This window comes from Schistocerca americana, chromosome 2 (genome assembly GCF_021461395.2).
Source record: "Schistocerca americana isolate TAMUIC-IGC-003095 chromosome 2, iqSchAmer2.1, whole genome shotgun sequence".
Classification (NCBI taxonomy): Eukaryota; Metazoa; Arthropoda; class Insecta; order Orthoptera; family Acrididae; genus Schistocerca; species Schistocerca americana.
Window position 1 is genome coordinate 655,231,304 of NC_060120.1, and position 144,179 is coordinate 655,375,482.

At 38.4% G+C, this 144,179-nt stretch overlaps 1 protein-coding gene across 4 annotated transcripts; it reads right to left on the reverse strand.

Annotated features, from left to right (window-relative positions):
• Window positions 1-20,760: 20,760 nt before the first annotated feature.
• On the reverse strand, window positions 20,761-118,051 carry LOC124595566 (mitochondrial dicarboxylate carrier-like). 4 transcript variants are annotated; one of them, XM_047134352.1, is made up of 9 exons: window positions 117,995-118,051; window positions 116,450-116,557; window positions 88,136-88,291; window positions 63,874-64,040; window positions 56,279-56,486; window positions 46,924-47,004; window positions 40,947-41,003; window positions 28,110-28,237; window positions 20,761-21,211 (listed from the first exon to the last, which is right to left on the reverse strand). In XM_047134352.1, exons 2-8 carry the CDS (start codon window positions 116,552-116,554, stop codon window positions 28,130-28,132), a joined length of 882 nt encoding a protein of 293 aa, XP_046990308.1. In that variant the 5' UTR covers window positions 116,555-116,557; window positions 117,995-118,051; the 3' UTR covers window positions 20,761-21,211; window positions 28,110-28,129. The 4 variants fall into 4 exon arrangements, 3 of the variants coding, with proteins under 3 accessions (XP_046990308.1, XP_046990307.1, XP_046990309.1); XM_047134351.1 differs by lacking the exon at window positions 117,995-118,051 and adding an exon at window positions 117,774-117,988; XM_047134353.1 differs by lacking the exon at window positions 117,995-118,051 and adding an exon at window positions 115,750-116,160.
• Window positions 118,052-144,179: the final 26,128 nt, after the last annotated feature.

The following is a 144,179-nucleotide window of genomic DNA, read 5'->3' on the forward strand; positions in this document are numbered from 1 at the left end:
GGCTCTAATCTCTCTGATTTTATCCTCATGGTCTCTTCACGAGATATACGTGGGAGGGAGCAATATACTGCTTGACTCTTCGGTGAAGGTATGTTCTCGAAACTTTAACAAAAGCCCGTACCGAGCTACTGAGCATTGCCAGGAGTCGGTTCTCTGTTTAACTGCTCAAGGTAGTTTTCAGATAAAGCACTTAAAAAAATTCACTGGATTCTTTGTCCCTGCCACCTGTTATGAACGTTTGAGTCTCCCAGTCTATATCCGGCAAATTAAAATCTCCACCCAGAACTATAACATGGTGGGGAAATCTACTCGAAATATTTTCCAAATTATCCTTCAGGTGCTCAGCCACAACAGCTGCTGAGCCAGGGGGCCTATAGAGACATCCAATTACCATGTCTGAGCCTGCTTTAACCATGACTTTCACCCAAATCATTTCACATTTCGGATCTCTGTTTTGTCTGGACTGGCTCTCCCAAGGCCGTCAGTAGTTCTAATGAAATGTTGTCTACTCCTGGGGCCTTGTTTCGACTCAGGTCTTTCAGTGCTCTGTCAAACTCTTCACGCAGTATCATATCTCCCATTTCATCTTCATCTACATCCTCTTCCATTTCCATAATATTGTCCTCAAGTACATCACCCTTGTATAGACCCTCTATATACTCCTTCCACCTTTCTGCTTTCCTTTCTTTGCTTAGAACTGGGTTTCCATCTGAGCTCTTGATATTCGTACAAGTGGTTCTCCTTTCTCCAAAGGTCTCTTTAATTTTCCTGTAGGCAGTATCTATCTTACCCCTAGTGAGATAAGCCTCTACATCCTTACATTTGTCCTCTAGCCATCCCTGCTTAGCCATTTTGCACTTCCTGTCGATCTTATTTTTGAGACGTTTGTATTCTTTTTTCCCCTGCTTCATCTACTGCATTTTTATATTTTCTCCTTTCACCAATTAAATTCAATATATCTTCTGTTATCCAAGGATTTCTACTAGCCCTCGTCTTTTTACCTACTTGATCCTCTGCTGCCTTCACTACTTCATCCCTCAGAGCTACCCATTCTTCTTCTACTGTATTTCTTTTCCCCATTCCTGTCAATTGTTCCCTTATGCTCTCCCTGAAACTCTGTACAACCTCTGGTTCTTTCAGTTTATCCAGTTCCCATCTCCTTAAATTCCCACCTTTTTGCAGTTTCTTCAGTTTTAATCTACAGTTCATAACCAATAGATTGTGGTCAGAGTCCAAATCTGCCCCTGGAAATCTCTTACAATTTAAAACCTGGTTCCTAAATCTCTGTCTTACCATTATATAATCTATCTGATACCTTCTAGTATCTCCAGGATTCTTCCATGTATACAACCTTCTTTTGTGATTCTTGAACCAAGTGTTAACTATGATTAAGTTATGCTCTGTGCAAAATTCTATCAGACGGCTTCCTCTTTCATTTCTCTCCCCCAATCCATATTCACCCACTATGTTTCCTTCTCTCCCTTTTCCTACTGTCGAATTCCAGTCACCCATGACTATTAAATTTTCGTCTCCCTTCACTACCTGAATAATTTCTATTATCTCATCATACATTTCATCAATTTCTTCATCATCTGCAGAGCTAGTTGGCATATAAACTTGTACTACTGTAGTAGGCATCGGCTTCGTGTCTATCTTGGCCACAATAATGCGTTCACTATGCTGTTTGTAGTAGCTTACCCGCGCTCCTATTTTTTTATTCGTTATTAAACCTACTCCTGCATTACCCCTATTTGATTTTGTATTTATAACTCTGTATTCACCTGACCAAAAGCCTTGTTCCTCCTGCCACCGAACTTCACTAATTCCCACTACATCTAACTTCAACCTATCCATTTCCTTTTTTTAAATTTTCTAACCTACCTGCCCAATTAAGGGATCTGACATTCCACGCTCCGATCCGTAGAACGCCAGTTTTCTTTCTCCTGATAATGACGTCCTCTTGAGTAGTCGCCGCCCGGAGATCCGAATGGGGGACTATTTTACCTCCGGAATATTTTACCCAAGAGGATGCCATCATCATTTAACCATACAGTAAAGCTGCATGCCCTCGGGAAAAATTACGACTGTAGTTTCCCCTTGCTTTCAGCCGTACGCAGTACCAGCACAGCAAGGGCGTTTTGGTTAATGTTGCAAGGCCAGATCAGTCAATCATCCAGACTGTTGCCCCTGCAACTACTGAAAAGGCTGCTGCCCCTCTGCAGGAACCACACGTTTGTCTGGCCTCTCAACAGATACCCCTCCATTGTGGTTGCACCTATGGTACGGCCATCTGTATCGCTGAGGCACGCAAGCCTCCCCACCAACGACAAGGTCCATGGTTCATGGGAGTAGCTCACTGAAACAGGGCATTTTTCCACACAGACTGAAATACGCTATTGTTAAATCATTGTATAAAAAGGGAATAGGTCTGATGCTAACAACTACTGCCCAATCTCAATTCTGACAGCCTTATCCAAGATTCTTGAAAAAGTAATGTATTCAAGAGTAGCATCAGATATTTGTAAAACTGAAGTACTAACGAAGTGTCAATTTGGTTTTCAGAAAGGTTTTTCAACACAAACTGTTGTATGTACTTTCACTGATCAAATATTAAATGCATTGAATAATAGACCATCACCCATTGGGATATTTTGTGACCTCTCAAAGGCCTTTGATTGCGTGAATCATGAAATTCTTTTAGATAAGCTTAAATATTGTGGTGTGAGTGGGACACTGCACAAACGGTTTAACTCATATTTAACTGGAAGAATGTAAAAGGTTGAAATTAACAGTAGAGATAATCTGCAAAAATCAACAGAGCCCTCTAACTGGGGAGGTATCAACAATTGTGTACCACAGGGTTCAGTCTTGGGTCCCTTATTGTTCTTAATATATATTAATAACTTGCCACTCTATATCCATAAAGATGCAAAGCTAGTTCTTTTTGCTGATGATACAAGTATAGTAAGCACACCAAACAAACAAGAATCAGCTGAGGAAATTGTAAATAATATCTTTCAGAAAATTATTAGGTGGTTCTTTGCAAATGGACTCCCACTAAATTTTGAGAAAACACGGTTTATACAATTCTGTACAGTAAATAGCATAACACCATGGATAAATATACACTATGAACAGAAGTCTGTTACTAAGGCCAAATATTCAAAATTTCTGTGTGTGCATTGATGAGAAATTGAATTGGAAGAAACACGTCGATGATATGCTGAAATTGTTGGGTACACCTACTTACGCTAACAGGGTTACTGCAAATTTTGGTGATAAACATATCAGCAAATTAGTCTACTATGAATATTTTCATTCACTGTTTTCATATGGCATCATATTTTAGGGCAATTCATCATTAAGAGAGAAAGTATTCATTGCACAAAAGCGTGTAATCAGAATAATAGCTGGAGCCCACCCAAGATCAGCCGGCAGACATTTATTTAACGAACTCAGGATATTCACAGTATATTCGCAACACATATATTCACTTATGAAATTTGTCATTAATAACCCATCCCAATTCAAAAATAATAGTTAAGTTTATAGCTACAACACTAGAAGAAAAGATGATTTTCACTATTCTGGATTAAATCTCACTTTGGCACAGAAAGGGGTGAATTATGCTGCCACAAAAATCTTTGGTCATTTGCCAAATAGCATTAAAAGTCTGACAGATAGCCAACCAACATTTAAAAGCAGATTAAAAGAATTTCTGAATGACAACTCCTCCTACTCAATAGATGAATTTTTAGATATGAAGTAGTAACTGTAAAAAAATTTTAATTAATTATTATGTGTGAAGCAAATTTATGTTAAAGTGACACATTCCACATCATTATAAAATGTTGTATTCATGATCTATGGAACTAGAATTAATGTATGTATGCGTGTAAGATATTTGCAGCCAGCACCCTGCATGAAGCAGCAGCTGTGAAAGGCAGTGGTGGAGTTACTATTGCCAAGGCTAAAGGAAGTCCAAATTACAGAATTGTCTCTCTCCCTGGCCACATCGTCCACAGGGATATTTCTGCCCATTAGCTTTCTCAACACTGCACATAATTAATATGAGTGCTTCACATGTCGCTCATTAATGACAGAAACTTCTTGGGATGGCTCTCATTAAAAATGTTAAAATTAAAAACATTACTTTTGTAACTACAAAAATATTCTCTGTTGCTGGTTTCCTTTAATTACATATGAAACACAGGCTATGTTTCTGATAGTTCCTCTATTTCTTTTAAAAGGAACTGTGTTCCTAAGAAGAATGCCATTGATGACTAGTGGCAGCCCTGGGCCAGGCTATTGTATGAATCCAACACGTGATACATTAAAAAAATTAGCCAAAGTTATGTTTCAGTGGTTAATACTAAACTTTTTTATGATTTTAGAATCTTAGCATGGTGTTCATAAACATGATTGGTTTTCCATTAATGCATTAGTTGCATGACTTAATATTTAACCAGTTATCACTGTATAAATTGTTATGCACAGACCTTTGTAACTAACAGAGGAATGCTTGTTTACTGAGACACCTTTTACACAACGAAACATCCACAGTAACAATTCTCGATGTACAACTGAATTTCTCTGATGCTAACATTTATTTCCATATTATTTTATCATTCATAAATGCTGTGCAGGAAATTACTAGTTATACAATGCTATATGTGCCCTACCTCTGTTATTTTGTCACTGTGCTCCTTGTATAGTATGAATAGGATAGAGTAGTATGTAGAGATTCTGCACAATACATAACACTTCCGACTAATGAACTTTTGGATCTTGCCATGGAGATTTCCTCAAGTTGCAGAGTTCCAACTTTCTTGACATGCTTGCATCTTCCACGTACATAATAATTATGGATGATGAACTTGTTTAAATTATTATAGGCCTCAAATAGAATCTTAAGTGTATTTCAGCTAGGCTGAAATATATTTTGCATTTAGAAGTATCACATCAATAATACAGGCTCCGTTATAATTCATGGGGCACACCAGATATTATCACATAAAATCCAGACTCAAGTACCAGTTACAACAGCACTCTTGTCAAGAAAAACTAACATTTTGCTCTGAAAGCATTTTTGTTGAGTGCACACATGAAAGAACAGATGGTGCTGAACCGTCTGCTTCAGTAGAGTGCTCCTATTTATACCGGCATATATATAATATTCTAGTAAATTACACTATTATGTAAACAAGTCCCAGAACCTTCCAAGAATTACAGAATCTAAATGATAAAAAACTGCATGAGGTGGGGAATGAAATAGTCATCCACACATCACCAGCCAGTGACTGCAGTCACTCAGAAGGACTATATACAGCATATGACGCTGCTCCCTCCTCCATGCAAAACAGCTATCCACTGTTGCGAAGCAGACTATAACTTTCTGTATTTTGATGAAGTCAGTGGTCCTTTGTATGACAGCACTGATGAATCATTGCATGACGACTGTGTTGCTCAATCATTTTGGTCACTCTGACTTTCATGAATTTACTTTCACCAAGAGACTGTGATTGACATGCAGATATTCATATTTCTTGTGTTGGAAGCCCCTATCATCAATCTGCATATCAGGGCTATGACAGGGCTAACAAAGCATGAAATCTGACAGTTCAACAGTTTTCAGCCACTTTACTAAGACATGGCCTGCAGGGGAATCTGTAACTGTTGAAGTTAAGTTTTTTAAGGACAGCCATAAGTATGTTTTATTGACTGGTTTCAGTCTTTATTTTTACAAGAGTATTATCAGAAACTCTGGAATTCACCGTTTAAAGTACAGCAGTTGGCTGATTACATTGTTGCCCATTCAACTTGATCTATGCAGCAACACAAGAATGGAACACCTGATACATCATAAAATGATAAAAGAAATTCTTTTGAGGAAGCAGGGATGTCTCTCAGTAAGCACAATTTTTCAAATAAATACATAACAATTAAATAAAATGAAGTTTTAATGATACGTGGAAAAGTAACCTATTTACAGTTTTTGAAATTGGTGACTTAATCACTGGCAATTGGCAATATAAGCAGCCAACTACTGTACTTTAAACTGTAAATTCCAGACTTTCTGATGCTGCTCTTGTAAAATTAAAAAGCGAAATCAGTTAGTGAAACATGCTGAGTGCAACCTGTAGTCAGTCCTGTAAAACGTACTTTACTAAGTTTTATGAATAATGTTGTCTACATCCTTAAGCAATCTGGACAATATTACTCATGAAAGTTATCACAACTAAGGTTTCATATCACAAACGTCTTTCTTTTTTAAAAATAAGTTCACTAAGTAATTGCTCTACACCAGTATCTTGTATTTACATCACCTGTCTACTGCTGAGCACCTTCTTTCTCAGGTCCTCTCTTACTGCAAGCCCACAAAACCATTTCTTTCCATTAATTGCTGTCATCGTGACAAGTAATTAGGGTCTTTCTTACAAGCAGAACAAAACTACATCTGCCAAAACCAAAGCTGCTTACTCTTATCCAGACAGCTCGTTAATGAGGGGTGGAAACGCAATCCACTTAAATGTTTTGAAATTGTTTGCTTATCCTAAACCATTGTTCATTAACACATTTATCACAACTTTAAGGAAATTTTACTCCTTTAAGAAATCATCCTGATAGTACTTAAATATGTGGTTTATAGTAATCTTTACTTCCCGTTGCTTATAACTAATCTCTTATCGTTTAGCTTCTTCATTTAAATACTAGTTTCCAAGTATACACCACACTGTGAAGATGTTCCACATACTGATGTACGGCAAAATATGCTTACGTCCATGTGTAACAAGTAAATAATGCATAGATCAGCTCATTTGCTTTTTTAAAACACCTGCAAACATAGTCATTCACTGACAACCATTATTTGAAGACCTTTTCGAAACTACTCTGGATGATGGAAAGTGGCATATGGCTACAAAATAATGGAAATAAGTTACCCTACATATGTTTTTGGATAGGGTCCACATTTAGCAAAACACAATTTTGTTTTTTAACCTCAGCATGTTTCACTGCAGTTGCAGCATCTTCAGTGGGCTTTTATTTTTCATCTGTTAAAGATAAAGAATGCTCTTTACTGTTTGTATACATGTAACTATTAGTTTTTAAATCGTAATTCCAGATATTTCAAAAAAACACATAAATTATGAATTCATACATTTTTACCACATGGTGTGCTTTTTCTGATGTGTTGTGTTTCTACAGTGACTGTTTTGTTCCACAGTTTGTTATCTACAACCACTTACACCTTAAAGTAGATAAATTGTTTAAGCCAAAATTACGATTTGAAAAATTGTTATTTCTATGCCTGAAATTAATTAATTTGTGTGTGTTTGTGTGTGTGTGTGTGTGTGTGTGTGTGTGTGTGTGTGTGTCCACTGTCAGCCATCTTGTTTTTACACCTTCAACTGTCCCACTGCCCGCCATGTTTTGTTTTTACAGCTGGTATACAGCGAAACAGTGACAGTAGCAACTCAATATATAGTGTTTGACAGTGATGAAGATGAAGAAAAAGAAAATGTAAGTGAAACATTATGTAAACACACACACACACACACACACACACACACACACACACACACACACACACAGAAGTAATTAATTTCAGGCATTGAAATAACAATTTTCAAATCGTAATTTTGGCTTAAACAGTTTATCTACTTTAAGGTGTAAGTGGTTGCAGATGACAGACTGTGGAACAAAACAGTCACTGTAGAAACAGAACACATCAGAAAAACCACACCATGTGGTAACAAGGTATGAATTCATAATTTACGTGTTTTTTTCCAATATCTGTAATCACGATTTAAAAACTAATGATTACATGTATACAAACAGTAAAGAACATTCTTTATCTTTAAAAGATGACAAATAAAAGCCCACTGACGATGCTGCAACTGCAGTGAAACATGTTTGGGTTAAAAAACAAAATTGTGTTTTGCTAAAGGCAGACCCTGTCCAAAAACATACGTATTGTTAAAGCAAACATGGAAGAAAAGAGCTTCAACCCCAACTAAATAACAGTGGCTGACACTGAATAAATATTTTTATTCAGTGTTTAGTGTCCCCACCAGTGGACATTGTGATGGAGGTAGATGAGCTGGCCTGGGTAGCATCACAGAATAGTAAAGAAATCTGCTGTTCAGGGTGCACGCAGCATGTAATATGTGCAGACTGCTAGTGGAGGTGTTTACATGTAGTAGTCAGTAAGCCAAGCAGGCCAGTGCTTACACCGATTTCAACTACAGTAGATCTCACTTTGCATATCATATCGAGTGTTGTTGCTGAGCTGACAGCCACCTGTACCAGCCGGCTGCTGATTTATCACTGCGCGCATCTCCATGAGGGTTTGGACTTTCAGCTTCCCGCAGGCTGACTCAAACACAGCAAGATTTTGTTTTCTCTCACAGGGTTCTGTTCCCTGGTTATTATCAAGCCCCATTGGCCCAAGAAGTAGCCATGACAACATCATAAAACAGCAGCATTGTCATGCCAGTGCAAATACTAAAGTTGAGATGAAGCTTGTTCTTATATGTGCAACAATCCAATTTTTTATTTCCCTTTTCCTACTGTTAATTTTGGGCCACCATGGACCCAGCATTTCTGTAATGCTGGCAGGAACAGTTGTGCCTACAAAAGGAACAGCAGCAACAGGAGCAGATGTAGGTGCTGATGAACCAGAATGCACAGTTCCTTCGTGCCCTTCCCCCGCCAGCTGTGGGCCATGTGCCCATTGTGCAGTTTAGTTCTCCACCCCTGAAATTGTTTGCCAGATTCGAATAATCTATGGAAAGATAGTAGAATTACCTGTGTCAGTTCTTGCTGCAACACTAGGTAAAGCGTATTGTCAATTCAGCTGATAAGGCCGCCTTATTGTTGTCCAGCAGCATAACAGATTTATAAAAAGTTGTCAAAAATGTGAAGTCCTCCATTGAGTCCATGAAATTCCCCTTTGATGAGCTTTGTCAGTTGCTGACACAGTATTTCAGACACCAAGGCTATGTGATGGCAGCAGAGTTACAGTTTAACCAGCACCACAAGCACCGTTGGCAGTCGTCTGCTGTATGGATCGCCAATTTGCACGGTCTCTTGCAAATTGTCATTTTGAGTGTCCCAAATGTACTGCCTCTTATGCAGACTCTCTAATTTGGAATCCAACTGTCCAGTTACTGCCTGATCCTGAGGCTCAGACTAGAGCATTGACCCTGGCCAACCTTTCTTTCGATGATGTTGCCTAGACAGCTGACTCATATGAGCAGATGGCAGCAGCTGATAATTAGCAGGTGGTTCAATTAGGTATGCATGGTAGACAGCTCCCAGTGCTGGACAGGGGAAACCCAGGTCACCTTGCATCCCACCGAGTCACTGTGTAATTAACCCATTTATAATTCCAGCACAGTGATGTTGCGATGCTGTCCGTCACCTGCGCTGGGCTCGGCATCTTCACGTCAGTTGCAACATTGTAATTCCCACCTGCAGTGATTGTCATGTCCTCAACATCATTCTACCTTCTTCTGCTTGTTCTGTGAGCCAGGACTCCTGTCCTGATTGTCATCTGTTGCATATTCGTCAAGACTGCCCACAACATGTGGGGTATGCTGTTGGATCTGCCATTTGGCAACTGTTTGTGACAGTCAAGAGAGCTTGATGGAGTGTGGATCTGTCCCAGTTGCCCCAGTGGATTTTGCTGACATTGTTTGTGGAGGGGCAGCTGGTCGAATTTCAAGTCAACACAGGGGCAATGATTAGGCTCATTAATTTAGAAATGTACAGGCTCTTGTGATGCTCAGGGTTGCACCAGCCACTGAGTCAGGTTGTGCATTCCTATGCATGGCAATTCTCTGTCTCTAAACGTTATAAGAATGTAGAACAGGAACTTACAATGTTAACAGCCAATTAACTGTTGGCTCAAAATATTTTTGAACTAGACGTCTTGTCCGGTTTCAGCTCCCAGATTGTTGATGAAGTGCATTAAGTGTTTCAGTCCATTCATTTTCATGCTTTGGACTCCTTACTGTGGTCATACAGCCCACAGTTTAAGAATAGTTTTGGCCAGGCTGAAAATTTTGAGGCACGTTTCTTTTAAGCCATTGGCAGTACATAAATTTTGTCATCCCCACCTCATTCCCTTTGTGGCAATTTTAAACAGATGGTCAGCACATAGTATGTCACAGATCTGTATCTAATTCCATGCCAGAAGAGCTGTTGGAAAATTGTAAGGGGCAAGTATTTTTCTTGCATCAACTTCCACACCTACCTGCAGTTGCTGCTGGACACAGTCTGTCAAACTTTTTTGGCCATCTACACTCCACTTTTGTCTTTACCAGCTTAATCACTTGCCTTATGCATCCCGTCTGTTCCAGGAATTTATCAATGGTATTTGGAGTAGTTTATTCAGGACACTCCTGTTGCATGAATTATCTTGATGATATCTAGATAATGCGCCTTGCCAGAGAGGAGCATTTACGAAACCTTCAGTCAGTTTTCCAACACATCCTGGAGAATGGCCTTTGTTGCAGTTTTTTTTTTTTTTTTTTACCCATATGTGTGTTTTTTTTTTTTCCTTTGACACGCTTAGCAAAGATGGCTTCATCCCAGAGGACGACCACATCAAAGCTATAATCAAACTGCCAGTGCCCAAGAACATGAATGGGGTCCAGTGTTTTTTGGGTAACAGTTTGTATTATTGTATTATCCCCCCCCCCCACTCCCACCCCCCAGCCATGCATATGTTCAGAGCATTTAGTTTGTCTGATACATGGTGCCAATGGGATTCTCAGTCCTTCACGGAATGTTTGTGCTCTGCTCTGGCTTCTTTTATACCTCGTAAACCTTTAACCCTGGCCTCTGGCATGTCCCAGTATGGCATTGGTGCAGTCCCATCCTGTCGGACCCCGGATGGCAACAAACAGCTCATCACCTACACATTGAAGGTACTTTTTGCCACACAGTGTAATTATTCAAAAGAGGAAAGGGAGGTGCTAGCTATTATTTTAGGAGTTAAAAAGTTTCATGTTTCCTTGTATGAAGTGAGGTTCCTCCTCATCAGCGACGACAAGCCACTGGTTTCCTTTTGCCTAATAGGACTGTCCGCCAACTGCAGACATGTGCTGTCTTTCTCGGTAACTGTTGCTAAGACACTCATTATTACTCCACTGCCCAGCAAGCCAATACTGATGAACTATAGTGGCTACCAGTGGGGCTCGATCTAGAGTTTGATTGAAAGGAGGCTCTCATGTTTGCGTTGAGTGCTGTCTTGCAGGAAACTGAAAAATCGTTTTGGTGGTCCAGATGGTTTACGAGATCATGTCTCTTCACGTATGGACTTAGCTTGGTGTAGGGTTTGTCTCCTACCTGGTCGACTCTACACTGTCTGAGGGGTTCTCCTGCTTGCCACAGAGGAGCTATGCTGTTGAGTAGTCATTCCCGATGTTGCCCCCTCACATACTCCAGTTGCTGTATGCCTCTCAATGGTGTAGGACTCATACGAAGGCATTGGCATGATGTCATGTCTGCTGGCCTGCAACCAATCATGACATCGAACATCTGGCACAGAACCAGGCCGCACCATTGCACCAGTTTTCTCCTTGGCCAATCCTGGAGCACCCTTGGGGCAGGATGCATGTTGATTTCAGAAGTATGTTTTTGGGCAGCATGTGGTTGTTGGCGATCAACATGTAGTCTAATTTCCAATACGTAGCCAAGCTGTCCTCTACGTTGCTGCCTGCCCCTGTCAGTTATTTTTACGATTGAGGAACCTCCAAGACCGTTGTGTTTAATAACAGTAGGAAATCTGTGTTGCGAGACTTTTGCATTTGTAATGTTATCTGTCATCTGACTACTGTCCCATTTCAACCAGCTTCTACCACAGAGGTGGAGTGCTTTGTGTGTACATTGAAGATCACAATGAATACATCAGTGCGTGCCTCTTCTCGCAAAGATGCAATGTCAAGTTTTCTGCCTGTGTACCAGGTACCAGGTGACATTTGTCTGGGAGTCATTGGGGGATTGGGGGGGGGGGGGGGGGGCTGGATTTGTTATTTGTTGGATCCTGAGTTACATGCCATGGACCAACCCTGCCCCACCGTGTTTTCCTCCTGGGCTGCTGTTTGGGTCCAGTCCTTCAGACAGTGGCATGGGTGGCTGCCAGCTTTTCACAAAGGTTGACAGTTGTTTGAGGTGGACTTCAGCAGGGAGCACCCTCATGCAAATCAGTTGCACCCACATCTTTTTGAGACATCATCACCACAGTCTTCTGGTCCATCAGGTGGCAGGGCTGGTCAACGCTGTTGTTTTGGGTGTGGGCTCCCACTTATAGCATGCTTCCCCATTGCCACACCCTCCTCCGTCCTCCCAATGCATGCAGCCTCAGGCCCCAATGAGGCTTCCATGTGTGCTTCCTGATGTTTAGCTCATGCATTCTGATCCACCCTCCTCCCCCTTCTTTGCCTCCTTGCCACCACGTTGCTGCAGGTGGCCACACCTCCACTGCTGCTGGTGGACCCCTGGAGCTTCAGCCTCTGCGCCCTTGATATGGAACCAGCGGTGCTGGCTTTGCCTCTTTTTATGGTCGATCCACTGCCGGGTTCTCTGGCAGCCTCTATGGTTGCAGCACAAGCCTGCCCATTTTCAGCTCTATGTGGCTTCTCAGAAGGGGAAAGGATTTAGTATCCCCACCAGTAGACATCGCATTGGAGGCAGATGAGATGGCCTGGGTGGCACCATGGAATTGTGCAGAAACCTGCCATGGAGCGCACATGTGACATGTAGTATGGGCAGCCCCCTGACAGAGATGTTTCCCTGCAGGTGGTAATAAGATGAATAGGCTAGTGCTTATGGTGAGTTCAACTACAGTGGACCTCGCCCTGCACATTGTTCTAAGTGTTATTGCTGAGTGCTCAGTCCACAGCTGATCACATGAGCTGTATGCTGTGTTATAACCATGCATGCCTCTATGAGGGATTGGACTTTCTGCTTCTCATAGACTGACTCACATGATGAGTTTTTGTTTCCTCTCATGGGGTTCTGTTGCCCGGTTGTTATCGAGCCATCTGTGAAGTATCCATGCTGATATTGTTGTGTAACGGCATTGTCACACCAGTGCAAATGCTAAACAGTGTAATATTGTTTTTATACTATATGATATGTCTTAATCATGCCTCCTTACCCCCATGGCTCTTACCCACATTTTGGCTCTTGTTCAATGATTAACCAGCATCATGTATTACGCAGCTCTATTACCGGAAACAAATGTGTACATGCGTACTCGTGCAGTTTCTCATAGCAGAAATACATGTGTACCCTGAGGTGTGCCATATTTTTTACTGCCATGGCCATTTATAAGGTGCAAGTTAGAATGAAGAGCTGTCTATATTGCCAATGACCAATATCCTGTATCAGAACTCTATGGAAAATAACATGTAATATAATTAAGTGTACCAGTTAGTATACATTATAGTGGATTGGAGGAAAGGTCGGGTGGACAAAAATTTTGACATCAAGCACTGTGATTTGATTAATATTTCTATATTACTGAGGCTCATATTGAAGGAGCGTTTTACTGTGTTTGGTACCAAAGCAACACTTGTGAAAAAAGTATCAGACAGTTGCAAGAATTTTAATCCTTTTAAAATGTAAGATGTAAGTGTTTTCAATGAAACACTGAAGAATAGTGAAGTTCCTACTATCGTAGATTTCTTTGCAGCATTGTGTAACCCTTGTGAATGTTACTACCCTGTATTGAATCAGTCATTGCTGAGACAAAGGTAAAAGCAGTTCTAGTGAAGCTTGATATTGATGAACAAACAGATCTGGCATTGCCTTATTATGTTTATTGAGTCCCTGTGCTTGTAGCAATGAATGATGACTAGGAAGAAGATTGAGTAATTGGCCTGCAAGATGCTCACAAGTTAAAAAAGTTGGTTGATAATATATGTGGAAGTAGTGAGGCAACTTCAGCAAAATCATCACGTAATTTACAACATTATAAACATCTTACTGTGATAACTGATCTCAGAATATAATTTCAATTAGTTCAATAATATTCTGTATATGATATTCTGCATCAAACATAATACAGATATGAACATAATCAAACCACTTCTTCCCAGAGAACAGAGTTCTATAGGCTTATACAGAATAGCAAATGGTGTTCACTCTTTTGCAATTAATAGCCACTTTAATAAAGAGTACAATAAAGGTTGTAGGTTGGGATTTAGAGTATTGTGTAAGTCATTAAAGGGTATCAATGTTTTGATGACATTTATGTGATTTTTGAAATGATGGCAGTCTAAATTACATACACACATCAAAAAAAGTGTTGTATCACCTCAGTTCCAACAGTTCCAAGTTCCAAGAGTTCCAGAGTCTGTACAGAAAATTGGAATAGAGATCAACATAATCATTTCCACCCTTTTTATTGCTCATGAAAACAACATATTGCATGTTGTACCACCATACAGAGGTGGTGGTCCACATTTCTGTACACACCAGTACCTCTAATACCCAGTAGCACATCCTCTTGCATTGATGCATGCCTGTATTTGTCGTGGCATACTACAGACGAGTTCATTAAGGCACTGTTGGTCCAGAATGGCCCCACTCCTCAATGGCAATTCGGCATAGATCCCTGAGTGGTTGGTGGATCACATCATCCATACACAGCCCATTTCAATCTGCCTTTGATCGTGTACACCTTCCGGGTTACAGGACTGGAGTAGGTGGTGGTGGGAGGGTGAGCCACGTGTGAAAGCACCCACGTGATTTACCAACTGACCTGCCTACACTGTGAAGCTTTCTATGTGGGAATGACCAGCAACAAACTGTCCATTCACATGAATGGACACAGGCAGACAGTGTTTGTTGGTAATGAGGATCACCCTGTGGCTAAACATGCCTTGGTGCATGGCCAGCACATCTTGGCACAGTGTTACACCGTCCAGGTTATCTGGATACTTCCCACTAACACCAACCTGTCAGAACTCTGGAGATGGGAACTTGCCCTTAAGTATATCCTCTCTTCTCGTTATCCGCCAGGCCTCAACCTCCGCTAATTTCAAGTTGCCGCCGCTCATACCTCACCTGTCTCTCAACAACATTTTGCCTCTGTACTTCCGCCTCGACTGACACCTCTGCCCAAACTCTTTGCCTTTACAAATGTCTGCTTGTGTCTGTGCGGATGGATATGTGTGTGTATGCGAGTGTATACCTGTCCTTTTTTCCCCCTAAGGTAAGTCTTTCCGCTCCCAGGATTGGAATGACTCCTTACCCTCTCCCTTAAAACCCACATCCTTTCGTCTTTCCCTCTCCTTCCATCTTTCCTGATGAAGCAACCATTGGTTGCGAAAGCTTGAATTTTGTGTGTATGTTTGTGTGTCTATCGACCTGCCAGCGCTTTCGTATGGTAAGTCACATCATCTTTGTTTTTAGATATATTTTTCCATTATTATATAGAAATAGAGAAAAATTAGGACATTATGACGTTAGTCAAATTATAGGACAAAAAGACTCAACCAAAAATATTTGTTTTAAAATATAAAATAAATTAAAATTAATTGCTACAATAATTAATGGTACGTTACATCACTTATTTATTTTCTTTGTTCTGGCAGCAACACTGCCAGACACATGCATGTAAAGCTGCAGTTCTTAAGTAGAGCTCAGTGTGAGCAGTTCCAAGATTGAGCTCTTTTCGTACAGAGCTTATAGAGACAATTGTAGAAATTGTTTGAACTGAAAATATGAAAACATTCAAGCACAAGATAATTCAATGAATTTTGCATAAACAGTGGGAATCAAAGTGGAAAATGTAATACATGGAAGATATGTACAGTTCTGGCTTTGAATTTCAACACTATAATGGGAACCCAATTCCATGTATTTCACTTCTTCCTTGCATGTTCCTGGCACTGACAAGAAGAGCTTTGAAAGTAAACTAAAAGACTGTAGTTACACCAATTAGGTAAACCATTTGAAAACAATTGCAAGTGACACCTTTCTAGTTTAAAAAAGTGAAAAGTATTGGCAAGTTACATACATGTATAAGAGCGACATGTCTGCTTGCTATGTTCCTCAAATCATTTGGAAGACTGTTCTCAATAACAGGCCTTGTAAAATCAGGGGATCAGAAGGCGCAATGTATCTGGTTCTCATTATTCAGCTTGTTGCAATTTACACCAGTCTCTTTCCTATTGGCCTTTTAAAATCAGAGGAGCAGAAGGGGCAATGTATCTGGTTCTCATTATTCAGCTTGTTGCAGTTTACACCAGTCTCTTTACTACTGGTATTTCCTACGTCTCATCCACCCCTTTCATACATAAATTCTTAATTACTTTTATTTCTTCACTGCGCTAATTGCGACTGTCTCTTCTAATGTTTTACTATTAGTTTCTTTATTTTTATACACATTTTATTGTATTTTGCTTCTCACTTCAGATCACATTCACGTTTGTCCCCTCTTTATTTAGCACTGTTTTAATTTGCACTCACTGATGTCTTTTGATTTTAGTTTTGGTCTATTTCTCATCTGCTACCACATTCTTGGTGGTATTAGAACTCTGATACTATAGTTTCATCTACTGATCCCTTCTTCAGTGTGTATACACGGACAAGGAAAAAAAATTCTCGGATTTTTCCCGGATTTCCCGGTTGAAAATACACTTTTTCCGTGTTAAGTGACAGTATACTTTTCCTCAGCACTGTAAAACTTGTCAGTCCTTAGAATGTTTATGGTTTTCTACACAGACGTAGAATTTGCCGGCACTTTCCAAAATGAAACCCGGGGGGGGGGGGGGGGGGGGGGAGGGATGGAAACACATTTTTGAAAGATCTTTGATGTGCAGAGTTACAGAGGTATAAATTCGAATTCCACAAAACACAGCATGTTACTTTCCGAAGCAATGAAATCGAGATTACGACGCGCTTTTGTAAGCCAGTCATAGCACATGTCACGTGATCTCGCCAGCTGATGGCAGCAAAGGACACGTGACGTAGTCAAACAATAGCAAAGATCAATCTTCAGTAGCGCGAACACACAAAAAGAAAAGTTAATGGTTTAAATTAATATGCGTGGAGTTGCTACAAGAAAAACAAAGCTTTCACAAATAATATTAATAAGCTGCAAGAGAAGCTAAGCTTCCACATATAATGCTGATCTTTTTGAGCGTGTTACACTTTAAGATGCATCACAAACGTGCCAGTAAAATTTTTAATAACGACGTAAATGTCTGATCTTCTGGGCTCGAAATTCTTCTAAATGGTCGTCCTCAAAGAGTTGATTTTTAAATGAGTGTCAAACGCTCTGTGATTTAAGAAATTTATCATACATTCTCGCACATAGTTCATCTTGCGTAAAAGGAAATTTACATTGAAAGTAACACTTTTTAAATCACCATTCGCAATATTTTCCCGTGATCAGTTAGAAACTGGTTCGTTTCAGCAGTTGCCAGAGAGCGCCAGATAACGGGCGCCACTGCGCACGCGCAGCTACGATGACGCAGGAAGCCCGCATGTTCATACGTATAAAACAATAAAAGAAACAAGACATCAAAGGATACTTCAAAAGCTTCGGAATTTCGTGAACCATACTAAAATGCATGATTCGGCTTAAAGTGCACAATCGTATGTCCAGATTCGGATGTAAATTTTCTGGAGTACCAGTACTGTATTATCTCATGTTTGGTTTTTTATTATGGCATAATGCCATACGAGTTAGAAGATGGAAAACGTGCACTTGAAATGCAGCGAACAGTTGAAACTAGCCAACAGTGTGAAATAAAACACTTCGTTTCAAATAAACTGACTGCCTCAGCGCAAAAGATTAAAGCCAAATCTCTTTAGCAAACCGACAAAAATAACTTCATTGTTCAGCAAGGCAATTGATGCTTGACTGTCAGAAATTAGGAAATAAAACCTGAAACTTCTGTAATTATGCGAACGTATTTTAATTCATTTGGTAGCTCTCGGCCACAGAAATTCGTTTTGTTTTCATTTAATGTGAGAGCAATAAACGTAAACACAGGTCACGTGGAGACTACTCATCTCCCCACTACAACTCTGTGCATCAGCCGCGTATCTACGATATTTAGATAGTGGCGCCCAGTCATACATCTGTAGCCAGAAGGGGAAGAAGGTACTACTCATACGCGACTCAACTGCACATGCGCAAGAGCCCGCCCGAAACTGCTCAAATGAATCTAATGCGAACAGCTGTCACGTCCCGCTCATCGGAGACAATTTGTTGTTAGGAAGCACTGCATATTCTTCTTAAAGCCTCTGAAACACTTTGGTTCGCAGACGCTAGTATGAGAACTGTGTTTTGTTATTGTATATGGCGCATTTCCTTTGCGACTTAAGTTTTATTATCGTTTTTTTTTTCTCTCGTTCATGTTTTGTTGCTGCAGTATTATTCTGCAGAAGCGGTATACAGTAATATCCTTCGTTAGAATATTGGTTCTTAACAGTAAAAAAAAAAAAAAAAAATATAAATAAATAAAAAAAAATTTAACTGGTAACTAAAGCAATGAAAAGTTCCCGGAATTCTAAAAAATTCCCGGGTTTTCCCCGGTTTTCTCCCGGACGAAAAAATTCCCTGATTTTTCCCGAATCTCCCGGATCGTATGCACCCTGTTCTTGCTTCTGAATTATTTTGAATATCTTATTTATGGTATTTGTGACTTGTACTTCCGATCTGCATCTGTATGTCCAGCATTTTCTTTCTTGTAAGATTATTAATGTTCCTTTCTTTATGATGTTCTTTATGATGCAAGAGTTTTTAAAATTTAAAAATTGTGTTTGTGTGCTTATCCAGCAACCACTGATAACATTTCAGCAGCTGATAAATAGATACTGCTCTTACAATGCAAAAAAGTAAATACTGATAAATAGATACTGCTCTTACAATGCAAAAAAGTAAATACTTCTTTTGTTTTAATTTTGGTAACATGTCACTACTATTAATATTGCCATTACTTTGGCTGCATCAGTAGTATGAAAATTGCTAAAGGGAATATTCTAATTTTTTTTTCTACATCAGGTAATATCTTCTGTAATACATGCATTATATACTGATAATCTCCACTTATAAAATGAAAAAAGTTATACTGACTGTAGCATCTGCTTACAATATTCTTTATTTACGTATTAACAAATATACCACTAAGCAAGTACACATTAAGTGATCAGCAATAGACTTCATAGAAACTCGCATTATCAGTGTAGTAACATTAATAGAGGAATAGAGGCCATTTGTCATTTTTACCATTGTATTAGACAAAGATATTGCCCACAAATAAAACATGTTAAAACAATGATTGTTTTGGATTCTTATAGTCCTAAATCAATTATGAAACGTTTAAGGGTCAACAATACAATATCATGTATTTACTCAAGTGTCAAGACACCAATAATCAGAATAATATGAGTAGTAATTTATACAAAGTAACAATTTTAAGTGTGGTGATTCTTGCTCAGAAGGAAAACACTATACTCATAATTTCATTATTCTATGGCAAAACATAACAAAAAAAAAGCAAAAGACACTCAAATCTAATGAATAGGCAAAACTGTTCAAACTAAAAGTAATTATGCACCAACTAAATAGAAAGCAAGAACTTCACAATTTGAGTAAAATACTTTTTATGTGTAACAGACAGATACAAATGCGTTCATAGCCTAATATCAGCATATTGGCTTCACTTTTTATGTTTCCTTTACATTACTTCAAATTAGTGAGTGGTTGCTTCCTTTGATAAGATCCTAAACTTCCTCTTCCTTCATTATATAAGAAAGGAACTAACAACCTGTTTTTTATTGCCTTACCATCAACAGAACACAAAATAAAATGAATCTCATCATATGTCAGGCACAACTACATTATACAAATGCAAAACTTTTAGCAGGTGCTTGGGATGTCAACCAGTAGATGCTTCAAATTTTTATTTTACTTAAGTCATATTGAAATCAGTATGAAACTGTATTGCAAACAGTTAATCCCATGTGAGTGATACAAAAGTGCAAGTGTGGATATCAAAATATGGCCCTCGTTAGGAACTGCTACAATGTTTCTCACACATGATAATGACTGGCAAAGAAACTATGCTAAATATATTTGAATAAAATCTTTTTGGATGTTAGGACGCATCACTAAGAAACACTAAAACAACTATAAAACATGTGTAGGCCATCTTTGCAATGGACCTCTAAGCACTTATATGCTACATATACGTGTCATAGACAGTTTAATGGAAAAATAATTTGATATTGTGTATTCACCATTAGGTCGTATTGATCATTAGGTCTCATATTCCATGAAACTATTTAGCCTGCATTAGAAATTGCATCGGTCTCTCTTAATCCTCGAGTCGACATTCCTATATATAAAGTGTGCCAATCACAAATAACATTGCCTTCTACTGTTCCATTGCTGTTTTACAATTGCAAGCCTGTTCCTATTCCTTCATCATTGCTTCAGCCAACACATTGATACGTTGCATTGTCATAAATTCAAATAAGCAGCAGTAGTATAAAATAATCAGCAAACTATATGAGAAAAAAAATGATCCATGGAAGAAAATGGTCCAGATTCTAAGCTAGCAGCACAATCCCACAATGATGCACTTGTCCACAAGATAATTAGTAATCAAATCAGCATGTGGCAAGGCTCTGATGCAGCTTTGCTGTTTAATGCTCCAAGGGCACTTGTACATGGCAACATAGTGATACGACGAAAGTTTATTTTATTATTGTTTAATTAAGCAGTGATTTAGTGCACAAAAGTTTATTATAACATTGTCTTGATTTTGCTCATATATGTTTCCTCTCATAACATAAAGACAGCTATCCTTTATACATGTACAAAATATGCCACATATCTGCTCATGTTACAAAAATTGGCACGCCCACTTGAGGGTTAATGGGCATAATGACGAGAGCACACCCATATCCTTCATGGATTGCAAGGTCAGCAGTAATGCAGAATTTAATCAAATAAAACACATTATATTTCAAACTAATAGTATTTTTACTGCTACATTTATCATCAATTTCATACACTAGATAAATTCACAAGCCTTGTTTAGTAATTTATCCAAACTATAAATCATGTCATCACAGTCACACAAGCAAATGAAATACTATACAAATACTGCTTCATACCATTAGAGTGCTAGAGCTTCTCCCAGATGAAGAAATGTCTACAATCCTTTTGCAGAACCTGAAGAAATGGGTGAAAAAGAGAACAAAGAGCTCAATAACTGAATCATTGAGAATCAGAATACAGGAAACTAAAATAAAACTTTAAGCAAATAGAATTTACAAACAAGTCACAAAAAAATTCAACTTAGTTACAGGTTGCATAAACCTCAAAAAATGATGTAAAAAGTGTGTAACTTCAAAAAGTAGGGCTGTATCACCCTTTCACATAAAGAAGACAGAGAATATAAAACATTCATTTTAATCTTGCAAGATAATTCAAGTAATCATTCCAAGATGATATAAATTATTACCACAGGAATAACTCGAATAGATGATAATGAGATCATTTCATAACTAAAATATAAAGGCATTCACAACCAAGTGGACTTACAACAAATATGAGTATTATGAAGACATTATAGTTAATTTAAGCACAAAAGAACACAAGACAGAGAATACATACAATGTCTTCTGAAAAGAGTGACTGACAGGAATGAAGATTCAAAGTCTACCTTCTTTTCAGTAATGAGGTCATTAGATGGCTCTAGTGCACTCGACATGGAAAAGGAAACTGACCACGGCCATGCTGCACATCTGGGAGATCAGCCAGCGGTAGCTGTGTCCAGTGATAGTAAGCATGAAGTTGCGGAGTTGAGGGCTGGATAGTATTGTTTTACTGTACACTCTTAACGGATTATCAGTGAACACAATTCAAACTGGGTGGACTTGAATAACATATTTTGTTCCAAGCACAGAGTGCTGCAGCCTAAACTTCTCATTACTAACTCACAATTTTGAGCAAAATGTTTATCATTCAATTTTTACACTTACATCATTAGTTGATTATCTACTTATTTTTTTCCCCTCCCACAATACCTTATCAACATAGTCTATCAATGATTAGTCTCCAATTCACACTTAAGAGTTCGCCATAGTGCATAGAACCACTTTCAAAATATTTCTCTACTCTAATAGCTTGACACATTCCACATCATAACACTATCACGAATTTGATCTATGGAACAAGTAACTACGTAACGAACTATTTCACTCTACAACAGCAAGTGCAAAAGATGAGCACTTGAATTTTTCATGTGAGCTTTTATTTCTGTTATTTTATCATAACGGTAGTTTCTCTCTAAGTAGGTAAAAGTCAAAAGTAAGTTTGTGACTGAAATTTTGAGAAAAGATCTCACAGCAACAAAAAACAGCTTTGTATTAATAATTGCACCCAAACTAGCTTATCATATTTGTGAAGTCCTTTCCCTTATTTTGAGAAAATACAAAACAAGCTGCCCACTTTGAACTTCTTTATATGTTCTGTCAATCTTATCTTGAATGGGTCCCTTACAACACAGCAATACACAAGAGAAGTATAGATAACCATAGGGTAGGAAGTCGAAAATTTGTTGTACTTTTCTAATTGTTCTGTCAATTAAACCTTTGGTTCACCTCCCCCCCCCCCCCCCCCCCCAACATTTTTACATGATGGTTCCAATTTAAGTTGTTTGTAAATGTAATGCATCAAAATTCAATTGTGACACAACTTTTTAATTTGTGTTACTTTTCATGTAAACCAAAATTTAAGAGAATTACTGTAGTACTCACCTGGAAAGCCTCACAATTTTTATTGCTGGAGGACGATTGCCACTTTCTACACCAAGCAGATATCTTTTCTAAATCATTCTGTAACTTATTCTGATTTTCTGATGATTTTACTAGACGTTGAATGACAGCATCATTTGCAAACCGTCTAAGAGAGCTGCTCAGATTGTCTCCTAAACTGTTTATGAAGATTAAGAACAGCAGGTGGCCTATAATGCCAGATATAATTTCAATTTCACTAGATGATTTCCCCTCTGTTAATGCAAACTGTAACCTTTCTGACACGGTATCACAGATCCCCTTACACTGCTGAGAAAGTACTCCATAGCCCTGCAATTTGATTAGAAGTTGCTTGAGAGGAACAGTGTCGAAAGCCTTCTGGAAATCTACAAATATGGCATCAACTTGAAATCTCTGTTGATAACATTCTTAACTACCTGCAATGACATACAAAATCATGGACAGGCTCCATGAATGATTTTAACTGTGGTACGAAAATTGGTTGCCATTTGGGGGAGACACAAATCCATGGCCGGCTTCCATGAATGACTTCCGCAATGTGTCATCAAAATTGGCTCTCATTTTACTAGTGTTACATTTGAAAGTCTTTAAATAACTGCATCACACATGCCTTAGTTTTTCATATCACTTGTTTCACCTGAAATCTGTTGTGTTTCTGATTGTGGGAGTGATATCTCCAAATGTGAAGATTATTTCTGCAACACCCTGTGCTAGTATATTTACTTCAAAGAAAGAAATAAGTTTAGTAAAATTATCAGAAATACAGGCTCTATACACAATCTTAACTCAGATACCTAAAAAAAATTCTGTAATGAGAAGCAAGCAATCTAATCAAAGGGAAGGAAAATAACAAGGTGAAAATAAAAACTAAAACACCATCAAAAATAAATATAGGCCTATGAAGTTGTGCTGAAAAATAATGCCCTCAAATTTTTTATTTTATGTTATCAATATGGTTGAAGTATTACGTGTCATACATGTTACTCAGTCAATTTCCCCACTTCCCTGGCAAGTTGAAACCCTCTGCCATTAGAGAGCTCTGAATTGTAGTGTGTAACATGCCACTGTGCAACATAACTATGTCAGTGCACAAGAAACAGTGTGCTGTAACCAAGTTTATAATCACAGAAAGGGTATCTGCAATTGAAATGCACAGAAAAATGAAAGCTGTGTATGGTGTTGAATGAATCATCATCAGTAATGTGTGATACTTGGTTCATGCTCATAATGGAGGAAATGGTGGTATAGTGGTGCTAACCTCAACATGTTTGAAGGAGCTCAGAGTGGCAGGCTGTGACATGTTGACAAGTTTCATCGGCGAACACATTAGAGATAATCATCAGATAGCACAGACACAGCTCTCAGGTAAGTGCGGAATATCTCAGGATTGTGTACAGGTCATCACTGCACACCTGTGGCAAAGAAAACTGTGTGTGGGGTGGGTGTCTCAAATATTCACCCCTGACATCAAACAGTGGAGACTGGACTTCTGTCAACAATTTCTTTTGCCTTCTCAGTGTGTGGGTAATGGGTTCCCTGACAACACTGCGATAGATGATGAAACCTAGGTGCACCATTTTAAACCTAAAAGAAAAGAGCATTAGTGGAGTTCTGCCACAAAGGATCACTGATGCCAAAAAAGTTCAAGATCATGCCACCATCAGGCAAAGCCACACTACCAGTGTTCTGGCATGTTCACAGTGTGGTGCATCTGGAATTCAGGCCTAAAGGCAACACCATAAACCTGCACTGTGAGACCCTCAGAAAACTGAAAGCATGAATTCGAAGAGTTGGCTCACACATGAAGCACCTTCTCCTTCAGCCTCACAATACAACACCGCACAAGAGCACTGTGACAATCCGACGCCTTAGGATCACTGTCATTGATTATCCTTCATACTGTCTGTACGTGGGCCCATCTGATCTTCATCTGTCTCAAAAACTTAAAGAACATCTTTGAGGACTTTACTTTGATAGTGATTAAGTGGTGCAACCAGAGGTGAGCAAATCAATCTACAGTTACAGTATCAACAAACTGGTCTCTTGGGAGAAATGTGTTCGTCACCAGGGTGACTATGTTGAGAAATAAATATGCAGACATGAAGAATAAAGATGTATAATGTTATTGAAAAGTTAGTTTTATTATTTTTTCATTTTATTTGTGGCTGTAATTTTCAGCAACTGTAGTATTATTTTTCAGGATAAATTTCAGTCATCAGCTACAAATAAATGTTATTATCTTTACTGGTCTCAACAAATTAATTTATCATCTTCAGAAGCTTAGTTTAGCAGCCAGTCAATATCTTCTTCATAGAAAGATAAAATCTGTGGTTCAGTTATTGTAGATTGACAAACAGTGTTTAAAATAATCACACACATTATGCAAATTTCTGAACATACCATGGCATTATCCTTCTATGATGAAGATATTGACTGTCTGCTAAAGTAAGCTTCTGAAGATGAAAAATTAATTTGTCAAAACTGGTAAAGATAATAAAATTTATTTGCAGCTGATGAAAAATTTATCATGAGAAAAAAGTTTGTTTGATTTAAGAAAGCTGGAAGAGTTTTCACATAAAAAATTTGGAGGCATTACATTTTCTGCATGCCCTCATAGTATGAAAGACAGGATGTGAAGTATAAATGTCATCAAATAGCAAAAGCAAGGATGCACATACTAGCAGTAGAAATCCGAGCACAAGAAAGTAGCTGAAGATGGACTACTTATAGGTTTCACAAATTATGTTAAGTTTCCCACAAACTAAATGAGAAGTTAAATACATAATACTTTCCTCTTTGCTGTCTTTGACACTTTCTCCTCTCTTATGTCTACTTAAGGCCCATAAGAAAGAGCAGACTTTTTCAAAACATTTTAGATTCATTTTCACCTGTCAATTTGTGTAGCTTTTGACCACACCACAATTTGTTTAATTTTTGCAGACCTTTTTTTTTATGGGCCACTGTCATGCTGAACACTCAGTCACCTGTGGGGCACTGTTGATGAACAAGCAGACCCATCTGAATGGACAGTAGGTCTGTATATCGTTCTTCAGGGAGAAACTATATATCACATATCAGGTGCCCCATTGCACTTGATGTGATGATTCCTTACAAAATTGCCTGAGCAGTGAAGTATTGGAAAGCAATACATACAGTTCATGTCATTTTCATCATACTTGCACCATTTATCAGGATGTACCTTTATGTACCACTACTCATCTGTCCAGATGATCTTCTACCACGTTTTAGGTCCCAATGGAGGAGCTCCTCTTTCCCCTTTGATGTACATCACACAATGAGGTGGCTTGACTGTGCACTGGTTAATGTTGTTGACTTGGTAAGTGATTTGCTGCACTGTTGCTAGCTATCCATCGTTACAATCCATAACATACAATGGGAGTCCCTACCATCAACACTTAACACAGTGCAGTTGACTCTGGCATCAACTCTTTCTTCCAGATTGCTGTGCTCACAGCACATCCTCGGTATGATGGTGTACAAAAATCCCAATGCCTGCATGACACCAAAAACTGAGTTCTCACATTTCAGGCACCAATAATCTCACGGCAAGCAAAAGCTCTGATATCACACATTGTGCTCATCCTGTGCTCAACTGTAACGTTGACAGCCACTACGAAACTCGACATCATCCCAATCTGGTAACACCTCAAGCTATCCCATCAGAGAGCAGTGGGAAGAAAACATTGCCAATAAAGTCTCCGATGAAAAATAACAACAATATTGTGTGGAAGCAACTAGAGCAATGATTATGTAAGAATCCTCAATGGTATGAAGTAGCACACCAATGAGCCAAAATAATTACGAACCTTGTTTAATAGCTTGTTGCTCCACCTTTAGAATGCAATATAGAAGCAATATTGCATGGTATGGAGTCAACAATTCCTTTTCAGTTTTCCAGATCAGGTAGATCTGATAGCCAAGACATTAATCTGAATTCATATCATGTCCCTCGTACCACAATTCTGGCCTTGTGACAGGGACAGCTTTCCTGTTAGAAGATGCCATTGCTGTCAGGGATGCAGGCAGCCCACAATAATGTTCACAGAGTACACAACAGTCAAGGTGCATTCAGTTCCTACAACAGGCTCCTTAGAAGCCCAGGTGACTGTCCCCAATAGCACAGTACTGCCCCCCCCCCCCCCCATCAACTTATGCCCGTGGTATGGTGCATGTTTCAAGCACCAGTTTGGCTGGATTTCACACATTTCCATTGATCCACTGTCCAGTTCAATAACCCTGTGCCACTGCAATCATAATTGCCGATATTGTTGCTTCAACATGGGAACATGTAGGGGTTGTCTACTGTGGAGCTCCTTTTTCAACAACATGCACTGAACAGTGTGCTCCGAAATATTTGTGCCTGCACCATAACCATAGTCTATTTTCATATCTGCCACAGATCGGCATCTACCTTGCTTCACAGATTGGGCAAGCCTTGGACCACCACATTCCCTGATGAACAATGGACATCCAACACCTTGTCACCTATTCATAGTTTCATCGTCCTTCAACACAAAAGTTCACAAAAGTAACACGCAAACAGCCAACCAGCTTTGCGATTTATGACATGTTCAATCCCAGGTGCTGGGTCTTATCACATTACATAACTGTAACACCACCAGGTGGCATTCAGTCTCACAATGGACAGGATTCATAAGGTTTTCACTCATCAGTGTATGTTAAAATGTAAGAAAAAACACAAAATGCAAGAAAAACTTTTTATTATAGATTTTGAAAATACATACACAGGTGCTAGGATGAACATAAATGATGATGATTCAAACAGTACCAGGCTCTAACTACATGTAACATATTGCAGATAGGTGGTCATCATCACAAACCATATGTCCACAACTGTGTACATCATTTATATACCAAGATCAGGTCACATGAGTTTGACATTTCTAAAGTGGTGGTTTTTTTCAGCATTCATAACTAAATTTCAAGATTAAAAGATATAGACTGAGTGACAATTGTTGTACAACCATAGATGTTTTTGGAAGAACCACATATTCTAAAAGCTGATGACAATAAAATGGAGGAATAATTGGACAAACTGAAGTTGGTATAATTACAACTGCAGTTATAAAAAGTTACTTCTGGTGATAATTAATCTCTGACTGTGCAAGTATCTTGCTTAAAGCTAAATTTGCTGCTTCATGATTGTATCTCTTATTTCTAAACTTTCCAATTACAATTCACCTCCATCAAAGAACAGATAAAATTCAATGAAAAATTTAATTAACTGAGACTCATGAGTCACTACTTACCTCATTAAATGTAGTTGTTATCATCTATCAGGAGGCACAATTCTGCCGAAATTGAGACGAAGTTGCTCAAAAAAGATAAAAGTCAGTATTGTGTGTGGGGCAAGACGAACAAATCTGAGAATGTAGCCCTGTTGAAGGAAAAGAGTACAGCACTGAATTAGTTTTCACATTATTAAATGATGCAAACTATCAAAGTTTCACAGAAAGCAATGGCAAATTTTTATCTTTAAATTATTCAGCTATAGTACTGTTTTAGAGAAATGCGGATGTTATGGTATTGGGGGTGTGACAGATTTTTATTTTTCCTAACGAACAGAACATAGCACTGATTATAATAAAACAGGACCTACAGAATGGGGAGAAACATTTCGCTGGCCACAGGGATTTATACTTAGTTTACTTTTATTCTTTATATACATAAATAATTTTCAGCAACACATTCATGAAACAAAAGTAGTTTCTACAGCTGATAATGTGAACACTATAATTAAGAATTTTGTAAACAAACATCAGAACATGTAAATTACATATTCTTCAAAATTATTAATTAATTCTCTGCATATAGGATGTCACCAAAATTTGATAAAAAACTACACACGTGATTTTTTTTACTGCTCGGAATCTGACATTCCACTTGACAGCATTAGGGAAAAATCAACAGGTATGGCAGTACACCAAAATTTTCTAATTTTTTCATGTTCACACAGATATTAACTTCAACTGCAAGTCACATTACAGATATTTTCATACATTGTGTTCAGTTACTTCTATGTTATGGGTAACAGCAATTGTTCATAATTTATGTCAGACATAAAACTTATTTTATCTAAACTACTGTTCAGAAAAAAACAAACACCTTGAATGACTGGAGATAGGACACTCATATTCACAGGATATGTGCATTAGTATGTTCTGCAGAAATTATTAGCATTTCAGTCAGTTCAGCTTGTGTCCTGTCACATTAATAGGCAGAGGGCCCACCATGGCCCTGATAAATCGTTCCAGGCATGGTGACATCAACGCGTATAAGGTGCGAATGGCATCCTGTGGTGTAGCCATCCATGTGCATTCACTGGTTCGAAAATTCATCTGTGGTGGTTATGCAAATGCAGTCACTGTGATGCCACTCACCCTGTCTGCAGCGAACCAAATTGCACCATTATTTTCAAACAAACAAAACTTGGATTCATCTGAAAACATTATCTGATGTCATTCCTGTCCCCCTGTGCCATCATTTCATACACCACTGCCATCTAGCATGTTTCTGCACATTTGTCAAAGCCAGTGGACGACACGAACTTATGCTGTAATAAATGGTGACAGACTGTCACCCCTGATAGTGTACGATGTTTTCCACTGTTCCACTGTTGTGTTGGGGATGAGGAGGATACAGATCAGTCCTGAAATGCCATTCTGATGAGGTGTCGATCTTCTTGAGGGGCCGTTTGGGTGGTGTGACTTGTCGTGTTCTTCCATGAACAATTCTGCACACACCCTTTGCACTGCCAAAACACTTAGTTCCACATAAGCAGCAGTTTCCTAGATGGATGCATCACATTCTCTCATGCCAATAACACACCCTCTTTCAAAACCGCTGATTTTACGGTACAGTTCGCGCATATGTCTGCGATGCATCCTGCACGTCTGTTCAAGTGACAATGATCCATTACACTTCATTTTATTGTGACATCAAGAGCTGCAGACACATTTTACTTGTAAGTTGTGTTGCCCTGCAATACTGATATTCATCTTGAACCCTGTAGTGATTCAAGAATTTCTGTGTAAATTCTAGAACCACTCACCTTCTATCGCCTCGAACATGCGATATTCTGGATATGAGTGTGGGATGGTAGAATCCTAACTACTGCGCATCACATGTTTGTGTGAGCAGGTTTAAAATCAGTCGGAGGAAGAAAGTAGACACAGTGGTCGGACGGCACCGACAAGTACCTGTCAGGCAATCCACAGATGTTTTAGTGAGTATATAAGGAAGAACCATGGAGTTTATATGCAGCTCTGTGCTTATTATGTCATTGACTATTGTAATTAAAACAAGAACTGTTGAAAAAGTACTCTTGTAGACTCTTGACGCAACCTTGTTAGAGGCAAGACTCATTTTATAATTCATGTTAAGAAAGGTCATGGTATCCAAAACAACTTTCTTTTAATTGTAACTCAATTTGTTTCTAATGTCTGACTGTATGAGACACTTGCAGGAAGTTACATATTCATGTGGAAAGTGAAATTTTTATTGTGTATGGAGGTCAAATACATCGTTAGTTGACGAAGAGTAAAGTTTGTATGTCTACTTATTTCATAAGTAGAAAGAGTCTAAAAATTCCTGTACACTGCATTATTTGATGGAGAAGAAGTCAAGAGGGTTTCCAGCAGCCGGCTATTCAGTAAAGAAGAGTGGCTGCAAATTCCAAGTAAGTCACCTCGTAAAAAAGTGGAAGGTGGTTTGGGGGAATAAGCTGATATAACCCAGACCCACACTCACACTTTAAGTTGTCAGAACGTTAGAATGTGGCAACCTGTGGGAAAGGACTGAGAAAACAGGAATTTTAAGTCAAAAACGAGAGAAGAAGTTGTTATGCGTTGCCATAGCAACCAAACATAATAAGACAAGGGAATTACCCCGAGACATTGGAATATGTTCAAGTATCCAATGGATCAAAATTTAAATGGAAAAACATTGAAGAAATGAAAAATTCACAACGATAAAAATAGTAAAGAAGATTTCGATGTATTTGTCTAAGAAGAAATATGCATAGCTAAGAAGATTCAGTGCGGGGAGTATACAGCTCTCACATACATCGCGGGGATGCAGAAGCGGAAACCCAACATACATCCGACATCACCAGCACTAAAGTGCGCGTCATTTATGTTGGCGGCCGAGTTTAGGTTCATTCTGCGCATCTGACGTCAGAAAACACAGTCAGCCAATGAACAGAGAATGACGTTGCCACATCTCGACTGCAGTGCAGAGCATGGATGAGTGTCTTCAGTTTTAGAAACGTTCAGTCATAAATAAAGTAATAGATCAAAAGCAATGTCTGGATAGCAGACATTCTTTTACAGAAAGTTTGGAAAAAGCATTCTTTATACCAATTGCGTCACATTCTATTAATTAATTAAACCAAACAAGCAATAAGACTCCTAATTCAGGCGATAGCAAGGAAAGGTGTTTGTATCACTCTCACGAACCGCTTTTTCGCAATAAAGAACACCGGTAATTGTTTATTTCCTATTGTACTTCGACGAAGCGTGAGTAATTCATAGTCATACCAACAGTGTTTGTGTCAGTATTTTTCGTGACGTGTCATAGTCCTCATGGCGTCATGTAGTCAGATGCACCATGGCGTCAGGTAGTCAGATGAGGTGCGTTAGCGTAACGGTTAAGGTGTTGGGCTCCTACGCAAAAGATTATGAGTTCAAACCTTGTGCGGTGCTTAATATTTTCATTATTTAAAAACAATATCAAAGTGCCTTACTTCACGAATTATATCCGTTTGAAGGCAATTTTTTGAAATTTCTACTGCTTTGTCTCTTCATTAACCCTTTCGCTGCTGCAGACACGTGCTCGCCGCATTCCGCGCTGTGCGCGATTTTGTCATCACTGCACTGCTCGCCTGTGCAGACACATGGTGTTTCCACTGCTTTGACGCACTTATCATTCAATTTCACAAAAACTATTTGGCCCAAAATTTGATTTTTACACGTCTTCTTGACTGATACCTTCCCCCCCATAAATGACTTAATTTTGTTTCGATGTTCAACACAGTTATTATGCAGCATTAAATGTAGTAAACCATTGCACGAAATTTTGAAGAGTTTGCAGAGGTAGAAGTCCATAGCGTATACTTTCCGTATGGTCGATTTTAGTTGTCACAATGTTGAGAATGAAATGTGGACAAGATACCTAAATTTCATATAAAATTTACTGTATAACAATATCTCATTTAATTTAAGTACGACATAGGCGACTGTAATAAAAGTATTATTTACACCGGACGCGTTTGGCGTTATTTTAAAGCACTTCAATCAAGAAAAGGTATGGCACATACACAATGGTACTCATGTTCTCTTTCTTGTTTTTGTTCCACAGTCGCAGTTTTACCAATGGTACTGAAATATATTCCTCTTCTGCAACTGTAATAAGGGGCTTATTTAGATCAGACGCGTTTCTCTCTTTTGAAGCTTCTTCAGTGGACAGTATTTTGTCTCCTCCATTGCCAAGTCACCTTTCGTAGTTTTGTGCTGCGGTAACACAATATTCAACGTTTATGTTGGCAGATCAGTGTTTTAGCAAATAAATGATGTTTGTGTGTGCCACACACAAAAGTTATATTTGACATAGCTCAGAGCACTTCACTGATAGACGGTATATACAAGTCCTAATGTTTTTGTAACTCCACAGTTTTGTTTAATGTATTTTGTCTACTTCCTTTTGATTGATTGAAGTGCTTTAAAATAAAGCCAAATGTGCTCAGTGTAAATAAAACTTTTGTTACAGTCGCGAAAGACAGAATATTTCTCAATATTACATACGACGCCTGTGTGGTACTTAAATGAGCTATTGTTATACAGTAAATAAGAACAGATAAATCATGATTAACACAAAACACACATCACACCTTTCAAACAACCCTCACAAACAGGTAAACAGGTGTGCCTGATTTTTCATCATTTTCCATTTCTTCAGGGTTACTAGGATTTCCTTTGGGGACCTCAAAGGGTGAAGGTGAGACAAGGCCGTTCTGTAGGAGATAATTTAACACCAAACCTCCTCCGGGGTCTCACTCAAGTACCTGAGGGGTAGAGTTCCTTGGGAAGGGGGGGGAGGGGGGTCCTGTCTTTGGGGCTATCTTCTTTGTCTTCTTTGATCCTAGCACCCATATACATTTTTTCCTTTCTTACTTCTCATTTGAGGACCTGTTTATTTTTTCCCTCTTTCCATATTTACAAACTTCTATCGTTGAAGTCTTTCCTTATTTCCATGGTTACTAAAAACCTAAGTCTTATCTTTAGATAAGAAGGCCGAAGAATCAGACTACACGAACACACACACACACACACACACACACACACACACACACACACACACTTCTACACAAACATTAAGTCACATAAGAGGAAGCCTAACACGATGTGAGAACCGCAAGGTGTCGTAGGGAAAATGTGTGTACATATGGAAATATGCACACATATACAGAAATCTATGATGGTTCTACATCAAATATTCACAAGAAGAGGTGCACATACATAACGAACAACTATAAAGTAGTAATGAGTAATGGATACATAAGAGAGAGGCGTGAGCAAAGAAAGAAAACGAAAATAGGAGTAGAATTAGTCATGTTGATCATTAGGTTACATCAGCATAATAAGTACTCTGATGAATTGTAGGATAGTGGGACGTAAATAGTATATATATACGTAGTAACTATTGAAAATATAGAAGTTGATAAGTAGAGGAGGACTCTAGGGAGCAAATGATATATTAAAGAATGAATGCGAAGTTTAAAATAGATTTACATCTTCACCAGAAGATATTTAATTATGGTATACATAGAAATATATATTACGGTAATGAACCGTGAGGCCTACTCAGAAAGGATAAAGGGGGTGTACCCGGCATGCACTAAGTATACAGGGCAGGTGTACCTATGTGGAGATAGGACAATCTGTGGCCTAAAAAATAGGGATATTTTGTAAGGGGCAAACCTACCAGAATGGAAAGAGGAAGTGCTCTCATAATGACAACCCACAAGCAAGGAATAGGTGCTGATCCTAGGAGAAGAGAACAGTATCATGACAAAAGTCACAAATTTTATAGGGATTGTTCTGGGAAGTGTGAATTCTATGAATAACTAGCATTATTATGTTTCGTGGAACTAAATGAGAGTCAAAAGAACACTTTCATTTTGTCCAGAGTTCCTCCAAGCTACAAATAATGAAAATAGTACATACTAAGAAAAAGGTAGTACAAAAGATAAAAATAGAAAATAGTTTACTCATGTGTCAAACACCAAAAGTTTACAACTGTAAAAAAGGAAATAAAGAAAAGAAAGAGATTCCTCACAATCCGTAAATATTAGTAAAGCTGACTAAAACCACGAGTAAATGCTCATGTCTTCATAACAAAGTAAAATAAGAAAAGAGTAGAGAAACAGTAAGCAAAAGATTGTTCAAGAGAGGACAGAGAATTGTTATGGAAAGGAAAGGTATGTATATAAACATGTGTAAGAAATGTATACTGTTAAGATATGAAATGTCATTATGAGTGATATTATTTGCATAATAATTACGCGTAAAATATCAAATGTTCCATCTGAGGGGGAGTGAGGTGGGGGAGGGGGATACATAGTGCTTCAAGAATTTCTGTGTAAGTTCTAGAACCACTCAGCCTTCTACCATCTTGAACACTTGATATTCTGGATATGTGTGTGGAATGGTAGAATTCTACCTACTGCGTGTCACATGTTTGTTTGTGCAGGTTTAAAATCAGTCATGGGAAGAAAGTAAACGCGGTGGTCATACGGCACCGACAAGTACCTATCAGGCAATCCGCAGGTCTTTTAGTGAGTGTGCATAATAATTACGCGTAAAATATCAAATGTTCCATCTGAGGGGGAGTGAGGTGGGGGAGGGGGATACATAGTGCTTCAAGAATTTCTGTGTAAGTTCTAGAACCACTCAGCCTTCTACCATCTTGAACACTTGATATTCTGGATATGTGTGTGGAATGGTAGAATTCTACCTACTGCGTGTCACATGTTTGTTTGTGCAGGTTTAAAATCAGTCATGGGAAGAAAGTAAACGCGGTGGTCGTACGGCACCGACAAGTACCTATCAGGCAATCCGCAGGTCTTTTAGTGAGTGTGCATAATAATTACGCGTAAAATATCAAATGTTCCATCTGAGGGGGAGTGAGGTGGGGGAGGGGGATACATAGTGCTTCAAGAATTTCTGTGTAAGTTCTAGAACCACTCAGCCTTCTACCATCTTGAACACTTGATATTCTGGATATGTGTGTGGAATGGTAGAATTCTACCTACTGCGTGTCACATGTTTGTTTGTGCAGGTTTAAAATCAGTCACGGGAAGAAAGTAAACGCGGTGGTCGTACGGCACCGACAAGTACCTATCAGGCAATCCGCAGGTCTTTTAGTGAGTGTGTAAGGAAGAACCATGGAGTTTATACGCAGCTCTATGCTTATTTTGTCATTGAATATTGTTATTAAAACAAGAACAGTTGAAAAAGTACTCTGGTAGACTCCTGATGCAACCTTGTTAGAGGCAAGACTCATTTTATGAGTCATGCTAACAAGGTCATGGTATCCAAGACAACTTTCTTTTAAGTGCAAATCAATCTGTTTCTTACATCCGACTATATAAGAGACTTGCACGAAGTTACATATTCATGTGGAAGTGGAGTTCAAATATATCATTAGATGACGAAGAGTAAAGTTTGTGTGTCTACTTATTTAATAAGTAGAAAGAGTCTAAAAATTCCTGTACTGAGCATTATCAGACGGAGAAGAAGTCAAGAGGGTTTCCAGCAGGCGGCTGTTCAGTAAAGAAGAGTGGCTGCAAATTCCAAGTAAGTCACCTCATAAAGAAGGGGAAGGTGGTTTGGGGGAATAAGCTGATATAACCCAGATCCACACTCGCACTTAAAGTCGTCGGAACATTAGAACCCATGAGCCAATATGGTTCAGATGCTAATCATTTCTGCAGAACACACTAAAGTGCACCCCATGAATATGAACATCCTATTTCTAGTAGTTCAAGCTGATCTGTTTTTTCTGAACATGAGTGATTATTATTATTATTATTATTATTATTATTATTATTGTGGTTGTTGTTGGTACTACTATATATTTGCATTCTAGTGATACGAGGCCGTTGGGATCCAGCACGGCATTCTGAATTACCCTCCTGAACCCACCGATTCCATATTCCGCTAACGGTCATTGGATCTCAACCAACGTGAACAGCAATGTCGCGATACGATGAACTGCAATCGCGATAGGCTACAATCTGACCTTTATCAAAGTTGGAAACGTGATGGTACGCATTTCTCCTCCTTACACAAGGCATCACAACAACGTTTCGCCAGGCAACGCCGGTCAACTGCTGTTTGTGTATGAGAAATCGGTTAGAAACTTTCCTCATGTCAGCACGTTGTAGGTGTCACCACCAGTGCCAACCTTGTGTGAATGCTCTGAAAAGCTAATCATTTGCATATCACAGCATCTTCTTCCTGTCAGTTAAATTTCGCGTCTGTAGCACATCAGCTTCATGGTGTAGCAATTTTAATGGCCAATAGTGAAAATATAAAAAAATACTGAAAACAGTTATGAATGCCAGAGGCCAAAATAACAACTGGAGTAGTAACTACTGGTATGAAAAAATAAACAGAGTAAAGATTAATGGTCTTCAACAAAATCATGTAGATGCAAAACCACCAGACAGACAGTTTCCATTTGTTTGTTAGAATTAAACACATTGTTAAAGTGCTCATTACAGATATATAATGTCACAAATTAAAGCTAATTAATGTAGCACGGAGGAAAATGAAGCAAGAGTGTGGAAAATGAGAAGGAAGTGTGTTGCTGCCAAATGAACAGATGAAAATGCGATATTAAATGGGTGATGGTAACAGAAGTTGGTAAAGGCATTAAAGAGTAACATGAGGACAAACCTTTCTTGATGACATAATTGACAAAAAGTTATTAATGTAGGGTGGGTAAACAATCATCTGCTTAAAACAGTACCTTATAAAATGATTTCAATGTGCAGTATTACCACTCTCCTATCCCCGCAATCATGCCCAAACCTCAGGGATCTCATTCCAGAAGTCCAGAATGAGCTCTATCATCTCGTCACAATCCTAAATCCATCACAGAACTTTCCCGCTGAATCAACTCCTTTCCGTACCTGTGCTCGCCCATCTTTTCTATACTTTCTAAAATCCACAAAGCTAAACACTGTGGATGCCTTATAGTAGATGGTTACTGTTTTCACTCTGAAAGGATTTACCTCCAAGTAAACCAACACCTACAACAAACTGCCCTCAGTCTATGGCCTGTTTGAAGTTACTTTAGGGCTGACAACTAGGAAGGTAGTAGTGGTGTGAGGCTTAGGAGGAAGGCAAGGCACGAATTCAACCAATCCCACAAGACCTGTAGCTGGAGCTATCACTCTTGCTTGCCAGGCCTTCCCTCCCCGTAATATAACACTTCCGGCTTGGACTACACTTCAGGCTCAGGCAGTCTGCTGACCTAGGAATTGTGCATTGTATCCTGAGATTTTGTTTATTTCCATCTCATAACATTGTAGGTTTAATCTTTTGTGTGTTATTACTACTGTTTATTGAGTGATTGGCTTCAGTGTCAAAAGTTAGAAGTAAAGGATAAATTTAAAAAGGTGGAACTTACGGATCTAACATCTGTCCATAAACTACGGTTTCTCATACATGAAACTGACGAGCTAGCAAAAATGTATCAGCATGCAGTCATTAGGCTGCCATCTTCTCACTGCTATTTCAAATCAACAGACTTGATGTGGGCCCAATTTAATTGTCACATTGTCAGCGATAATAATAATAATGATAATGATAATGATAATAATAATAATAATCATACTCACCAATAAAAAGAAGAAATTAACACAACTAATCGAAATATCCATACCCAATACAACAAATATACAGAAGAAAACAGGAAGTCAAAGACATGTGGCATCAGGATAAAGTTGACATCATACCAATTATACTATCAACTACAGGAGTCATACCACACAATATCCACCAGTACATCAATGCAATACAGCTACATCCAAACATATATATACAGCTACAGAAATCCGTAATTATTGATACATGTTCAATTACCCGAAAGTTCCTAAATGCAATATAACACATACCGTACAGTTAAAAGTAAGTGACGCTTGATCAAGGTCCGCGTCACTCCATTTTTAACCGGACTTAATGTCTGAGAAAGTGAAGATAATAATAATAATGTGGCTACAACTGCCTGAGAAACTGCCCGAGACTGAAGGTAGGTGTGTGTGTGTGTGTGTGTGTGTGTGTGTGTGTGTGTGTGTGTGTGTGTCTGTGTGTAATAATATGCTGTCTGCAGTCATGGCACTCAGCAATAAATCTGTTATAGAAAATGATCAAGTCATTAAATATCAGCAGTGTCTGTTGCTTCAAGCATCTTTGACAACAAAGAGATTAATGTCAGTAGAGTTTTTCCATTGTCATCACAAAAAAAAGATGCACAGGATTATTTAGATGCATGTCTGGCATGTGCAATTTTTTAAGTATCTGCATAGTAAAACATATTTTCAGAAGTTTGGAAATAAATCTCCACCCCTCATTTAATAGGTATAATTGCTTTTGTGATGTTACAAATAAATATAAAATTTGATCTGTAAATGTGATAACAGATTAATTATAAAACTAGTACTCTGTTTCTCACAATGATACCAAGCAGTGGGCAACTGCGAGCGCAGCATCACATATCGCATTTAACTCAAATTATCTCTTGGCAAAGGTCTCCAACAGGGCTCTGGTTTGGAGCAAAAAAAGATGTATTCTTAATATTTTGTTTGTGTAATGTGTTCAACCAAATTCAATGACAAAAATTTCCTGCATGTCAAAAATTCTGTGATGTTGTCTGGAAATGTATTTTTGTAAACTTACTGTATATCACCTTAAAAATTTATTACTGTAACCAAAACAAAAATGAAAAAAATAGTTCAATTCTTCCAGAAGTCACCGATAATATCTTTCTGCATAGAACAGTTTGTGAATCCAATAGAGTTATATGAAACATAGTATTACCTGAGGGTACAGTGTGGGATGTGGCAACTCTGCTCTGCACGTTGACTTGTTCCTGCCAAAGTGTCAATCCTAAAGTAATTTTGAACAGACTATAATTGCCTACATCAATGACACAAACCATTCTACCAACACTGATCCTTAATTACTATGCAATCACAATGAGGATTCTTGCTTGTAACAGTTAAAAGTATCTGTTTCCACATCAATATCATTCCCCCCTCCCAGACACACACACAATATTTTTACTACCAAATAGTACCATTTCCAAAATCCTGCTGATCATATGCCAACTGCTGCAGTCCTTATACAAATGACAAATTATGTTCTCATGATAACTACTATTACTCTGAGAGAAAAACATAAAAACGTAGTAAGAAAATCTACTATAGTTATGGGCCGAACCATTTAAAGATATGTTTCAGATTCAGACTTAATTATCCGAACCCAGTGCCAAAGTATATGATCCTTACATTTCCAAATTCTGAATGCCTTTCTTCTTACCAATTTCACTGGTCCTCTCAATGAGCCACCTTCCCAAAACTCAATTTCTTTGATGTCACAATAAAAAGTCTCCAACTTCATAAAATGCATTAGCTACCAGCAATATTTCCACTTCAGTATCTGTTATCCCTTTTCTGAGAAGAGACTCCAATAGAGCCTTGTTACACATGGATGACTCATCTACTCTAGAAGCAACCGCCCATCCCTGCCTCTCTGGCTTCTCAAAATCGATCTTAAAAGTGATTTCCATGTGATATCTTCCTATTCTTGTGCTTCAACTATTTCCACGAACCTAACATTATCACTGGAATAGTTCCACCATTCCACCATACTGTTTACCAAGATTATGGCCAGACTTTTCATGCCATGAAATGAAGAATATTCTCACGAAAATACTTCCTACCTCTTCAGTAGTGGTATTCTTTCATCCATCCAACATGCAAAAGCATTATAGTCCATCATTATGGCACTCCTATTTGCAACTAGTAGCCAAATGGCCTACTTTCACATTAAAGATCCAGATAGAAGACTTCTCTGAAGCATCCACCAAGCACATACTAGTCCAGTCCTGCCACTGAAACATCCATCCCGTGAGAGGCAATTTCACCTACAAAAGCATCCACATTATTCATGACCTTTACTGCAGTTGATGCATAGTTTTTTTATATGAACAAGACCCATCATCAGTTGATATGAATGGTTACTGTCTGACCACTCACTGGCAGACCACAACATAGTACACTTCAAGGGCTGTTTCATAAACCATATTACATGGAGGCTACTTCCCTCTCCTACAGCAGCTTCTTTGAATGTGATGCCAGGAACAACACTGCCAAGACACCAAATAATCTTGCCCTCGACCACATACCACATGCCTTCATCCACACTGATTCCTCACTTAACCTTCCCCCCCCCCCCCCCCCCCATCAGCTCTCTTACTCCTTTGACTTCCACGCTAGTGCCCGCTACCATCCCATCTCCTGTAGTTACATGTGTAACATGTTAGTCCCTCTGCCTGCAAGAAGATGACTTTTCTCTGATAGGATGTTTCTATTATCTTCCTCTACTATCTGTCCATCTCCTAGCCACTGGCTCTCCATTATCTTCCTCACTCCCATGTCGCTCTAAATGCACCACAGAAGATGGCAAAATGTTCAGGTCAAGCCACAGTGCCAGGACAATGGAACTGTGTACATCTGTGTGTCTGTATACCATGACATAAAATGAAAATTCAAAATCTGAGCTGCAATCTACCTTGTTTATATGCCTATCCACTACTCAATGGCTCCACTACATAATGAGTGCTTGTCTTTACTCATTCTACTGTTCATAATTAGTGTAACATACCTCCACATCAAAGGACTCTACTCATAATAGGAAAATGTTTATGCAGATAATAATGATATTGGCAGAGTATGTATAGATCAGACATAATATTGAAGATAGTTTTCCTTCTTGCACAGGAACTTGTCTGATACTTACCTTGAAGAAGCCTTGTGGCCCCAACTTAGCTGTGTGCAGAATAATATGCCACATACTCTGAAAAAGTAAGCAAATTCATATGTAAATATCAAATACATTTTTAAATATTATCTGGTACTGATTAGAACATCACATTTCGTAAGGCAAATTACATTAGGAACTTGCATAAACCTAACAACAAGCTGCAGTAGTAGCAGTACTTCATATACTGCACTAAGAAACAGATGTGTTATTATTTCGTTCCCTGATTAAGTATTTTTTTCGTCTATGTCTGCTTGCTAGTACTTTCCTTTCCTATTTGTATAGGCTGAGATATAAAATACATTATCGTTTGCTTATTCCTCTGTGTTATGTCCCAAATTATTTTTTCTGCACTCCTTAATTCTCTAACATAACATAAGTCAGTGTAAAATATATATTCAATACGCTATAAATTAACAATGAGTGAACAATGTTTTTTCACCTCCTCGCAGTCTTTCTTTCCTCAGTTCTATACCACCCTCCATCTCCTATACTCCATTTCATTGTGCAGTATGCACAATTCCCTCTGGTTGTAACCAGAATGAGCTGACCAGTGCCACATTCCTAACCCATGCATCTGGTGCCTTTCCCTCCCAGCCATTGGTCACCCTTTCCCTGCCCTCCCTTCCATTTCTCACCACCTTTCTCCCCTCCCCACTCCACTTCACACAACCCACCAAGTGCCAGCACAATGTATTCAGCTGGGGCGTATGTGCATGCATGCATACGTGCATGCCTGCATGTACATGAAACAGAAGCTAATAGGGAATCATTCAAGCAATGATATGGACCACAAGAGGGGAAAGCCACTGCCATAAGCTTCTCTGTCAAAGTGTGGATTGTTATGGTCCAGTGCCTAGAAATGAACATCTTGAAAATTGTGACAGTGGTCAACCGTTTACTTTTGTGAATGTCTATGGAAGGTGGTTGAAGGGTGGTGAAACCACAATTAGACAGCAAGGTGTTGACTGTACACATCTCTTCAGAGAATGTGATCAGAGGTTTGCAGCCTGGCCACTGCGTAAAGCAGGATAGGCAGCAATCTGTGTCGGATAAGATTATTATTTATTAATTTCTTTAACTCTTTATGTGGAGCATAGGGATGCAACAAAGGATCACGTCTTCCCATCCTATTCCTTGTTGTTGACCTTCTGCTTCAACTGATCATCTGCATGTCATTTTGGGCCTGCCTCGTCTCCATCATCCCTATGGGACCCAATAAAGTGCTTCCTTCACAATATGGCTGTTTCTTTCCCAGAGTATTTAGTTAGAGATGATATCTGGCCACCATATCCTCAGGATGTTTCTCAGACATCAGATGTTGAATGTCTGCAGCTTATGGATTAGCTGATTTGTCATTTTCCATGTTACACATCCATACAGAAGCACAAATTTTATATAACTTTCAAATATCCACAATTTTGTCCTCAATGTTGTTTTCTTCAACCTCCAGATAGAGCAGAGAAGTGTAAAAGCACCTTTGGCTTTGTTGATGCAGCTGTTAATGTCCTCTGTTGCACCACCATATGGTGTAATCATGGTCCCAAGATAGCAAAACTTATCCACTCTTTCAATTATCTGGTTCCCAAGCTTAAGCTCTGCAGTGCTGTTATTGTTTGTCCACATGTCTATTGTTTTTTGAGCATTAATTTTCAAACTGACATTCTTCACTGCAGATTACAGATCTTCTTGCTTCTCTTTCATGTCATCAACACCGTGTGAAGGTCATCTGCAAAATGTAGGTCTTCTAGATGTGTTCTATTTTATTCCTCTCATGTTATCCATTACTTGCATCATTACAGTATTCAGTGCTATGTTAAACCCTATCGGTGAGAGCATGCAGCCTTGCTTACCTCCTGTTTTCACTGCTATTGGGTCTGAAAGCAGCCCTTGATCTTGAACCTGGCACATGTAATTTCTTGACATTATTTTCTTGGGAATTCTAAAAGTTTGCAGTGATGACACAGTACAATTCTTGTGCAGGCACAAGTATTTCTTAGCATACTGTCGAGCACAAATTATTGAATACAGAGTTCTACAGCAGACAACCGCTAGGTGTTCCTATGCTGACCCATCAACACTGTCAATTATGGGCTCAGAGTAATCAAAAATGGATCATGAATCGATGAAAACATGTTACTTGGTTGGATGAATCACATTTCTTGTTATGCCTCATACAGGTGAATGGCTGCTCGAAGCATGCATTGAGCCATGAACACAGGCTTGTGGGTGCAGTGTTATGCTATGAAGAAATTAAAAAAGGAAGGAAGATTAGGGTTTAACATCCTGTTGTATGCTATGGGAGGGGGGGGGGGGGCAGTTACCTGAGCTTCCATGGGTTCTGTGTTAGTAACTGAAGGCACCATGACAGCTGTGGACTACGTGAACATTATTGTAGACCACCTGCATCCCTTCATGCTTGATATCTTCCCTAAAGCAATGAATCTTCCACCAGGATAACCATCTGTGTCACAAGGCTAGAATCATGCTACACTGCCTTGAGGAGCATGATAGTGAACTCATGTTGACGTCTTGGCCATTAAATTCACCTGATCTGAACATGATGGAATACATCTAGGCACGATCAGGTACCAGCTCCATACATTATTTGTGAACTTAAAGCACATGACTGACTTTTCTGACTGTATTTTGACTGACATTCAACAAAATAATTCCATGAATTTTGGACGCTACTTCAGAAAATCTATCAATACACAATGCATCACTGACCTGTTTGTGGACTCCTTTATAATAGCTGACAAATAGTTAGATATCCAATCTTCTACTTGCGCATATCTGGACCCATAACCTCATGATAAATTCTTGTTTTAAAGATAAGTAACTATGTCGTCACATTTAAAGGACTAGATTTTAACGTAACTTATACACTCACAATATGCTTGAACAAGAAACAACAGACAACTGACAGAGCAAAGAGTAATTACTACATACAGTTTATTTATTTTTAAAGTGGAACATATATAAAAGCACCTTCCACAGTGTATAACAACAAAAGAAAGAAAAATAATTAACTCTCAACATAACTCCTGCCAGGGCATTATTTCAGAGAAATGTCTACAATTATATATACCATAAAAAATAAACTGGAAGCAAGAAAGATTAGGGTTCAATGTCCAATCAATAATGAGGTCATTAGAAATAGATTTCAAGCTTGGGATGGACAAATACAGGGTGAATGGCATAAAACTTGCACTGCAAATGCTGTGGAAATTAAAGGTGCTAGTGACGTGCGGTTTTCACACAATGGATTGGGAGTCAGGGGCTCGTACTGTTACCCAATAAATTGACTGTAGCAATACTTAGAAAGTCTATTTTTTGTGTAAACGTAATTTTTTTCAATGGGACAATGCCTTTTGACATCAACAAACTAACAGTAGGGTAAATTAGAATGTCAGCGGTGTTCATAGCAGGATTCTAGTGAAAGATATTTGCAAAAGTTCCTACATCGACATTTGCACAACACCTCTGGTAACAATCACGGTTTTCATAATCATATCCATGCAGTTCTTGAGGGAGAGAGATCTGATAGGGATGGGACCTATGTCGATGGGAAACGTGTATGACACTTTCCTGACTCATGCCACTTCCTCATGCAACTGTGCGGGAGCTAATGTGCAGATCAACTGTAATGGTAGCAAGAACATTAATTTCCCCCTCTTCTGTTGCCACTTGTTTCCTTCTGTTACATTGTCTAGGTTTTACACTAGCAATTTCACATAACTGGTTGAAGGGGTTGATAAATAATTGCCAAGATGGTTGATGTCTATTGGGATATCTTGCCACATTCACCATACAAGAATGAACTGCATTCTTCCTATATTCTCCATACACCATGAGCTTGTCGGCTATTTCTGCATTGGTGAATCCCATGATCAACTTCCAACCTACTGCTTGGATTGTCACACATTAACTGACTAGCATCTCGCAATGCACTCAAGGAGCACACAAGCACACTGTAAGCAGATATAAAAACATCATACCGAGAAACTACAACTACGCAGTTCAAATGGCACAAACCAGTGTCAGTGCAGAAACTTCTCAAAATACAGTATCTTGTAAATGACTCACACTAGAATCTTGCAACAAACATCACTGACATTCTAATTTACCCTGCTATTGATCAGTTAATGTCAATAGCCATTGCTCCATTTTACAAAGTGTATGTTTGCATAAAAAATACCTCTTTTTAAGAATTATTACAATCTGTTTATTGGGTAACAATATGGACCCTGACTACCAAACCATTCTATGAAAACTTCATATCAATAGCACTTTCCATTGTCGCAATATTTGTGGTGCGAGTTTTAGGTGATTCACCGGTATTACAAAGGAAATGGATTGTATCTTTTTCAAAGGCACCATCCCAGCATTTGACTTAAATGATTTAGAGACACCATAAAAAACCTAAATCTAGATAATCTTTGCCGGTCCATTATGGACTGTGGATATAAGAAGTTCATAAAATAAATGTCTGCAATACATACAGCTGTTGGTAAATTATTGGATCAAGAAATAAATCTAGATAGTCATGTGGGTTGTTAAAAACTGTTCAAAAGCCAAGATCACACAAAATAGTTCTTAATTCAAGACAACTGGTTTCAATAGTCTTAGTTGTCATCTTCGGGTCTTAAACATTTTTTTGTAGTAAAACATGATCATTTTACACTGACCTCATTCACACGATGTCAAGTGGATAAAACTCAGCACATTATAAACGTTTGTCATTGCCAAAATATTTAAAAACACACAGCATATTGTCCATATACATACTGCACAAAAAAAACCTTGCACCTTGTACACCTTTGAAAGTGGATTTCAACTGTTTAGTATGCATTCAGCATATGTAAACAGGTGTGCTATTATGTACCACATTTGTAGAATGTAACAGTCATCTGTGAGCAGTATGTATATAGACATGGACTTTTGAACAAGCTGCTGTGTGTTTTTATATATGTTAGTAATGACAAACATTTATTATTTGCTGAGTTTTATCCATATCTTGTGCACAAGGTCAGCTTAAAATGAACATGTTTTACTAAAAAAAAAAAAAAAAAATTAGGGCTTGAAGATGACAGCTAACACTGTTGAAACCAGTTCTCTTGAATAAAAAAATATTTTGTGTGATCTTGGCTTTTGAATGGTATTTAACAATTAAAACAGTTCACCCTTCAATACTCTCATAATGAGAAAATTCAGTCAGTTGGATATTTAAAAGCAACCTCTCCAGTGTCTTAATTAAAGTAACACCTTCTTCAGTCACTTTAATTACGTCAAGTAATATGTACTTAGTGTTGCATCATGTGCAATAAATAACCTTTATGTGAAACTAATCATCACAGGAATAATTTTCATGAATTTTTAGGAAATTAAGTTTCAAAAACACAGTACTGACAAATTTCCCTAGGTACTGACACTGCATGCTACGACAGACTGTCACAATTCACGTGTTTTTCGATTTACAACAAGACAACAGTGATGCTTTTGGATCAATAGTAATTACGCTCTATGTGAAAGATCTGTTGCGCTGAAAATGGACAAAGCCCAAATTGTGTTCACATAAAAATAAATAAATATTTAGCTGCAGCTGTTGATGTTTGCAATATGGAATTCCAAAAGTTTATTTTCTCATATGTACACATCAATGGTGCTGTGCACAATGTCAGTGGTAGTCACTGAATACAGAACACAACTAGAAATGAGGATGAGATTTTCACTCTGCAGCAGAGTGTGCACTGATATGAAACTTCCTGACAGATTAAAACTGTGTGCTGGACCGAGACTTGAACTCGGGACCTTTGCCTTTCACGGGCAAGTGCTCTATCATCTGAGCTACCCATGCACGACTCACAACCCGTTCTGGTAATAAATAGAGAGACAAGCTGAATATTCAAACAAACAGGAACATTCACTGCACTTTATATATTTGGCATTGTACCTTAAATTCTCCTGGTCGGGCATTCATAGTACGTGTTTTGAGCACATCAATAGGTTGAGTTAGTGTAGTAGCCACTGCTCCCTGTAAAAATGTAAACAAGAAATATTGACCGAATGATAACACAAGTACAATGTTGCTTGTTTAATACATTTTACAACTTTATGCATATCTAGAAAATATATATCATGCAGCAACAAAATGTTATACCACATTTAAAGGAAACCACAAAAACAAACTGCACAACACACTCAAGCCAAAAGTGTAAAAAATTGTTTGTGGATTACAGGGGGAAAGGAGGAAGATTCGAGTTTAATGCCTCATTGACGTGAAGGTGTGGGAGCACTTACTCAGATGGAGGAGGAAAGCCAGTGCTGACCTATTTGAGGACCTCAGCAGCATTTGCCGACAACAATTTATGGAAAAACAGAAAATCTCGATCCACTGGCTGGAAGGAGCTTTGAAACCAACTCCTCATAAATACACACAAAGTGTCTTGAATATTGTGACACTGTGCTTGATAAAGAAAACTACAGTCAACCAGTTGCAGCTGAGAATTTGTTGATGATGATGATTATTAATTATTTCAGAAGTCCCTTCCCTGAAACCCCTGTATTTCACACATGAAATAACTCTGCTTCAAGGAAATGAACTGACATTCGGTTGAAACAACTAAAGTCATGACTTCCAGAACAGCACAAGTCCAGCAACCTTACTTCTGAAAAAAATCAATTATTTTTGTATATCTCTGAGAAGCATAGATTGCTAATCACCACATAGAGAAGACACTGAGTCGCAGATGGGCACAACAAAAAGACTGTTATACATCTAAGCTTCCAGCCTTCTTCTAAAGAGGAGAACACACGCACATTAGTAAAAGCACAACTCTCACACACACATGACCACTGCCTCAGCAGCCAAAGACAGTGGTCATGTGTGTGTGAGTTGTGGAGTTGTGCCTGCATCAATGTGTGTGTGTGTGTGTGTGTGTGTGTGTGTGTGTGTGTGTGTTACTTTAGAATATGGCCTTTTGGCCAAAAGCTCACATGTGTAGCTCTGTCCTTTTCTTGATATGTCTGATACAATTTAGTTTATTATACTGACATTAACTGACATTCTCTCTCTCTCTCTCTCTCTCTCTCTCTCTCTCTCTCTCTCTCCCCCTGTGTGTGTGTGTGTGTGTGTGTGTGTGTGTGTGTGTGTGTGTGTGTGTGTTTCATATCAGTGAAATAGAATGAATGGTTTAAGTGTGAAAAAATATTAAAGGAAGTCATTGTGTTCCAGATAGTACAACTTCAAAATAAGAGAGCCAAAAGAAAGCTAGAAGCTAGAAACATAGTTTATTTTTCTTAATGTTTTGACAACAGTGTGAACAATGCATTCACACTTTTAATCTGGGTGCCAGACTTCACTTTATGAGTTAGCATGTTTCTCCTTTTACATTCTGTGTTTCTCCATCAGTTCTCCTAAATATCAGTGATATTAAGGATCATTGGCTGTTATGTACTTCCCAGTGTCCTTTACCTTGGGAGCTTTTATTAGTATTTCTTCTTCATAAAGACATTTAAGCAACTGATAATTAAGAATCCCTACCTGAAATGAAATGTACAGGTGATCAGACTACATGCAGTATTGCTCACAGTCACTCTTTTCTTACAGTACTTAATGAGAGTGGAGAATAAGATTTTGTAATCTATTGTCATGCATTGTTCAATATCAACAATACTTATATTACTAGCAGTTTCCGGATTATCTTAACCTACTGATATGGTATGTAAACAGTATCTTGCTGCCTTTTCTTCAACTGTACATGGACAAAATCACAATTACATGGCAAGTATGGATGGCTCTAGTTCAAGGACCTGTGCTGTTATCTACATCACTGCCTTTACAACATATCTCTAAGTCAAGAATTTTGTGCTGTTCTGAAGGTCAATGATACACCCAGCTTAGGATGACTACACTGACACCAATAACTTGTATAGTGCTACAAGTGGCCTTCTGCCAATTTGGAATTAATGGCTTATATTGTTTAGATATGGTACCTGGAGTAGCACCCCACCTATGCAAGAATCTGCTTTTGCAGATATTGCAAACTAATTACGGTCCAAATGGTAGGAATACATATCATGGAACAAAAACCTTCTCAGGAAAAATAATCTTAAGTGTACTCAACAAAAAGTAGCAGTTCAAACAGCAGCAGCAGAAGACAACAACACGACACTGTATTTTAAAAATTCTCTAAAAATGAAGAGAGATGTGAAAGCTCTTAAAAAAGCAATCACCACTTTATACACAAAATGCTTGCACGGTGTCGCAAAATCAGTAAGGTCGTTGATAAATATGGCACACACAATAGAAACACCTATCTATTGTCAAAATACAAAAGCTAAAACATGATCTTCACAAATTTAATTTCATAAAGGGAAGTTATTCCTGCAGGAATTTTTACAATATAGATAGTCCAGACCAAAAGACAAATAGAAAGAAGGAAGTGCCATGTGGAGAGTAAACGATGATCTGGAAAAACCACTGCATTCATACTGAAATTTAATTCATTGGCACTGTCAAAAGATACAAGGGCTACATTCATTTGTGTTGAAGTGAGAGGCAGCATCTTCAACTTAATAAATATTTTAAACATCAGAATGTCCTAATAGAACAAACATATTGTACTCTATCAACTGTCGTAAGAAACCTTCAACAAAGAGGTTCCAAAAATCTAATCCCACAGCTCCCAGACATTTCCTCTTTCACAAATTTTTGGGCACATAATGTAGTATTTTATTTTCTTACCAACATTACAAGAAGTTCAGCTGTTGAGGTCCTCCTCCTATTGAAATAACTGTGTCTTCTGAATATCTGGCAAAACACATACATCTAACATTGGTTTGGGACAATTCTCCATCAATGTTCTATTATTATGCATTGGTTCTCTGTCAGAAAGTGTGGAGAGATAGGAAGACAAGCAGTTATGTAAGGGGAAAAAAGGGTATAAGAAGATTCTAAACTGACCTCTTGACTAGTTAAATTGGATGCTGTGCAGGCAGCTGGGCTCTGTTCAATATACAAACAGTATCTGGAAACAGATGGATCACTTTAGAAACATGATCCACCAGTCTGTCAAGTCCACAGTAGTCTTGTGACCAATCAGAAAGCAACATGTTCTCTGGTGAAGTGGAGCTGCCATGTATGTGACACTGCAGATACTTGATGCAGAGAACCTGATTGCCATTTGGATGCTGAGAAGAAATGCCAAAATATTATTAATGAGAGGTAGATAATTTTCCAAATTTTACCATCCATTCACTGACTGTGGAAAACAAATCAAGTTATACAGTAACAGGCAGAAGCAGCTACTGGAAGATACTTCTGTAAAGTATACTAACAACCAGTTTCCACTAGCACTAGTCCCTTCACACTGCAAACTAAAGGCAATTACTTGAAGATTGTATAACATTAAGTTGCATTTGCTACAAAAATATGGCACAAACAGAAACATCAAAGTAATGTAAAGCACTGTAATTAATATTTTGTGTTGTTGAAACTGATGAAAATAATTTATAATTCCTCTTTATAAAATATTATGTAGTATTAATCCTGTTATATAATGGATTAACAAACAAAACCACCACATATTTCTTCTTGCAGCTTTATTATTACTTCTACTCTCAAAGACATAAAATGAACAGTGTGTTTAGCTACGATCCTGAACATCATCCCAATCCTTGTCAATCTCAAGTGGGACGTCCTATTGCACAGTACAGGTGTCTTCAGAACTAAGGTTCGCACTATTCCATCTCTCTCCAATCATCTTTCACTAATGTGTACACTCTTCACATGTGCCTCAGCTGTGTATCTTCCTGTAAGAGAACAATATTTCCCACTCAGAATATGAAAGGTTTCTTGTGAGGATTCTGGGCTTCACGATGGTGTCTTGAGTTCCTGAAGACATTCTTTCTTCCATCTCCTTATGACGTAATTTTGCAGCATTTTTCTTTCCCTCACCTCTTAACAAAGATCCTCCAATATAATGGGTACAGGACGAGCAGGAAATGTGGACAGGCATTCGTCAGTTAAGAAATGGCTTGGCGTTAGTAATACTGAATCAACCTGTGATTGGTAGCAAGTTGATGGTGGCTTCTATCTCCACAAACAAAGTTCTAACTATGAGAAAAATGTTCACATTTGTAAATATTGCTGAGTTTTGGCTGCATTATGCATTGGTGACAACGAAAATTTGTTCACAGGCTGGGACTCAAACCTGGATCTTCCGCTTGACACAAGTTGTTGCCTTGACCGCCTCAGCCACTCGAGCACACTCCCCGGACCAACCCAAACTTCCACACGTCACAGTTTTCATCTACATCCTATATTTGCATATACCATATCGCCTGAATTACAAGGTTTTGTCTCCATAACAAGAAACCATGTTTCATTTAATTTCCTCATATCAATCAGCACTAAATAGAATGCCTTCAACAGCTCCTTAGTTGTCATCCAAGTATCCTCAGAGGAAGATGTGTCTGCCAGTACTAGAAATTGAAGGTTTTTAGTCTATAGAAGACTGAAACTTCTCCAAAAACCTAGATCACTTCTCTCTTTCTGCAGAAAATAGCTCTAATCTGATGGCTGAAAGTTTGATGGTAAATGTCACAGGTAATTGAGCTGCCATAGCACCTGAGAAGCTAATGCAAATGTCAGGTGTGCAACCAATGAAGGTAAACTATCTACAGTCTTTCTAGTTGTCTTCAGAAGTGCCTTCCTGAGGTGTCGATATATTCTTCACACTTCATGACATTGGCGCCATAGTCCGTGTCAGAAAGCAGACTCTGGATTGCACTGTCAAACATACTTGAACAATCTATGGTCTCTCCCAGATTCATCCAAAAGCACTCATGGTCTGTATCTTTGCTTATCTCTCTTTCATCAGCTGCTGTAATGAAGCATGTTACTAGTGTTCTTTCAGTCTTTCATTTCCTTTTCAAATTTCACAGGCATATATCTGTACCTGTTTCTGTCACAGTGCCTTTAAGTGCCACTGCATGCAGAGTATCAAAGAATATAGTACTAAGAGCTGTCATAGATGGAATTGTCTCAGATTACCATTATGTGGGAACAGCCAAATAATGTAGTAATATGAACAAATAATAGATGGCATTGCTTGCAGTTCAATATTTTATAACCTTAAACTGTCACTACTTTTACTATTAATATTCCAAAATAGCAACAGTAGAGTGCATTCAGCCCATGAATGAATTGCACAACACTTGCAGAGCTTATTCAATATACATTTGCCAGAACACTAAAAAGTACTATTTTAATGATGTGCCAATGTTATGTAACTGCACACTGCACTTATATATTATGTTTCTGCTCTTATTTCAATTCAAGGACATGGGAAGTGCAGAAAACACTTTTTGTCTTGCTCCTGCACTTCCCCTCCAACACATCACTAGTTCCAGGGTTTTGACACCTTGTTATATGTCATGAATTGATAAGACACTGTGTGTCTTTTCTTACGGCATTATTAGCACTTCTACCATCAAAGATATTATATTCTGGAGATAAATGAAGAACAGAGTATTTATTTACAATCCTCACCATCCAACCCTTCCCCAACATATAAGCTACAAGCTGGAGTGATCCACTATTCTATTTGTCACATCATTTCCATTTCATTTCATGTATTAGCCTAAGTTTTCTTGTAGTAATTGTGTGTGTGTGTGTGTGTGTGTGTGTGTGTGTGTGTGTGTGTGTGTGTCAGTCAGTGACACAACAAAACTCATCACACCCAAGCTGTGATCTTTGTTTCTGTAGTAATGAAGCATAGCTGCACTTATCAGGGAACATGAGCAAACAGAACAACTGATTTTGAAGTTCTGGAAATCATAAGTTACATCCAGAGCCTCTGCATGACATTAAAACAGGAATATTCAGTATACTTTATGCAACACAAATTATTTGACCAATCTTTTTCCACCAAATTTATGACAGATTTATGAATAATTTGCACAATATTTTTCTAGAGGCATAACAACTAATGAAAAGACCTACAGTCATTTCATATATGACAAGGCAAGAGTACACAACTCCAATTTGTCTATGATAATATTACTAGGCCTTTCAGTTGATAGGACATTTCCTAATATACATATGTATGAATAAAGTAATCTAGAAGTAATTCCCATAATTAGCAGTGTGAATAGATTAGTATTATTCACAATTTGGTTTTGGTACACTTTACAGAACCTGTCTGCAGAGGCTGCTTCTGTCTATTAATGAATAACTTAATTCGATCTCCATCCCTAAAGGTTCTTCCTCATTATGGGTTTTTTGGGAAATGATATGTTAATGAATGAATGAATCTGAATGGTCGAATGAACCACAAAGACACCTGTGTCATCTGTTAATGAAAAAGTATGTGTTGTAATTGTCTCACCCTCCTACACCAACAAGGAATATGATTTCTTACAGGTCTCTAAGGATATCAACCATGAGTCAAATCATACACTATGGGCAGCACTTCCATCACTCTGCTCTCACTGTGAGTGGTGCCACAACATAGAAACACACCCATAGTATACTTCATTCCAAGTAGCATACAATGGTTATCTCTGGATGGGCTTAAAAGGAGCAGTTCAGTCCCAAATATCTGCATTCAGCAACCGCTTTGAGGGAGGGATACAACATAATCTCAGTTCATTGCTGAGTACAATGTGTCATCATTAATTAGCAGTCCATGCTCCCCAGTCATGGCACCATTCCAAATGCAGCCGTTAGTGTTGTGGTTTTAATGGCAGCCGAGACATGGGACAGTAATTCTCTAGTCTGGCTGTTGCTTGTCTCTGACCAATTGCGTAGGATGACACTGTTTGTAGCATGAAGTCCATTACTTGTTCTTGGATGGCAGGTGCAGAAGAAAAGAGGTCATGATGTGCTTGATGCACAATACAGCTATCTTCCCTTGTGGTTGTCAGGCATAATCGACGGGAACCTTGACAATGAATATGCCTGCCGTCACATTCCCATGCAGTCCAACATTGGGCAACTGTTGCATCTGAATTCCCCAAAAAGCTGTTACTGCATGATTCAACATGCAGGCCAAATGGAGACTGACAATTATGACCTTTCAAACTATGCCAGATTCTGATAATGCCATCTCACATGAGTACATGGAATTTCCAAGTTCTTCACAGTGGTCACTAAACATCTGATGCAGTTCATGCGCCTTATATACCCTACCAAGCCTGGTAACTACATTAAACACACATCACTAATGCACTCTGGTCACCACCGTATTTGTCACAGAGGATCACAACTCTGAGTAATGTACCTGATGAACTCTGTGTACGTGTACACAGTTACGTCGTCATGTGCCCAGGTATATGTATGTGCACTCCATAACTCTGAAAAAGTGTTTACCCAAGGCATACAAAAGTTCTGTCTTGTTTATGTGCCTTTCAACTATAAACTGTCTGGTCAATGGTTACTTTTATTCCCAAAATTACTTAAATAACTTCCTATTACTATATAAATATACCAAAGAGAGAGAAAATTAGTAGCCCTTAAGAGCAAACTAAAGATTAAGGTAAAAATGATAATATCAATAGCGTACATTTTTGCTCTGATTTGTTTTTAGTTGTCAGGACAACTATTTGAAAAGATGACCCATTTTATGCTTTAAAAGCATCCCTGTCTAGGGTTCAGACTGGAATTTTATGTACTGGTGCAATAGGTGTTGGGCAGGAAAATGCAAAGCTCCATTTATTCCAAATGAAATTCAAAGAGGTTATCTCAAGCATTCCTGCTATAATTTATCAGAATATTCGCACTCTGGAATGTAAATTCTACTTAACATTTATGTTCATACTAAATATGTTTTGAATTTACCAGTATGTAGACAGCTAATAGAATTCTATGTAAAGTAACATAAACATTTAGTCTCAAGTATCTGACTAAAACAGCAGTCAACTAGTGTAAGAGGAAGAATGGCTTTTTACTTATTATTATTTTGGAAGTAATTTACATATGTGAGTGGATCAGAAAAGTTTTCTAGTCAAGCTGACATAAGTCATGAGGCATGATTTGATAAGCATGCTTATTAGCAAGAGGCCTCTCACAAGGAATCATCTCCAACATTCATGTGTTGTGACTTCTGGAATCTGCAGGAAACTCAAACCACGATAAGCAGATACAGATCTCTGCAACAGGCCTTTCTAATGCAATTTTAGCGTGGTGATGAAAGAGTTACCTCATTCCACATGAAACTCAAAGTTCTCTCAACTGTTATTATTTTTATTTATTAATGATTATGTATAAGAATAAAAGCCATTTCTAATACTTCAAAATATGTCCAGCAAGTTACTTAAAAAGCAAAAGAATGGAACACTTCCTAAAGCAGCACACCAATCATAATAGTATTGCCCAAACATGCAGGCTATTATCTATAACTATCAATGTACAACTATACAGCAGTAATACATAAATTTACAAGTATTTACTTTTCATAAGATGCTGGAAACCAATACCACACACTGTCAAATAAAACAACATTTTACAATGTTGTTATAAGTTTTAAATCTTGCTATTACACTTAACAGATTTATCATTTTATGGTATGGTTTCATACGGACACCACAACAAAATGTTTATATAAAACATTACATTAACAAAAATAAACAATAGAAAGTCCAGGATAGAATAACTACAATATGGAAAGGATGAACTGCTAAGTCGCAGACAGGCACAGTGAAAAGAATACTAGAAATATATAAGCTTTTAGACAAAGTCCCTTATCAGAAGCAGAACTCTCACACATTAACACTGCAACTACTCCGCATTCAGGCTCTGGTGACTGTAGGCAGTAGCATGTCCAGGTGATTTGTTGTTCTGTGAATGTGTGATACTTCTAAATTGCAATTTTTTCAAAGAAAATGCCTTTTTTGGATGCTGCACATCGACATTTTTATTTTTATTTATGCATCCAGATGCATTTCGCCTTTTTTAGAAGGCATCTTCAGTGGGTGAAAAGGCGAAACGCGTCTGGGTGCATAAATAAAAATAAAAATTTCGATGTGCAGCATGCAAAAAAGGCATTTTCTTTGAAATATCTGCAATTTATATACAACAGCTGCAAAACTGGCCACTACAAGAAATGTGTGAGACTTCTACTTCTGACGGAGGATTTTGTCTGAAGGACATATTTCTGGTATTCTTTTCATTGTGTCTGGCTTTGGCTCAACATGTCATCTGGGTGGTGAGTAGCAATCTATGCTTTCCATGTTGTACAGAAACAAAAAGATGGTTTAACTAATATACAGAGACAAAAATGTCATCTCAGGTATTACGCACTCACCGCCACAATGCTTGCTAGGAAGTGGGTGCTAATGTTGTCTTTGAGATCTAAATAATACATTAGCATGCCTTTGCACTGGTCATAGAAAGTTAGTTGACCCACAGTCATCAATATCGATCGACCAGTAGCCATAGTCGCTCCTGAGAAAAGTCCATGCATGCCTTCTTCTTTGTATATGCGTGCCAGCCCGTCAAATACATGTCGATAACTATATTTGCAAACAGAGCACAATGAAATTGCATTCTGAAAATAAGGTACAATATTAAGAATTTTAGATTAGATTACAACCACATAAAAAGATGATGAATGAATGTATAATTCATCAGCAGGAAAAGAAACAACTTCACATACAAAACCACACATTCTTCAGAATTTAGTAACCACTAAATAAAAGAAAGTAACAATCATCAATAGGCCTACTGTCATAACTGCAGTTTTATGATACAATCATTACTAATTTATTATGACAGAAACAAAATTAGTGTTCATAAATTCAATGATTGTTCACAATTTAATATGACTAGCACAAAAAGAGAACATTGTGCACCCAAACAAATATTTTCCACCTGCATTAATCTTGCTGACAAATAATATAAATCCTTCTGAAGCACTTAACAGAGAACTATTGTGAACATGATCCACAAGACACGAAAATAACTAACTAGCTAACAACAGATCTGAATTATTCAGCAAATGACTTATCATAGTTGATTGTGTGAGATTGATTGCACTCTAAGTTGTGTGGTACCCCACATAAAAAAAAGAAAGAAGATAAACTTATGTTGATGCTTATGAAAAGTGAAGAACTAAGAGAACTCTTGTGGTCTTACTGCAATAAAAAAATATGAATCTTCTAATTTTCAGATGCTAAGTCAGAAAATAGTGTTTCTTGTTTATATGTTTAGGTATTGTGCCTCCTTCATTACGCAGAAATTCACACACTGTTCACTTTATGTAAAACTATAACACAGTCCAAAGTTATTGCAATAATATTGCTACCTGCTTCCCAGAGAGTTTGGATACAGTTATAAATGTTCTATTTTAGTGGATTACATTACTGTTGTGCCCAGCCTTTCTTTTTTGTGATAACACTACTGAATTTTCTTCAAATGCATTATTGACACTTTTCCCTTAGTTAAAATTTCCAGGTTGACATACTGTGGTCAATATATGAAACTATTTTCTGATGTTTCATCTCTGACTGCAGGAGACATCTTCAGAGGTAAAATGGCCACTGCCTGCAGTAATGCAACTGCTTTACCACAACTTCCGAATGTTATCACAATGTACCAATAGCAGCTACAATGCTACATAGTGCCGCAGTTGCATGCCCGGTATGGGACTGACACACACGAGTGCAGCATCTACCATCTGATGGCAGGATCTCATCAGGCACACCACTGGCATTGCCTCCGCCATTGCCACAGTGACCAGCCAATGTATCATCTATTGGTTCTCCTATCGTCCAATCGCCACTCGCCAGATTTGATACGGCCCACATACCTGTATTCAGAGAATGTGTGTTACTCTCTTGTTACAGTGCTTCTCTCACTGTACAGCTCTATGGACTTGTGATTTACACACTTACTGTAACATCACGTTCAGTGTCAATAAAAACCACCTGTTGTGTGTTTCTGTTTCCTTACGTGAGTTATTACGGAGGTGGTGACATGTTTGGTTGCTCACAACACGTGGACTGTGTTTTGATATGTACGAACTGTGCTTCAACACTCAAATAATACCGTCAATACACTCATCACTTTTGCGTGGGTAGAGTTTTACCACTATCACAAGTAGCCTAATCAGTCATACCTTGCCTGGGTAGCATAACTGCCATGGCTAAGTTGCAAGTTCAGTTTGTGTAGACCTTGCATAAGGAGTACTACATCAGTTCAATAGTTAGGGATGCCATTATTCTGTCAGCCCATGACAGAAAAGTTCATCAGTAAGCCTTCCAGTTTGTTGATCCATCTTTGGAGGAGATCTTACAGATTGCACATTCCTTTGAAATTGCCTAGGCAGCAGGCAGGCAACTGGAAAGTTGGGCCAACAGTGCAGTAGTGCAAATGGAGTATGGACATCAACAAGCTTCCTCATTCAGTTACATTCAAGCCTAACAACCAGGAAACAGTGTTTATTTGCAGTAAACTGTGAACTTTTTCCTCTGGACCTCACTCACAGCAGGCGCTAGAACAAGCTAACAACCTCTTTCTTCTTGGCAACTATGTTTTTCACAGAATATCAGGATAAATTGCCCTCACAGATGGGCTGCCTGCAATAACTGTCAACGAGAAAGTCACATTACAAATGGTTGTTGTACTAGCACACAATTTACAAACCAGTGAAATGAAATAGCGACGAATATTAATGTCATCTAGAGAGCTCCAAATTAGCAGGGACAAACAATTCATTTATTTCTTTACATATTGGGAATCAACTCATAAAATTTCAATTGGACATGGGGGAGCCGACACTCTGATCAGTTACAAACATATGAACAGTTAAGTGCCCAGCATTGTCCGAGAAAAAGACACTTAATTACAACAAAATATCTCAATCAAAGCTAACAGTCACTTCCTTCTTGCCCAGCATGCTTTTCTCAGCATACCAGGATAAACCATTCTCACAGATAGGATGACTGCAATAAATTTCAATGAGAAGGTTATGTTAAAAGTTGTTGTACTAGCACACAACATACACACAGTAAAATGTCATTAACAATGAATATTAACGCCATCCAGACAGTTGCTAATTCCAAATTAGCAGGGTCAAACAATTTGTTTATTACTACATGTACTGGGAATCAGTCGATAAAATTTCAAGAGGACACAGGGCCGTCGCCCCTCTGATCAATGTTCCCACTTACCAACAATTAAGTGACTCAAGATTGACCAGCACTAAACGACGCATCACAAGTGAATTTACAACATAAAGCCTCATATAAAATTGTCAATCATCATGTAACTCTTATAGTGGCAAATAGCACAGTAGCACAAAATCTTTTCAGTCTGGACGTCTTCTCTTCATTTGATTCTGTCATTAGTGATTCATTAAATTGTGTTTTAGAATAGGCTCCTTCCCAAAATTAGAACAGATTTGTAGTGAATTCCTGAGAGTAACTTTGAAATAGATATTACCATAAAGCCATTGGAATGTCCTCAATGTTTTCTTGCTAGACCCATACCGATCACTGTGTGAGAGCAAGTAAAACTGGAACTAACATATTAATGACTTCAGAAGTAATTGAGTCAGAGGGCAATACCTTTCATGACAACCACGAATAACATTAACAAAAATTGCACCTCTGTGGGAGTATTTTTAGGCTACTGTAAATGCTCAAACCATCATAGATACACATCCTATTCCATGGCTTGAGAAATTACTGGCTATACTCCCGGTCGGCCAGTACTTCCGGCACATACCTCCAGCAGAAGCTGGACTAAACATCCCAGCAACTTGTGGATATTTAACACACCTTTCAGACTATTCAGATATAAGCAATTAGCTTTTGGTATAGCCAGCACACTTGGGGCAACTAATGCAGCCAGTTCCTTGTTGCTTAACTTAGACGACAGACTTGTCCAGCGGTGCTATGAAACGGTAACACTTACAAACTCTACAAATTCTTTACCAAGTCCTGCAAGAAGCTGGTCTCAAATGTAACTTACAAAAGCCAATTATTTTCACCCATCTATTGAATGTCTCAGCCATACAATCTCAAAACAAAACTGCTAACCAACAAACATATTGCTGCGATCAAAGCACTTCTGTGACCAACCAACATAAAAGAATTACAGACCTTTAGGGAAAAGTAACTTACAACAGTAAACTCATTGCACAAGTGGACAAATTTCATATCCTCTAAGTGCACTAAGTCACAAAGGGACCCCCTTCCTTTGGTCAGATAAGTGAAAAAAGGCATTATACATGCTTCAAACAAAAACAAAAAAAAAACTTCTGCCCCATACTTGGTTACTTTCCAACTCAGCAAGCAACTTCTACTTACCACCGATGCCTTCCAATATGTCACACTGTGACACTGACAGGTGAGAATGCCCAATAGCTTTCATATCTAAAACACTGAATCCATCCTAGCCAAATTATTCACAGATCAAGAAAGAGGCCCCAGCTGTAATTCCATGTAATCCTGTATGGAGTTAGGTTCCGTCTTGTAGCAGACCATAAACCACTTATTTCATTGTTTGGACCACCTCCTCAGCTACTGGATAAGACGGCACAGGTTGAGTCAATATAACTATGAAATTCATTTTCACTCTGTCACAACATGCAAACACTGATGCATTACCATGTTTACCTATGGGCTCACATCTATCACTTGACACTGAAGAAATATTATGTACTCTTTTGGATGATGAAGCCCAATTGATGATAGACTCCTTCCCTGTAACCAGCACCCACATCTGCAATGCTGTAGGCACTGAAGCAATTAGGCCGTATATCCCCAGCTACATATTACATTGGTGGTCAGAATGTCCCTGTGTATAAATATTTTTCCTTAGGGCACTGCCTGATTTTCAAAGATGGCATTATTTTGCTCACAACTGAGCTCAGTGTGCCAAGATTGGTTATATGAATGTTGCTCTGTGCAGATATCCTCAAGTTGCTTCATTAAGGCCCAGCGCCATTACACTGGTGGCCATCATTAGTTCCTGAGCCCTCCAACCTGCCATTTGATGCCTATAATACTCCAATTCAATCCTCACCAGTTCTGGAAGCAGTACACCTATAGTGATTAGCCAACATACCATCTGCCAGCATTTAAGCCAGCTCTCTCCTATCATTCAGCTGCCCCTCACTAGCTTTGATACTGCCTACATAACTGTGCTTTGCGAATGTGAGTTACTCTGCTTGTGACTGTACTTTTCTCTTGGGGTAGCTCTTTGGGTTTTTGATTTGCAAATTTACTATAGTATCATGTTCCGTATCAATAAAAACTGTCAATTGTGTGTTTGTGTTGCCTTATATGTGTTACTACACTGCCGCTGCTATTTTATTTCCAAAGATGTTTTCCATACTCTCAGACAAAATACCAGTGAATAATTTTATGTACTGACCACAGCCTGTCAGCCCAGAATTTGTAACTGAAGTAAAGATCATTGCCACACATTACTTGGTATCACTAACTTCATCCTACCATTTCTCTCCTTAAATATAATATTTGTTATCAATTTCTCAACTTTTCTATTTTAAAGTAATTTTAATGAGAGTAGTATTTTTCTCAGCACTGCTCCCTCAGTGATAAAACTATCTCACTTCTTCAGTTTTCTACAAAACTTGGCATTAACCAAAAAACTAAATGACCATATCCATGTACAGTACTCTATAGGCTCCTAAAAAACCTATTAGTTTTTGCAAAGTTATTGTTGCTTCAATTTATTTTCTTTCTCCAAGAAAATTTTTCCTCTCCAAAAGAAAATTGTGCTTTCAGCGTCAGTTTTCTAACCTTTCCCCTCTACTTTTTTTTGCAAATATCAGCTGTTTGGAGAGGAAGTTTTCTATAAATGCTAAGATTCATATTTTATTATGCTATGTGCCATTGTAATTCTGTCAGAGACAGCAAAGGACTTGGAAGAGCAGTTGAACGGAATGGACAATGTCTTGAAAGGAGGATATAAGATGAACATCAACAAAAGCACAACAAGGATAATGGAATGTAGTCGAATTAAGTCGGGTGATGCTGACGGAATTAGATTAGAAAATGAGACACATAAAGTAATAAAGGAGTTTTGCTATTTGGGGAGCAAAATAACTGATGATGGTCGAAGTAGAGAGGATATAAAATGTAGACTGGCAATGGCAAGGAAAGTGTTTCTGAAGAAGAGAAATTTGTTAACATCGAGTATAGATTTAAGTGTCAGGAAGTCGTTTCTGAAAGTATTTGTATGGAGTGTAGCCATATATGGAAGTGAAACATGGACGATAAATAGTTTGGACAAGAAGAGAATAGAAGCTTTAGAAATGTGGTGCTACAGAAGAATGTTGAAGATTAGGTGGGTAGATCACGTAACTAATGAGGAGGTATTGAACAGGATTGGGGAGAAGAGAAGTTTGTGGCACAACTTGACTAGAAGAAGGGATCGGTTGGTAGGACATGTTCTGAGGCATCAAGGGATCACAAATTTAGCATTGGAGGGCAGTGTGGAGGGTAAAAATCGTAGAGGGAGACCAAGAGAGGAATAAACTAAGCAGATTCAGAAGGATGTAGGTTGCAGTAGGTACTGGGAGATGAAGGAGCTAGCACAGGATAGAGTAGCATGGAGAGCTGCATCAAACCAGTCTCAGGACTGAAGACCACAACAACAACAAACAACAACATGTGCCATGGAATTGGTTAGGAGATAAATCAATGTACTAAATAAATCTGGTGCTGAAGATGGACTTGGTAAGCAAAGTGAATATTTAGGCTTACAAATGATGATTTAATTAATTGTGTTTATTGTTTTGACCACAACCAGAACTTAAATCAAATGAAAATGCTAATGAAATCCAATTTGATTAACCAGTATTTGAGACTGGAGCGACGTAATACTTTCAGGATTCTTTCTTTAATGACTACTGCCAATCAGGTTATCTTTGAGTGTCTCATTTTGCACCATTGTCAGGTGAATTAAAAATATAGCAGCACTCAAATGTTACCAAAATGCACCTGACAAGATTCGAATACTTTTCCAGTTTTGTGTTAAAGCTTTTTTCCTGTTTACTCCCTTTATATTTATTTACTGTCCAAATTTTTACTTTTTGCACTGCATTACCACCACACTCTCTGTTGTGGATTGGCAAGAGAGCCAACCCACTATGAGAGGAAGCCGAAAGACACGCAGACTGGCATGAGGTCTGGAACAGGTCAAGGAAATGAGACTAACAAAAAACATACATAGCTGCTGGAATACTTAACTTTAATCCATAATTGGTGAACATCGCTCTTGGCGGTACATGTTTTACAGCATCAATAGTAACTGGTAATGGCGCCTTGCTAGGTCGTAGCAAATGACGTAGCTGAAGGCTATGCTAACTATCGTCTCGGCAAATGAGAGCGTATTTTGTCAGTGAACCATCGCTAGCAAAGTCGGCTGTACAACTGGGCGAGTGCTAGGAAGTCTCTCTAGACCTGCCGTGTGGCGGCGCTCAGTCTGCAATCACTGATAGTGGTGACACGCGGGTCCGACATATACTAACGGACTGCGGCTGATTTAAAAGCTACCACCTAGCAAGTGTGGTGTCTGGCGGTGACACCACACTCTCAAAGATGTTATTTACTGTATGTTTCTTCTTCAATCTAAATGTGTAACTTCTTTTCCAATGTCACTTACAAACATTGTAACCTCTTTGGTGACAATACACAGTAAATGTCTGAAGATAGCCCTGTAAGCCAAAAACTGGTAAACACAATAAAAGTAATGCTGTAGAACAAAAGTGAATTAGTGCTTTTCATTTATTACTTTAGTTAGGGATAACAGCTAAAAAAGTCATGGAAACACAGTAACATATTGATGGTGCTATACAAAACATTGTCTTATAGTTACATATTGTCAAGGAAATAATCAAATTTGTGTGCATTATATAAACATACTAACTTTCTCCTTTGGTTTTGAGGAAGTTTCATATCATTCTGCATACGAACATTTATTACATCTGCTGGTGTTCCAATGAAACCACCAATTGTACCACCAACTGCTGCTATTCCTATTTTAAGGTGGAAAGGAACATTATTTCCTTTAGGGTCCATGCGTTGCTTCACAGCCTGAAATCAGTTAGGTTTCGCATAAGCTGTCAATGCATCTATAGTACTAATAGATAATTACTCCACAGGTGCCTCCAACTAATGGTAAAAGATAAGTTCCAAATTGCAACAAGAAAAGATTAAAAACATAAAAAATGAAAAATCTATCATCAGGCATGAAACAGATCACAAGCAGTATGGAAAGGGAACAACCACACTCTGGTATTTAGGAAAAAGTTTTCCTTTTGCCATCAAGTGAATCTCCAATTTCGAAACCAGGGCATTCAGTATTCACTTTTTTTACTGAAAATAATCTTATAACATTTAAGAGTATCCATTATTAAAACTTCAAACAACATAATGATATTTAAATGACATCATACTCATTAGTAACTTATTGCCATGTTCCACTGACCATATTCACAAAAACTATTACAATGTTGAACATGTCAACCGAATATTTTGTTTGAAAACATTTCTAAAAAAAAAAGTGAACAAAAAAGTTTTGCACCACATAAATATCCGCAAACACATACAAGCTTGTAGTCAAGGTGAACATTAAATGAAAGAATAAACCTTACGAAATAAAAATCTAAATACTGTAACTTGTGTTGCTGTGTTGCTCTATCCCATGCACATTTCAACTTCCCTCAAGCATGCTCAGTTAGGTCCATGTCATATCTACAAATAATTGAGACCAATCCATTTGGTTGATTACTGCCTCCTGGAGGAAATTGTCCACTAAGTGAGTGTAATATGCTTGTCCATTATTATCTTCAAGGATAAACCTATTGATAGAATACTGGTGGTAGAGTTGGACAATAAGTTGGAGAAACCTGTCGCAATAATGCACAGCCGCCAAATTACCTCTGATGGTGATGAGAGGTGTCCAACATCCCTACATTATCTCAGAACAAGATACAACTCCCTGCTCTCCATGGGAGTGCACTTCTGAGACATGCATTGATTCCTGGCCACCTCCGCACTTTTCTACATCTACATCCATACTCCGCAAGCCACCTGACGGTGTGTGGCAGAGGGTACCCTGAATACCTCTATCGGTTCTCCCTTCTATTTCAGTCTCGTATTGTTCGTGGAAAGAAGGATTGTCGGTATGCTTCTGTGTGGGGTCTAATCTCTTTGATTTTATCCTCATAGTCTCTTCGCGAGATATACGTAGGAGGCAGCAATATACTGCTTGACTCTTCGGTGAAGGTATGTTCTCGAAACTTTAACAAAAGCCCGTACCGACCTACTGAGCGTCTCTCCTGCAGAGTCCTCCACTGAAGTTTATCTATCATCTCCGTAACACTCTCGTGATTACTAAATGATCCTGTAACGAAGTGCACTGCTCTCCATTGGATCTTCTCTATCTCTTCTATCAACCCTATCTGGTACGGATCCCACACTGCTGAGCAGTATTCAAGCAGTGGGTGAACAAGTGTACTGTAACCTACTTCCTTTGTTTTCGGATTGCATTTCCTTAGGATTCTTCCAATGAATCTCAGTCTGGCATCTGCTTTACCAACGATCAACTTTATACGATCATTCCATTTTAAATCACTCCTAATGCGCACTCCCAGATAATTTATGGAATTAACTGCTTCCAGTTGTTGACCTGCTATTTTGTAGGTAAATGATAAGGGATCTATCTTTCTATGTATTCGCAGCACATTACACTTGTCTACATTGAGATTCAATTGCCATTCCCTGCACCATGCGTCAATTCGCTGCAGATCCTTGTGCATTTCAGTACAATTTCCCATTGTTACAACCTCTCGATACACCACAGCATCATCTGCAAAAAGCCTCAATGAACTTCCGATGTCATCCACAAGGTCATTTATGTATATTGTGAATAGCAATGGTCCTATGACACTCCCCTGCGGCACACTTGAAATCACTCTTACTTCGAAAGACTTCTCTCCACTGAGAATGACATGCTGCGTTCTGTTATCTAGGAACTCTTCAATCCAGTCACACAATTGGTCTGATAGTCCATATGCTCTTACTTTGTTCATTAAACGACTGTGGGGAACTGTATCGAACGCCTTGCGGAAGTCAAGAAACACGGCATCTACCTGGGAACCCATGTCTATGGCCCTCTGAGTCTTGTGGACGAATAGCGTGAGCTGGGTTTCACACGACCGTCTTTTTCGAACCCGTGCTGGTTCCTATGGAGTAGATTTCTAGTCTCCAGAAAAGTCATTATACTCGAACATAATACGTGTTCCAAAATTCTACAACTGATTGACGTTAGAAATATATGTCTATAGTTTTGCACATCTGTTCGGCGTCCCTTCTTGAAAACGGGGATGACCTGTGCCCTTTTCCAATACTACAATCTTCTAGAGACCTTCGGTACACTGCTGCAAGAAGGGGGGCAAGTTCCTTCACGTACTCTGTGTAAAATTGAACTGGTATCCCATCAGGCCCAGCGGCCTTTCCTCTTTTGAGCGATTTTAATTGTTTCTCTATTCCTCTGTCGTCTATTTCAATATCTACCATTTTGTCTTCTGTGTGACAATCTAGAGAGGGAACTACAGTGCAGTCTTCCTCTGTGAAACAGCTTTGGAAAAAGACATTTAGTATTTCGGCCTTTAGTCTGTCATCCTCTGTTTCAGTACCATTTTGGTCACAGAGTGTCTGGACATTTTGTTTTGATCCACCTACTGCTTTCACATAAGACTAAAATTTCTTAGGATTTTCTGCTAAGTCAGTACATAGAACTTTACTTTCGAATTCATTGAACGCCTCTCGCATAGCCCTCCTCACACTACATTTCGCTTCGCGTAATTTTTGTTTGTCTGCAAGGCTTTGGCTATGTTTATGTTTGCTGTGATGTTCCCTTTGCTTCCGCAGCATTTTTCTAACTCGGTTGTTGTACCACGGTGGCTCTTTTCCATCTCTTACGATCTTGCTTGGCACATACTCATCTAACACATATTGTACGATGGTTTTGAACTTTGTCCACTGATCCTCAACACTATCTGTACTTGAGACAAAACTTTAGTGTTGAGCTGTCAGGTACTCTGAAATCTGCTTTTTGTCACTTTTGCTAAATAGAAAAATCTTCCTACCTTTTTTAATATTTCTATTTACGGCTGAAATCATCGATGCAGTAACCGCTTTACGACTGCTGATTCTCTGTTTTGCATTAACTGTTTCAAATAGTTCGGGTCTGTTTGTCACCAGAAGGTCTAATATGTTATTGCCACGAGTCGGTTCTCTGTTTAACTGCTCAAGGTAGTTTTCAGATAAAGCACTTTAAAAAATTTCACTGGATTTTTTGTCCCTGCCACCCATTATGAACGTTTGAGTCTCCCAGTCTATATCCGGCAGATTAAAATCTCCACCCAGAACCATAACATGGTGGGGAAATCTACTCGAAATATTTTCCAAATTATCCTTCAGGTGCTCAGCCACAAACTACCAGTATAAACTACCAAAGCGCATACCAGCTATGAATTACACTCCGTCACTGCAACAGTTAGTTTCACTAGAGAACAGCACAGTTAATTTATTTTAGTATTGTATTACCACTGCTATAAAAATCAAACTGATTGTTCATTTGTGAATAAATGTATGATGAAGCTGAAATTAATATTCCCCTGTTTACAGAGATTAACATAAGATGTCTGAGTGTGAATCCCACACATATTTCTAATTATTTCCTTTTATGTGCTGAATCAATTATTTGTTAATGGTTTATTCCATATCATTCTCCTCTAGCACATCAAGAAGCATAACACAGTGATTGAATCCGAACTTTTTTTTTTTTTAGGAAATGCGAAACACTTCTTACTTACTTCCTTCGTATGGCAGATTATGAAATTCCTTTTCATCACAGATTTGTGTTTACCTAAGGAGTGTATTTCTGACAAACCTTGAAATATTCGGATTTTCTTTTACTAGTTATAACTTTTAAAATAATTTGGTTTCATCAAGTTTTGCATCTGTTCCCAAGGATCTACAAAGTTTTGTTTCTGTAAAGATGGATGTGTATATATTATCATAAGTTAAAAGTAGAAAGACACCTTAATACTGGCACAAAGGAGAAAAGAAACTGAGTTAATGACTATAGTTGACTGTGATTACAAATATGTGACGCACAGAAGACTAAAAGTAGTTAAAACATCACAAACTGTAAGTCCTATTCTGAACCTTCTAAATTACAGAGCAACTCACTGGAGGGGAATTCTGCCTTATGCAAGACATCTCTGTTGTTTCATTTTCAAGCAGAGATGTTTCAGCATTTTTTGTGCTATCATCAGTGGGTTTATTTGTCTGTTTTCCTTCTCACATGAAACTAATGGATATTTATACTAGTAGCTTTGAGTTTAATGTGCAACTTACAGCTTGTCATAGTTTTCAATGTTGTGGTGTTTTCACTTTATTTGTGTTGTTTTTCATGATTTGTTCACCAAGCAAGCTTAGTGAATAAATCATAAAAAGCAATGTGTGATGACAGAAGCACAAGAAATAAGTGTGTTACCTCAACACAAAGAAAGCAAGAACACAACAACATCAAAAACTGTGATAAGCTGTAGATTGCATAGCAGATCCAAAGCAACTGGCATAAATATCAAATAGCTTCATGTAAGAAGGAAGATAAACAAATAAACCCACTGAAGTTGGCAAAAAAGTGCTGAAACACTTTGAGTGAAAGCTGCTGTGTCATCCGAACAAGACACAGCCCAGGCAACAGCACAACAGGTGCAAAGAAGCTTACTGATGCCAGTGCAGTAGAAACGCACCACTAGTGCAAGTTGCACAAGCGCCACAGGAGGTGCTGAGGATGAAAGTATTAACTTCGCCTTGGCCAATTGCTGGCCGAGTACAATCCACCAATGACTGGACAACGATGGGCAGAAGCCCACTCAGCAGATAGAAAAGCAGCTCTCACCGCACTTGGTTACAGATCATCGACCAGGTCTGACTTAGACGGAGAATGTCATCTAGTGAACTCTTAGACGTGTACAGATAGTAGTTATTATTGCATTTTCTATGTACTGTGAAGTTTACTTATGATTATCTGCACTTAGCCATTCAGGACCTTTTTTGTGTTATATTACAAGCAGTGTTGCAGACTTCATTATTCAACAAGACAAAAGATAAGTAAACCTTTTAACTCATTTGTGTGACTTTGTTACTACTTTGTTGGAGTGTTGTAGAACCTTCATTCTCCAATCCTGTTACCTGACCATGGGGTACAGGTGTGTAATAGTGGCAGGGAGAAATTGTCTTAGTGGTGTATTTCACCAGAAGCCATTCTACGATCTCACAAACTCGGCCTACCATAAGAACAGTGGCAACTTGGCCTCCATAGCAGTAGCAATGAGGCTTTTACAAAACTGGTGACAAGGGTTTAAAAAAGAAACAACAAAGGTGTCTTGTATAAGGCATAATTTCTCTCCAGTTTTCTTAACAAGCACAGAAAGAGGAACTGCAACATTCGCAAGATGATTCCTGGCATCACCTTATCCTCTGGATGAATTTCAAAGTCTGAGTCCTCCTCTGTATTGTTGACAGCACAGATTATATTCTTGTAGAAAGCAAGATTTTTGTCCCCCACTTTTGCTTTTTTTAAGGCTCTTCCAAATTGGATAACATTTGATTCCATTGCTTTGCCACGTTTGCATATCCCTTTTCCTTCAGCAGCGTCCATTCTATATGCCACTTTATCTCTTACTATTGCATTTCCATGTTTACTTCTGGTTATCACAACCCGTTTTACAGGGCAAATCTGAAGTGCCACTGACTAGGTGGCTTAACGACATCAGCAACTGCATCCTTCCAACACCGACTGTCAACATCTAATCTTAATTGGAAAACTATTCTATGATCACTGAGCGCTTAATTTTACTCACTAGGTGAGGTAATTGTTACTTAACCCTGAGAAATTCTTATACTTGACCAAAAATTCTGGCCACAGAAGCGGCCACCATCATCCCAGTCGCCAACAGTTATCAATCAATGGTGGCTGGATAGAGGACGGCCATGAGAATGGCCGAAAACCAACCCATAGAAGACATGGCCAGCTCTCATTTGGCACTCCCTGTCAGGCAATCTGAGCATCAGCTTTCATGCACCACTGTGGAGGTTGAGGAGAACTACAAAGGATTCCTGCAGCAGATCAAAGAGTGGACAACAGCATTCTTCACTATGAGGAGCGCAGGAAATGAAAACGTGTACTTCCCCCTTCCAAATGCTGAAGATTTCAGAAAAGTCAAAGTGAGGCTACAAAGCTCTCACTTCCTTCCTAGGCTTATAATGCTGTCCCAGTCAATCGCGTCAGGCCAGTGTTCTAGGGTTTCTCAAAACACACAGGCCCTGAACTCTGAAAAAAAAGCCCTGGAGGACATCGGATCTGGTGTGTGCCCAGTGATGTGCATCAAATCCACTCACACACAGAGAGAGATGCCTTCACTAACTGCTGATCACCAACAGCAACTGTGAGAACAAGAAGCTCTTTTTTATGCAGAGGGTAGCTGACACTCTGGTCACTGTTGAACATTTACGGAACAAGAAAGGCCCTCCCTAGTGCTTCTGTTGCCAAGGGGGTGGGACACATAGCACACCACTGTACCTTCCCCAAGGAAAGTGTGAAGTGCGCAGGTGAACACGTCAGTGTAAGATGCCCACTACACAAGATCAACCCTCACAAGTGCAAGAACTTTGATGGCTAGCAGGTTGCAGCTACCACGGACATGACTGTTTAAGGCCTCGGTAGCCCACTAACATTGAGTCCCACTTGTAAAATGATGCCCTCCTCTAAATAGCATTATCTTTCCTCAACAGAAGTAATAGATACCAAAAATATTTTTTTTTTTTTCAAATTTTGAATAGGTTAATAATATCTCAGCTGGTTTTCTACAAGAATTTCATATGATTTTGTACACGATGTATTACATTTCAGACTAAAATCCATAAAAAGAAATTACTTTATTTTCATTGTTACAATTCATATGTACTAGCTCTGAATTCACAGTTGAAATTATTTTCCTTTAGAAAATATTTTAAATTACAAAATATTTGGCACATTTAAAATTTCTATTATTAATTATGCAATTTAGTGCAATTTTTTAAATTTATTTCTGGATTCATTTATAAAATAGTAATAGAAATTAATTTGCCAAGAGAATTTGTAAACCCTTTGTAATACTGTTAGTAACGCAGAGTGAGGTAGTAGTAGGCATGCCTCTGATGTGATTGGATGTGTTTTTATTTTTCAGAAGAACAATATAATTTTTTGCTTTGTTGAAGTGGAAATTGTGACAGTGTGATATACAAAAATGTGAGTGAGTAAAATTTTGAGTAAAACAAAAAATTCAGAACTTATTATGTCAACTGGAACAATGAGAACCTATAATGTCAAAAATATCAGCTTCAAGAATCAGCCCCAAGACGTGAAGAACTGTAGCCAACTATGAGAAAAGGAGATAAGTAAAAAGTTTATTGTAAATCTTACTCCTCGTGACACTTATTAAAAGAGTTAACCATAAAGACGGAGACAATCAACAAATGGTGTGAGTGAGAGGTAGATTATAAGTGGTGGCATCGCCCAGGATCAATTGACTAATAATGAAATTTTGTCTGCTGCAGAAGAAGGGAGAGTGATTTGTGTCATCTGCAGTTTGTGTGTAAATGAATTTCTGATCACGTGAAGAAATAAGACTGAGAGCTGCCTAACAAAGTCGTATCAACACTGACGATGCACTACCAACAATGATGGACCGGATCGAATGAAAGAGGAATTTACAGCTATATTCAGGGACATCAAAAAGGAAATATAAGAACAAACTATTTGTGAAATTAATTTGTTTGTGCACTCATGTGCTTGTTAGCAAACTGAATAGAGATGAGGGTAGGTGTAATGTAGAAGTGAAAGTTGTGGGACCCAGTTAGGCCATGTCTGAGGCTAGTGAAATCGTAGACAGCTAAGAAACAATAGAAACGGATATTTTGCAGTTAATTTTGGCAACACTAGAGGAAATGAAGACAGATAACAACAGCAAATTTAGTGCAGTTATTCGTTATCTGAAATAAGAACTGAAAACAATAGTAAAATGGACAGGGTCAAAGAGCAAATGGACCAACTCAGTAATCAGGTTTCAGAGCTAAAAACTGAGTTGTCAGAAGTGTTAAAAAGTGTGAATGAAAAAATTGATATCTTAGAAAATAAATTTATTATTTTGGAAAATGGGTTGATACTGAATCGGAAAGACAGTTAAAGAATGTTAATGACGTCAGAGTTGAACAAAAGGCCGTAGTGGAAAAAATGGAACAAAACATCATCAGATAAGACCAAAAAATTTTCAATGTTGGAAACAATATGCAAACTAATTTAAATTTTTTAGATCAAAAGATTTCAGCAGTTCAGGAAAATTGCATTCACAAAACTCTGTGTTCAAACAATGGTATTGCATGGTCTAACACTCCTATCAAAAGTTTTCCATCAGACAATTTACATCCAGTGGATTTTCTCCACCACTGTAGAGAGAGTTTTGTGTCAGGCATGAATGACAATTAAAGAATTAAATCTGTTAGAAGATATGTTGAGGCAAAGTGCTGTCATGGGTAAATTTAAATTTAAGTCAGTGGGAAACATATCAAAGTTTTGAAAAAAGTTTTTTAAATAAATTTTGGTTGGAAGCTGAACAGGGGAGAATTAAAAGTGAATTTTTGAATGGTCCCAATTATAGGAATAGAGACAGTACTCTCAAAGAGTTTTGTAAGAATCGGCTTAAAAAATTAACATGCCTTGACAAACCATTTGACGAAATGTCATTGATTGATACACTTAAAGGAGATTTCCAGAAAGGTTGCAGTGGGATTTAGTACACGGGCCTGATGATTGTCTTGAACAATTTTTACGATATGTTGAGAGGCTGGATAGGGCAGTGGAAAGAAGTATGTACCATAACAATAATAATGATAGAAATCACAATGGGAATAACAACAGAAACGGAGATAATGGTAACTTCTATAAGGATCAAGATGCTAATACAGAGACAGAAATCTTGAACATCAGCAGGATAGAAATAATGAGGGAAACCATGGGCAATTTAATAGAAGAAACAATATAGAAGTAACTACTCGGGAAACAGCAGTCCGCCTCAATGGAGGTCCACTGTTTTGGGGCTAGGAAACACAACAAGTACAGGACCCCCAATTTACACTTGCAATTAGACAATAATATGGCAATATGGCATGAGTATCTGAAGTTGAACAGAAGGAATATCAGATTTCTCATTTATGTTTTGATCAAAAGTTTTGGGGTACTATGTTTAATTATAGTTATGTAGGTGCTAATCACAAACCAGAATGTGAGAGTAGTGAAAATTTTTTATGTAGTATGTACTAATGATTTCTTCTTTTTGTTGTAAAACAGTGTTACTGATGTATGTAAATCAGGTGATGACTATATTGGATCTGAACTAGGTGGTATTTTTTATGTAGATTGAATGAGAGTTGTTAAATAACTGAGGTTGGTAAGTCTGAGACTGGTAGCCTATTGCAGATGAATGTAGGTGAGGTAAGTAACTTTGATGGCAAACAGACTTCTGTTGTTAATGATGTTGTTGAGAAGTAATTTTGGAAGAAGAATATGATGATGATGATGATGAGTATCACATATTTGTGGAGTTTAAGAATAATGAAGTTTCAGAGGTATTTGTGAGTGCTGTTGACAAAACAGGTGAGTTAAGTGATGTATGTAATGATGTTAGTGAGATTCATGGAAGTCCAGTCCAGTCAAAGCAGTTTTTCATTAATGTCATGCAGAGTAATGATCCAAAAGTTAAGGTTTGTTATCCGTAAGCCTAGAGAATTAAGGTGAAAACTTTTTTTAAGTTTGTTTGGGACAGATTGATGATAACATAGATAAATGTTTAGATTAGATTAGTTTTTCGTTCCATAGATCCGTGCTGAGGAGATCCTAATGGATGTGGAACATGTCAATTTTTTTTTTTTTTTTTAAGTTGAAATAACAATACTAATAGTATGAATATATACAATACATCATTTGTTTCTATTAAAAAATTCGTCAATGGAGTAGAAGGAGTTGGCCACTAGTAAGTCTTTCAGGCTCCTTTTAAACTAATCTTTATTTGTAACTAAATTTTTTATGTTTGCTGGCAAATTATTGAAGATGTGTGTTCCTGAGTAGTGGACCCCTTTTTGAACTAAAGTAAGTGCTTTTAAGTCCTTGTGCAGATCATTTTTGTTCCTGGCATTGTATGTATGAACTGAGATGTTTGTTGGAAAAAGAGATATATTATTTAGAACAAATTTCATTAAGCAGTAAATATACTGAGAGGCAGTAGTTATATACCCAGTTCTTTGAAGAGGTTTCTACAGGATGTCCGTGGATTTACTCCACAAATAATACGTATTACACGCTTTTGGACTCTGAAAACTTTTGTTTGACTTGAAGAGTTACCCTAAAATATTATACCATATTACATTATGGAATGAAAGAAGGCAAAGTATGCAAGCTTTTTCATTTTTATGTCACCTATGTCTGCTAACACTGGAATTGCTAATACAGATTTGTTAAGGTGTTTCTGCAGTTCTGTGGTGTGCTCCTCCCAACTGAATTTATTATCAATTTGTAATCACAGGAATTTAAGACTGTCACCTTCGTCTATCTGTTCTTCTTCATACTTTATGCATATGCTGGGTGGAAACCTCTTACAGGTTCTGAATTGCATATAGTGAGTCTCTTCGAAGTTTAATGTCAGTGAGTTGGCTTTAAACCATTTATTAACATCCATGAAAATATCATTAGCAGATCTTCCTAGAACTACACTTGACATACTATTTATTGCAATACTTGTGTCATCTGCAAACAAAACGAACTCTGCTTCTCGCAGTGTAACTGATGAGAGACCATTAATGTACACAAGAAAAAGCAATGGCCCTAAGATGGATCCTTGTGGGACACCACTTGTAATTTTTTTTTCCCATTCTGATGATGACTGATGACTTAATTCACTAGTCCCTTGCACTGACACCCTTTGTTTCCTGTTAGCGAGGTATGACTTGAACCATTTTGCAGCACTGCCCGTGACACCGTAGAATTCTAATTTATTTAAAAGGGTGTTGTGGCTCACACAATCGAATGCCTTTGACAAATCACAGAAAATACCTGCTGCTTGTAAATTGTTATTTAATGAATTAAGCACATTTTTCACTGTAGGTGTAAATAGCCTTCTCGATATCAGAACCCTTCAGAAATCCAAACTGTGTTCTTGATAATATGTTATTTGTGGTCAGATGGTTGAGGAGCTGCCTGTACATTACTTTTTCGAAAATTTTTGAGAATACTGGCAAAAGTGAAATCGGTCTGTAGTTTGATGGTATCTCTTTATCCCCTTTCTTGAATAGATGCTTAACATCTGCATATTTTAGCCAGTTAGGAAATGTCGCAGTTATAATTGACTGGTTAGACAAGTAACTTAGAATTGTACTAAACTCACAAGAACATGCCTTAATTAACTCTGTTGATATTTCATCATAACCACTAGAATGCTTTGTTTTTAAAGATTTTATTATGGAAGTTATTTCTTTGGGTGAAGTGAGTGACTTATTCATGTACCTGAAGCTATTTGTAAAGGCTAGTTTCAGATATTCAAGGGCATTATTTACTGATCCTGACAATGCCATTCTATCAGTAACGGATATAAAGTACTTGTTAAATAGATTTGCCACACTATGCCCATCGGTTACTAATGTGTCATCTACCCTTAGTGCTATTTGCTCCTGTTCCTTTCTGGTTCTACCAGTCTCCTCTTTCACTATATCCCATATTGTCTAATTCGTTCCCTGACATTGCTATCTTCTTCTCATAGTGCAGTTGTTTAGATGTCTGAATTACTTTTTTTTTAATATTTTACAGTATTCCTTGTATTTAGCTAAATCATCAGCATTGGAGCTATTCTTGGTCGACAGATACATTTTTCTTTTTGTCTTACAGGAAATCTTTATTCCTTGTGTAATCCATGGTTTTATTATAGACTTCTGTTTAATTTGAGTAACTTTTAGAGGAAAACAGTTTTCAAACATGGTACTGACATTGTTCATGAATGTGTTATATTTTTCATTCATGTCATGAGCACTATAAACATCTTTCCAGTTCATATCTTTGAGCAGTTTTCTAAAACACTCAATTTTTGGTTGATTGACTACTCTCCTGTACTCAGATTTAGCAGTCTTGATAATCTGCTTAGAATTTACATCTAAAACAAGGAGCTGCATGTCATGATCGATAGTCCATTTATAACAGGTTTTGTGATATGATTTTGTTCCTTTGATTTGTCTATAAAAATGTTATCAATGGCTGTCCTTGAGGATTTAGTGATCCTAGTTGGAAAGTTTACAGTGTGAGTTAGATTGAAAGACAACATTACTAACTGTAGTGAATGTTTACTGGAAGACTGCATTAGAAAATCTGTATTAAAGTCACCAGCAATCAAAATTTCTTTGTTTCTTCCTGTTAAATAACCCAAAAGAGCTTCTAGATGATTTATGAATAGATTATAATTTCCTGCAGGTACTCGGTAAATAGTTACTATTATATAGGATCTGTTATGGAACTCTACTTCTGTTCCCCATGCTTCTAGATGCTGCTCTAAACAGAATTTATTAATGTCAATGTTCTTGAATTTATGGCAGTTTTTAATAAATGTGGCAACTCCTCCTCCATCCATATCTACTCTGCAGAAGTAGGAAGCTAGCTTAAATCCTGAAATGTGTAACATATCTATACCAGTGGTCACTTGATGTTCAGAGAGGTGTATTATGTCAATTTAGTTAGAGGAATTCATTTCATCGATGCAAATGAATAGTTCATCAACTTTCTTTCTGAGTCCCGGAATGTTCTGGTGTAATAAAGATAGCTGATACTGCATACTAATGGGATTATAACTGCTTTGGCGAAGATGAACTGGCAGTTTCTGATTACTTTCTGTTAAACATTGTTTAAATGGAGGCTGTATGCTAAAATCTGACTCCTGTTCATCTGTTTTCTCAAACTGAGTGTGTCCGCCAATCTCTCTTAAAATTCGTTTTCTTTCCCCCTTCCCTATCCTAAAAAAGGCATCCCTCTGACACTTGTGACCACTGGTATTTTACCACTTGTGACAGTGTCCCACCTTAAGTTTTCTGCAACCAACACAGACAGTTTTCCCTTCCCTTTCCTAATGAGGTGAAGGCCATGCCTAGTGTAGTCCGACCTATCGATAGCATCCACAGGAATCAAACCAATATGGGACCTTATATCCGTCCTAAGCAGCCACTCCAACTCCAAGTTCACCCTCCCTACGGAAGAGTTGAAATGAGGCCGATCATGGCGTCTCAACACAGACACAAATCCCACACTCGTATGCTTCGTTGCTGATGCTATCTTCACCAGGTCACTCTCTATGGAATATTCAGAGTCTCTGTCAATGCTATTTCCCGGACCACCCACTATAATCACGGCATCCTCCTTTGTGAAATCCTTGCACAAAGAACCTACATCCTCTGTTACCTGACCCAGATCTGCACTAGGCTTGAAAAAGTTTGTGACCTGGTACTCTGGACCTAGATTTTCCTGCAGTAGTTGGCCAACACCTCTACCATGGGAACTACCTAACAACAGAACTTTCTTTCTCTTTACAAGTTTCCCTACCTTTTTCAAGTCCTTAAAAGCTTGTTGTGCCCTTTCTACAGCTTCAGCTACATTAGGCTCATCTGATTCTGACTGAGGCAACAGGTCAACTCTATTTTCAAGATTTATGACAAAGCTGTCTGATGCTCTCCTTTACCTGTTCCCCCTATCACCTGTTGCCACTTCCCACCTCTGTTCAGTGGCAACAGGTAATAGGGGGAACAGGCAAAGGAGAGCATCAGACAGCTTTGTCATAATCTTGAAAATAGATTTGACCTGTTGCCTCAGTCAGAATCAGATGAGCCTCATGTAGCTGAAGCTGTAGAAAGGGCACAACAAGCTCTTAAGGACTTGAAAAAGATAGGGAAACTTGTGGATTCTGGAATAAGTTAGCTGTGGTTAGTCGAAATTTGTATCCTAATTGATGGTATAAGTGAAAGAAGATCTAAGCAGGAAGTGTAATTTTGACAGTAATGTATTTTGTGTTCCTTCTGTAATAAGTGATATTAGCTGTGCTATGGAATCCATTCATTATGTTCAATCTTTACCTGACAACATGAGTAACCACAGTAATGCTATGATAACATTTAAGTTGATAAAACCCTGTAACGACAGTGTGGGTGTAGTATTTGATTAAATTGAAAGTGATCTTTTGCATGCAGTGTCTAATAACAGAGAAGATGATTCAGATTTTAGGTGGCCTTACATTAAGATTAAGATTGATCAGTGGGAAGGTAACTGTTGATTAACACAGGTAACCTAACTTGTGGCACATCTGAACAATTTAGAGACAAGATCCAGTATGTTGCTTGAGGCTTTCCCCGACGGATATGTTGTATATATGGTTCTCGGGCGAGACGCTGGATGTCATAGTGAAAACTCCACAATATTTCGTCAGCGCAACTGGCCGACATCTTCAGGTGCGACGAACACACTGCTAAGGCAGGGCGGTCTTAATAAAAACGTAAGGGCACATAGCAGTCTGCTCTTCTTATTCCGTAGTTTATCAAAACTATTAACTTCTTTTACCATCTCCTCCCCGTACAGGTATCGGATGTGTTGCTTGAGGCTTTCCCGACGGATATGTTGTATATATGGTTCTCGGGCGAGACGTCGGATGTCATAGTGAAAACTCCACTGCTAAGGCAGTGTGTTCGTCGCACCTGAAGATGTCGGCCAGTAGCGCTGACGAAATATTGTGGAGTTTTCACTATGACATCCGACGTCTCGCCCGAGAACCATATATACAAGATCCAGTATAGTTACAATTTTGTGGAAATGCCCATTGTAGATGTAAAATAAGAAGAACTAAAGGTAAGCAAAGCAATTTGGTAAATCTATGAACAGGGATGCTTAATGATCCCTAGTCTGGAAGAAAATATACGCTATGTTTTTGAAACTATTTGATACGTGTATGCCATGAGACTAAATGAGTAGATCCTTTTACAATTTTGAAATTGGGACAATGCCATTAAATATTGTAAAAATTAGGAATAGTATCTTAGTATATCTGTGTGAATCACCTTATTAGTTCATTTTTTCATTGCATTTAGCTCTGTTTATTAAAGTTTCTTATGTGATCATCTTTTTAATCCTATCTGACATAATTCCTACATACTTGTTTTTGGAATATAAATAGGGAGAGCATATGCCGTGTGATGTGAGGAAGGTATTAAACAGCATATTTAGTACACAAAACAATGTTTCAGAATTTGATGTGAATGCTAGACAGGAAGTTACCAATCCATTGGACCGTGTGGTGAGAAATCTAAGGAGGAAACCGAAAGATGTGGGTGGACCCACTCCCACAGTGCTGTATGGCTGTACCCTGCTGGTCCAGTCGACTTACAAGAGATCACAGGTGCTGGGTAATGTACTCAGCATCTGTCAACTACATCAGTGTTGTGACTGAGATTTGTAAATTGTTAGCCAATACTGCCAAAGACAGCGTTAATACACAAAAATGTATGTTTTTTCAAGTAGGGGGACCGACTTCCCAATACATTATGTAACTTTAAATCAGTATGTATTTTTTTATCAATTGTAAATGTATCTTCTAGGCCTCTACGTATGTAGGTTAGTTTGTATGAACAATTAGCAAATAGTGTGGATGATATTTACTAGTATAGAAAATATAACAAGGTGCATACATGTCTGATTTCATATACCGATTTTGGTCCACACTCGATTATGTCATCTTTCAAAGCTGTTTATGACTCTTATTAACTGTATTTATCCTGAGCACTGCAATATTGTATCTGATTGGAACTTAAGTTGTGAGCAAACTAATGCTTAACTCCATTTTGGATACCCTTGGTCATCGCAACTAAGTGTGTGTACTCAAGGAGTGTGTGCAACTATTGACTGAGGCTAGGTGCTTCTTATTATAATTACTCCTTACATATGATTGAACTTATTGATATTATTATGAGCTTTATTCATTTTCTTGGGTCAAAACATTTTTTGCTGCTTTGTAGCTGGTGAGTTTCGGATTCAAGGGTCAGTCCCCACATCGTAAGCATAGTCCCTAATTTTTTTTTTTTTTTCATTATTTTGTCCTTTCATGGGTCAACATATCCTCAAATACGCTGGTTTATGTGGTTGATTGATTTTATGTTCTATTTCTACTCATGATTGAGTATATTCTTCTGGTCTGTATCCATAGTCGTGAGTTTTTTGAGTTGGCTCACTCTTCGTACACTTAGACTATAAATTTTTTCTCTCTTCTCTTTTGAAGATTCTGAAGGTGTGATTTTATGGACGTAAACTTGCAATTTGTAGTTGTCATAATTTACCTTGTCTCTGCATTTATTTCTGTAGTTTAGTGTAATAATGTTGTAGTTTTGACTTTGTGTCAACTGTCTTGTGAGAGAATGTTCCACAGATCTGAAAATCTGAATGCCATATCCTGATATATGTATAAATTATGACTTGTACAGTAGATATTTTTTTATGTTTTCTGTAATACGTTATGTATCAGATATTTCTATACATCTGTATTCCATATTTTGGCATCGTTTTGTACACTGTTTGGCAAACCTGATAGTAAGTCACAAAATATTGTACACACATTGTTTCGAAATTTTTTGAGGGGGGATACTGTAAAGGGACTCTCTCCTATAAAAGTACCTTCCCCCAACAGAAGTAATCGATACCAAAAACATCCTTTTGGATTTCGAATAGGTTAATAATATCTCAGCTGGTTTTCTACAAGAATTTCATATGATTTTGAACACGATGTATTATTTTTCAGACTAAAATCCATAAAAAGAAATTACTTTATTTTCATTGTTACAATTGATATGTACTAGCTCTGAATGCACAGTTGAAATTATTTTCCTTTAGAAACATTTGAAATTACAAAATATTTGACACATTTAAAATTTCTATTATTAATTATGCAATTCAGTGCAATTTATTAAATTTATTTCTGGATTCATTTATAAAATATTAATAGAAATTAACAGAAATTAATGTGTCAAGAGAATTTGTAAACCCTTTGTAATATTGTTAGTACCGCAGAGTGAGGTAGCAGTGGACATGCCTCTCATGTGTTTGGATGTGCTTTTATTTTTTGGAAGAACAATGTAATTTTCGGCTTTGCTGAAGTGGAAATTGTAAGGACACTGTGATATAGAAAAATGTGAGAGAATAAAATTTTGAGTAAAACAAAAAAAAATCCAACTCAGGCAATTCTTCAGAACTTATTACATCAATTGGAACCATGAGAACTTATAATGTCAAAAATTTCAGCTTCAAGAATCAGCCCCTAGATGTGAAGAACTGGGGCCAACTATGGAAAAAGAAGATAAATAAAAAGTTTATTGTAAATCTTACTCCTCTTGAAGCTTGTTGAAAGAGTTAATTGTAAAAACAGAGACAATCAACAAATGATGCGAGTGAGGATTAGATTACACACTCAAGAAGGAGGCCGACCATCTCGTCCAACGTCTACACCCAGGTTCTTAGATGCCAGCCAGGCCGATCAAGTCCTGAAGAATCTAACACATCACAGTGTAAATTACTGTTTACAGATATGCTGATAACAAAGTTCTTAATATTTTCATGCAGAGTAATGGCACAAAATATGGGAGTTGACAACTGAATCTTACCTCATGTGCTATGCATTGCAGAACTTTTGGAATTGATTGTACATGTATTCCATCATTAACATCCATATTTATGGAGAATATGATAAAAGACTCTTTATTCAACAAAAACACCATAAATGTTCTCCATGCACTCACAAACAAGCCAAGCCATGAAAAACTCACCAATATGGCTTTGTAACAGCTGGCATGCAACTGTTTCTTGTTTTACAGTAGCGTGCAGTAGGGAAAATTTGACAAAACTGTCACACATTGGTTTAAAACCAACATTCATGAAGTAATAAGCTGGGAAAGCAGCATTATTCAGACAACGACATAACATGTACAAAGCAAGTTTTGCATAATCAAATCTTCTTAGGTAATGGCACTTGCTAAGGATACACCAAGTTCTGCTACTTCATCGTGTGATGGATCCACTCAGTTTTGCTTCTGCAATCATAAGTGGGCACATTGACATTTGGTACGGTAGGCTGGATTCCTGGTATGTTTGTGTTTCATGGGCACAAGGGATAGACAGTAGTATGGAGAACAAAATGGTGGCAACAACTCATTTTCGAGAAAAAGTGATTTTACTGCAGTTTGCTTCCAGATGCCTCAAGTATCCCCAGAACACTAACTTAAGAATATCCCTCTACCTGAAATTGACAGTAATCTTATGCCATACGTAGAGGAATCTACACCTTACAATAGTTCCACCATACTGCTTTTCCAGAACATTTTCATCAACCTCTGCACACAAGAGTTCAGAACATTCTACCCTCTTTGCTATATCTTGCTGTTACTTTATGTTAATCAAAGGTGTTGTACTTGTGGCAGTGCAAAAAAGGATAACCTGTGGGTTTTTTTTTTTTTTTCTTCTAAAATTCGGGACAGCACAGTATACTTCCATACTGGAAATGTGCATGCAAACGAGTTGTGGTCTGTCACTTAGTTTGCAGAAGACTGTTTTGTTGAGACTAGCTCCAGTATAGTCAGTGCAAACATCAATAAGGTCACTCAGCAGCTCCAATGGAGATGCTGCAGCTACTGCTAGCAATTTTGTTCTCTGCTGTCACTACAAACTTTGGGTCAAGCAGAGGCACCAACCACACTGCAGCGCCCTGTAAAAATAGCCACACTTGGCCATAGATGCTGCTTATATAAGACAAATACTATTCAAATGCCATTGGGATGCCACGTTTACTACTGATTCAGAACCATTTATGAATTGGATACTGATTTTTTATAACACTTCCGCAGATGGAAAGGCTGTCCTACAACTATCAGTGTGAGTACCCTTTTATCAGTCCTTCCTGTACTTTTTTCTTGTGTTCAATAAATATTGTTCTGCAGATGCCACTACATCATGTTTTACTACATTATCGTTACTACATTCCAATTTAGTACTGTAACTCACTGAGGAATGCCGACTGAAATTATTGCTCATGTCAGTGATGCGACATCTTTCTATGAAATACTTGAACAGATGAGCAGAAGTTTCTCCAGTCTGCTTCTTAAATTAGATGCAAACCAACCATGTGGTGAACCTTGTCTGCAATGAAAACACCATGATTCAACCATATAGTGGAGGCACTGAGTAGTAGGTAGGTGCATAAACACATTCCACTTCCTGATTATGTGCTGATCAATGCCTTCACTAAATGGTTAGCGGTTTATCTTTACCCATTCCATTATCAGCTTCTCCAGCAGTGAGTGATGCAGTCAAATACCTTGGATAAGTTGCATAACATCTCAACTAGTGTCATTTCATACTTTAAAAAAATATTAAATGCTAAGAGAAGACTAAATATTCAGTGCATGATTATTTTTATGTTATTAAACTAAATTAACAATGCATAATTGTTTTACTTTATTAAGCTAACTTTTGTTTAAAGTACGCACAAACATAAGAGAACTTTACCTTCGATCTAACAAACTAAGACAGCGCATTTGTTTCTCAAATTCAAGAGGATGGTGGTTAATGCTCTGTCCATCTCTCCTGATTGATTTTTTCTGTTGTTCTCCTAACTCACTTCAGACAAATGCCTGGATGGTTTCTTCAATGTGGCCTGTCCTGTACTCTCTTCATTAAATTCAAGTATACCTTTATATGTTTGTATATACAGGGTGAGTCAGGAGGAAAGGTACATGCTTTGAAGGGTGATAGTATTAGTGATTCTGAACAAAAAACTTCATATGGATGTATGCCCTGTTTCGAATGGTTTCCGAGATAGAACACATTTAATATCACTTTTGTACGTTTTTCTTGAATAACTCTAAAACCGCACCCTCCAGTGAAAATATGTCACAGCACAAAATTAAACTATATTAAATTTCCTACAAAAAGGTCCTATTCAGTTTTTCTCTAGAACTAATGGTATGTGTGAAGAGAGTGTGAGAATGTTTAAAAACTCGCTTAACACACTTGCACTGTAGCTTACATAGTTTTTGTAGGCCAATTTGAGGTAGCATACTGAGGTAGCAAGCTGAGATGAACAGTTTGATATGGGACACTTGTGACCTATCAAGTTGGGAAACTACCTCAAATTGTCCTACAAAAACTACGTAAGCTACAGCGCACGCGCGTCAAGCGAGCTTCTCCAACATTCTCATGCTTTCTTCGCACAAACCCTTAGTTCAAGAGAAAAAAATGAATAGGACCTTTTTTGCAGCAAATTTAATATAGTTTAATTTTATACTTTGACATGTTTTTGCTGGAGGGTGTGGTTTTTGAGTCATTCAAGAAAAACATACAAAAGTGATATTAAGTGTGTTCTATCTTGGAAACCATTCAGAATAGGGCATATGTCCATATGAAGTTTATTATTCAGAATAACTAATACTATCAACCTCAAAGTGTGTACCTTTCCTCCCAACTCACCCTGCATCACATGTTTCTTCTTGCATTAAGCTGACAGATCTAACATAACTGTAAAATGATCCCTGGACAAATAAATTACAGGCATTATTAAGAATTGCTTTGTCAATACATCACTGTTCCTGAAATCCGAATTGTGATTTGCTAAGTGTCATATTATCATATAGGTGGGTGACAATTCTCAAGTACCTTATCTTCTCACAAATTATTTAAAAACAACAACTGGCTGGAAGTTATTGACATTTGTGGAATCACCCTTCTCACACAGTGGATTAACAATTGCATATTTCAATTAGTCTGGGAAATTATCCAGAATTACTGTTAATTACACACGTAACAACATTACATATCATATGATCAAAACATGTTTCATTTCAAATAACGTGTCTCTGTATGAAAGTACAATCAGTAATGACGTGGGTAATATGAACTCTGAGTTCTGTCTATAGACACGCTATTGTACTGTCGTCAGATGAAATAATGTTTTCAAATATTTGCTTGTATAATAACTGTGTCATATGACAACTTCCAGCTCAACTATAAAACAAAATAATAAAAACCATACTAGCAAGATTCTTAAAGCCACAAAATAATTTCTGGCTTTAACATTACGACAGTTCTATCTAGGGAGAGTGGCGAAGAACCCTTTTAAATATACTCTTTATTATGCTTTGTTTATTATTTTACTGTTACGAATTATCTAAAGAAGAATGGAAAAAATTGTGAAAGTTATCCTCAGGAAGATCAGCTTGGGCTCCATAGAAAGGTATGAGCCCAAAAGGCAACACGGATCCTATGACTTATCTTAGAAGAAAGGTCGAAGAAAGGCAAATCTATGTTTACAGCATTTGTAGATTTAGAGAAAGCTTATGACAATACTAACTGGAATTCACAATTTTTAAATACTGAAGGCAGCAGCGATAATACACGAGGAGCAAAAGTTATCTACAACTGGTACAGAAACCAGACTGGAGTCATAGGGCATGCAAGAGAAGCAGTAGTTGAGAAAGTAGTGAGAGTATTATGGCCTATCTCTGATGTTATCAATCTGTACCTTGGAAACATGCAGTAACAAAACCAAGAAAATTTCAAAAAGGAATTAAAATTCAGGGAAAGAAACAAACACTGAGATTTGCCAATGACTTTGTAATTCTTTTATAGACTGCAAAGGACTTGATTGATCAGTTGAATGAAATGGATAACATCTTGAAAAGGAGTTATCAGATGAGAAACAAAAAAGTAAGACAAGGTAATGGAATGTAGTGTCAAATTAAATCAGGAGATGATAAGGGAATGAGATTAGAAAATTAGACACTAAAAGCTGTCTATGAGTTTTGCTATTTGGGCAGCAACAAAATATATGACAATAGCTGAAGAAGAGAGGATACAAAATGCAGAGAGTGTCAGAAAGTCTTTTCTGATGGTATGTCTCTGGAGTAAACCATGTAAAAAAGTTAAACTTTGATGATAAACAGTTCAGACAGGAATAGAATGAGGTGCTACAAAAGCCTGTTTGAGACTTTATGGGTAGATTGGATGAGATGGTATTGTATTGAACTGCAGAGAAAACAAATTCATGATCCAACAACTGGTTGATAGGGTATATCCTGGGGCATCAAGAAATTTAAATTTGGTAATGAAAGGCAGTGTGGGGAGGTAAAAAATGTAGAGGTAGGTTCAAATAGACGCAGGTTGCAGTAGTCATTCAGAGATGAAGAGACTTGCAAGGGATAGACTAGCGTGGAGAGCTGCACAAAACCAGCCATCAGACTGAATGCACCACCAACAACAAACATGGCTATTTTGGATGCTGGTTGCTATTGTTTCAGACACTGAGCCTTGGTGAGTTTAGCAGACAGTACACATGCAGTTCACTTAAGGGCTCTGAATGAAACGATAGGACAATATTAAATTTATCACATGAAGCCAGTTCATATATTCTATAAAATGACAGCCTTACAATTGTAATGAAACTGTCACATGTATATCATTAGAAAATTAACCACCAGCTAAGAAGTAAACAAGTAGATACATTACACTGCAGCAAATGACAAAGTCTATCTTCCTCATACCAAAACATTTCATTTCATACGAACTCCTTTGGAGGACATGGACAGGGGCTGCAGATAGGTGATGCTAGGTGGCACTAGATGGGAATATGGGTAAACTGGGAGGCATGCTGAGATAGTTCACACAATTGTACAAAAACTGAGTCTGGATGGCACAGTTGTTAATGCAACTGCCTAGAAAGCAGAAGATCCCAGGTTCTAATCCCGGTTCAAAACCCATTTCTACTCATCGCCACTAATTCCGCATAAAGTCCCTATACAGCTGACATCAACAGTTCTTTTACATCCCTTTCCCTTTTCCCCCCCCTTCACTTTCAATTTACATAAAAATGTGAAAAGTTCCAGATTTTGCATGGTGCCTGTTGCTTTGGACATGCCCAAAAAGAACAGACACTATGCATTCATATAAATGATTCAACTCACTGAGCAATTAAATCATCCTTCAGTGCAGATGCACAATGTTTGACCTCCTGCTGGAATCTCAAAGTAGCAAGTATCGAGGACATGGACAGGGACTGCAGGTAGGTGGTACTAGGTAGAAATGTGGGTCAGCCAGGAGGCGTGCCAAGATAATCCAAGCAAATGTGACAAACACTGTGTCTGGATGGTACAGTGGTTAATGCAACTGCTTTGTAAGCAGGAGATCCCAGATTCAAATCCCGGTCTGGCACACATTTTCATGCATCACAGCTGATTCTGCATAAAGTCCCGAATCAGCTGACATCAATAGCTTCTTCCTTTTCTGTTCCTTTCTCACCCCTCCATCTTCAGTTTACATAAAAATATCTCACAGCTGCCGATTCTGCTTGGTGTCTGTTCTTTCGGTCATGGGCAATGAATCCACCACCTTTTGTTTGACCTCCGGGAGGAATCTCAAAGCAGCGACATGGAGGACATGCTAGGTGGGACTGTGGGTCAACTGAGAGGTGTGCCAAAACAGTCCGCGCAATTGCAATACACTCTGTGTCCAGATGGCGAAATGGTTAGTACAACTGTACAGTAAGCAGCTGATTGTGGGTTTGAATCTTGGTCTGGCACACAATTTCACTCATCACTGCTGATTATGCGTGAAGTCCCAATGCAGCTGACATCAATAGTTCCTTTTCTTTTTCCTCCCTCCTTCAGTTTACAATAATAAGTATTTGCCACACCAACTGCAGTGACATGTATTAGAAAAAGCAACTTTTATGTATGATTTCAAAAATGTGCCATCATAATGAATACCCTTGGAATGCATCTCCTTGGAACACAACTAAACAAAGTAAATCTTATGTACATCTGCAAAAGACTGTATATTCTGTGTAAGATAAAATTCTGATCAAATTCTTGGTACTAAGCAAAAATACCTGTGGGACCAACAGTACACATGTTAGCAGCTGAAAAATGAACAAATCAATGAGAAAATTTCAAAATTATAGTATTCTTACCTCATAAAAGGCAAAGCGGAAGGTGGAATAAGTAAGTTGCCTCATTATAGCAGCTGACAGTCCATTATTTAGAGCAAGAATGCCATCTGAATGAATTATGTCCATTGTTGTTTGTAACATTGTGCGGCGAACTTCTTGTTGGGTTTGCATTTGAACCTAAGAAAACAAAAATACAATACTGGAGAATAAATCATCACATAGATTGGTCATAAAATTAATGTACAACTACATCAACATACAAACTCCATTAGCCACCATATGGTGTATGGCGAATGGTACCTTGTGCCACCACTAGTCATTTCCTTTCCTCCTCCATTCACAAACAGAGCAAAGAAAAAATGACTGTCTATATACCTCCATAAAAATCCTAATTTCTCTTATCTTTGTGGTCCTTAGGTGAAATGTACATTAATGGCAACAGAGTTGTTCTGCAGTCAGCTTCAAATGCCAGTTCTCTATATTTTCTCAATAGTGTTTTGCAAAAAGAATGTCCTGTTCCCTCCAAGGATTCCCATTTGAGTTTGCGAAGTATCTCCACAATACCCATGTATAGATCAAACCTCCTATTAAAATAACCAAAAGCATGCCTCTGAATTGCTTTGACACCGTCATAACACAGTGGGTATTCCAAGCACTCGAGCAGTACTTGAACGGGTCACACAGGTGTTCTATATGCAGTCTCCTTTATAAATTAGCTCTCACCAGCTGACCTATCTGGAATGCTGACAATTTGCTTGGTCAGTATACGTGTGTCCGGTCGGAGTGTGACACAGAGTGTATGCCACTGGCCGCCGTCTGCAGTGCGCAGTATTAACTAGCGCGGCCTCAGGTGTGAATATCTCTCTTTTCTTAGCTCACCATGGAGCCTTTCGATACAACCATAATTAGCCGGTGTTAGGATGTCAGACACAGTGATGATGGGTGCGCGTAGCGTGCATGTTTTATAACCAGCCTTTGTTACTAAAACTGTTTAAACATACTTCTCGTGTTCGCGTATTGCCGTACCTGAAGGACGCACCGCTTACAAATCCTGACAAAATATTCGTGTAATCATCATCCGCGGCAACAACACAAATTACCCCCTTATAGAAGTGGTGTCAGCATGGGGATAATTATTGGAAATCTACAGTCCTGAAGATGTGCAGCACAGTGTGAACTTTGAGCAGCAGCAGCAGCAGCAGCAGCACGAACATCTTCCGACTACGCAGGGACATCCAATGCTGGAATTCAGGTTGGTCTACTCCAGTTTGACTAGAATATGAAAGGCAGTGATGGATTTTTATTTTACATTTGAGTGACTCATTGGCGTTAAATTACACAAAATGTCGCAATCCAGTCAGAATAACAATGTTGACCTACAAACTGTTATTAATGAACTGCAAGAAGAGATTCAGCAGTTAAGAGCAGAAAGAAGCGAGTGTAACATTCCAAGACTTGGCAAATGATAGTTCATGCAGTACAGGTAGAACTACAATAAAGAATTTTCCATTATTGCCAGCAGTACCAGTGTTTAGCGGGAAACCCGAAGATGACGTGAAAGTGTTTTTTCATAAACTTGAAGGTGCCGCCCTGTTAGGATCATGGACAGATTCCAATAAGCTAGTGGTAGACAAATTAAGAATCCAGGGAGCAGCACAATATTTCATTAGTGATTGTGTGAAAACAAAAGATTACAATGAGTTTAGAACGATTGTTATTCGGAGATTTAAACGTAAAAACGCGATCAGATTTTACAGACAGCAGCTTTACAGTTTGCGAATGCGACGAGATGAATCTATCAAGCAGTTTGCCGACAGATTTCGAAACATCAACGCTCAAACGTATGACTTAGTAGAAGATAAAAATGAAAATCGCATTCAGTTGTTCAAAGCCAACCAGAGCCTTGGACACATTCATTCATAGGTTGCTCGGAGAGGAAGTAAACAAAGCTGTTTGACTCGCATGATGTAAAACATTTCAGGAAGCAGTAGAATCAGCTGTTGGTTTCATTGAAGCACTAAGACAATTGAATGAGATGCAGAAAGAAGAACACAGAGTTTTCAACACAACAGTACAATGCTACATATGCAATAAGCTGGATCACAAGAGTAAGGACTGTAAAGCGAATTGAATCAGCTATCATTGCGGGATGCAGGGTCATGTTTCGAGGGATTGTCGCAACAAGGAGAAAGGTAATGCAAACAACAGACAATCTGCCAGATCTTCAAACGAGTATGGGGACGTACGGGCCACCACTCCATCCGCCCCTTGCCAGAGACAGTGATTCCTGTTAGTTCCAGCGAAAATCAGACCGAAAATGGCTTCGTGATAGGTGCTGTATATCGCGGGAAAAACATCAAACTACTTATTGACACAGGAGCACAGACCTCATTAATGTGGTGTGGCATAGATAAACAGGATGAATTGAAACCGCCGCTATTAAAAGTGCGAGGGTTAAATGGAGGAAAGCTACATAACTATGGAGAAGTTAGCTTAGAATTAATTCTTGGCCAAGGCCAAGATAAAGGTGGAAATAAAGATAAAGATAAATACACAGCAAGGGTGCAAGTAGTTTCAAATAACAAAATGTGTTATGATGGTGCACTTGGATTTGATTTCTTGTTCGCTAATGAGGCAGAGATATTTGTCGCAGAAAGAAAGATCAGACTAGGCCATAGCAACTACAACCTAGAAAATCGTTCTTCAGATCGTACTCAAAGGAGCAGCAATACTGACGTCGTGGGAATGGACCGCCTAAACGATGCATCACTTCAAACTGTCCAAGTTGATGTTCAAATTGATCAGCCTCAGAAAATTCCCAAGGGAGCAGGAAAGATAATCTACATTGAAGTTAAGTCACCCCAATGCAAGGAAGGAACTTTGTTAGTAATTGAGCGATCCGAGAAAATTGAGTTACTGGATACAATGGCTTGTTATGTTGCAAGAAGTGTAGGTGTTGCTACAATGGTGAGACAGAATGTCGCAAAAGTCCCGGTTACAATAACGAATACGAGCAATGAGGATGATGTTTTGCCAAACAAAAGTTGCTGAAGTGTCGCGTGTAAGTAAAAGTGACGTAATACAGATTCCAGATGAGGTAACAAATGCTGCAGTTATAAAGACAGATTTTTGTAACAGTACCACAAAACTGCAATGAGGAGACGAAGTTAATAATGAACTGAAGCACAAGATTTGGAAGAAGATAGAACATTTGACAGCTAATGAACAGAAGATTTTAGCGCTTGTTTTGTTGGAGTATGCAGATTTATTTCGAGAACGTGCAAATTTACCTGTCACTCATTTAGTTCAGCATCATATTCATACAGGGAATGCAGCCCCAATCACACAGAAACCTTACCGAATACCATTCAGTCAAAGAGAGTTGGTAGAAGACATGATTAAAGAACAATTAGAAGCTGGAATTATAAAACCAAGAGATCCTTCAGACCCACCGTGGTGTTCGCCTGTTGTAATTGTAAAGAAGAAATCAATTTCTGGAGAACCACAGTTCCGTTTTTGTGTTGATTACCAATCTTTGAATGCTGTGACCACACCCGACATCTACCCCTTACCAGATTTAGTGGAAACCTTGGATTACTTGGGCAGATGTCGAATTTTTGCAGTATGTGATTTAACAAGTGGTTATCACCAGTTAACAGTGCATCCAGATGATGAAGCAAAAACTTCATTTGTAACAGCAAAAGGAGTATACAAGTATCTTCATATGCTGTTTGGACTTCGTAATGCTCCAGCTACATTTCAATGCCTGATGGATTCAGTTTTACGAGGGCTCACCCCAACACAAGCACTTGTTTACCTTGGTGATGTAATAATTTTTGCTGAAAACATGAAGCAGCATACTGAGAGACTACAAGCTGTTTTTGAACATATAAGAAGCGCAAACCTGTCTTTATCAATACATAAATGTCATTTTGCACAAAGTAAAGTTAACTATCTTTGTCATGTTATAACCAAAGAAGGTTTTCGACCTGATCCAAAATTAACTGAAGATGTAAAGAATTTTCCTGAACCACAGAATTTGAAAGAACTACAATGATTCTTGGGATTGTCAAATTTCTACTGATGATTTATAGCCAGTTATGCGAATATAGCAAGTCCAATGACACAGCTACTGAAGAAAGGATTGCGCGCAGCCGTATGGTATGTAACACGCGCTCGCCGGCTGACCTATCTGGAATGCTGACAATTTGCTTGGTGAGTACACACGTGTTCGGCCAGATTGCATCGCAGAGAGCATGCCAGTGGCTGCTGTCTGCAGCACGCAGTATTAACTAGCGTGGCCTCGGGAGCGAATATCTCTCTTTTCTTAGCTCACGATGGAGCCTTTCGATACGACCGTAATTAGCCGATGTTAGGACGTCAGACACAGTGATGTGGGTGTGCGTAGCGTGCGTGTTTTATAATCAGCCTTTGTTAATAAAACTGTTTAAACTTACTTCTCGTGTTCACATATTGCTGTAGCTCAAGGACATACCGCTTACAAATCCTGACAAAATATTCGTGCAATCATCATCCGGGGCAACAAGACAAACTACCCCCTTATATACACTTTCCTAAAATTTTCCCAATAAACCGAAGCCTACTATTCACCTTCTCTATTTCCATCATTATGTGCTTGTTCGATTTCATAACACTTTGCAGAATATGACTAGATATTTAATCTACATGACTGTGTCAGTCAGCACACTACTAACACTGGAATGTTTTTCCTACTCATCTCTGTTAACATATTTTCCTACATATAGAGCAATCCGCTATTCATCACAGCAACTGGAAATTCTGTCCAAATTATTTTGTATCCTTCTATAGTCACTCAACGACAATACCTTACCATACACCACAGCTTCATCAGCAAACAGCCGTAAATTGCTGTACACCGTGTCCATCAGATCATTTATGGATACAGAGAACAAGAACAGTCCTATCAGACTTCCCTGAGACACTCCTGACAATATCCTTGTCACTGATGAACAATCAGCATCAAGGACAACATACTGGGTTCTATTACTTAAAAAGTCTTGGAGCCACTCACGTATTAGGGAACATAATCTGTATGCTCAGACCTTCGTCAGCAGTCTGCAGTGGGGCACCATGTGAAAAACTTTCTGGAAATCTAGGAATGTGGAATCTGCTGCGTCTGCTGCTTCAATCCATGATTTGTGGGATATCAAGTGAGAAAGGAACAAGCTGAGCTGTGCATGAACAATGCTTTCTAAATCCATGCTAATTTGTGGACAGATGCTTTTCTGTCTCAAAACAATTTGTTTTATTCAAATTCAGAATTGTTCAACAGTCTGTAATTTTGAGAGTCCATCCTTTTACCTTTCCTATGCGCAGTCTAACGATGTGTGACGATAAGAAGCGGTGTGACATTGGATTGCAAGCAAAATTCACACCTCTGTCACATCGGTTGACTTACTTTATCTGTACAGCCAATCTTCTTCTCTGGATTGCCGGCTCTGTCAATCTCCAAAACCTTCTTCTCCGAAGAATAATGCTGGTTACAGGAATTTATAAGACACTCTCTCTCTATTTATGAAATAATTTAGTACTCAAAGAATACTTTTACCTCAGTCATAGTATATTTCAAGCAAATCAGCCGACTCGTCTCATGTCGGATCCAATTAAATACATTTGCAATAGTGTACTTTTTAGAACCACATAATTTATGAACATGTCTTGCTTCTAGCAAGTCCAACACATAAAGTATAATTAACAATGTTTCAACTGTTCTTCTTTTTTCTCATTCCAATAGTTAACGATATAAAACACCATAAGTTTTGGTAGGTACGCCCCATTTTTAAAACATCCCTATTCATCAGGCCACAGGTTGTCCTACCTCCATGTAGGTATGCCTGCCCTATATCCTTAGCAAATGCCAGGTGTGCCCCCCCCCCCCCCTTATCCTTTATGAATAGGCCTCGTGGTTCATTGCCCTAGTATACATCTTTATGTACACTATAATTAAATATTTCCTGGTAAAAATAAAATCTATTTCACACCCTCTTCTTAATACTTCATACTCTTCTATACTCTTAATAGACACTATGTTTACTTATACTCTTAGTACATACTGTGTCTACATATATGGTTCAACATATAGTATGTTTCTGACCACAATCTATTGGTTATGAACTGTAGATTAAAATTGAAGAAACTGCAAAAAGGTGAGAATTTAAGGAGATGGGATTTGTATAAAGTGACAGATCCAGAGGTTGTGGAGAGTTTCAGGGAGAACATTAGGGAATGATTGACAGGAATGGGGGAAAGAAATACAGTAGAAGAAGAATGGATAGCTTTGAGGGATGAAATAGTGAAGGCAGCAGAAGATCAAGTAGGTAAAAAGATGAGGGATAGTAGAAATTCTTGGGTGACAGAAGATATATTGAATTTAGTTGATGAAAGGAGAAAATATAAAAATGCAGTAAATGAAGCAGGCAAAAAGGAATACAAACGTCTCAAAAATGAGATCGACAGGAAGTGCAAAATGGCTCAGCAGGGATGGCTAGAGGACAAATGTAAGGATGTAGAGGCATATCTCACTAGGGGTAAGATAGATACTGCCTACAGGAAAATTAAAGAGACCTTTGGAGAAAAGAGAGCCACTTGTATGAATATCAAGAGCTCAGATGGAAACCCAGTTCTAAGCAAAGAAGGGAAAGCAGAAAGGTGGAAGGAGTATATAGAGGGTCTATACAAGGGTGATGTACTTGAGGACAATATTATGGAAATGGAAGAGGATGTAGATGAAGATGAAATGGGAGATATGATACTGCGTGAAGAGTTTGACAGAGCACTGAAAGACCTAAGCCAAAACAAGGCCCCAGAGTTGACAACAATCCATCAGAACTACTGATAGCCTAGGGAGAGCCAGTCCTGACAAACCTCTGCCATCTGGTGAGCGAGATGTATGAGACAGGCGAAAAACCCTCAGACTTCAAGAAGAATATAATAATTCCAATCCCAAAGAACGCAGGTGTTGACAGATGTGAAAATTACTGAACTATCAGTTTAATAAGCCACGGCTGCAAAATACTTACACAAATTCTTTACAGACAAATGGAAAAACTGGTAGAAGCCAACTTCAGGGAAGATCAATTTGGATTCCGTAGAAATGTTGGAACACATGAGGCAATACTGACCCTACGACTTATCTTAGAAGATAGATTAAGGAAAGACAAATATACATTTCTAGCATTTGTAGACTTAGAGAAAGCTTTTGACAATGTTGACTGGAATACTCTCTTTCAACTTCTGAAGGTGGCAGGGGTCAAATACAGGGAGTGAAAGGCTATTTGCAATTTGTACAGAAACCAGATGGCAGTTATAAGAGTTGAGGGGCATGAAAGGGAAGCAGTGGTTGGGAAGGGAGTGAGACAGGGTTGTAGCCTCTCCCCGATGTTATTCAATCAGTATATCGAGCAAGCAGTAAAGGAAGCGAAAGAAAAATTCGGAGTAGGAATTAAAATCCATGGAGAAGAAATAAAAACTTTGGGGTTTGCCGATGACATTGTAATTCAGTCAGTGACAACAAAGGACCTGGAAGAGCAGCTGAACGGAATGGACAGTGTCTTGAAAGGAAGATATAAGATGAGTATCAACAAAAGCAAAATGAGGATAATGGAATGTAGTCGAATTAAATTGGGTGATGCTGAGGGGTATTAGATTAGGAAATGAGACGCTTAAAATAGTAAATGAATTTTGCTATTTGGGGAGCAAAGTAACTGATGATGGTCGAAGTAGAGAGGATATAAAATGTAGACTGGCAATAGCAAGGAAAGCGTTTCTGAAGAAGAGAAATTCGTTAACATCGCGTATATATTTAAGTGTCAGGAAGACGTTTCTGAATGTATTTGTATGGAGTGTGCCCATGTATGGAAGTGAAACGTGGACGATAAATAATTTGCACAAGAAGAGAATAGAAGCTATCGAAGTGTAGTGCTACAGAAAAATGCTGAAGATTAGATGGGTAGATCACATAACTAATGAGGAGGTATTGAATAGAATTAGGGAGAAGAGAAATTTGTGGCACACCTTGACTAGAAGAAGGGATCGGTTGGTAGGACATGTTTTGAGGCATCAAAGGATCACCAGTTTAGTATTGGAGGGCAACGTGGAGGGTAAAAATCGTAGAGAGAGAACAAGCGATGAATACACTAAGCAGATTCAGAAGAATGTAGGTTGCAGTAGGTACTGGGAGATGAAGAAGCTTGCACAGGATAGAGTAGCGTGGAGACCTGCATCAAACCAGTCTCTGGACTGAAGACCACAACAATGACAACAACAACATGAGTACACAAACAACGAAACTACTAACTACAAACCTGTCGAGAGGTATGAACCATCAAGTGTCGCATAGTCATATACCTTTGTGTGAATGATGATGTGTGTTTGTGCAGCCTGATTCTTCGGTCTTCTTATGTGGAGATAAGTTGTAGGTTATTGGAAACCACAGAGAATATGAAGGACTTCTGTGATAGAAGTAGATGAATATGGAAAGAGGGGAAAAATAGGCAGGTACTCCAATGATAAGTAAGTAAGTAAGTAAGGAAAGTAGAGAAATGGTTGCTAAGATCGAAGAAGAGAAAGAAGATACTCCCAAAGACAGGAAACCCTTCCCATCCCCCATCCCCAGGATCCCTACCTCACCGGTACTTGAGTGAGAAGCCAGAGGAGGTATGTTGTTAAATCGTCTAAGACAGAACAGACATTCTCACTTTCACCCTTGATGTCCCTGAAGAAAATCTTAGCAACCCCTATGGAACGGCAAATGGTGAAGAATCATTCACACTTGTTTGTGAGGGTTGTTTGAAAGATGTGGTGTGTGTGTTCTGTGTTGGCCATGATTTATGTGTTGGTGTATCATGTTTTAATGTACAATACCCACCCCTTCCAAAAATTATACAAGCCCTTGCATTTACATCACATTTCATAAAAGGTATAAAATATTCTATACTAAATAGAAAATTATACACTGCTGTATAATAGTTGTTTAAATTAGTCATATAATATTGTGTTTTCCATAAATATAATGTCCTTTTCAGTTTATTCCATTTATGTTGTCTAGGTATCACTGTGTTTAAATAGTACCATCATATTACACTTTTCACTATCATAATATTCTTATTCTGCTTATTTCGTCTAGAGATCACTGTTCATTCGTGATTCTCTTAAGATTTCTACCTGACTGTTATATACAGTTTCCTATGAAATAAAATTTAGGTTAGTTTAAGATTTCAGGAATAGATTACAGAATAGTTCAAGATTTGAGGAGAATTCTGTGCAGGGAAACTATCTTGGAAGAAACACCGAAAACAACTCAGGATCTGATGGTCGTCACTCCGCCAGTTAAATCAGAATGTTAATGTCCCTGGGGGATAAAGGTGAATCCACCTGAATCCCATGGATCTGATATTAACTTCACTAGAGCAAGTGCAAACCAGTACTTCTCATTAAATTTTGTGTGAAAGTCTCCCCATGACAAAACAATCACCACTTTACTAGGTAACACAACATCAGGTAAGGTTATTCCAAATTGTCTATACCTCTCTTGGCATCGTTAAGTTCAGAAGACAAATTTGGACACATATAGTCGGAGGTTACTCTCGTGGCCACTTTCCCATCTATCATTTCCTTAACCTGTTGCTCCAGGCTACTTATATTCATCATACCTGAAGTTGCTAGTTTCTCTTTAAAATATCTACTCGAGTATCGATGCCTGCAATTTGTGATTGAAGTAGTGGTAATAACTTGTCCTGTTTCTCAACACTCTCTTTTAAAGTGTGTAATCTATGTTTTACAGCATCAAACGTAACATTACATACACTTTGAAATGATCCTTATTTTTCACCAAGTTCAGCTTCTACATTATTATATGTATCTTCAATATCCAATTCCAACTTTTTAGCTAAGTCACGAAATTGGTTACTCTGTGTCTGACTAAAGTCAGTGAACAGTTGGTTTACATGACTGCTTAACGAATTAGTTAATTCCTCTTTCAAATCTATTTTAAAATTTTCTACTTTGGTAGTTAAGGCATCAAATGCAGTATTGAAATTTCCCATACCTTCACATAAATTACTAAAGTCTTTACTTTGCGAATCCACTTTAGCACTTAACAATCTTAAAGTTTCATTCTGAACATCCAATTTATTTTTTAATTGAGTATCCCCTGAATCTAAAGACTTTGAGCATTTAAAGTTGTATTTTGATCATCCAATTGAGAATTTAAAGTTTCATTTAACTGTAAACTCTGAGCTTCTAGTTTGGCATTTAAAGTCGCACTTATTTCATTTCTCAAAGAAGCACCCTGGTTATCTATTTTATCATTTAGTTGAGTATTTACTGAGTCTAATTTAAGACTTTGAGGATTTACAGCTGTCTTTCTTAAAGCCTCTGAATCTGCCCTTTGGGCTTTGATTAAATTTACTACTTCAGACCAGACAGGCACCTCCTTACTCACTTTCATTGCCATGGTTGTTCTGAAGTTTCCCCAATTCTCTGTGTATTATTCATATTCCTCTTAGTTTTTGATCTAGTAATCATCAAAAAATTCTACACTGTGTATAATAACTATACTAACAGTCTATTACTCAACAGTTTCTTTTGAACTTTACACTCAAACAATTATTGTTTTGCGCTCACCCGGCAAAGATTTCTAACTGCGTTGGTGAACAGATGCGTAATTAGTGCCAGCAAACAGCACTGGCGCCAGCAGTGTTGAATGCTGGTTTCAGCGTCGGCGAGCGTATGTGGAATCAGTGCCAGTCATCAGCGACTGGTGCCGGCGTTGTCAAACTTAGGTTGGTTTCCACATCTGCATCCCCGTAATGTGTGTGAGAGCTGCTTACTCCCCACAACAGATCATCTTCAATGAATTATTCATCATATTTCTTCTTAGTCTAATACATCAGAATCTTCTCTCTCTTCTTTTAATGTTACACCTTCCTTACTTCTTCTCTTTTATTGTGTTTATTAACCTTCACTATTTGAACTTTTTAGGCAGAAATCCGATTCCGTGAAACAGTTCTCTTGTCTTGTTATACTTGGTTGCTATCATATCTTCTGCTTTGATTTCCTCTCAAAATTCCCGTTTTATCAAGTCCTTTCCTCTGGTCACCATGTTCTAACGATTTTTGATGATAGAACGTGTGGAGTAAATACACAAACTTTATGTTTTCAAAAATTAACGATGTTTCAGACTATGCAGAATAACATTCTCACAATCCACATATAAATATCTTCGTCTTCTCATATTTCACTCATATTTCGAGCTTTAGAAACACGTTTAATTAACATTTATAAATGAGTCGGTTTAAGAACCACTCGTAATATATGGACCCAAAATACATCTTGCCTCGTTCAGGGCTAAGACATGAAGTATTTCCCACTGTTTTTCTTTTTTCTTGTTACAATAGTCAACGATATAAAACACTATAAGATACATAAACACTCCTTGTTCCAATACGGCTTCCATGGCACGAGTGGCAAACACACTTGTCGATGCCGTTCGACCGTCGCATCTATCTTGTGCTCATGACTCCTTTCCAGCCTGCACACACAAACGTGTGTCACGCAGTATGTACATTCTCTCACACTTATTTTTAAAATATCATGTGTCCGAGATGGTAGAAGGACAAGTGGTTCTAGAATTTACACGGAAGTTCTCAAAGCACTACAACGGGGGTCACCTGAACTTTTTTTCCAGTTGCTTGGGACTTCACTCTGAGCAAGAGATTCGCCATAAATGCAAACTAAGTAAGGGGCCAGTGCCTGAATTTGGATTTCATCCTGACCTGGCTGTATTATTTTTTACTCTTTCAGTTGTTTCTCTATGCTAGGGATGCCTGTTATTATGTCCTCCATATAGGAGTCTGTGTGATGGTCCAATGACGGAATGTTCGTGTGGTCCTCCTGTGTAAATGATTTCTCAAATGCAAAATTTTAAACTTTAGCTGTCTTCTAGTTGTCTTCTGTTGCACCACCAAACTGGTCAACAAGTGACTGGACAGAAGCCAGCAACTTCTTCTTCTTCTTCTTCTTCTATTTCTACTGCTACTACTACTACTACTACTACTACTAGGACCAGGATTTTCTTGGGTTCTCTGCAAGATCTTTTGCTAAGGTAGGATAATTAAAGTTGTATGCTTTGGACATTAATCCTTTGATATACACAAGAATTTCTACTAACTTTCGCCTCTCATCATTTGCACATTCTTTATTGAACTGAACATTAAAGTCTCTGGTTCTTCAGCATTTTCCAAATTTTATTATTAAACTATCATGTGTCTTTTCCATCCTTAATCCACTTACTCAGCACATCCTTCTCCACAATGTGATTCCCCTCCAATAAATTTAAATGTTCCCCATAATTCCTCTACGTTCATCATAATGGAATTAAGTGGTATCCATTCACTGTCTAAGTGGGATGCTAATAACTGCTTATCTACTCTTTCTAGTAAAAATACTCTCCTAGGCGGCTTTGAGATATCATCTATGATGATAACATGATTACTAATCCCTGTGTCTAGACTGACATTGTTCTTAAGGTGAGGCCTGTTTGTAGCTACAGCGTTGTAAATATTTCCACTGCATGTGGGTGACAAACTATCTGCTCAAGACATTTTTTGGAAAAACATGTTCAAAATTACTTCACAAAACTCACTGTCTGTACCACCTGCAACGAATCCACAGGTGACCCTGTCAGTACTCGAGTGCCTCCAATTAATACTGCATGATCTGGGTATTGCCACAGGACAGAGTGTAGACTTTCTCTGAATGATTCTGCAACTGTTACAGTGGAATCTGGCAGCTAGTAAAAACATCTAATAACTAACTTGAGTTCATTTACTTCTTTTTCTCGCTTCGAGATAACTTCATAGACTCAGTTTCAACCTTGTTATACCCAATATTCTTGAATTAATTTTTCACTGTGTAGCAGAGTGTGGACTGATATGAAACTTCCTCACAGAGTAAAACTGTTTGCCAGATTGAGACTCGAACACTGGACCTTTGCCTTTTGTGGGCCAGTGCTCTACCAACTGAGCTATCCAAGTACCACCCATGACCAGTCCTCACAGCTTTAATTCCACCAGTGCCTCATCTCCTACTTTGCCTCACTCCACAACATCCTTTCTTCAGTTAGTACAGCACTTGCTCACAAAAGGCACATGACCTACGTTCAAGTCCCGGCCTTGTGCACAGCTTTAATCTGATAGGAAGTCTCATATCAGCACACACTCCACTGCAAAATGAAAAATTCATTGTGGGAACATCCCCCAGGCCAAGGTTAAATCATATCTCCATATATCCTCTCTTCTAGGAGTGTTAGTTTTGCACAACTTCTTTGAAATTTGGAAGGTAGGAAATGAGACACTGGCAGAAGGAAAGGTGTGAGAAGAGTTTATGAGTCGTGCTTGGGTAGCTCAGTTAGTAGATCACTGGCCTGTGAAAGGCGAGTTCAAGTCTTGGTCTGGTACACAGTTGTAAGCTACCATGAAGTCTTACAATATTCTTGCTGAGCACAATAAAAAGGCCCCCACCTACTGTGCCTACTCTGTCTTTTCTATATATGTTCCATATCTTGCCAAATATTTCGGAGCTCTCTACTTCAGGCTTCAGCCAGCTCTCAGTTCCAAGACCAATTTGAGTGCAACAACTTTCCCGGAGGGCAATGAATTCAGAAACTTTGTTCTGAATCCTTCAAAAATTTACTGTTAAAATTTTGAAAGTCTAAGTGTTTTTACTTCGTACAAGGTCTGATTTTGCTCTCTGCATATCGACTGGCAAGCATTCATCAGAGGACCTCAAACCACCACCTAGCCTAAAAAACCCCATGTGCCCTTCACAATTACTCTGCTATCCAAGTAGCTGCTTCCTTTGTGTAGTGCACCCTTGACCTATCAAGGACAGTCCTATGATCTCCAAGAAAACTCTTTCGTGAGTTCGATGTACACTAACACTCTCATCATACACTGTAATAAATTCACTAAATGCGAATAACTTGCCTTCAGTTGTGTTAGGTGTTGCTTATCACGATATGCGGGAAATCTGGGTTTGAATCCCAGTCAGGCACAAATTTTCATGTGCGTCCAGCAGCTATCTATACCTAATATAGCTGAGCCCAAGTTATTCACATTCAGCAAATTTATTTCAAAATGGTTTCAGATGACTGTCTATTGTCATTAGTGTCTGTTCATTCAGACATGCAAGTAAATCTTAAGTTTTCTGCAGTTTGTTTTTCTCAAAAGTTCTGTATGATGTTAGTAGTACTGTCTCTGTGTTTGTGCCATTTTTCATACGATGGGGAATGAGTCACTCAGTTTACAAATAAAACAAGTTTTCTAAAAAATTGGCGATGTGTTTACCATTTATATGATTGTCTTTTCCATTAATTTAAATAATGGATGGAATGTAACAATATTATGAAAAGGATATTTGCTGCCCACCATATAGTGAACATACTGAGTTGTAGATAGGCACAACAAAAAGACTGTCGCACAATAAGCTTTCGGCCAAGAGGTCCTTTGTCAAAAACAGACAAAACACACATGATCACAGTCTCTGGCAGCTGAAGCCAGACTACAATCAGCAGTGTATGATGGGAGAGAGGCAGCCAAGTGGGGGCAAGGAAGAGGCTGGGGGGACGGTAAAATGCTGCTGCGGAAGCATGCTGGGATTAGGTGGAGAGAGGGTAGGGCAGCTGGATGCAGTCAGGAGGTTAGAGGGAGGGTGGGGGTGGGAGAGAGAGGTTGCATGGGTAAGGGGGGGGGGGGGGCGGTATTGGAAAAGAAGAGAAGTAAACAGACCGGGTGCATTGGCGGAAAAGAGGGCTGTGTAGTGATGGAATAGGATCAGAGATGGAGCTTGATGGGCAAGGACCATGAGTAACAAAGGTTGAGGCCAGGAGGGTTACGGGAACGTAGATATATTGCAGACAGAATTTCCATCTGCGCAAATTCAGAAATGCTGGTGTTAGTGGGAAGGATCCAGATGGCATGGGCTGTGAATCAGTCGTTGAAATGAAGAACATTGCACTGGGTGGAGTACTCAGCAACGCGGTGGTCCAGTTGTTATTTGGCCACAGTTTGTCGGTGGCCATCCATGCGGACAGAAAGCTTGTTGATTGTCATGCCCACATAGAATGCAGCACAATTACAGTCTGTAAAAGCCTCAGTGATACCCTCAGAGTATTTTGAGAGGGACTGCAGATGCGACAGCCACGTGTGGCTAGACTGTATGGAAGGAACTTCTTGGTATTGAAAGGGTAGCAGCTGTCAAAGTATAGGTTTTGTTGGCAGTTGATAGATTTTATATGGAGAGAGGTACTGATGTAGCCATCTTTGAGGTGCAGATCAACATCAAGGAATGAGGTGTTTTGGGTTAGGTAGGACCAGATGAAGTGAATGGGGGAGAAGGTGTGGAGGTTCTGGAGAAATGTGGATAGGCTGTCCTCTCCCTTGATCCAGATCACAAAGTTGTTATCAATGAGTCTGAACCAGGCGAAGGGTTTAGGATTCTGGGTGTTTAAAAAGGATTCCTCTAGATGGCCAATGAACACCTTGACACAAGATGGTGCCTTGCGGGTGCCCATAGCCGTACCCTGGATTTGTTTGTAGGTAATGCCTTCAAAGGACAAGCAATTGTTGGTGAGGATATAGTCTGTCATGGAGGCTGGGAAGAAGGTTGTTGGTTTGGAACATGTCAGCATTGGGAAAGGTAATGTTCAATAGCAGTTAGGTCATGGACATTAGGGATGTTAGTGTAAAGGGAGGCGGCATAAATAGTGATGAGCAGGGCACCATATGGCAAACTGTACAGGAACTGTGGAGAGTTGGTGGAGAAAATGTTTGGTATTTTTTATATAGGATGGTAGGCTGTAGGTAATAGACTTAAGGTATTTGTCTATGAGAGCAGAAATTCTCTCAGGGGGAGAGGGGGGGAGGGGCAGTAATCGGCCACAATGGGTCATCCTGGGTGGTTGGTAGGGGTGGGGGGGCGGGGGGCGTTGGGTTGTTTGGGGAAAGAGACCAGACAGTGAGGTCATTGGTCTCATCGGATTAGGGACGGACAGGGAATTAAGTCAGCCATGCTCTTTCAAAGGAACCATCCCAACATTTGCTTGAAGCATTTAGGGAAATCACGGAAAACCTAAATCAAGATGGCTGCACATGGGATTGAACCGCCATCCTCCCGAATGCGAGTGCAGTGTGCTAGCCACTGCGCCACCTCACTTGGTTGGGTTTATGGACTTTAGGAAGCATGTAGAAGGTAGTAGTTGGGGGGAGAAGCAGGGGTGAGGAGAGAGATGCACTTTGCTGAGAGGTCATGGGATGGCCCTGAGTATTTGAGGAGGGACTGGAGATCCTTCTGTACAACAAACACTTTATCCAACAATGATGGTCATCTCAAAACACAAGAAGCCATAAGACATTAGTGAAAAACCATGAAAATAAAACCTACTTTTTCATGTTTGCACCTCCGAAGTCTTCTGTTAGCAATAATGAAAAAGTTTCAGGGTTTAGGGATTTAAGAATTACACCATGTGCCTTCCAGTTCTGATTCTTTTCAATACAAATGTCTAAAGATTTAGAATTCTGTGTTTCATTTTTTTATTTTCCATTGTACATTATTTCTAATGGTGCAGTCAGGCCTTGTGCAGTCAGAGAAAAAATTAATAATTTTCAAGGAAATTTTACTTATATTTTCGAGTGCTTGAAGGAAAGAAAAAAAAGAGGCAAAAAAGAGAGAAGAAGAAGACAGTTGACAAAATGTCATCTGTATAAACTGATTCACAAACTGAAAACTGACATGTTCAGTGGAGACACACTTCTGAAATCCAAACTGAATGTGACTACATATCTTACTCTGTAATGGGTTTGTTGTTGCTCTTGTGGATGCTTTTGCAATACCTTCAAGAAGGTGGTAGGGAGTCAAACTGGTTGGTAATTATTAATTTCTGTGCATGGGGAGGCACCATAATGAGGGACTGTAGGAGGATTCAGGGTGACTTGGACAGAATTTTTATTTGGCAAGATGACTGCCAGCTTGCTTTAAATCAGGGCTTAACAACTGGCCGGTTTTGAGCGCGAGTACTCGCGTCTGCTCAGGCACGTGCTCGCGAGTAGGTGCAAGGTCGCCGATTAGGGAGGGAGGGGAAATGCGCGCGCACGTTTGAATAGGGCCGCAGCGTGCCTATTGAATTCGCACCGACTGTGTAACGTTTAAAGTACTACTATCAGCTCTAACAGTCACTTCGCTGGTTAAGAATCATGTCAAGTCGCCATTGTGTAACCCCAACCATGCTTTCGCAGTTCAACACCCATTGGGAGTAACTGTATCTGTTTACAGAAAAAGATGGCATTGCAAAATGTTTAGTATGTCACAAAACGCTGAATTCTTTTAGGAAATTTAATTTGAAGCGACATTATATGTCGTACCACGTGAAAGACTACGGAAGTGGAAAATGTGATGGACCAGATCATGCACAGGAAGTTATTAAACTTAAAAGAAAGCTATCCGAAGAAGATCTGGACAACGAAGAAAAATCAACTAAGGCAGCTCTCAGAGTGAGTTACAAAATTGCTTTGCTTTTATCAAAATCCCTGCGCCCCTTCACTATGGCGATTTAATAAAAGTATGTTTGGTAGTTGCAGCAGAACATTTGAGTCCATCTCAAGTTGAACAGTTTCGGATTGTGCCATTATCTAACATGACCATTATGCGTCGCATACAGGCCATGGCAGACGACGTCCAGAGCCAGCTTGCAAATATCTGTAAAGATTTTATGACGTATTGTCTAGCTCTGGACAAAAGTGTTGATATCACTGGAACAGTGCAGCTTGCCATATTTATTAGAGGTGTTAATAGAGATCTTCAGGTGAGGGAGGAGCTCCTCGATGTAGTAGCCATGAAGAACACTACAACCGGAGGTGATATTTTAAGTAGTGTTGAAGAAAGTGTTGAAAATATAGGATTGTCATGGAATTCTTTAGTTTCAGTGTCTACAGATGGTGCACCAGTGATGACAGGGAAAAAGTCAGGTTTTGTTGCGCTGTTGAAGGAGAAAATGCAAAAACTGATCGTGCCGAATGAAATAAGGGGCGTTCACTTTGTGATCCACCAGGAAAACTTATGTGCAAAGAGTATCACTCTAAAAAATGTGATGAGTGTTGTTGTTCGTACAAACAATTATATAAGGAAGCATGGGCTACAACGCAGGCAATTTAAAAGCTTTCTTGAGCATGAAAGCCAGTATGTAGCCTGCCTTATTACAGCGAGGTCCACTGGTTTAGTCGTGGCGAATTATTAAATCGATTTTTTTGCCTATTAGATGGGATAAATAAGTTCATGGAAATAAATAACATGTGTGTTCCTGAATTGAAAGAGCCTTCATGGAAATGTGATCTCACGTTGTTAGCAGATTTAACTAGCCATCTGAATGCTTTGAACATTTCATTTCACTACAAGGTAAAGATCTGCTAATTAATTGTTTCACAGATCGAACACGAGATTTTAAAATGAAATTGACACTTTGGGTGAGTCAACTGGAAACAGGAAATCTAGCTCATTTTCCTAAATTATCATCCGTGCAAGATGTTCACAAAGACTGTGAACGTTATTCACATAGTTTAGTTGCCCTTAAGGAAGAATTTGATCAACGCTTTCAAGATCTGACAGCACTAGACAGCGATTTTGATCTGTTCTCCTCTCCATATTCAGCGAATATTGAAGAGATTCGTCCTGAGCTGCAACTAGAAATTATTTACCTCCAGTGTGACAGAGAATACAGAGACAGATTTCAGAACAAGAAAAACATTTTGGAATTCTACAGACACTTCCCTCAGGATAGATTTCCTCGTTTGCACAAACTGGTGGCTACAATAATATCAATGTTCGGTTCCACGTATGTTTGTGAACAACTGTTCTCTGCAATGAAATGTAACACGACGCACCTGAGAAACGCATTGTCTGATCGAAATTTAAACTGCACGCTGTGCCTACAATGCACAAGAACAATTACTCCGAATCTAGATGCAATTGTAAAGAGAAAAAAGTACAAGATAACCAAGAATCCCACACTTCAGTGACATCATTTATTGTGTAACAGTTCACAAATTAATACGAATGTAGAGGCATACACTAAGCTAATAAAATTATATGACACGTGTACATTCTCCTTTATTTGTTTCATTTGTCACAGTAATAATTCGTGAGTGATATCCCTGCAGGTGGCCGCAGATTTACATTGACTGGCGGCAGCTATTGTGTGCCCCACGTGACTCTCCCCACTCTCCGCTCTGGTTCGGTAGTGGGGGTAGCGTCCTCACGCTGCTCCGTGCTCGCGCCTTGCTGCTCACAGCTTGCTCCGCGAGCACGTATGTTGTGAAGCCCTGCTTTAAATGCAGATGGATAAAAGAAACATACACGTAACATTCAAATACAGTATTAACAGTATGATCCTTGGTAAATGACTTGAAACCAAATTACTATATAAGGTCAATTATAGAGTAGGCAACTGGTTGACAATGGTTTATTGGGGAAGTGTTGAGCACTCATAAAGAAGAAGTGTGTGGCTGCTTATGTAACCTATTTTTGGAAATTGAGTGTTTGTGATCCCCACCATCCAGTTTAAAAATAAGTCATAAAACCAATTCAGAGGTCTGCTGCTAAACTTGCTTCCAGTATGAGATTATCACAAAGATGTCTTGTGTGCTTAAATGGGAATCCTTTAAGGGAAGAAATCTTTTTGTGGAACACTGATAAATTTTAGACAGCCAGTATCTGTGACAGACTGTTAACTCATTCTACTGCCTCCAATGCACATATTGCATGATGACTGTACTAACTAGAACTCAGTTTTTTGCATATTTGCATGATAGTGTATATAAGTGCATATAAAGGGGATTAGAGTGTATTCAACTAATTTGTGCATCCTTATGCATATATCTTAATTTATCAGCAATGATTCTTGAAATATAAATATTTCATCACAATACTTTAAGAAGAGGAGGAAGACCCACGTAAATTTCTCTTTTATTGCTCTACTTGTGTAGAACGATTTTTATCTTTAACATTTCTGAATCCATAAAGGGGCACTAAAATTAAGGATAAGATAGCCATTAACAATTAGTAGCTCCTGATACAGTACAAAAAATGTGCTGCACAACAGCTGAACATAAACCAAATAGCATTCAATAAATGCCACAAATCTCTTAAGTTCGGTGTGGCCATTGCATCATAAAACTTGATATGGTTTGTGTTACTGTTATCATTGTTGTTGTTGTTGTGGTCTTCAGTCCAGAAACTGGTTTGATGCAGCTCTTCACGCTACTCTATCCTGTGCAAGGTTCATCATCTCCAAGTAACTACCACAACCTTCATCCTTCGGAATCTGTTTAGCATATTCATGCCTTGGTCTCTTGGTGGACGATAAATAGTTTGGGCGAGAAGAGAATAGAAGCTTTCAAAATTTGGTGCTACAGAAGAATGCTGAAGATTAGATGGGTAGATAACAAAACTAATGAGGAGGTATTGAATAGAATTAGGGAAAAGAGAAATTTGTGGCACACCTTGACTAGAAGAAAGGATCAGTTGGTAGGACATATTCTGAGGCACCAAAGGATCACCAATTTAGTACTGGAGGGCAGCGTGGAGGGTAAAAATCGTAGAGGGAGAACAAGCGATGAATACACTAAGCAGATTCAGAAGGATGTAGATTGCAGTAGATACTGGGAGATGAAGAACCTTGCACAGGATAGAGTACCATGGAGAGCTGCATCAAACCAGTCTCTGGACTGAAGACCACAACAATGACAACAACAACATGAGTACACAAACAACGAAACTACTAACTACAAACCTGTCGAGAGGTATGAACCATTAAGTGTCGCATAGTCATATACCTTTGTGTGAATGATGATGTGTGTTTGTGCAGCCTGATTCTTCGATCTTATCATCTGGAGATAACTTTTAGGTTATTGGAAACCAGAGAGAATATGAAGGACTTCTGTGATAGAAGTAGATGAATATGGAAAGAGGGAAAAAATAGGCAAGTACTCCAATGATAAGTAAGTAACGAAAGAAAAGAAATGGTTGCCAAGATCGAAGAAGAGAAAGAAGATACTCCCAAAGACAGGAAACCCTTCCCATCCCCCTTCCACAGGATCCCTACCTCACCAGTACTTGAGTGAAAAGCCGGAGGAGGTATGTTGTTAAATCGTCTAATACAGAACAGACATTCTCACTTTCACCCTTGATGTGCCTGAAGAAAATCTTAGCAACCCCTATGGAATGGCAAATGATGAAGAATCCGTCACACTTGCACGTGAGGGTTGTTTGAAAGATGTGGTGTGTGTGTTCTGTGTTAGTCATGATTCATATGTTGGTGTACAATGTTTTAATGTACAGTACAATACCCACCCCTTCCAAAAATTATACAAACCCTCCCATTTACATCACATTTCATAAAAGGTATAAAATATTCTATACTAAATAGAAAATTATACACTACTGTATAATAGTTGTTTAAATTAGTCATACAATATTGTGTTTTCCATAAATATAATGTCCTATTCAGTTTACTCCATTTATGTTGTCTAGGTATCAATCTGTTTAAATAGTACCATCATATTACACTTTTCACGATTATAACATTCTTATTCTGCTTATTTCATCTAGAGATCACTGTTCATTCGTGATTCTCTTAAGTTTTCTACCTGACTGTCATAACCAGTTTCCTACAAACTAAAATTTAGGATAGTTCAAGATTTTAGAAATAGATTATAGAATAGTTCAAGATTTGAATAGAATTCTGTGCAGGAAAACTATCTTGGAAGAAACAGCGAAAACAACTCGGGGTCTGATGGTGGTCACTCCGCCAGTTAACTCAGAATGTTAACATCCCTGGGGGATAAAGATGAATCCGCCCAAATCCCATGGAACTGATATTAACCAAGGATGTAGAGGCATATCTCAGTAGGGGTAAGATAGATACTGCCTACAGGAAAATTAAAGAGGCTGTGGGAGAAAAGGGAACCACTTGTACGAGTATCAGGAGCTCTGATGGAAACCCAGTTCTAAGCAAAGAAGAGAAAGCAGAAAGGTGGAATGAGTAGACACAGGGTCTGTACAAGGGTGATGTACTTGAGGACAATATTATGGAGATGATAGAGGACGTAGATGAAGATGAAATGGGAGATATGATACTGCATGAAGAGTTTGGCAGAGCACTGGAAGACCTAGGTCCAAACAAGGTCCTGGGAGTAGACAACATTCCATTAGAACTACTGATAGCCTAGGGAGAGCCAGCCATCCAGCCATGACAAAACTATACCATGTGGTGAGCAAGATGTATGAGACAGAAGAAATACCCTCAGATTTCAAGAAGAATATAATAATTCCAATCCCAAAGAAAGCAGGTGTTGACAGGTGTGAAAATTACCAAACTATCAGTTTAATAAGTCACAGCTGCAAAATACTAACATGAATTCTTTACAGATGAATGTAAAAACTGGTAGAAGCTGACATTCGGGAATTTCAGTTTGCATTCCATAGAAATGTTGGAACACGAGGCAATACAGACCTTATGACTTATCTTAGAAGATAGATTAAGAAAAGGCAAACCTACGTTTATACCATTTGTAGACTTAGAGAAAGCTTTTGATAATGTTGACTGGAACACTCTCTTTCAAATTCTGAAAGTGGCAGGGGTAAAATACAGGGAGCGAAAGGCTATTTACAATTCGTATGGAAACCAGATGACAGTTATAAGAGTTAAGGGGCATGAAAGGGATGCAGTGGTTGGGAAGGGAGTGAGCCAGGGTTGTAGCCTATCTCCGATGTTATTCAATCTATGTATTGAGCAAGCAGTAAAGGAAACAAAAGAAAAGTTTGGAGTAGGAATTAAAACCCATGGTGAACAAATAAAAACTTTGAGGTTCGCAGATGACATTGTAATTCTGCCATAGAAAGCAAAGGACCTGGAAGGGCAGTTGAATGGAATGGACAGTGTCTTGAAAGGAAGATATAAGATGAACATCAACAAAGCAAAATGAGGATAATGGAATGTAGTCGAATTAAATTGGGTGATGCGAAGGGTATTAGATTAGGAAATTAGACACTTAAAGTAGTAAATGAATTTTGCTATTTGGGGAGCAAAATAACTGACGATGGTCGAAGTAGAGAGGATATAAAATGTAGACTGGCAATGGCAAGGAAAGCGTTTCTGAAGAAGAGAAATTTGTTAACATCGAGTATAGATTTAGGAGTCAGGAAGTCATTTCTGAAAGTACTCGTACGGAGTGTGGCCATGTATGGAAGTGAAACAGGGACAATAAATAGTTTGGTCAAGAAGAGAATAGAAGCTTTCGAAATGTGGTGCTACAGAAGAATGCTGAAGATTAGATGGGTAGATCACGTAACTAATGAGGAGGTACTGAATAGAATTGGGGAGAAGAGGAATTTGTGGCACAACGTGACTAGAAGAAGGGATTGGTTGGTAGGACATGTTCTGAGGCATCAAGGGATCACCAGTTTAGTATTGGAGGGCAGCGTCGAGGGTAAAAATCATAGAGGGACACCAAGGCATGAATACACTAAGCAGATTCAGAAGGATTTAGGTTGCAGTAAGTATTTGGAAATGAAGAAGCCCGCACAAAATAGAGCAGCACGGAGAGCTGCATCAAACCAGTCTCTGGACTGAAGACAACAACAACAACAACAACAACAAAACATTGGTAAGTTCATCTGTGTACCACTTAATCTTCTTCTTTACATGTTTGCTTTTAAGACTAATTTTTATAAGAGGAGAACAAGTATACCACAAATCTAATAAATTTTAATGAAGTTTCATTTATTCCCATTTGACATTGGTATATACTGTCCCACTACATATTTCTAGGTTTCAGACTGAATTGGTTCACTATTTCTTCCTCTTGCCCTCTGACCCATGCTACCTTTCCTATAGCATTGGCATATGTATTAGAAGGGAATCCTACAGTTTTGTTTTGGTTAAGGCTAAGGAGTATTTGATAATGGCCTGCAAATCCCCAACCAACAATAGTGATAGCGTACAAATCCTTTTCAAAGTTAACAATGGTGTTACTGATACATGTTCCATCACATATGGCATTTCTACAGCTATTATATAGACTGAACAATCTGAGGTGGTTAGTAATGACTTACTGGCTTGGTCCGTCTCATTTCTCTATTGAAGTCCCCACAGACAGCAATTTTTGTTTTAGATTTTAACAACTGAACATTATTAATTCAAATTACTCAAAGAAAATACCCATGGTATCACTTGGAGAGCTGGAGATACTTATAATGGTCAGGTTACAATCCACAAGATTTACACAACTGAATTCCCCGTCTGTTTCAGAACAGTATGTGCTATGATCTATTTTTGTGAATCTTGTACCGTCTTAAACAAACATGCCTGCCCCACCCTTTTTTTCACTTCCCAACACATTACATCGGTAGCAACATGTCCCTGAGAAACAAAGAAAACTACCTCATTACTCCTCAGTCAATGATCTGAAACACATATAACATCTACTTTTTCGTTACTGCAGAAATGCTCAAATCCAATTTCTTCCTAATGCTACATAAACTCACTTACATCACAGTTAGTGTTTTATTAATATGAGGATATTTTTTGGTCATATGTACAGTATTCAGTGTCACATTCTGTCCTGTGTCCTGGTGAGGTCCCAAAAATCCTTGAGAAGCACAGATTTCCTGCACCTCATGGATTGTGTCTGGGCTGTGGTTAGTAGCTTGCTGCTACTGCTGTTTTTTTCCATCTCTGTTTTCACTGATGATGGCACTGCTGTTACACATACCTCGGGTGCTTGATTTGCACAATTACTGTGCTCTCCTGTGAATTTCTGGTGTTTCTTTGAGATGTTTCTGGAAGCTGAGAAATCTTCATACAGGGTAGCCCACCATATGTTGTATTAGGAACATTATCTGACTTTGTTCTTCTGATTCTTCCAATGAACCGGTGTCATTTGAGACGTTCCATTTCTTTAACACCAGCTAACATGTGGCTGGGAGTGAAGTAAAATTACATTTGATTCTTTACATAGCATACATGAGAGGTGTGACCTCTGTAGCATCACCCTGCAGTATCTGAAATCTTATCTTATTTACCATTTCTAAATCTTTCATATTATAATGTTTTGTTTTTTTTCTCTTTTTTCCTTGTTTATTTAAGTGAGAACAGTGTGTTGTGTGGAATCTTCCCAAAATTCCTAATGTTCACAAATATCGCATTTTCAAAACGACAGCAGATATTCCACATCTCTGTATTAGCACTTACAATTTTTTTGTTGACACGTGACCGCTCTGCCAAGTCACGTTGATGTGACACTGGAAAAATGATGATATTTGTTCCTCTCAGCTCACACAGAAATGTATGATGTGACTGCACTAAATTTCATTCCTGGCTTTGTTATGCAAGTTAACTTCTGACTGCTTTAACTCCTATTTCATCGGCTACACTTCACTCCTAGCTGTCTGCATACAGCTCAATTTTACTTGTGCTACCTGTTCAGTAATTACCGACTTCCGGTCTCCCTTGGCAGCACATGAGGTCTTGTTTTGTACTGTTTTTTCTTTCCTTTTTGTTAAGCGAGTCTAATGGTGACTCAGGAGAACAGCTTAACAGTGGCAAATTTTTTGAGACCACTTTCACATTTGGTTACTTAAACAGTGGCAGCAATATTCTGCTTCCAATAAATTATAAAGGTTTAATAGTTTACTGTGTAAAAATTTTCTGGGATATTTAATTTGCCCTGAATTACTACTGTCTAAGGCTGCTGCTTTCCCATTCTTCATAGTTTTCAATAGTAAAATCAACTCCTCCATAGTTATTTCATTTAGTCCCCCCTAGTTATACTTCCCTCCACACCCATGGTTTTTTGTGTGTACAATCAACTAATCAAAAATGTTCAAATGTGTCTGAAATCTTATGGGACTGCTAAGGTCATCAGTCCCTAAGCTTACACACTACTTAACCTAAATTATCCTAAGGACAAACACACACACACACCCATGCCCGAGGGAGGACTCTAACCTCTGCTGGGACTAGCCACACAGTCCACGACTGTAGCGCCCTAGACCGCTCGGCTAATCCTGCGTGGCAATAAACTAATCCAGCCCCTTTGTCAAATTATGCCATAACAGACATTTTTTCTTCACTCATATTAATACCTGTACCCTATGGAAGAAAAGATGTTTTATCACTTCTTACTCACAAGGGAACCTCCCCATCGCACCCCCCTCAGATTTAGTTATAAGTTGGCACAGTGGATAGGCCTTGAAAAACTGAACACAGATCAATCGAGAAAACAGGAAGAAGTTGTGTGGAACTATGAAAAAAATAAGTAAAATATGCAAACTGAGTAGTCCATGCCAAAGATATGCAACATCAAGGAGACTGTGAGCTCAGTAGCGCCGTGGTCTGGTGGTTAGCGTGAGCAGCTGAGGAACGAGAGGTACTTGGTTCCAGTCTTCCCTCGAGTGAAAATTTTAATTTTTTATTTTCGCAAAGTTATGATCTGTCCGTTCGTTCATTGACGTCTCTGTTCACTGTAATAAGTTTAGTGTCTATGTTTTGCGACCGCACCACAAAACCGTGCGATTAGTAGACGAAAGGACGTGCCTCTCCAATGGGAAACGAAAACATTTGATCACAAGGTCATAGGTCAACCGATTCCTCCACAGGAAAACACGTCTGATATATTCTATACGACACATGACAGGAATATGTTGTCGACCCACCTAACTTGTAAACTTGGCGAACGGGTAAAAAGATTCTTCTACCTTGCCCGATTTAGGTTTTCTTGTGGATGTGATAATCACTCCCAAAAAAGTGATGAAATCACAAGAGTTTGTCTCATAAACTGCAACAAATGAATGCACCAGTTTCACACTCGCACAGTTTTCCCTGTGCTCTGTCAAAACATATGTTTTTAACGTTTTCAAATTTTTCCATGTGTACACCGTCAAATCCTGTATATGTCCAAGCAAATCTGAACATGTCCTGGAACTTTGGAGAGCGAAGTTGATTGTGTGTGTGTGTGCCTGAACTTTGATAATTGTCTGAAAATAAAAAATTAAAATTTTCACTTGAGGGAAGACTTGAACCAAGGACCTCTCGTTTCAAAGCTGCTCACGCTAACCACAGGACCACAGCATTACTGTGCTGACACTGTCCTTAATATTGCCTATCTTGCGCATGGACTACTCAGTTTGTATATTTTGCTTTTTTTTTCATTGTTCCACACAACTTCTTCCTGTTTTTTCGATTGATCTGTGTTCAGTTTCTCAAGGCCTATCCACTGTGCCAACTTATAACTAAATCTGAGGGGGGTGCGATGGGGAGGTTCCCTTGTCAGTGATATTTAAAGAAATTGTGTCTATTTTTGTTTTGTGTTTTCATGGCTTTATATGACAGTGGCTCTCCATGAATACCATCTTATGTGTTACAAACATAACAACCTGAGGCTTGTTGGTAAGTGACTCTCAGAATTGTTTTTAGAATAATTATTATTTCTTTTATAAATATTGTGATAGGTTGGAAAAGAGTTCATCTCTTACATCATACATACCCTTGGCTTCTTCAACTTCTTGGGACAAAAATTTTAACCCTTAATTCTTAATGTACATCTTCCTTTATGATGCTTTGTCTACTGCTTTCTTTATTGCATTTTAATGTTTGACCACTCAGCTCCAGTATCACTAGGAATGTAGTTAGTTCCTAGTTGCTCTATCAATGTGTTGTGATAAAGCACTTCAATATGTATTTCTTCCAACAAATAAACTTTATGAACTTCTTGTTGTTATATTATTTGTGATATGTACTTCTCCATTTAGCAAACTTCTCTATCTGAAATATGGTGAAATCGTCAGATCCTACATGGTTAACTGACTGTATGTTATTTGCCTTTTCCTGTTTCTTATATCTTTCTTCCTCCATTATAGCTAGATGGTCTCTTCTTCAACCTATAGGAGTACTGTACCTGAGCAAATAAAATACAGGGGCAATGATAAATTCATTTTTAGCTAATCCTTCTCATATGTTTTGATGTAAAATATTGATTCTTTCACATATATACACATTTTACAAGTTTTAATGAGAAATGAAGGATATATTATGCAACTGATGGGATGTACATTCCTAACTCCTCTGCTACTTTCCTCTTCCCTCAATTTTTGTTATTATTCTCCACAGTATATAAATATGGCAAGGAGTTACTTAATCCAATTCCATACTCCTAAAGAAATACACAGTAACGGATTAAGGCCTACCTTCACTGTGTCAAGGCACTGCGTGAAGCAACAAGCACCAGCTGAGGCGACACCACCCATCCACCACGTAGCGATACGCCTTTCTTCTCCTGTATTCCGCATCATTATCTGTAGACAACAGAGACAGTCATTGGATATATGTAGTTGTAGCACAGTACAAGACACATCACAAAGGTAATATCTTACACAGATAAAAATTAAAAACAGCAAAACTGTTATGGCTGTTTCCTTTTACAAAAGGAAGGATCAATGAAATTACTTGCCTGTTGGTCCACATGAAAATTCAGTTTTGAAATAAAGAAATAACAATCAAAAAGTTCTAACATTCTGAATGGTGATTGAACTATCTCACCTTATAACCAAAACAAAACTAATATAAACTGAAATATGAAAAATTGAGCAGAATCTACAGGCTCTGATTCATCCAAATCACATGAACTTTTCGTAATTTTATATGCATTATGGCCACACATTAACATGGTTATGAGCAATAATGACTGTTAACACGAAACTAAGATTTTTATCTTACATATTAATTTCATTTATTTCAAATGTTGAATGGCAGTTTTCTTCTCTATTTTCCTCCCTCTTCATTATTAATATTGTTCATTTTATTTTAGGCTTATTGGAATACAAATTAAGATGTTTGCACAGAATGATCCATTGTATCTGACTATGGGAATGCTTAAGGGGGAATATCACAATCTACATCATTAATGAGTATTGTGTGAAGCAAAAATTTGGAGATGAGGAAATAGGAATGTGATGAGCTAAGGTCATCCGGAATCCAAAATTGGTAATACGATTTCCATAATTCTCAACAGTGAAGATTTACGTATGTCAAACTTCACACTCATAGGCCTGTATTCTGTTTTCATTAACAGCCTTTAACAATCACAAAATACTAAAAAGGTATCAAGGGCAAGGATGGGGAAGTAATCGGTTGTATCCTTTCCAAGGAATTATTCCGACATTCGCCGTAAGTTTTCGGACAACCACGAAAAAGCTAAACCTCGATACCCGAACGCCATTCCAGCAACAAATGAAACTCCTTTCCGACAATAAGTATGCAAAGTATGGCATATTAATCTACTGCTGCAAGACAATCCTCCGGACTGACAGACTAAAACCATCCCACTAGTAATAACAAAACTATCAAGCTTTCAAAGCGACTAATAATAGTCTGTGATTTCAATTGCTTCTGTGGCAACGGATGGAAATTATTTTTCATTTGTAGTAGCACAGCCCCATTTTGAAATCATTTACTGGGCAAGCAGATGACACGTGTTTTATTCAGTTTCATCAGGAATGTACACAAACATACCTTGCTCGCCACATTTATTTAGCAAAGATGTTCAAGCCAAAAACAGTGACTTCGACCGACGGCACGCGTTTACCACCATGCTTCTTACTGAATCATATCTAGAAAATACCGTGTATTTACTGGCACTTTTACTTCGTGTGTACTGTAGCTAATGTTAGCTACTGTTGAGATGTTTCAGCTCCTTTCGACGAATGAGGGAAGGGACGTGATCACGAGATTACCGTGAATAATCTGTCTCCAGTTTCTTTCAATTATTGTTTACAAGGACACAGCGATACCAGAGGACATTATGGCCATCATATTTGCATTAATCTTATCTTATCTCCAAGATTCCACTTTAGGACACAAGTAATTGTGAAGACTATTTAGATACTTGATATTTCGTATTATCGCGAAAGATGTCAACAGTTTGCTGTAGGCTTCATCGTATAAATCTTGAAAGTTGATTTCTTTGTAGCACTCTTCATCGAAAGAGGAGTTTAGGCAGGAGCTGTCATCTCATTTTCTTACATTTCTAGTATCCAATAATTAATCTAATGTTCTGCCTCTAAACTTATATACCGTACGAATTGTTTATCTTATCTAAACAACAGAATTTTCATTTAGAAAATATTTGTCCATTCTTTGCATCGTTGGACTCATGTCAAGATAGCGTCTTTACTTTAGAAAAGCTTTAAGCCAGTATAATTTGATGGTAACACTTCTGTGACATAATATGAAATTTATAATTGGTTTGAGTATGACAAGACTGCCTACTTCATATACATGAATATCCGTCAACGGTGATTGTTAATTGCTCCCTTTCAACGGGCTATAGGACTACTTGTTCAAGCTAACATGTGTTCTTGCGGAAGATATTAGCTATAACTTCATAATGTTTTTTTTTCATATGAGCAAATAGTTTATGCCGAAGTTTTTTGGCAACATAAAAATATCGAACTGACCATTGTTGTTGTAATCGAACTATGACAGATTTCAGTAAAGGGACGAGCACAGGATGCCTTGTTTCTGTTCAGCTTTGAGCATAAATTTCTAACAGCGCAACTACTCATGCGCATTTTTGCATGCGTAATTTCCTGGAAGTGAGGTCGTGCGAAACAGCGCATTGCTTCCCGTCTTCGGTGGAAATCTCTGCGCTTTTCAGCAGAAGACAGTAAGCTGTGGCCCATATGTATTTCATTGTGTCGTGTGTTGAGCTATTTATGTGTAATAATGTCTGTTGACTCCAAGGGAAGTACCTTAAATTACAAAGAAAACTGGAATGAAATGCCACTCCTAAAGATTCTTTCAATAAAAATTTGAGATGTGATGCACTGAGCGTTCAGTATTAGATAGAAGAGTTTCCGATCATATTACTGTAAAGAAGGAAGATACAGTAAGTTTCTAAGTGGAATGAGGAATGAGCCAGAAATGTATGATAACTGTGGACGAATATTCATGTTATGGCAACTTAATAGCACAGCTACTGAGGAGCCTGACATCTTTTAGTAAAGAAGCTCTTCAATAAACTACTAGAAATAGACACAAAAAATTGAAAAACACATACTTCGTTCTAGTGGTTTCTGTCGTCTATGAAATTCCCAAAATCGTTGATTCTGAGGACGTTTAATCTACATATATTTTTTCAAGATTAATGTTATGTAAACAACATTTTTATACAATACACATATGAAGCACTGAAAGGTAATTAACCATAACATAACGACTAAGAATCTCCCTTAAGTATTTCTGAGTTTCAGGAGTAGTCGCTGAAATGCTTTGTTTGAAATGCGAAATAAATAGTCCGAAGCGGTATGTAAGTCACCGGTTAAGGAAAAGAGATGTTATTGCCAACCTTATCGCTGCTGTTTCTCATATAGAAAATTTCCTTCTGAAATTTGCAAACGAGTCTTTGTCGTCATTTTGTATTTCTCACACCTCTGTTATTTAGACACTTCTTTACCCACAGTCTCCTTTGTGTTTTCTTTTTCTGTCGACTTTTCATCACAATGAACGCCGAACAAACTTCCAAGCAAAGAAGCGGATCCCTAGCTTTCTTGAGCAATGAGGCACCGTGTGGGCGCGAGAACGCCCACCCGTTCTTTACACAGTTTGTTGTGCATTCTCGAGCGTCCGCGATTGCGCACGAGGAAAGAGGAACCGTATGTACGTAACTAAAGAACAACGATTGGCACTTGAGACCTATCGTTGAAAATGTAATTTGCTGCTAAATCAGACCCAAACAAGCTGTGATATATAGATTATGGGTTTAATAACACGGTAGCAGGAGCAGGAAGATGGCTGGTAGAAACTGCTTTCTAAGTTAATCAATGGAGTGCATTCTGGCGAAACAACTGAGGCACTGCTTCGGTAATAATAACTGTAACAATATATAAAGTAAGTAATCACACAGCTAAGCCACGTCTCCGCAATATCGTTTCTTTCGGGAGTGCTAGTTCTGCAAGGTTCGCAGGAGAGCTTCTGTAAAGTTTGGAAGGTAGGAGACGAGGTACTGGCAGAAGTAAAGCTGTGAGGACGGGGCGTGAGTCGTGCTTGGGTAGCTCAGTTGGTAGAGCCCACGAAAGGCAAAGGTCCCGAGTTCGAGTCTCAGTCCGGCACACAGTTTTAATCTGCCAGGAAGTTTCATATCAGCGCACACTCCGCTGCAGAGTGAAAATCTCATTCTGGAATCACACAGTTAATCAGCAACATCGAGATAAAACCGTTAAATTTGTATGAAACACGCAGAACTAATACGTTTATTGCGTTACATTATTCATAGAGCATTGTGAGCCAAGCTAAAGCAACATATACTATATGCTTAGCTGGACAGTAACAGTCTTTCACTCGCACTTCTGTTGGTCACAGATGGTGTGCGTGTTTTTCTGCCACAACCAATGCATAGCGCTGTCGCAATGGCACCCATACAGTAGTTTCACAGGTGAGGACAGACGGGGGAGGGGGGCAAGACCAGGAGGTTGCCTCCTGGTATGAGCACCCTTGTTCTGAAGGATATAATCCAGAGTAAGGCTAGTTGCACACACACCGATTTTGGCCTGCTGATAAAATATCGGACATCCACATTCCGGTAGTGAACCACTGAAGAGCATTGGAGCTTACACACTGGCCGACCACGGGCCGGCACCGTAAAAAAGTCGGTTAGCAACCGGTCATTGCCACTGTAGACCACCGGCGCCGTGTCGGTGTCGGGAGTACAGTGGCCCACGTGATCGAATAGGAGCTTGCACACTCACCGATTGTTTACCGACCGTCCTCCCTCCTAAATTCTCGTGGTACTTTCTCGATGTACAGTCGACTTTGTGTGTATAGGAGTAAAATATAAAATAGTTGCTTGGCAGTAAGTTCTGTACATGTTTCCAGTGGGTTACGAGATAGACATTGATACACTTATTTAGCTAGTGGAAGAAAGGCCAGCTTTGTGGGACAAAACTATAGACACCTTTAAAGACAGAAATGCGACAAGAGATGTATGGAGACAAGTTTGCTGCGAACTGAATCAGGATTTCGAGGAAATGGAGAGCAAAGAAAAAATGCATTTGGTAAGTAGCATATTATGTTTCCAACTTTATTTGTTCTTTAAATCATGTCTTCTATATTTGTCATGTGATATCATGCAAATAAAAAATTTGTTGTAACTCATGTTAAAAATTATTTAAGGGCAACCAAACTGAAAATTTGTATTATCACTATAATTTTTTAATATATGATACTTTTTTCTTTAGAGCCTTGGCGTGTATGTCTGATAATCATTGCATAGCATAATAATTTTTATTAAAAATACTGTAAATACTATTAAGGTAAAGTAGATTAAAATGTTCAAATGTAAAAGTAAATAAAACCAGAATATAATTAAGGTAAAAATGAGTCCTTTCACTTTGATATACTGGACATAGAAAATCTTGAAAAAGTTTTATTAATAACAGCCATCTGTAAATTAAATTTCCCTTACAGTAAAAACGATTCCAGCTCTATCTCTATTTGTTATATACACATATATAACAAATAGTAAACACTGCGGCTAAGGTAATGGGGGTGAGGGTGCCCTTAAGTTACTGCTGTAATTATCAAGAGTAATTCAGCTTTCATATTACTCATATCTTACGCATTTGCCAGGGAACAGTCCCAATAGTTGACACAAGATATTTTCTTAATATATTTTGAATATTGTTTGCTTGAAGATCATTTTGTGCTGTGGGCTCTCCAGTTAAATTTTCCAGTCCAGTGATTGTTATAGTATCTTCTGGCAAACACTCTTCCCGGTCACAAACAAAATTGTGCAAAACAACATACATTTTGATAATGTCAACTGCAAAATCAGGATATTCATTTATAGGCCTGTGGAAGACACGCCATGTGTTGCTCAATATTGCAAAAGCACACTCGACATGACGCCGAGCTCTACACAAACGATAACTGAATATCCTCTTTTCTAGTGTTGAATGTGTTCCACTGTATGGTCGCATCAAATGCTTCTGAAGACCAAATGCTTCTCTCCGACAAAGTAGTAGGAAACTTTCAGAGATTCTGTTTTCAGTAAACATTTTTCTTCAGGTAGTTGTAGTGTGTTAGTCAATACCAACTGCCAAAGAGCAGACTACTTGAAAACCGAGGGATCGCAATCTTTGCCAAAACTTCCAACGTTAACATACACAAAATTATATTTTGAATCTGCTACTGCCGTTAATACTACAGAGTAATAGCCTTTGTAATTAAAATACATGGATCCACTTCTTGTTGGGCAAATTATGTGAACATACAGCAGCTATGCAATGCAGAAAATTTGAATTTTTTTCAAAATCAGAAGCAATGGACTCAAATTTATCTTTGGAAAGTCCAGGTACACATTCTGTCTTCGTTACTGACCAAACAGCTTCGCCCACTTCTTTTACTATTTTTCTTGCAGTAGAAATGCCAATTCTGAAGTAGTAATGCAGATCGGTAAAGGTGCACACACTTGCAAGGTACCTGGAAAAAATTACCTGTTTCAATTTAGCAGTAATAGTCCATGGTAAATATGAAATAGTAATATAAGAATGACATCGCTTTAGTTTTCTAATCCATCTACAATTCAGCACTTCAACAACATCCTGATAAAATTCCAAACGTAAAGAGATCACATGTACAATTAACTTACACAACTATTGCTTGGTATGTCTCCCACAATTTGAATTTAATCCGCAACTCAGTTAATCCACACTCGGATTACCGAGTTTGCTTATCATTGTTTCGGGAAAAGTAGTAACGAAGAGATGGGGCAATCTTCATGGTGCATTTTCAAAATCGAAGAAAAAGCTGAAACAATGCAATAAAAGTGGTGCTGGCGGACCTGACATTAAAAACTATGTCTATGCTGACCAAATGCAGTTATTGAATAAACTATACCAGTCCAGAGAAGTTGTAGAAAGTTTTGAAGATAGTAGTGTTATCAATGATGATGGAGAGGCTGATGATGAGCAACCTCAACAATCATTTGTGGAGGAAATCGAAAGCAATGAAAACAATACTCGTCATAGAAAATGCCGCTGCCCAGATGAAGTTGAACTAAAAATGTTGAAAGCCTTGGAACAACCAACACAAAGTGCCCAAGAGTTGTTCTTCCAAGGACTTCTACCCCACCTAAACAAATTTGATGATAGTGAGTTATCGAATTTAAAGTTTATGGCAATTTTTCTAACCCAAATTCAGAATTATCTGATACAGTCCATACAGTTCCTACTATAAAGCAGGAAATTATGGATGTTCCTTTTGTAACGGTCATGGTTGATCAAACTTCAGATGTGATGCATAAAGCACAGTTTTCTATTATTCCACATTATGTATATAAAGTACAGACAAAGGAAAGATTGTTGGTGTGATGTGGTGTAAATAGTGACAAATACGTTCAGGCTATTTCTATACTTATGTAGCACTTCTTAATCACGATTCGAATTTAATGAAAAATTGATTGCTCAAATGTTTGACATAATAGTGACTATGGTGGGAAATCTGTATGGGGTTTAAGCAAAAACTCTAAGTCACATTTTCTGAAGCCATATTTTTTCAGTGTTGAGCACATGTACTAAATCTCTTTTTGTCTCGAAGTACTAGCCAAATAGTGAAGTGCAAAATACACTGCTGGAAAAAAATGCAATGCGCGTTAAATACAATGTCATTTTATAAAGAAGTGATGTGACAGGTAGTTCATCATTGTAGCACTATATGGTAACAAATTCCGACCAAATGAAAAATATTTGCCTGAGAAAATGGTGCCTAAACAGTCGCATCAATATACAATCTAAAATTCTTCTCCCTTTCAAATGACCATAAAGATTCCAAATGGTATTCTGCAACAAACATCTTGTGTCTTCCGTTACAAATCAGAGATGGGTCTTGCAGGCCGTAGAAAACACGTAAGTTCCCACTTCATCAAGTCCCATGCATATTCAGTTGGCGAGAGGACTGATGATCTTACGGGCTGTGGTAGTTGTACACCATAAACAGAATGTTGTGTAACAGTTTCTGTATGTAGACATGCATTATCGTGCTCGAAAAGCACATCAGCTTCCTGTCAAAGAAATGGCAGTAGTATAATAATAACAGCCTGTGAAATGTAACAGGCTCCGGTTACTTGATCCTGTGAAAACACCAAATGTTGCCACCAAGCTGTAACTGATGGCCACGCACAGCATGAAGCCTTGTTTAGGAACTAAGTGTTGTGGACGAATGTGTTCTAGAACAGGCAGATCATCAGGTCTACGCCATGCACTTGTACATCCACTACTCATAACTGATGACAATAGTGTGTCAGTCCACTGTCCACTCGACTCTTTCATGACACACGAGTAGTCATCCTAGTTGGGGTAGCCTGGCCAGAGGCGCAAGTGATCTTAGTCCAGCTGCAAGCAGACAGTTCCCAAGAGCCCATGGCGACACAGCAGGTGCTACATGTGCCTGGATTTTGTCACTGGATGACGCTTTGTTAGCCACTGCTGCTCGCATAATGCATAGTGTTTGACATGCACCTGTAGTGTGTGGAAGTCCAGATCTTGAGCTATGGGTGAAGGTACGTTCCGCAGATCACTGCTAAATGCGGCGACAAGCCACTGATGCAGTGTGCAGCAATCCATCGACATATCCATCCAGATTCCTGCAGGCCCACAGTGTGACTGTGCTCAAATGGCTGAAGCTGTTCATTAGGAATACATGCTTTTGACTGGGCATAGTTGTACCCTAGAATGAATGCTACAAACACTGTTCACCTCTAAATGCAGTAGTTACTCCTGCAGAGTCGAAACAGGGTGTTCACAGGTTGGCCTCCTGAGCGTCATCTGTTTGCAGATGACTATGACAAGTGAATAATTAACACTAGCCCTCAGTATGCACATATTACATCCAGCTGCTAGTGAACAAGGTCCATGGAGGGTGCTGCAATTTTTCTGACAAATTATGCTTTAGTTCACTTAATGCACCTGCACCTTATTTTTCAAGAACTTACAAATATGTTAAATTTTTCGATAAATATTTGTAACATCATCTTCCACATGTCTGTCCAACATCATCTCACACACATCTGTCCAGTGTGATAAAATTATTCATCAATATTGGTAAATACTGTGTGCAGAGCCAGATGTTTTTAGTGCAATGCTAGAAAATCCTCGAGAAATTAATTCAGATGTTTTAGCATCAATTAATGGCTTTTTGGCATTTATTGAAGGTTTCACATTTGTTTTTCTCTTGAACACATTTGACTAAATATTTAGCTTTGCCAATGTGTTGCGCAGCATCCTACATAACCAAGTAAACAATATTTTGTACTGTGAACAAAAAATCCAAGAAACTCACTGCCTCGTAGCTATACTCTGTGACAAGTGAGAACAATATTTTAAGAAACCATGTCTCCTGCAAGAGAACCCTCAAAGAGGAAAAGTATCAACTGCAAACACATCTATTGAGAACTGTCTGATAACATTGATATCTACTTGGGTTTAAGGTTTCAAGATTATTCTAAACTGAAATTTTTAAATTTATTCTCGCATGAAAACTATGGACGATATTCCAACCAGTCCTCTGGGAGCAGCTTCCAAAGTCTCTTAGATGCATATCGAAAATTATTTGATGACATTCTATTTGAAAAAAAAAGAGCTGACTGTAGTGTACTGTAATGAATTGTTTAGAAATAAAGCCATGAGCGAACTTGCAAAATTACTGATCTCTAATTCAAAGCTAAATGCCAGTTTTCAACATTTTAATTTTTAGTGTCATTACCATATACAATCCCTGTGAGTACATCTTCAGTAGGAAGGTCAATTTCAGTGCTGAATAGAATCAAAAGCTGCATTAAGAATTCTGCTGCATAAGAGAGAGTATCTTAGCTTGGAATTATTTCAGTTGAAGCTCACCCAGTAGAAGAATTCAGGAAGAACGACTATTTCTTTGAGTAAGTCATCGCAAAATTTGCTTCCTAGGAGATAAGAACGGAAATTCAATTTCGTTGATCTTGCAGAGGTGATGTACCAAAGAGTCAGGGGTGAGTTTGAAGCCAAAAACAAGCTTTTTCTATTAATGTCGGTTTGTAGGATTATACATTACCATTAGGTCTAACTATTTCATTATCTGTGCTTTTAATGTAAACTGTTACCAGTTGTGATTTCGAACTTTAACATTTATTCTTTTAATTTAAAATATTACCAGTTGTGAGTGTTATCAAGACGAGCCTGGCCCTTGATTTGCTATTGTTTACTTAAAATTATAAAAATTATAATTACATTGTTAATTGATTACTGATTTATTATAATATTTAGTGCTTTACTGTCTGAATGATCACTGCTCACCACTGAAGTTAGTTCCATTAAAGTTTAGCAACAAGCATCTTTCATTTCACTGGAAGTATTTTAGAGAACTGCTGCTTGTCTATAACATCAACTGTTTACACAACGTCAATACAACCTGTTCAAACATATGATTAAATATTGATGAAATGTGAATACTATGTAAATTGAAGTTCGAGGGGAGAGAAAACAAAGGAAAGGAAAGGGGCTAATATGATGGACATGTCTGAAAGAACACACAACACACATTCATATCACAGAAATGTAAATAATTCAATTATTCTTTTTTAATGAACAACTTAACTCTGTACTTTTTCTATTACTATGTCAATAAGGCCATAAAATCATTTTGAAGTATCGATGACGAGGTCATTAGAGACAGAGCTGGCTTGAAAGAACATGAGGAATAATACAGACTGTGCCCTTTTAAAAGCAAATCTCCTGACATTCGCCTTAATCAGTTAGGGAAATCATCAATGTTGTGAATGAGCCTTCACATGTTAAGTAATATTGTCGAGGCATCTATACATTTACCATTTGAGGGTGCATACTGATGTATTGTCAATATCAGAAAACTGACGAGCAGTACTGGTGGCACCAAAGACTGTATATTCACAGTACTGTCAATATACTCTGAGCATGTGAGGTCGAGTAGTGACGATTTGACGATATTCGTCTCTAGGATGATGACAGAGTTTCATGAAACAATCACACATTAGTGTGCACTGTTATGTTTCCAGTTCATATTTGTGCATATTGTAACACATTCGTTCTTCCCTCTCGTGTTTTACATAAATTTGACTAATTATCGTTTTCATGTTAAACAAAATAAAACACATTGGTGTGCTATGAGAGAAAATAACGACAGCTCAAACTCTAATCAACAATGCACCACATGTAAACTGCATATATCAGGAAGCTTTAGTTTGACAGGGGGGCTGGTTCTAATGCCTAGCAGACGTGCCTTTTTGGCTCTGTGTGTTCAAAGTCCAATTTCATCATCCACATTATCAAACTTAATTGATCTTACCTATAGTCTGACAGCGCGCACCACCCCAGCATATGAATTCTGAGAGTGGATGATCTATGTAAATAAAGGACTATAAATAAGTCACAAAAAATCTGGCGAAAGCTTAATATACTGCTGTGGACCAGTGTCCAATTTCTTAGGTGTTCATTCTTTTCAGCAATTGCAGAAAGTTCAAGAGGCTTTGATCAGATTTGAGAGTGTTCTTGTGAATGTAACTTTTAGCTCTCAGCCCGACATTTCTGATGCACAAGAGAAAGTTACTCGCATCAGAATGCACAAGAATAATCTCTCACAATTCTACTCTGGTTAAAATCAGTATCTCGCTCCCAGGTCTTGCTACCTTACCACCAGGATAGTTTAGGAAGCTGGTACTTTCCCAACAAACACAAAATAACTGACTTCTCTCAAAAATATTGCGATAGTAAAGACATTTAACATATCTACATGCACTGTAGTAATGTCATCCCAACTAGCAAAGACTTTGCAGACTGTCTGACTTCGTCTAAATCTGAAAATTTGTCACCAATCAAACATACTTCTAATCACTGATCAGAGACACTTCCTAGAAGACTTGACCGACAAATACATTATTTATGCAACATGCGGAAAGACAAAGTGTATTTTGTCATAACTCTAGAGCTGCCTCACACAACATGTCCTCACACTCCAGGCTCGGGCAATGTTCTTCTGAACAATAGCGCGGCCTCCCTACTGCTATCCGACTGGATCAAAAACTATGTCACACCATCACCTTTAAGAATTGTTGATGTTTTGATATTAGAATACCTTCTGTCAATAGCTCCAAGTGACACGTCTGCAGAATGATATCTACCAGAATTTTACCTCTCTTATCACAATTCGTAATTTTCAAATTTCTGATCACTATGGGACTTAACATCTATGGTCATCAGTCCCCTAGAACTTAGAACTTCTTAAACCTAACTAACCTAAGGACATCACACACATCCATGCCCGAGGCAGGATTCGAACCTGCGACCATAGCAGTCGCGCGGCTCCGGACTGAGCGCCTAGAACCGCTAGACCACCGCGGCTGGCAATTCGTAATTTTATCCAGCCCTACTTTTCCTCTGACTTTCTACATCACTTTGGTTACTTCCACCCATTTGGAAAGAAGTGTGTCTGCTACAACAAACTTCACAGTATTGTTGCTTAGGACACAGTTCATATCCTCCAGCACAAACTAGGCAGTATTCTTGTGTGTAATCATCCGACAGCCTTTGCAACTTTCCAGATACTATGGCTTCATCCACACCTCAACGACTTACTTTATCTCAGCCAACACTGCTCCAGTCTTCAACAATGGTGGAGCCCACTAGTTACTGACACTCATGAATTTAGATCGATCAACTGAATTAAAACTGGAATATATCGTGACTTGTTACCCGTATCAAGTTGCAATTTTCATCCCAATTATTCTAATAAAATTTTCTATACTCCCAGAAATTCTTACACTTTCTCAGTTCTTCCTTTCATTGATTTAGTTTATCCATCATGGATGAGGAGTGAAATGAGTGTAGACTGTGTACTGCCATGTCTCAAATTCATACCTCAGATTCAACTTTTCGAGTAGGCTTTGAATAGGTCAGTGTTGGCATGGTAACTGAGTTTGCTACTTTAGGATGGTCATTGGAAGAATCACTATGGATTTGGTCTATTTAATACTGTGAAAACACAATATTTTTTTGTTAAATTACACAGGTGTAGAAAAATGCTTCTTCTTCGAAAACTATTATATATATATATATATATATATATATATATATATATATATATATATATATATATATGTGTGTGTGTGTGTGTGTGTGTGTGTGTGTGTTCTTTAGCTGTCAGGGGGACATCTATCAGCATGATTGCTTTCATTGTAGCTTTGTTTTTTATGAAGATATGAACAGCAGTATGACTTTAAAAATACACACACACACACACACACACACACACATATATATATATCATACCTTCGAAGAGGAAGCATTTTTCTACACTTGTGTAATTTTGTTACTGTGAAAACTAACAATCACTGATCAGAGACACTTCCTACAAGACTTGACTGACAAATACATTATTTATGTAATATGTGCAAAGACAAAGTGTATTTTGTCATAACTCTGGAGCTGCCTCCCACAACATGTCCTCACACTCCAGGGTCCAGCAATGTTCTTCTGAACAATAGCGCGGCCTCCCCACTGCTGTCTGACTGGAGCAAAAATGATGTCACACCATCACCTTTAAGAATTGTTGGTGTTTTGATATTTACTGTTTCCAGTGTTGCCTGCTGAAGAGAATCACAAGCAAGCATGATATGTTCCTACATGTCCTCTGGAGTTGTTGGAATATCATGATAGATAGTGTCTTTAATGCATCCCCAAAGAAAAAAGTCCAGAGGATTTAAAGCAGGAGACCAAGCAGGCCAAGGAACTGTTCTTCCTCGACCAATCCATCTGGCAGGATACCTTCAGTTCAGAACACGATGTACACACAAGGCATTATGTGCTGGACATCCATTGTGTTGATACCACATAAGCATTCTGGTTCTTAGCGGCACTTCATCCAGAAGAGGAGGAAGAATTCGCCTGAGAAAGTTGGCATATGCTGTGTTGTTCAGACTACTATTGATGAAATAAGGGCCAATAATTGTAGTACCAAGCATCCCAAACCAGACGTTAAATCTCCACTGACGTTGATGTTCCACCTGTCTAAGCCATCGTGGGTTGTCGCTGGACCAATAATGCATGTTCCTTGTATTTACCTGTCCTTTGTTTGAGAATGAACATTCATCGGTAAATTGCCTGTCCTTTGTTTGAGAAGGAACATTCATCGGTAAATAGACCATCGGAGGAGAAGTTCAGGTTGGCGAGGATTTGCTGCTGTGCCCACTGACAGAACTGTACATTTACTTGATTGCCAATTGCAGTATATTTTCAAAAGTGATGTAATTACTTTTGGTACCAACTTCCATTGACACTGATGCATTAGCTTCAGAGAAAATTGAACCTAAGGAAAAAACTTCATACTTTCATGAAAATTGATATGAAGTTTTTGATATGATTTGTTCACCCTACATTCAATGTTAATACTCAACAGGTTCATACCTCTCATCGTTGTAGCTTTTTATCCTCCAGTTTACGTTTGGAAGCCCTTTTTTGAATTCTGGCCTTTTTTGTCATGTGCAGGGTACTTTTCTCAGCATCTTCCACCCTCAGCTGGTCAACTGAAACAATCCCATTCTTTATATTCACCTCAGCTTCTATGCCCAATCAAACTCTTTCATCCTAATAACTGACACATCACTGAAATCGGAAACTGTATCCATGACACCAGTTTGTAAGGTTTGGACGGCCAGAAATGCTGTTTTAAGCAAGCTTTCCCACACAGTTATTGAAATTTTCGTTGGGATTATGAATCCTCCATAGTTACAAATTTCAAAAATGATTTTACTAGTGACATCTCTATATATAGGTTTTATAACTTCTGCTATTGATACTGGTTTTCTTAATCAGATACACTAGCTGTCGATAAGCCATGACACAAGGCCCTTTAGACAGAAAGAATGACAGGGTGTTCATCTGTAGCAACCCTGTGAAAGGTGACCACATGGGTTTCCTCTTTTCTTCTATATTGCTAGTATTTCTCTGTATTATTCTGGTCATCCTTACAATCTACATATATTAAATACAACTATAAACGCAATAAGATTCTTTCTTGAAATCAAGTGTCTCCTCCAAATCACTATGACAAGTAAAATATAAACAGCAGGCTGAACTGACATTCATTCCCTACAATCGCTTAGCACTAGGATGACCAAATCCAAAAGCAGTGGTAAAAGAACAAATGAAGTAAAAATAGAGAAAGTCTGCTGCAGACAGTATAAACACAGCGTAATTGACAACAGTCAAAAGGGAATGTGTTGCTGTTTAGAAAACGCTCTCTCTCTTTACTACCAATATACAACAATCATACAAAACCCATACATATTCTTGTTCAGAAAAGACTGGGGTATAACAAGAACGATTTTTAAAAAATCTGTAATTTCGACAGATTTTCACTACCTGTCTGAACACGAGTACAGTGCCTCCAGTTGTGTCCGCAAATGCAACTAAAGATGATGCCACTCTAATGGCGTCACAAATGTTACACTTCTGTTACCTAGGTAGCTACATAGTTCATTTTTCTGGTTCTCTTATGGAAATGATGTGGAACGAATGAGTTTAAGGGCAATTCACACTGGCCTTCACGTCACATAACCATTCATGCAGGCTGTCAACAAACCATCGCGTCACGTCAAAGTTTCTCGAGAAAAAGTTTTGACAATGGTGTTGTGTGCTAATACCTGAAGTTAACCTATTTTAGATGTACTCACTAATCTAACATTAGTTAATTTTGTGCTTTTGTCTCTTCTTACTCTTTATTTTGTTATTCTGATTTGTTTTCATGGCAAATTGCAAATTCTCCATAATGACTTGGATATTTTTTCTGTTGAGTGTTCTTCCACAAGCGAGGCCAGATATATGAAAGCGAAAAATTATGTAGTTTGTACAGTAATAGACTGGAACTGACAATAGCACTGCATATAAATACATAAGTTTATGAAGCTGTTTCCATTACATTACATTTCAATTAAAAAAAACCAGTTCTGATGGAGAAAAAAATACAGTTGTTTATGGATTGGCTCATTTTATTCCCTTATAAATAGGGTCTGAGCTGTCTGAATGTGTATACTTTCAGTAGCAAATAAATCTCTAAGTTTTGAAATGTTGTTTCCCTTCTCAGTACTTTACCACAGAAAGTTGATCGAGAAGATACGTTAGATAGATTGCTTTGGCCATTAATAAACTTTTTCATTCTTAGTTCCTCAATTTCGATACTATACCTCGACTTTTTGTTTCACAGATGGTGTATCATACTCTCACTTTCACCATACAGTATTGCACTAAGCGAAATGACGTGGCACGACAGGCAGTGCAAATATGCTCTGCCATGACAGTGCCATGACACAGTGTGGTGACTATGCTATGATGTGAAGTGATGTGAAGGGCAGTGTGAATTGGCCTTTACAGCACATGTACTCATGATTAGAGTTAACATTAATGTACATATTATTTTTCAGTCCTACTCATGTAACTACACTTTAAATACAGGGGTTCCTTTAGTTTTTTATTTTTATCAATTTATTTGTAATAGGCTACCAATTTCTTAAATATTAATTTGTCTTTAGAATAAAATCAGTTGTCTAGTAGAAATGATTTTCGGTTAGATTTCAAACTTGCCTTGTTACCTGTCAAAAATTTTATGTTATTCGGCAAATGATCAAAAATTTTTGTTGTTGCGTACTGAACTCCTTTCACAGCCACTGACAGCTTGAATAATGGGTAATTGTTTTGTATTTGCGTACTGTGCCACAAGGGCGTAGCAACGACTGGACACTTGCTACAGGTAAGAATTTTTTCTGCCTGGCCATCAACACAGTGCCGGGACAGGGGAGACGGGCCGTGACCGCAAAGTAGCGATCACGCATTTGTAACTGTGTCTCGCAATGTAGCGTCTAAATACAGTCCACTTTTACCAGCCATGTACTTTCATTTTCAAGCGCCTTTCCTTTGCATCGAGTGTGTGCATTCGTTTAGACTGTGGAAAGAGCAAGGCAGTGCAGAAGCACGGCGCGTTTTGCGGCTGCCTAAAATTTGGTGCTCCAGGCTGGATACAACTATTCGAACATGTCCCAGCACAAAAGGTTATGTGCTTTGATTCCCACGTACCGCGAATTACGAGTACCCAGTTATCGTGGCTTTCTGTGTGATTCACCGAGGTTAGCATATGCTCTGCATTTCCCTCATGCATCAGCAGTGACAGTCGTCCACACTAGAGCTCTTCAAGGTACAGACGCCGCAAAAATCGTGTTGTGAAGTGCACCTCAAGCCAACAGACGTCGTAACACAGCCAAGCAGTTCCGACAACACGACACCAGTGCATCAGTGAGCTCCATCTGTCACCATCTCTGCCAGCAGCTGCAGCCCAGTCAGCGCACTACAGGTACCATCATCCTGCTCTGTGAGCAGCCTGGTTCTAGTTCCTTAATATATTAACATTTGTGCTAATCTCCTGAAACATGGATCCTGTCGAGAAACTAAATTTAATTAAGAAAAGAGCAGTAATCAAGTCACGAGTGATTAGACTCTCCACGTTTGTTAATAGCTTTCATGGATCGAATCTCAACGACATCAGTGTAATGCAGTCACTGCTAACTACAAGCAAAGATGAATACGACATCCAGACTCAGTTAGAGATTACCAATGTAGAAGAATCTCATGACACAGAGTCATTTGAAGACATGTGCTTAGATTTAGAATCAAAGATAGCGACACTGCTTCAGTCAAATGTTGTGTGTTACCACCAAAGTCTGCAAGTTCATGCAGTGCAGGTGAAATAAAGCTCCCAGAAATGTCATTACCAAAATTCAATGGTAACATAGGAAATCTCATGCCTAATGCACTATGATGTCCAGCGATATTATTATTTATTGTCATGTGTGTTTGGTGAACCTCGTAAGCTGGTTGAAAACTTACAAGTTACAGAAAGTAACTTTGGGAAGATTGTATGGGATTTAATCGTTCAAAGGTATAACAATCCCAAGTTAATTGTTGATCTGCTTGTAAAAGAACTTCTGAATCTGCCCAACGTCAAAGTTGAATCAGCCGGCCAGAGTAGCCGAGCGGTTCTAGGCGCTACAGTCTGGAATCGCGTAACCGCTATGGTCGCAGATTCGAATCCTGCCTCGGGCATGGATGCATGTGATGTCCTTAGGTTAGTTAGGTTTAAGTAGTTCTAAGTTCTATGGGACTGATGACCTCAGAAGTTAAGTCCCATAGTGCTCAGAGCCATTTGAACCATTTTTTTGAAAGTTGCATCTGATAAGGACTAACGGATGTTAATTAGTCAGCTAATGAGAAATCTGAACGCGGTTGAGGTAATGAGGGTCAGCATTCCACTGCATGAAATATTGCTCTCGTACATTTTGTTAGATCGCATTAGTGTGACTCTGAGGAAACAGTGGGAATGTGAAAGAGTTGACACCACATTTTCTCGTCTGAAAGATGTGGTAGCATTTTTAGAAACCAGCTGTCAGACGTTAACACTCATTCATCCAAACAAAATGGTGCCTAAGTCCCAGCAGCCGCCCGCGAAGCATACTAAGGCAGAAGGGTACAGTTCTCAGCGTACATTTCTCACGACTGCTACCAACTGTGCTTTCGGTAACTCGACGCATAAGCGAAGTAGGTGTCCCAAGTTCAAGTAGAGCGACACTTCTAGCAGAATAGACTTCGTGAACAGACAAAGACTTTGTTTCAATTGCCTGGGCTCGAATCACAGGCAGAAGGAATGCCATGCTGGCAACTGCCACATTTGTAACAATAACTACAACACATTATCACACAGGGAACAAGCTAGTAATAGTGATAGTAGAAACTAAGAAACGGATGTACGACAACAGCAAACATACCGCATAGTGAAAGGAGATCACCAACATGGGGAAGTATTATTATCTACTTCACTTGAAAACATCGCCAACAAAAATGGGAAGGTGTACAAATGCAGGGCATGCAGACCCATCATTTAACAAACCTGGTGAGATTGATCTTCTGCTAGGAACATGGATCTTTTTCGATGTATTGCAGCCTGGCCAACTGAAAAGGGATAATCACCCAACCTTACAGGAAACATCATTTGGTTGGATTGTGTCAGGAAACATACCTCCTGATTCAGTTAAATCCACTGCTTGAAGAGTACTGTCATGTCTTACACGCAATGCTAACCTTAACATTCAGGTCGAAAGGTTCTGGCTGCAAGAAGAATGGAGTCTGTTTCTGTGCACACAAAAGGAGAGCGATTATGTGAGGAGAATTTTGCGAAAATCATTCAGGGGAATGCAAATGGTAGATTATTGGTGAAACTACCAGTGAAAGATAATCATGGAGGACTGGGAGAGTCTGTAAATAATGCTACACGCTGCTCACAACGCTTAGAGAGAAGGCTACAGCGACAACCAGCATTAAGGGCACAGTAAGTCAGTTTCATGAGAGCATATAAAGGTTTGAGTCATATGGAACTGGTGACCACAAATATGGAGAACTGCACGTATTACATGTCACATCACGCAGTGCTTAAAGAACCAAGCAGTACTGCTGAACTTCGAGTATTTTTTAATGCCCCAGCAAAGACATCATCGAATAGTTCCCTCAATCACATTTTGATGGTTGTACCAACCATACAAGATGACTTATACTCAATTGTCATGTGGTTCCAAACACACAAATATGCTTTCATTGCTGACCTTACAAAAATGTGTAGACAGATTGAAGTTGGAAAGGTAGATCAAGACCTACAAAGAATTCTATGGCGTGAGTCTCCCAGCGAACCAATCAAGGCCTATCGTTTAACAACAGTCACTACCAGAAGATGAGAGAACAACACATCCAAGGGCTGCAAACACGTTAGAAAGGGATTTTTATGTAGACGATGTTTTGAGATGAGCTGACACCATAGAGGAGGCACTTCAGTCTGCAGGAAGAGCTTATTAGATTACCTCACAGTGGAGGGTTTCCTCCTCGTAAATGGTGTGCAAACGATTCAAGATTGCTAGGAAACATCCCACCTGAAAATCATGAAGTGCAAATACCATGGAGTCTGGGCAACGAGCAGCAAGAAACAGTGAAGACTTTGGGTCTGTTGTGGCATCCTTATAGCGATACCTTCCAATTCTTAGCCACTGACGCAGAAAATAGTAATGCAAGCAGGACTAAATGGCGCATACTTTCTTGGGCTGCCTCCATATTCGATCCATTGGGACTTCTGGTAACCGTGATAGTGGCTTGCAACGTGTTTCTGCAACACCTCTGGGAAAGACAAATAGAATGGGACACGACATTACCAGATGACCCGAAGACACGGTGGGAGCAGGTCTGCTTTGCATGTAGAGCAAAGCAGACCTTCCCTTAATTGTGAGGTTGACGATGTAGGGCCACTACACGTAAGGAATGGAGAAAAGAGGAGCAAAGCTCGGACAAAGGTCTACATTGCCTTGTTCGTTTGCATGGCAACAAAGGCAGAACACATCGAACTTGTCACTGATTTGTCCTCCCTAGCTTTCATTGCTGCTCTTCGAAGATACATTTGTAGATAGTCTTGAGAAACCAAGTGCTGACATTTGAAGAATTATATACACTTCAGTCGCAAACTGAAGCATGTTAGAATTCCCGACCCATTACACAACTTCGTGACAACCCAGATGAATTCTCATACATTACTCTGGGCTATTTTCTTATTGGTGATCCCAGAGCCAGGCTTGCTTTCAGAGCCAACATCCAGGCTGTCAAGATGGTAGCTCATCCAGCAGTGCAAGCAGCACATCTGGAAACGGCAGCCAAACCTATCACAACTACAACAGAGAACTAAATGGTCATTAACAAAGGACAATCTACCGCCAGGTACATTGGTTCTCCTGAAGGAAGACAATTTACCACCCCACGTGTGGCGGTCTGGGGTCATTGTTGGCGCACACCCTGGTCCTGATGGTATGGTACGAGTTGTTTCAGTGCACACAGCAACGGTAACTTATAAACTGTCGAAGATCTGTGTTGTTCCACAAGAAACGTAGACACTGGTGCACATAAATATCAAGGTACTTACTGAAGAGATTCTTCTGTTTACAGTGGACACGATTTCTTCAGTCATTTTATTTCCTTGTTTGTTTGGTGTAACTTGCGCTGCATGTGATTATTTGTATTTGTGTAGCTTAGATAAATTAGGAGAGCGGAATGTTCTGTATTTGTGCAGGCACAAAAGGGCGCAGCAGCGATCGGACACTCGTCACAGGTAAGAATTTTTTTCTGCTCAGCCATCCACACAATGCACGGCCAGAACTTGCCGGGACAGAGGAGATGGGCCGTCACCGCCAAGCAGCGAGCATGCACCTATAACTTTGTCTTGCAATGTAGTGTCTAAATACAGATCACTTTTACCAATAATGTACTTTCATTTTCAACTGCCTTTCCTTTCCAACGAGTGTATGCATTTGTTTGGACTGTGGAAAGGGCGAGGCAGCGCAGAATTACCGCGCGTTTTGCAGCTGCCTACAGATAATAAAGGTCCTTTTTCTCTTTAGTATCATAGGTATGGACATCACTGTTCCTGTCAAATTGTGATGGATCATTTATGACGAATTTCGTTAGCGAATGTATGTATCATAACAACGCAGTTAAAATGCTTAACTCCTTCAATAGGTACTGCTTGATGACCATGGCTTAACACCACTTATTATTCTTAACAAAAATGCGTGATTTTTCTCCACACGCGTTTCACTTTATCGAGGTACAGCATCATCAGTGGTCTGTAAGTAACCAATTTACATTTTGACTTGCTTTTTAGATCGAGAAACAGTTCGTTAAGAATAGGTTGATCTGTACTTAAGATGATTTTTCGATTTATCCTGCTTACATCAGGAAATGCGGTCTGCTAGCATACAGATGTTTTTCTGTTTCTGACACTGATAATTTACATCTAATTTTTAGATGTTCTGCAGCATTACGCATTTCGCACACCACTCTTATATGCACACCACTGTATTATGTTTCTTTCTCAGCCAAGCAACCTTTTGGGAATTCAGACAATGAAATGTTAAATAAATTATTTCTACATAAATATGAGACTATTTTTGACTAGATTGCCTTTTCAAATATTTTGGGATAAGATGTGAATGAGGAAACTAGATAATAATTATTTAAATCATTCATGTCATCTTTACTATGGAGAGATTTAATAATAGCCTAGTTTAATCTGTTTGGAAAAATTTCCTATATCAGTGATGCATTACATACACACACACACACACACATATATATATATATATATATATATATATATATATATATATATATATATGTAATGCTTTATATATATAGTGTGTGTGTGTAAAGTCATTACTTACTAAGGTAGAGCAAATTTTTAGAATTCTATCTTAAATTCCATCAGCACCAATGAGCTTTGGGTTTTTAGAATTTCTAAAATTATGTTAATTTCAGTTAAGGATGTTGGTGCTACTTCTAGTTGATTAAGATTTGTGGAAGACACTTTTAATATATCATCTTGCTTGTTCAGTTCAACCATTTAATCCTATTTTTGTTGTTACATTTAGAAAGTGATTGTTAAAAGTACTTGCTACTTGTGAATTATCAGTCACAAAATTGTCATCTAGTTTAATTGTTATGATATCTTGTACGTGACTAACTATCCTGTCTGCCATTTGACTGTATGCCATATAGTTTTAACGTCATTATCTGAATTATTAATGTCTGTCAAGTCATACATACTTCTTGACATTTAATGAGCTCTCTTAAAATACTGCAGTATTTTTTCTACTATGCAAGTAATGTTCTGCCATACACTTCACAATGGTTTGAGAGTGTGTATGTAGATACACATGTTGTGTGTGGAAACATGCAGCTCTCACTGTCTCACTCAAGTGACACTTTTTGCCTCGATGTGACTAAATCTGAAAAGTTGTTTTAATTTAGTAGCTTCACTCACAGGTGGCCCTGTCTGTGGATGCAAATCAAGTACTCCAACTGATTGCACACGGCAAAGTGCATGTTCCATCACCAAGATAATTTTTGATTTGTATTGAAAGTTACTATATTAGTACTTTTATGTCACATATCAAGACTGGCAACAGATGTGTTTTATAAGAGTGACAGGCTTCTAAAAGGTTGTGGCACACTTGTTTAATTAGGTCCTCCTTTATGTTGAAATTGCGTTAGTGAAATTGGCAGACATTTTTGAGAATGTCAAAGGTCAGAAAGTAGATTTTCTGTAAATGTTATTGTTATTTTTAAAATTAAATTACTAATTGTGTGTTTTAGTGTTGTATATGTGGGAATAACTGAAGAGTCTACTAAATGTTTGTGTGGATCCTAAAACAAATTTAATTTCCTAACGAATTTTTCGCTATGGTTACCAGAGCTGGATCCACTAGTCAACCTAACTTCAACAGTAGCTGATGGTGCCAAGGTCGTGTTTGCATATGGATGGGCTAGATCCATCTCTAGCACCAATAACAGTCCCACACCACCAAACAATATCATTCAAATACCACCTGCATTTCAAAACATCATCAATGATTCAGGTTTTGGCAGGTGCCACAACTAATAACTCTTGGATAACACAGGGACTGAAACAGAATGCACTAAAATAAAAGCAGAAATGCTGTACTCCATTTTGAAACCTTACTCTCCAATGGAGAGTCCAGGAATAATTCTCCTCTCTAATTCTTTCCTCACTGCAATGACAGGTGATATATATGTATTAGTTTTAGTACCATTAAGAAATAGTCGAAATCGCTCAAATTGAACAAGATCTCAGGACCCAAGGAGTGCTTATCAAATTCTGTAAAATACATAATTTCTGCCTGAGATTTTTTCCATCCTTTCTTTGGATCATCGTTCATCTGAATAGTTAATGTGGTGAGGCATCCTTAAAAATTTCTTTCTCAATTAAAGCCTATGCTGATACCTTCTTTGTCTGTGACCGACTGAATATTATTTCCTGCTTCATTTGTCTGTCACACATTATCTTGCTTTCAATGTAGCAGAAATTCTTCACTTCATCGACTTTGTTATTACCAGTTTCGTGTTAGGTCTGTTGCCTTTCAATGTAGCAGACATTCTTCACTTCATCTACTTTGTTATTACTAATTTCATGTTAGGTCTGTCGCTTATCTCATTTTTGTTACTCCTCATTACTTTTGTTCTTTAGTCCACATTTGGTGTGTGGTAGAGTGTCCATTTCATTTCACAAGTCCATTTTCTTTTCTGTATTCACCCATGGACTCCCTTTTACAGTAGAAACATTGTCACCTTTGCTTTTAATTTAACTGAAAGTTGAAACTTCCTGGCAGATTAAAACTGTGTGCCCGACCGAGGCTCGAACTCGGGACCTTTGCCTTTCGCGGGCAAGTGCTCAACCAACTGAGCTACCGAAGCACGACTCACGCCTGGTACTCACAGCTTTACTTCTGCCAGTACCTCGTCTCCTACCTTCCAAACTTTACAGAAGCTCTCCTGCGAACCTTGCAGAACTAGCTCTTTTCGGTTTACAAGATATTTGTATCCCTTCAAAAGGCCATGGCTTTTTACATGGTTTCTTACAACTGTATTTCACTGTTTTCTTCGGGAAACTGTTTTCAAATATACTCACAAAGGTATCATCAAATAGGTTAAATTTTAAATTAGCATCATGTTTCCTGTACACCTCATCTCAGTCTTACTGTTGCAAGCTTTCCCTAAAATTTTGAAGTGTTAAATCGTTAATGGAATGCTCTATTTTGGAGGACTGTTTTGCATTACTGTATGGAGCTATATCATATACTGTAACTAGCTGTGCATCGCGATATGGAGCTATACCATATACTGTAACTAGCTGTGCATCGTGATCAGACAGACCATTCTTAACAGGAAAAGTTTTTATTTGATTGAGTTAGTCTTGGTCTATGAAAACGTTATCTATCAGTGTGCTGCTTTCCAGTACCACCCGAGTAGGAAAATCAATAACTGATGTCAAATTGAAAGAACCAAATAATACTTCAATGTCAAGCTTTCTGTCTGACTCTTTCTGACAATCTACGTTGAAATCCTCATAAACAATAATTTGCTTTCCTTTGTCCGACAGGTAGCATGACAAAGAATCAAAGTTTTTCAAAAATAGTTGAAAATTTCCCAATGGGGACCTATACACAGCTATAATTATAAAAATGCCTTTATTTAGTTTAAGCTCACATGCACATGCTTCTATGTGTTGCTCTACACAAAATTTTTCAGTTTCCAAATTTTTCACACTATGACAGATTTTAACATATATGGCAACTCCTCCTCTCTCCATAGTGTCTCTACTTACGTGTGCTGAAAGCTTATATCCACCTACATTTACCATTTCTGTACCTGTGACTATATGATGTTGAGGCAGGCATAGTACATCTATTCCACCCTCTGTTTCTAAATCTTCTAAACAAACAAGAAGCTCATCTACTTTGTTTTTTAATCCCCTGATATAATGTTGCAATATATTAACATTAGTTTTTACTGTGCTTTTATGTGAATCTTGTGACATACTAACATTATTTTTCACTGTACTGTTATGAGAATCTTCTGATATTTTCATATCACTAGTACCTGCCTGTCTGAACTTTTCATTAGGCTTAATTTCAATAAATGTAGGATGATTGGAAACTGATCTTAACCAAAAAAAGTACTACCTTGAGTTTCAGTGCCCCCCTTAAAGATTTTGCTATCATCCCAGCCAGTTTACCCTTCCTTTTCCTATTGAGATGCAGGCCATGTCTTGTGAAGTCCCACATACCATTACCATCAACAGGAACCAAACCTATGCTTGACAAAGTAGCTGTCCAAAGGAACTGATCTAGCTCCATATTGACCCTCCTGACAGAGCTGTTCAATTGGGGCCAGTCATACCACATGAAAGCAGAAACCAAGTCAACCATAGTATGGTTCGTTGCAGATGCTATTTTTACCAGGTCACACTCAATATTGTATCCCTGATCCCTATCAATAATGTTTCCCGCTCCACCCACTACCACAACATGATCCTGCTTTGTAAAACCTTTGCACAATGATCCTACATCCTCTATCACTTGGCTAAGACATGCACTGGGCTTGAAAATACTTGTGACCTGCTACCTGTCACCTAGTTTTTCCTGTAAAATCTGGCCCACACCTCTTCCATGGCTACTACTTAACAACAGAACTTTCCTCCTACTTTCTACTTTTTTTTGCAACAGTTGGTTTCCTAGTGAAAGTCTGTTTAGTGTTGACTACACTTACATCTGCTTCAGCCTCTTCCTTAGCTGACAGAGGTAGCAAGGCACATCTATTGTTTGTGCCAATGATGAAACTGTCTGATACTGTTCTCATTCTGTGGCCCCTGTTCCTTGCTACCACTTTCCACCTGTCTCCACCCTCCTCCCCCCTTAACCTCATCAGTTCCTCCCTAGCACTACCCAGAGCAGCCTGTAGGGCTCTAATCTTCCCTTTGTGTTCGGCTATTTTCCTATCCCTTGAACGTAATTTGCAATATCATCGACGAGAGCCATTTACTTCCCCAATTCCCATGCCACTACATTCATCCCAATGTCACCATCTTCCCCAACAGCTGCACAGAACCCCAGAACTGACTTTCCTATGGCATTTGCTATTACTACCTGAAATTTGTTGTAGAACGCAAGGAGTCTTTTTCACCTCTCATCCCTATGGCCGAGTCCATACTCTCCCTGTAAATCAGTCTTCCATTTCTTACTCTACAGTAACGTTCTTATTCCTTATTGTTTATCTGATTCTCCATTTACATGCTCTGTTGAGTTACCTGTTCAATATCTACATACAGACCTCCTCTTTCACTGGCATTTACACCTGAAATATTGTTTTTACCATTCGTTTGCTACAATATATAGATTGAGCTTTTGCCTTTCTTTTTCGGATTGTTTAGTTTCCCTAAAACATCCAGAATTCTAACATTCCTCATTCCAACTTTTTGCCATTTGTTTGCTACAATATCTAGACTGAGCCTTTGCCTTTCATTTTCAGTTTTTCTAGCTTCTCTAACACATCCACACTTCCAACTCATAGAATGTTACCGTTTTGTTAGCTGCTCAATCTTTTATCCTAGTAACCTCTCCCTTCGCAGTCCCTTGCAGGGCATCTGAATGGGGGACTAATCCAGAATCTTTTCGCAATAAAGATATCAAGACGACACTTTTTTCGGTATCAGCCCATATATTTTATGGATACACGTTTTGAGGCTTTAATACCGTGGCTCCCACTGTCTTCTGCAATCAGAGCCATTTATCATCGCCGATTAGCGACAGTTTTCACCCTAAGAGCAAGAAATCGGTCTGAACACCAGTGCCTGGAATCTAACTCGGGAGAGAGGTCGATTTGGTTAGTAACCAAAGACCCTATACTATACCAAGTAAGCACTCTCTTAAGAACAAAATACTGTGGATTCCTTGACCATGTAAGTTTAGATTTTAATAATGTATTAAAAATTTTCAACATTTTGACAGTAACACATCGCAAGTTCCTCGATTCCCCTCTTTTCCAGTTTCCCCATAGTCGTTAAGTTACTTCCATACGGTGCTGTGCTCCAAATGTACATCTTCAAAGATTTCTTCCTCAAATTAAGGCCGATGTGTAATGTTAGCAGTCTTCTTTTGCCAGAAATATTTTCTTTGCCTATGCTAACGTGCTTTTTTATGTGAACCTTGCTTCGTTCTGCTTCCAAGATAGCAGAATTTCTGTACTTTGTCATCCTCCATTTTGGCCATATGTTTCTCACTAATTTAGTTTCTGCTACTCCTCTTACTTTAGTCTTTCTTCGTTTTACTCTCAGTCCATGTGATGTACTCAGTGGACAGTTCATTGTACCCAGTGTACCCTGTAATTCTTTCTGGTTTACAATTAAATATCGATGTCATCAACGACTCTTGTC

What these genes read in the sequence shown, in the direction of transcription:
- LOC124595566 (XM_047134352.1), bottom strand. Translation starts at nt 116,554, where the DNA reads ATGATGCGGAATACAGGAGAAGAAAGGCGTATCGCTACGTGGTGGATG. An exon ending in TCCGCTTTGCCTTTTATGAG is followed by an intron (nt 64,041 to 88,135) that starts GTAAGAATACTA and finishes AACTGATTTCAG; the next exon opens with GCTGTGAAGCAACGCATGGA. An exon ending in CCCGACCAGGAGAATTTAAG is followed by an intron (nt 41,004 to 46,923) that starts GTACAATGCCAA and finishes TTACTTTTTCAG; the next exon opens with AGTATGTGGCATATTATTCT.